The sequence below is a fragment of the Calliopsis andreniformis genome, chromosome 4 (genome assembly GCF_051401765.1).
Source record: "Calliopsis andreniformis isolate RMS-2024a chromosome 4, iyCalAndr_principal, whole genome shotgun sequence".
Taxonomy (NCBI): domain Eukaryota; kingdom Metazoa; phylum Arthropoda; class Insecta; order Hymenoptera; family Andrenidae; genus Calliopsis; species Calliopsis andreniformis.
Genome location: NC_135065.1, coordinates 7,856,281 through 8,000,459, shown reverse-complemented (window position 1 = coordinate 8,000,459; position 144,179 = coordinate 7,856,281). Strand labels below are relative to the sequence as shown.

Below are 144,179 nucleotides of genomic sequence, written 5' to 3'. Positions count from 1 at the left end.
ATTAGCTTGCTGGGATCCTAATTATCTATTATTACGTGACTCCCTCTCGAATGTTTGACATCCATAGAATCACCCCCACGTAAACGTGAACAGAAGAATCGTCTCGTGAACGATGGGACTGTAACGACAGTGCATTTTCACAGGATTACTTTGATAATTGTTTAAAATAGAGTATCCATCAGCGAACTATCGAACATCGTGAACACGTCCTGCAGTCGGGGTCTGACATCCCTGAAATTCACGATTCGCGATTCAAGGTGGTTCTCTACCCTCCCAGTGCAGCCATAGGCTGCGATATTATAGGGCGAAAACGGTAAATGGCCCTAATAATGCGAAATCTCGGTAGCCATAAATACGAGCGGACGATATCTGGTTGGTGATCTCGGTGGCATGTCCAGGAGCTGCGTTGCCGTGTCTCGCAGCGTTGATACCGGCTGCCCCACACGGTACTCACGTGAGTATCGTGGGTACTGGAAGTACTCACGTCAAGTATGTGCACGGCTTATCATACCTCTCGCGACCAGTATATGGTCTTCCTGCTCTTTATGCGAATACGTGTTGGACTCGCGATGTGCCTCGCTCGTTGTCGATGGAAATAGACCTCTGGCTCCGTCGATAATCAAACCGACCAAGACTCGTTGATCTTTTCGCGGTTTCTCTTCTTCGCCGCGCAGACAATCCGTGATCACCAGCGAACAAAGCCAAAACAAAGTAAAAGCAAAGCTGAAACAGTGCTCGTTACGCCTCTGCCGATTTTACAGCTGAGCCAATCCTTGAATACGAGAAGGCAGTCGCGTCGGAACGGTAAACATGTCGCTCAAACGCAGCCGTGTCACGGTCCGCTCGGTGCTCGCATTTCCATTCATTATTATTCCATAATCCGTGATGAAACACGAGGCTGTCCATGGGCGATGAAAAACGAAGGTATTAACGCGGCCCAAGGGGTCGAATAGATCGATGAACGGAAGGAAAGCGTACGTAGGGACACGATGTTGTTAAGAACCGACGTGTACCCGCGCACGCATGAACAATCTTCCCGCGGTCGCGTGATCTCCGCGAAGATATTGTAATTGTTTTAACAATCGACACTAATGGGTATTCTCGGTGGCTTGACATGCACCGTCAATTAAATTCTCTCTTGAGCTTCTATGGAACGCGTTCGTGGAAGTGATAGCGGCTTTTAATTATTCCAATTTACTTACTAATTAGAAATCGTTCTGCGAGTTACATTTGTGTTTTAAAAGTAACGAAATTCGTGATCTTATTCATCCAAACATTTATCATATTATAGTAAAAATTGTTCATTTTATTTGAAATATAGTGTCTAAGCTGAAGCAGGCCACCTAAATATCTTTTCTGATTTTAATAATACGAAAATCTAAAGAAACTAAACAAAATGATTCTACACAAAAGATTTCTCTTCCACGATATTCCTCCTTCGAAACCATTCAAATTATGTCATGGACGATTTTCGTGACACTAAGCTATGCTTAATATCTCCTCTGTAGGAGATATTTAAGTGGCCTGCTTCAGCTTAGACACCCTGTATATTCCATTGACGTTAAATATTATGTTGGGCATAATCTCTGAAAATCTGCTTCCGAAATTATCTTTTGAATATTCGCTGAAAGCCATTCGTCTTCCAAGGGTTAAAGATATTTTCCTACACTACTGTGCAGGTGTTATAATATCCACGATTAGCAATCGATATCAGCTGGCAGTACTCGTTCCAAAGCGTCCCGAATTCATCAGGCAGCCCGTTTTCTGCGTTGTGTAACATGATACGGCAGAGAACGATGTTAAACACGACGTTATTTACGAGTGGTTCGGCAGTATCCCTCTTCGTGAGGGACGGTCAGGCCGTGCGTGTCAGGGCAATTCTTTCCGCGGCCGAGGCAAAAATACGTTCGTGTGTTCTTTTATACACCCCTCCTTCGAAGACAATCTCGATGTCTCCGGTCGCGATGTGGCGTGTCGTGGTGGACATCACTCGGGGCGGTGGTAGGGGTGCAGGTAAGAGGCTCGAAAGGGTGTAGCGTGTCCGGTATCTCGTCGTGGGATCGCAAGAGACATTTCGTCCCCCCAAGAAGTCAGTTCAGCTCCCACAAATGACCATCGCCGACCACCACCACCGTCGCCAACGCCGCCGCCACGGCACGAAGCTACCCCTCTCTCACCATCAACCCCCTCGGGTCGCTTTCGTATCTTCTGGCCGCGGTGGTTGTGGAACGTTCGCGCAGATGAAACGATAAACGAATTTATTGTGCTCGAATGAACGAAAACGAGTGTCCTTAGCGGAGTGAACGTCGTCCGCGATTTACGAGGGAAAAAGCGCAATTATTCCGTTAGCGTTGTTTCGCTCGTTGGAAGCCCCATTTACCTCCGCCCCGCACGTCCTTTGATAAAGATCGATGGTAGAAGGAGGAGGAATTATAAAGCGCTCTGGCGAGAGTAAAGTAGAAGGTTCAATTGAAGTTGTTGTGTCTGACGGGGGCACCGAGGTTCTCCGGTTCGATTGTGTCTCGATACGTAAACACCAGTGACGAACACGGCCTGTTTCGAGTCGTTTGCGGGCCAGCCACTGTTAATCCGTGCTGCAGCGATACGAGTTTGACGTTTCATCTACGCTCGGCTTGCCTGAATACTAAATATTTGCCCGATATCTCCCAGCAGTCTCCTTTTTTTTACCAATCGTATCGTTGCGGCAACAAGTATTATATAACCATACGCCAGCTTCGATTCAGATAATACCGTGACTCACATTCGACTCGGTAATCTAGGAATTAACTACCGTTGCTACATCAAAATCGCGTTTGTTTCATTTTATCGCGAAACGCAGCGCGCTCGTGTTGTCCGAATCATTCGTGATCCCAAGTTTCTCCTATTTGGTAGCAGACTGCCATCTTGTGCTTGCAGTATGCATTAAAGGAACTGTGAACAAAAATATTATTATAAAATTGGAAGTTTGACTTCCAAAAAGGTTCTTGAAAGGTTCCTAAAATACTTTTCAGTCAAATATATTTATATTATCTTATACGATATTGCGTTTATGTATGTATCGACAAATGGTCACTTACAATTGAAAGCATTTGCACCGACGAAGTAAAGGATAGACACATCATCTTGTGGGACTTCGTTTCAGATGGTCTGAAATACCGACATCAGGAAATATAGGCTTTTTAACGCCATCTGTATTTCTGAACGATGGTTTTAGTAATCACATAGAACTCAATCACAAAAGTCGGTAAAAATTATAAATTTAATAATACATATATAGTTATCTTATAACGATAGTATAATAACTATGACTTGTTTTATAATTAGCATCGTATAACCATTTACAATTCACAGCTATTAGCTCGGACAAAGCCGATTGCCCGGGTCTCACCACGAGGAGGTTGCTGTGTTAGAGACCCATAGGGAGATAGATGGAATCAAGGTTCCATCGATCTCCCTTTACAATAATCTTAAATTCTAAACCTTAAATGAGATCCCTCGGCGGATGCGACTTGAAGCGAAGACCAACGTAGAAGTGAAAGGAAATCAAGAAAAAAATATCAATAACTGGCGAGCCTCCCCAAAAACAAGGCAGTAAAGACAGAATTTTACAAACTAGCAGCAATAAAGCTTCTACAGAACGAAAGAGGATCGATAGAAAGATCCAAATCCCGCATTTGATTGAATTCTTCTTTAAATACTTTTCTACACCTTGTGCATTCATCTTCTTTTAATATCTTCATTCGATGATTACCTAAATCCTGCAAGTGTATAAATTGAAAGTGTTAGTAGCATTCCTCAAGGAATTGATGTCTTCATTCTATGAGCAGTTTTCACATAAAGAGTGAAAAAAAGCAACGAAGAAACTGGAAAGTATCTTGAAAAATCCATGACACCGTGAAGTCATCCAATAAACAAATGAGTAAAGACAGAACATTACAAACCAGAAGCGATAAAGGTTCTACAAAACGTTGAAGGATTGACAGAATAACTGCAACCCCGAATAAAGAGACAACATTATTAAACAAGGAAGAAAATTCAACGAGATGGACATATGATTGAATTCCTCTTCAAATACCTTCATTCGACGGTTACCTAAATATTGCAAGCGTAAAAATAAAAAATGTTAATAGCATCCCTCGAGGGATTGACTTCTTCGTTAGATGAACAGTTTTCGTATCAAGTGTAAAAAGAAAATCAGCGATGAAATAATAGAGTATAAAGCGGAATATGTAACAGATGGCCAGTCGCCCTAAGAACAGGAGCAAAACGAGAGGTAAAGAAAAATATATGACTAGATGGAGGAGCCTCCCCAAGAGCAAGAGGAAAACCATGGACGTTGAAGAGAACGAAGAAATTAATACACACCCTACCTAACTATCTAATACAAGATGCACAGCCACTAGCACGGACAAAGCCGTCCCAGGTCTCACCACGAGGAGGTTGCTGTGCTGGAGACCCACAGGGAGATAGATGGAATCAAAGTTCCATCGATCTCCCTTTACAAAAATCTTAAACTAACAAGCGAAAGACATGAATGCAAGCCAAGTTCCATGCATGCCTTTAGCCTGGACCTTAGAGTAGGAAATTGTCGAGTTATCATTGGGAATGGTTTGATTAAATTAGACTCTACAGCTAATGCAACCGTGAAATAGACGAGCGATGGTGCGAGCTCTACCGCCTTGAAGGCCGGTAGGTCGGAGAGGCGCACGGCACTACACGATTCAGTCAATTGACCATTGCTCCCTGCTGCCACATAGGAGCTACCGAAGTAGACCTAATTCCGACAGGCTGGTAAAGAGAATGTGCAAAAGGCGGAAACGTGTAGTTTCCACAGTCGAGTGTGTCTTTCCACACACCCTACTGTGTCCGTCGCGTCACTCCTAGTACAGACCCCCAAGAGGAGAACACGCTCCACCGACCGACGATTCCACGGTTGGTCACATGCTTCTACCAAGAGAAGCAGCGGTGACTTCCTCACCAAAGATGAGGAACAAGTATCAAAACAAGAAGTTAAGAAATGACAACTCGACAATTGTACAGTGAATTTAAACTAGAGAGGCAAAGACATGGATGGAAAACAAGTTCCATTCACGCCTTTTCCTTGGACCTCAAAGTGGAGAAGTGCCAAGTAATCATTGAGTGGAAATTGGGAATATTTAGAATTTACCGCGTAAGGCAACCATGAAATAGACAATCGGTGGTGCGAGTTCTTCCACCTTGAAGACGGGTACTAGGAGAAGGCGACTGGCACCTCACAGCACAATCAGTTGCCTGATTGAACTGTGGGGTTTCCACCTGCAAGTGTGTCATACCACACACCATTCGGTGTCCGCATCGTCTCTCGCTAGTACAAACCCCCAAGGGAAGAAGAACAAGCTCCATCGACCGCCGATTCCACAGTTGGACATTTGCTTCTACAAAGAGAAGCAGATGACCTCCTCACAGAAGGTGAGGAGGAAGTAACCGAGCAAAGAGAGTTAAGAAATGACAACTTGGCAGTGTTACAATAACTTTACAATAGGTACTTAGAAGTAGGGTCTTAAAAATATTCTAAGAGATTGCGACTTATATACTAGATGCGGTGAATCCCTCGGCGGATGCGACGTCTTCGTTCTTCAATCTTCAATCTTCAATCTTCAAGTTAATACGAATGATTGGGGGAGCCTCCCCAAAAATACCCCAACGATGGCACAGCCATTGGCACCGGACAGAACCGGCCCGGGTCTCACCACGAGGAGGTTGCTGTGCTGGAGACCCATATAGAAATCACAGAAATGAGAAAGAATTGGCAGAACAATCCGCGCTCTGAATCAAGACAGAACATATTTAGACAAAAAACAGAATCGAACGACGTTAGCATTTGTTAGAATTCTTCGATGTTCACCTAAACCCTTACATATTAAAAATTAGAAATGCAAATAAAATCCCTCGGGGAATACGATGTCTTTGTTCGATGAATAATCTTCATGCGAATGAAATAGGAATGATAATTGTAACCATTGATAAAATTTACAAAACAAAAGAGAGACATGCAGCAAAGAGAGAAGAGACGAATAATAGAAGCATATCAATGAACGTAGAAAATGAGAGGAACTACCCCTACCTAACTACCTTTATATCTAATACAAGATGCACAGCCATTAGCACGGACAGAGCCGCCCCAGGTCTCACCACGAGGAGGTTGCTGTGCTGGAGACCCACAGGAAGATAGATGGAATCAAAGTTTCATCGATCTCCCCTTACAAAAATCTTAAACTAACAAGCCAAAGGCATGAATGGAAGTCAAGTTCCATCCACACCTTCAGCTTGGTTCTTATAGTAGAGATATGCCAAGTAATCATTGAGTAGATATTGGGAATAGTTCAAGTCTACCGCGTAAGACAACCATGAAATAGACAATCGGTGGTGCGAGTTCTTCCACCTTGAAGACGGGTACTAGGAGAAGGCGACTGGCACCTCACAGCACAATCAGTTGCCTGATTGAACTGTGGGGTTTCCACCTGCAAGTGTGTCATACCACACACCATTCGGTGTCCGCATCGTCTCTCGCTAGTACAAACCCCCAAGGGAAGAAGAACAAGCTCCATCGACCGCCGATTCCACAGTTGGACATTTGCTTCTACAAAGAGAAGCAGATGACCTCCTCACAGAAGGTGAGGAGGAAGTAACCGAGCATAGAGAGTTAAGAAATGACAACTTGGCAGTGTTACAATAACTTTACAATAGGAACTTAGAAGTAGGTTCTTAAAAATATTCTAAGAGATTGCGACTTATATACTAGATTGCGATGAATCCCTCGGCGGATGCGACGTCTTCGTTCTTCAATCTTCAATCTTCAAGTTAATACGAATGATTGGGAGAGCCTCCCCAAAAATACCCCAACGATGGCACAGCCATTGGCACCGGACAGAACCGGCCCGGGTCTCACCACGAGGAGGTTGCTGTGCTGGAGACCCATATGAAGATCATAAAAATGAAAAAGGATTGACAGAACAATCTGTACCTCCAATTAAGGGAGCCTCCTCAGGAACAAGGAAGAAACCATAGATGTTCTAGAGAACAAAGAAATTAATACACATTCCTACCGAACTACCCTTACATCTAATACAAGATACACAGCCATTAGCACGGACAGAGCCGCCCCAGGTCTCACCACGAGGAGGTTGCTGTGCTGGAGACCCACAAGGAGATAGATGGAATCAAAGTTCCATCGATCTCCCTTTACAAAAATCTTAAACTAACAAGCGAAAGACATGAATGGAAGCCAAGTTCCATGCATGCCTTTAGCCTGGACCTTAGAGTAGGAAATTGTCGAGTTATCATTGGGAATGGTTTGATTAAATTAGACTCTACAGCTAATGCAACCGTGAAATAGACGAGCGATGGTGCGAGCTCTACCGCCTTGAAGGCCGGTAGGTCGGAGAGGCGCACGGCACTACACGATTCAGTCAATTGACCATTGCTCCCTGCTGCCACATAGGAGCTACCGAAGTAGACCTAATTCCGACAGGCTGGTAAAGAGAATGTGCAAAAGGCGGAAACGTGTAGTTTCCACAGTCGAGTGTGTCTTTCCACACACCCTACTGTGTCCGTCGCGTCACTCCTAGTACAGACCCCCAAGAGGAGAACACGCTCCACCGACCGACGATTCCACGGTTGGTCACATGCTTCTACCAAGAGAAGCAGCGGTGACTTCCTCACCAAAGATGAGGAACAAATTTCAAGAAAAGAAGTTAAGAAATGACAACTCGACAATTGTACAGTGAATTTAAACTAGAGAGGCAAAGACATGGATGGAAGACAAGTTCCATTCACGCCTTTTCCTTGGACCTCAAAGTGGAGAAGTGCCAAGTAATCATTGAGTGGAAATTGGGAATATTTAGAATTTACCGCGTAAGGCAACCATGAAATAGACAATCGGTGGTGCGAGTTCTTCCACCTTGAAGGCGGGTACTAGAAGAAGGCGACTGGCACCTCACAGGCCAATCAGTTGCCTGATTGAACTGTGGGGTTTCCACCTGCAAGTGTGTCATACCACACACCATTCGGTGTCCGCATCGTCTCTCGCTAGTACAAACCCCCAAGGGAAGAAGAACAAGCTCCATCGACCGCCGATTCCACAGTTGGACATTTGCTTCTACAAAGAGAAGCAGATGACCTCCTCACAGAAGGTGAGGAGGAAGTAACCGAGCAAAGAGAGTTAAGAAATGACAACTTGGCAGTGTTACAATAACTTTACAATAGGTACTTAGAAGTAGGGTCTTAAAAATATTCTAAGAGATTGCGACTTATATACTAGATGCGGTGAATCCCTCGGCGGATGCGACGTCTTCGTTCTTCAATCTTCAATCTTCAATCTTCAAGTTAATACGAATGATTGGGGGAGCCTCCCCAAAAATACCCCAACGATGGCACAGCCATTGGCACCGGACAGAACCGGCCCGGGTCTCACCACGAGGAGGTTGCTGTGCTGGAGACCCATATAGAAATCACAGAAACAAGAAAGGATTGACAAAACAATCCAAACCCTTAATCAAGAGGGGACATTTTTCAAAACAGAACAGAACTAAACAACGTTGGCAGTTCTGTTTAGAAATCGACTAAAACCTGTATAGTGAGAAATTAGAATCAGCTATGGAATTTGAGAAGCTTTCTACAATATATAGAGGATCAACAGAATGATCTGCAACCTCCGAAGAGTATAAAGAATTCCGTATTAACATATTAAAGTAAAAATAAAAAAAAAAAATATGTTCGATTAACTATCTGTTTTAAAATCTTCATTCAATAGTTATCTAAACCCCGTAAAACTGAATATTAAAAATGTTAATGCCAACCCTCAGGGGATACGATATCAAGTCAAAGACAAGAATAGAAAACAAACGTAAAAGTTTTAAATATTACTTACATTGATCTTCTTCTGATATCTTCAGTTGTTCAATAAAGAGCACAAAAAAGCACGAAAAAACACAAAAGGGTGTACAGGGGCGCACGAGGGCGCAAATAGCACAAAAGAGCGCAAAAAGGGGTGGTATATGCAAAATAGGGCCAAAAAAAAAATTTTTAATTTGTGTAAAAATTCACCGTTCAGCCAAGATGACCACTGGTCATGCACAAGGGTACAAATAGTACAAAAGCGCGTAAAACAGCGCAAAATAGCGCAAAAAGGGGGGGTATATGCAAAATAGGGCCAAAAAAAAAATTTTTAATTTCTGTAAAAATTCACCGTTCAGTCAAGATGACTACTGGTTATGCACAAGGGTGCTCAAGGGTGCAAATAGCACAAAAGTGCGTAAAACTGCGCAAAAGAGCGCAAAAGGGGAGGTATATGCAAAATAGGGAACCGGAAAAAAAATTTTTAATTTGTGCAAAAACTCACCGGTCAGCCAAGATGACCACTGGTCAGGGATGTCCAGGGGTCAAGGATGGTCCTAGGTCCAGAGGGGTCCAGGGCCCAGGAGTCCCTCCAGGATCCCCAGGGAGGTCCGCACCCGCCGGAGGACCCGCGGCGAGTGAGACACTCGTGCTCCTGCAGGGGTATTTATACTCCCTTGAGGAAGATGAGAAACCAATCAGAGGAGTTCTTCGGTTGATTAGAATTTCGAGATTACTCTAACGATTAATATTTAGCGAAAAATCGATATTTTTCATAAAATAATCATTTCAGCAACAATTTCTGGTGTACATATTGTTAATAACAATTATACACAGTGTATACATGTGCAAATTATTAATATTTGCAATTATTTGTTAACGAATATGAAAATTATTGACTTTCCGTATACCATTCTTGGTTCGATTAATCTCGCAAGTCGATAATTGGTTCGCGTTCTTCTGGTCACTCACTACGGAGTCTCTGGAGGAATTCCCTGACTGTCCTGGGTTTCCCTGGGCTGACCTAAATCACTCTGGTCAGTGAACAACTTGACCATTGGTCAGATCTATTTATTAGTGGAAGTTTTAGAGTTTGACTCATACAATTTTTGTGGAGGAAGATGGATGGATAGGACTTCGATTCCATCTGTCTTCCTATGGGTTCTAATGGTCTGTGTAGATACTGTCTACCCTTAAACTTTTTAATCATTTTTCTTGACCACCTTTATTAAACAATTTATATTTATCGCTAGAATTTATTATTTACGTATTTGTTAGCGTTTGTTACTTTCTGTGTCTTATTTAATACAGCATAGATACAACCGAATATTTCAGAAGTGATGAATTTTCAAAAAAGTGAATACACTTTAGTACTTTTACGTAGGGTTCTTTATTCTACTGGATTTAGGTATAAAAAATTGGGCTTCTCATTTATGAATAAGGAGAATAGTTTAATGGGACACTTTGTATATTGGGCGATATGGTAGAAATATTTTCTCATTTACTGGCATTACCAGTGTTTTCCCAGTGTGCCTTCTACATCCACCGCTCGAACATCGTAGAGGGTGCTCTAAAATCAGTGGATTTTCAAGAAGTTGGTATTTCAGACCATGAGACACGAATGTCCATAAGCTATTCAGTCTATCCGTATTCTCCTCCGTGCCTCATTGAACTTACGACAGGAGCAACATATCGAATGATAGGTCTATTTCATACTTCGTCGACGGCACCCGGGATAAGTCACCAGTGATCGACACACGGTCACACCAAACTCCTCAAACCAACTCTTCTCTTACCAATATCTTCAACACATTTACAATAAACCTACAAAACAGTAACCCATCAAGGTTCATCAATCCATTCAAAGAAACCAGAATCCTCCTGCACCCCTTCTCAAGAAAAAAGAAAAAAAATCATTCACCAATCTGAAATTTTTCATTTTCAGTATCCACTGAAAATACCTTACTCCCATCTCGCACTAAAACAAGTGTACGCAAAAGCGACGCGAAATGTTCAAAATTCCCCACGAACGCAAAAATCTCAATCCCACATTTTCTGCAGTTGCTGTTTTTCCCTATAGTTGGGCAGAAATCTGGTCACGTGGTGCCATCTCGCGGGTGCAGCGTCACCTATCGGCGTATCGGCTGTCGAGCAGGGATGCCAACGAAACGCGCGCATCCACGGCAGACCGTACGCGTAGTCGCGTCGTAAACAAGGACTCGTTGAATCCACGGACGTTTTTTCGCATTTTCCTCGCGACCTGGCCCCCCATTTGTGTACCTCTCGCCGTGTCTCGGTCACAGTAACAGTACTCGTCGCGACGCAAGGACGTTTCGGCTCGGAGCGAACGGCGATCGCGACTTTTCCGGACTCCTCCGCGGCAGTGTGAGTGCGCGGGTTGGCAAGCGTTGCTCGAGTGCAGTAGGGCTGCCATTTTCCGTGTGTTGCGGTCAACGAGCGCGAGAGAGACAGACAGACGTGTAGCGAAGGGGACAGCGAAAGGGTCCTAAGCGCACGGATTTTCGCGGTGCGAAGGGATAACGAAGGGATAAGGTACTCGGTGTTTCGACTCGTCCAGGGTATCAGCGGAACAGGGAAACTGTGAGGCAACCCAGGCGAAGGTGGAAGGGCGAATCGCGGGAGCGCGCGTGCGAAACTGGACCGACTTCGACGATCAAGGTTAGTTCCTCCGCGTTTTCCTTTTCTTCCCCTGCGAACGTCCCCTTTAATCAGACGCCGCGACGTCTTCGACCGACGCTCGCGGGCGACGTTCGGTTGTCAGGTTCGCGGAACGAATCTCGACGCAATAACGATCCCTTCCGAGGCGACCTTATCGCCAGTCCCCCTCGATCAGCTGACTTTTTTTTTTTTCCTCCCCTCCACTCGACGCTGCACAACCACCCGCGTGCAGCTCGCGGAACGCTCTCGTGTACGCGAGGCTGGTCGCTGGTCGGAGATGCGCCATTTGCGTGGGCAGTTCTGCCGTCTCCCGAAACGGTAACGATCTACGAACCTGCATCGTATCGGTTTCCAGGCGGAGCGTCGGGACGCGCTGCGACCGACGTCGCTACGGTTACACAATGCCCGCGATGGTAACGTAAGCTCGTGACGTACACCCGTTCCTGGTTGAATTGGGATGTCGACGAATTCAGTGCACTGGCGAGTTGTGTCAATGCAACTCGATCGGAGAATGTGCAATCGGGTTGCAGCGATCGGGGGTTCCGTGTGAGGCTTGCTTGTTGCGCGATGGGGAACTGAGTGCAGGCAAGTGTCGAGGTTAGACAGTGAAAGAGATCAGTTTTTGGGTGACAGTGAGCCAGAGTAGAATATTTAGGACTGACTTTTTTCAGAATTGAATTTTCTGTAATTCGGTATCTTATTTTCCTGCTATTTTATGAAAATAATGAGAGTTTATGCCGCAAGGAGAGAAGATTAATTTATCAGCTGCTTTAAGTTAAGATAGTTTGTATCGAGAAATAACTAAAAAATCTGCTGTTTCTCTGTTAGTACAGAAAGAATGGTTCTTGCTCTGAATGTTGCTGTTTTCCTATTTTTCTGAATCTCGTTTTTCTGCCACTGGTGTAGAAAAAATGGTTCTTGTATCAAATGTTTTTATTTTTTTACTTTATTTTCTATGACTCTTTTAACGTTGCATCAGCTGTATTTTTATTACTACCGACGATTATTGTAAATGGAAATAATGTGACTATTAGAACTTACTACATAGGGAGGAATAATTTAGGAATGAAATGGCATTAGATTTTGTTTCCTCTTGTTGGGGTTGCTTTGCAGAGCTTGGTTCATCTTCTTTTTCCTAAATTGTGAAGTTTGAGTTATGTCGTTTTTACAAAAGTGAGTGCCATTCCCTTTTCCGCTTTTCACGGAAATAATGAAAGGCAACTTAGGTCAGTTTGGCTTTCATGTATGAAAATGATAATCCAGTAGAAAGCTCCCGTTTGTGTTCCTTCTTTTATTTTTGCTATCCTTGAGAGTGGGACGCCTCTGTACCTAGGAGCTGATAATTAGCTCCCTCCCCAGGGTTGAGCAGAACGACTGAAATCTGTAATTACAGGACTCGGTTTAAAAATATGAAATTTCTACAAGAGAAATTCTAAAAAAATATGCATGTATAAAAGTGCAACAGAGTCGGAGCATGGGGAAAGCTGGAGCAATGCGTGAAAGAAAATGATCAGCAAGTGAGAGGAAGATGAATGCTTCCTTTTGTGCTTCGCTTTTCATTTATGTTTTTCATTTTGTTTATTGCTAACGAAGCAACTATCCCAGTGTGGCTCGCTGAAAACAGCGGACGAGGTTTGCATGCGAGTTATTCAGGATGCAATACGCGTAATTTAACTGTATATCGGGTGGCATTGTTTTCGTTGCGAGAGTATCGTTACCTTGTGTCGACTTTTTCCTCTGTTGGAACGATTTTTGGAACGCGATAATTCTGTCAAAAAGAACTGTAGAGATGTTGCTTTTTTTTAAAGTGAGGGTTGCACGTTGAAATTTCGTGTAATTAAGTGCAATAAATTCTGCGTGGTTTTCGTATATTTTATACCTTTATTGGATATCGATTACTTGAGATATTTTCAGAGATAGTTTCATGTGTCGTGTTTACCAGACTTTGTCGTGAAACATTTTATTTTTCGAAATATACTGCAGATATTGGAAAAACTGAAAAACGCTGACCAAAGATGGTCAAAACATTCGATGTACGATGAAATTTTTCTGTTTCCAATGGTTCCCAATTGACCAAGTTTTTCTTTCTGTCGCTATCCTTGATGCTCGAGGTCATGGCTTATTATGCAAGAAGATCTGTTTCCACCCATTCATGAGTACTGTGAATCACAATTACGTAACAAAGACACAAATATTTACTTCGTATGATAATAGAAACACAAACACTGCTTGATGAATGGGAACAATGCTTGGTCCTTGGGTGGGCCCTCGCCAGGGAATAATTAACACTTCAACTATCACGTGTTCATGCATTTCTTTTCATCACCAAGTTGCAGTAATTTATTAAATATCTAAATGCATTTAGCACCTACAAATCATTCCCTTTCAAGTTTTAGAAGACAAACTACTATTTTACCTTGTACTATTACAAAAGAACAACACAAAAAACGTGGCACGCTAAATTTTTTTCTTAAACAACTTTAGAGATTATGGATAGTCCATAAATAAAATCTGACTCTGCTTTAGCAAGGCGTCGAATTAATTTACAAGCCAAACTCCATTAATTGCTCATTTAAATTTCCTTTCTCAGCTCTAATATCTTCAAAGGCAATCTCGCATCGAAGCACAAAAGATAAGTTAATTTCCACTTTCAGCATGCGAACACAAAGCATGTCTAATATTTTTCCGCAATCAGTTATCACTCGTAAAGCCCGCAGCCAGTGGCGTTTGCTCGTTGAAGAAACCGCTCGCGTTTTCTTCTTTGTAAGCGGTGGATAAAGATTTCACGACCCACCGAATTCCCTGAAGGTTCCTCCAAACAATGTACGCGTCGCGATAAGCTTGTTCACGGTGAAATTTCGAGCACCGCGAGGGAAAGAGACAGAGGAGTGCAAGCTGGGGATGTCCACAATGCAGAAAAGCAATCAAATATCAATTTCACCCGTGGGGGATATCGTCGCAGTGACGAGCGCGACGACTGGGATACCGATCATTTTCCATTTTACACGGAACGGTTTCAATAATGGAATCGATCTTGAAACAACGTATCGTACGCGTAACAGGAAAAAAACGAGCCGCACGAGCGTGCTGTCATTACCGCGTTATCGTGTTTCATATCAGCTTCTGCTGGTTTGTGTTTAAGGGTCGCACATGCAAGCTTGAATAGGGTAGCACAATATTGGGGTAAAAGGTTAAAAAGAAGAGGAGTGAAATTGAAAAAATTGGGAATTCTTTATTGGCAGAAAGTACGTACATACACTCATTAGTTGAATTCTCTTGTATTTTTATTATCTACTAAAAAAATATTCACAACTATAACATAACAGAATTAAAGGGTCATTAATTTTGGAACAAAAAATTGTCGATCTTTAAACTCCTGTAACTTCGTAAAAAAAAATCGTAGGGAAGTGAGCCTGGTCTTATTTTAAAGGGCAAAGTCTCTACTTTTACGCCCCTTGATTGAACTTGTCCGAAAAAAATTCTCCACTCTCCGAGACGTCAAGAAAGAGAAGATGGTTTTTCCCAGGATCTTTTTCCAACTTAGATGGCTCTTAGAAACTCGATAAATTTTTTCAACGATCTGTTTCAAGGAGAAACTAAAGCTTTAAGCTTCTTCTTTACAATGAGCCCTTAAAAATTGACCTACGATTTTTTCTTGCCGATTTATCGTACCTTGAATGAAGCGTATCGCTGATGCTAGAATAACCAAAGGCATACTTTTCATTCAAAGTACTATAACTCGGCGAAAAAAAATCGTAGATTAAGTTTTAAAGTCTTGTTGCTAACGGGAGACTTCACACTTAAAATTTACTGCAAAATTAGTCGCAAAAAAAATTTATCGAGTTCCGAAGAGTTGTCTGAATTTGGAAAAGATTTTCGGAAAAACCACCTCCTCTTCTTCGGCGTGTCGTGGAGTGGAGAAATTTTTTCGAATAAGTTCAATCCAGGAGTAAAAAAGTAGAGGCTTTGCCCTTCAAAATGAGACTAGGCTCATCTTCCTGCGATTTCTTTTGACGGAGCCACAGCAGCTCAAAAATGGACTACTTTTTCAGGCTATGGATCACTGCGTGATTCCAAGGCTGGCGGCTCACTTTTCGTTTAGAACGCGATAACTCGGCGAAAAAAAATCGCAGGCCACTCGCTATGGTCTCAATCGAAAGGGGAGGATTCTAGCTTTAATATCTCCTCAAAAGATGTCGCGAAAAAAATTTATGAAGTCCCTGAGAGACGCCTGAACTTATAAAATATTAGGGGGAAAGCCACCCTCCCTTTCTCGGTATGTCATAGAATACAGAAATTTTTTCGACTAATTTAATTCAGGGGTAAGAAAGTAGAAACTTTGCCCTGTGAAATGAGTCTATGTTCAGCCCTCTACGATTTTTCTTCACAAAGTTACAGCAGTTGAAATATCTACAATTTCTTGACCCAAAATTAGTGATCCTTTAATTTTGCTTGGAAGTGTATATACATGTAGCAAGCAGTATACAATAGCTTTCAGGGAACAAAAATTTAACAGTTCAGTGTCCAGTTGGACTATTTGCTGTAGTTCTTTAATTTGTCCCTTGTTTGGGACTCTAGACTCTAGGTAGATGTAATCTCTTAAGCAATTAACCTGCGATAGCACCACAAAACACTGTCCATGTAATCAGCTGTTTCAGAAGAATTCTCCGTGGCTGGATACACGTGTCGTAAACTACTGTTGCAACAGAATTCCACTGCACTTTTTCCTGTCCCCTTAAGTTCGTAGAAATATGCAGCTCTTTTCGTGCAGGACGAAGGAAAAGAAACAGAGAGAGTCTTCTGTTTTCGCCTCGATCCACGTTCACCTTTAGCCACACGTTTTCTAAGCCTTTCCCGCAGAATCGATGGCTCGCGTGTAACGAGAAATGGTAATCGTATTATTAGCAGCGTGCACTTGGCGTTTGACGTTCAACTCGGGTGGTCGCCTTATACGAGGATTTCACGTTAATCGGCTCCCAGCCGCGTGTCTTGTTCCAATAATCGTTGCACTTCCTGATCCACTACTTCCTGCTGGAGCTGGATTTATTGCAGGGGCTACGCCTCGAAATCTTTTGTTGCCCCCGCTGAGTGAGCGGCTTCGTGGCACAGGAGGCAAAGGTTTCTAAACCTCGGAAAGCTTTCGCGAGATTAGATAGCTGCTTGGCCTTGGTCGCTAGAAATCGTGGATTCAGTAGACACGCTTGTACTCTTCAGGCACTGTTGACGTAGGTGTTGCTTGTTTAACCAATTTTTGACTTCCTTAGGGTCGAACCCCACTATCGATACGCTCACGCTGAGTTCTTGAAGCTACGTTCTTTTTAACATACAGTTCAACTGAGATTAGAGCCCCAGGCTGCGGTTATATGCGTGTTCTGACGAACTGACAGCGAACAGTGAGCAGACAGCACATCGAGAATATAGCTCAACCCTTAGGATCTGACAAAAGCTCCATCACGCTGGAGAATTTTCCCCCAAAGTCTAGCATCAAAAACTTTCATTCCATATTTTCAATCCACTTCTGCACGAGAAGTCACCCCTTTGGTCCTCCATTCTATTTCCTCAACCAAACCCGATATCATAATCGTTTCAACCCTCGATTTGAATAAAACAGAGCCCCCATTTCGTGTATTTGTGAGAACTTAACGAGTCGAGTTCCAAGCAACTCGTTGCTCGCTACAAAGTATCGCAAAGTCGGCTTTGACTTCGTCGTTCCCTAGATCCCTTAATACGATTCGGCATTGAATCCCGCCAGACGTTTCTTACGCGCTCCTGTTGTGCTACGTGTCTCGTTCCCTCGCTAATTATTGCATTGTTCTGTCTGCCTCGAAAACTGTCCGTTAGATCAGCGTCCTGGCAACCACCCACGCGACACACTATCGTGCTTTTCGACGCGGATCACACTATCGCGGCTGGCCTCTGTAAACGGCCCCTCTGTTCTGTTTGCAAGTGTTCGTGGTGGCTCGCGTGCGTGTGGCCCTAAGGGGCAACGGGTCAATGGCTCCGCGGCTGTGTCACGGGGAGCAGATAAGAATCGAACGTGAACTTTGGGGGAACTTGGTCTCGTGACGTAGACACGGCTGCACACCGTCGTCCCTGAAATTCAAAACTCCTCGAGCCTGTTAGTTTGGAATTCGTACCGCGTCGAACTTCCCGTTTCCTTCTCTCTCTCTCTCTCTCTCTCCCTCGTTCTGTGTGCTCGTCTTCCTGGCAGCCTGTCGCTGGAGCGCATCAAACTTTTCGAGAAACCGAAGTAGTTCCCGTAGATAGAAATTACCCGTTTAGCGAACACGCGTCTGTGTGGAGCTTAGCTTCTGTCCGCTGAGAGTCGTTGAATTCAGGATAAAACACGCACATGGGAGAGAAAGCAGAGAAATATTGATAGTCTGCGAAGCAGGGGAAAATAGATGGAGACTGTTTAATTATTGGTACGGTTTAAAACATGAATCGAGAGGGGAAGCGTACTGGATTCGGGATTTGGGAAGATAGAAATTGATTGGGGAATCAGATTGGTAGGTCCAGCCAGAAAACAGAAATAATAGAGATGTTTCATTGTATATAATTATAATTTTCATTATTTAATATTCAAGTGACGGTTATTCAAAATTTCAAATATTTGGAACATTAATGCATTCAAATTTGCAAGTAATTAAAATTTCAAATATTCAGATTTATTTCAAATATAACTGACATTTATATTTTCCAGTATTCACCTCTTGAAATATTCGGACTTTCAGATATTAACATGTTTCAAACTTTGTTTATTAACTACGTACAATTTTTAGGTTTTAATTTGTAGAATAAACTTTCATTTTGAATATGTACCATATATTAACAATCATCTACTGCACAGACGATATCATTAAAAATCCATCGTTGTTTTCCAAACGAACCTTCAAATTAATAATTCCAAAATTTTCTATCTCTTCCAGGAAAGTATTACAAAGTTTCTCCCTTTACTGCAAGTATGTACTGTTACAGCGATGGATAAACAGTTGCTCCAAAGTAAATCTCACTATGTTGCTTCCACTCACAACGGGGCAGAATTGGTAGGAGACGTTTCTTACACAGGGTCGTATCGATCTTCCGGTTCGTCGTGCTTTTCGTCTCTCACGGTGTACCTTGCGCGGAACTTGCCAGCAAGATTTCTCACGTATCATTAGGTTCCACGGCGCGGCGATAAAATGATAAACCTTTGCTCCGTCATGCATTAGCCTGTCTACTTTGCTCGGATAATGCACGACCGCGTTGCTTCGGCTCGTCGTTCCTATCTAACGAAGACGCTGGTCGACCTATTACCCAGAGGACTCTGAAAATAGGAAAATTACCCTTTTCACTGATAATGAGCGCACGCGTCATTATACGAGGACCGACCACGTAGCTCGAATAAATTCGAGCGATAGTCGTTTTCGTCTCTGCTCCTGAAAATTCGTGAATTTTTAGACCTGAGGTTAACGTTATACCAAGAACAAAATCTGTAAGGGAAATAACCAGGTGTTCGGTGGTTTAAGTTTAAAGAGTATTTAATATATAAAAATAATGGTTACAATACGTTTATGAACTACAGTTAACTATAAACTACTCTTCGCTAGTGGCAGTTTACAAAAATCGTCCCATACAATGGAAAAATGGTCAGAGTGACTGGCCTGTGTCCCGTAAACCTCTTTCCTGTCTGCAGGTCGACGGAGAGTAGAAGCGACAGCGGAAAACGAGTGGCACTTTGTACAAAGGCCGTGCCACTGAAAATGGCGTCTCCTTCTTCGGGCGAATGCATTTCTCGTCGAGTGGAAGCGACACGCGTCCACTGTGCGCGCGGCTGTGTGCATAGATGCACTGGCCAGGGCGGTGCACTCGCAGCCCAAGCGAGAGCGAGTTTCGTTAAACGTGTTTTCGATAGTGTCGTAATTTCGGCGGAGTTGTTTCGTCGTCGATTGACCAAAAAAGCTTCGCAACTCTGCTTCCACCCTCATCGAATACCTACAGATTTCTCTCGCCTCCTTTCTCTTCAGATAAGAATTCACCACGAGTAATAAAACTTACAGATACTCAGCTTCCAGGATTTTCACAGCTTCGATGCATCCTGTGCAATTTCCATCAGCATCCCCATTCGTTTGCCAGGGTTTGTATTCTTTTCTCCCTCGCGCAGTGTATTTAATTCGACAGAGACCACTTTTTCCTCGCGCGAAAATTCACGAGATCTTGTCGGCGTTTTAACCCAATTGCCTTGACTAACATATGTGTATCTAGTATTACGCAAGTGCAGCGAAGCGTTCGTCGGCGAGTGAACGAGGCATCGGCAGAAGCTGTAAGTCACGTGCATGTGACCCAGCTGGGAGAAAACAAGGGGGAACGATTTCCATGGCTCTCGGTTACCATCCAACTGAGTCTTCTATATCATTAATTCATTCCCCTAACGATTACGACGCATTTACACTTGGATACCACGCTGTGGAGCTGTAAGAAAAATCTGTGCTTGTGATTTCCATTGAACTTCTATTATTTTTGTCTAGGGTGTTTAACCACAGGTGTCTTAAGTTATTAATTGCTGAGAAGATGCTTAAAATACGTGTGAAATGTATCGGATTTTGGACTTATTTTACTGGTTTCATTGTGTCTGACTAATGGCTTATTCTACTGATTTCACTGTATCTGGCTAAGGGCTTATATTGTTGGTTTAACCGTGCCTAAGAACTTATTCTACTGATTTCACTGTATCTAATTTGGAGCTTATTCTCCTGATATCGCTGTATGTGGTTCGGAGCTTATTCTACTAGGTTTACTGTATCTGATTCGAGGCTTATTCTACCGATTCACTGTGCCTGACTACAGGTTTATTCTACTGATTTCACTGTATCTGATTTGGGGCTTATTCAGGTGGTTTCACTGTGTCTGTCTAGGGGCTCATTCTACTGATTTCACTGTGTCTGGTACACGGAGCTTATTCTATAGATTGCATCGTATTTGACTTGACTAAACGCTGGCAGTAGAATGAGTCCCCAGTCAGACACATTTTATACTCGTGTATTTTACACGATCTTTTTTTCTATTTTTAAATAAATAATAAGTAGAAAAAGAAGTTCTAAACACTATTTTGCTTATCTTCATTTTCATCTTATTTTGCAATGTAGACTCACCTTTTAATATTTCTGACACCTGTTGTCAAACACCCTGTATAAACAAATAGATGCACAAGAATATGTTTTAGAGCTTTAATCTAATAACAGAACTATTCACAGTAGTATGGAGACGACTAACAGCACTCTCTCTTACATAAATCGAAAGAGCGTTTTCATTCGACATTGCAACGACTATCGACCGCGTCTTCGTTACTCCGTGGCATTTTACGTCGCGCAGTTAGGGTGAAACATTGTCTCGATTCAGTTACGCACGCGGCACTCGCCATTCTAACTAGCTTTACGACGCCGTAATTTTTTAATTCCGCACCTCTCTTTACGTCGGGGAATATAAACGCGAGGTTAAAGAGGCACGCCGCGTCTGCGCTACAAAATGTTGCGCCTTTCGCGAGGCGCGGGCTTAATGACGAGAGACAGTCTCGAAAGATGAATACACTTTTCGCGCGGGTTTGTTCGACAGGGAAATTCGGAGGACGACGTGAACGAAAGCACCGCCGTCGCTTGGGAAACTGTACAGTAGACATTAAGCTGTGTTCTCGCTAAATCAACACTGAAGAATTTCTATGTTGGTGTTCCAGATTTATTGAAAAAGTTAAAAAAGGAAATAGAAAACAAGCATTAATGAACCTCAACACGACCACATTATTAAAACGTCTGGAGTAATCAAGTGACAAAATAACCAAAGTACTAGTAAAAGTTCCTCGTTGTTGCTTCAGTGAGAACGCAGCTTTAGAAAGCTGATGACGCTTGCACGTAAAAGGCGCGATAGAAATGCATTGAATTCTTCGATGAATATCTGTTCTCGGGTTTACTGTTCTCCTCGAAAGACGAATGCGCCTGTGATGCAGGGTTCTCACGGTGCACGCACCTTGGCGTTTCCATTTTCCGCCACGATCAACGATTTAATCCTCGGTAGAGCCAAGAAGAGAGGGGGAATAAGAATCGCGGATGTTTGATGGGTCTTCAGTCGTCTATTAGTTACTTAATTGGCTAATAACGATGACGTTTACGATATCGTTAGCAGCCATGGAAGGTTTATGGGTAGCTGTCGTGACCACTATGCTTTCTTAATTAAATCCCAAAATGTCAGGGAGGTGTCGCGTAATCGTTGCTGATGCTGTCGACTTCGAAAGTCGCGATTGTGACGAAAGAAACTGTTTTATAGTGAGCCTAGCAGTATCTACCATGTTTAACGATTACTGTATTCGCATGTTACTATTTCTACTGTGTTTTGAAATGATTCCAAGGAAATCTTTCTCCAAATTTTATTCTGTGTATACATGAATAATTTTTACAACTCTAATTTTAACCTATAATTACATCTACATTTTACAATTTTTTCAGTAAAGCATTTATAAATATTTTTCTTATTTTTTAAATGAAAGACTGCGATCTAGCAGATACCTCGTAGGTATACATTCATTCCATAACAATAATTAAACTCTCAACCCTTGCAAACCAAATATTTCCCCGCACAGAGATCTCACTGACTCTAAACATAGTCATTTCACGCTCACATTTCACGCTCCATCATCACACTCATTTTCTCCGAGTTTCACCACTGATAACATAAACAACTATCTTAAAGAAACTCGTATCTCACACTGTGTACTCGCCAAGGTCGTTGCTGATAAAAAGCCTCTTAGATCACAGCCAGGAGAGATTGTAGTAGCACTGGTAGCTCGCTTCTGCTGTCGATAACACGTTCCATATTCCCTGTTTCGAACCTCGGTTTCATTGATTCCTCGATGTACACGACGCATAAACATCCTGCGTGTCCAGCAGAGGCCATTCGATATCGCGGTGGGTTCCAGTTAAAATACACGAAGACGCGAAACCCATTAGCGCGCCATTTGTAGTCCGCGGTCCGCACGAAAGCCTGCGTTTATTTATTTAGCGTTGCTCCCAGCGTGCACGCACGGTGTCGAAATGTCGCGCGTGCACCGTTTACGTATCGCCATATTAGCCGCCCGCATTGCTCTCGATTCGGCGGAGTAAATCAGAGGCAGAGAGAAAACGACGGGCATATCGAGGGCGAGAGACCACGTAGGAAAGAAACTTGTCAGCATCAGCGTCTCGGCGCACAATGTTATCGACCGCAGGAGTGGCCGATACCACCTATGTCCGACCCGTTTTTTCCTGGCTGCATCGTGTCACCCGTGCTTTATTGAATATTGTCCGCTGAGCAGAACGCGAGCGGCTTTCCACAGCGTTTGCCACTTCGCGGCGGTTCCAGGAGGGAATTTGAACTTGAAAAATGGGGCAGTGACCCTTTACCTCGTGAATTGCATCTGTATCGCACTGATGGCGAATGTTATCCAATCAACACGTGCCGATTTTGACGAAGCTTGGAATATGGGCACAGCACTTGGAAATATTGGACGCGTATAGTTTTTTGTATGGATTTTTCAAATTTTATTTCTTTTTTTTTTATTTTTGTGTGATGTGTATGAGTGGTTCGTTTTCTCTGGGCTTGATATTGTTATTATTCACTTCTCGTGGTATTAGTGCATGAAAGCTGTGGCCACTGACTACTTCTAGAATATTTTTTAAAGAAAATAACAAACTTGATCTAAGGAGGAACATCATTCTAGTGTCACCTTTCGATTTTGATGAAACTTGGTGCAAGTAGAATAGAGCATGTGTATTTTTTTTAGCTGTTGATATTCATGTTTAGGGGATGAAAATCAATCCTTCAAAAAATACGTGTCGGATATTTTTCGATACACTACTCGTATATCAAGTTTCTAAGTAATGGTCTTTATAAGTAAAGATCATTTAAATATTGTTTGCACAAGAAATTATGTATGACCCACTTTGAGATAATCCTATGGAAAGAATGATGTACTATGAAATCACTGGACGCAGGATTCTGCAGCTTGTCTAAATAATGCAAAACCTTCGAGAGAACGAGTTTCAGAAGCAGGGGAGTTGTAATAAAAGAAGAAGGAACGAGGAAAACGAGATACATATTTCTTTTTCGAAGCGAGCCTTCATGGCTGGTACAATATTTTCCTCATTAAGGAATCTGTACTTGGCCAAGCGAGAATATTTTGGATCAACAGACCTGCTCTCTACCTTCTTGCTTGGTATTTGCAAGCAGAGATAGAGGCAAGCAAAGGAGGTCGATTTCAGTTCGATAACGATGCCAGGTAGTAGAAAGTTGTAATTAGAATAAAGGTGCAGGCAACCTGCACCGTTTATAGTCTTTTCTTTAACCGATTCTATGACGTATTCACGAAGGATCGTTGCACTTTCAGAATTTCACGATCTATATTCGCGTGGGCGTATTATATTAGAGAGCTCGTCGGGCAGCGACGTGCCCCGCGGGCTCTACTCTCATGAAATATAAATTCGAGCCAGCATTATTTCCCCGGATTGCTATTTATTATCGAGTATTGTCATTTCCTTCATAACACAGTCCAACGAACCCTTGCGCCAGTGGCTTGCTTATAACTCGGTGTAACGATACGATCCAGATACGAGTGCCTCGAGCACAGAAACGAGCAATTTTCGCGTGCAATTTTTATCAACATCGATTTTCATATATTTCTCGGTGAATCGTGAAAGAGCATGGGGTCAAATCAACCCGAACCAAAGCGTACCCCTGTCTGCGAACTTTTCAGACCGCTTCGAGTACTTCTTTCCCTTCAATGCGGGCAAGATCGATGGACCAGTCGATGGGAATCAGTTTTAATCGAGCCTTTTATCTTTATTTCCGTCCTGGCTGCATCGAACTAGAATTTCCGGGCTGGAAGGCTCGCGGAAAAACTGATAGCTTATCCATCCAATCGCACAAAGAACTTTATGAACGAAATTGACGAGCTGCGAGAACAATGGAAAGCTTCCGAGGGCCTGTGGTCCTCTGCTTTTCGACCTGGTGCAATAGTCAATCGAATAGTTGATATAATAGGTCAGTCTTTAGACACTTTCAAACTCTCACTTCATCAAATTCTATAATCTGCTTATAAATCTATGCGTATTGCAAATATTCTTTATTGTCGATCGTATATACTATTTTTTGGGCTCTATCTACGGTTTAAATTTCATCTTTACGTAAGTAAATAAATAAATAGTAATTTTAGTGTATCTAGGAATTGTATACTTTGTGTATGTACTTGTAAAAAGTTTGTTAGAATAATTGAATCTCATTTCTACGCTTTTACACTGAAACTTTATCCGACATAAAATCGAGCCATGTATATATAAATATAATATCTTGCAAGCTTATTTCAATTTTGAGCCTCGAGTTTATAGATGACTCTAGTTGTTCCTCAAAATCGAGGCAACGAAATTCCTCCTCCTATTATTGCGCCAATTTCCAGCAAGAACCAAATTGGAGTAAAATGTTCATCAGAGTTTCTCGAGTTCCCTCGAGCTGGCTTGTATCGAGCACTATATAAACTGAAACCGGTTTTAAAAGTACCCATGCGTCGTCGCGAAAGGGTCGATCGAGCCAGAAACGATACAATTTGTATTACTAATCTCTGAAAGCGTGCCCTGTCGCGCGCCTTTTCAGAGCCTCTTCAGTGACATCGCTGTGTCCCCGTTTTGAATTGTCTCTCGATCAATAAGGTACCATTTTTCCCATTATATGCGTCAGCGACAAATATTCGGCAAATCAGGAACAGAAGTGCAGTTCATCGACGAAATCTATTCGATTGCCAATGACACGCATATATATCCACCTGCGTTTTCGTAAATTTTTTACGACCATCGCGTTCATTTCAGCAACTTCGAAAAATCGAGCTGGAGAGGAGCTTTACGAGCGGCCATTATTTCGCGAACTTTCGATCATAAATGTTCGCTGTGGAAAACAGAGAAGTCGAAGGTGGAGGGAGGGTCGATCGATTCTGATGCATTATCGAACGAGCAGCTACTGGCGATCTTTCATGATCGTAAAGCAGTCAAGTAGGAGTCCATAATAGTGAGTACTAGTCATCCTGGTGAATGCAGCATTAATTTTCATTGCTACGAGGCCTTGGCTGACTCGTACCTTTCTTTGTTGTCCCACTGGGAACAATGTCACACGATAGAGGGGGCAAGAATATGAAAGACCTATTATGTTTGTTGACCTAGAGCGTCTCAAAATAGCAGTAAATAAAAAGCTGACACGGAAAATGTCGAGGAAATTCGTGTGAAATGTGCTGCACAAACTCACAAGTCAAAGTGATTAATTCTATTTTCTGAATTTTGTGAGATTTTAGTGTCACAGCATTTTTCATCTAATATTTCAATGGAAATATTTTTATTTCGTGAAGTTAATCGATTTGGCAAATGAGTAGCTCATATGGACTTCATATAACTTCTAAATTTGTAGTTTATCTCGTGTTCGTCAGCCTTCAATTACCCCTAAACATTGCTATCATTACGTCAACAGTATCCACAGCAAAATTTCATAACATTACAATCCACGCGTAATGGACGCTCGGGAAAGGGTATTTGCAAAACGCTTTCATTACCTCTCCGCGGATACCAGCAGGAAGGAAATTATCACGTTTAATCCCATTTCCCCAGCGAGATAGAAACTGATGCGCGCCGCGGCAGTTAGTAATCGAAGATTTTTTCCCCGCTCATTAGGAGAATGCCCTTAAATTCGAGGCGTGCTGCAGCCGTCGCTTCCGCTAATGAACTCGCCTGGCTCTTTGCACAGGTGGCCATGGGTAAGGAAAAAATGGAGAAGAAAAGGCGTGTCCCTTGTTGAATCGCGCAGTAACCCCGTCAAAATACAAGCGCGAGACGTGACCTGGAAATAGAAAAATTTCTCGCGAGTTTGCGCGCGGAACCATGTGTCTTAAGCTGTGCCTCGAGACCTGGCCAACGTTTCTTCTCCCGCTGACATTTGACGTGTGTAGCTGGGATAAATAACGATTGTGTTGCGTCCAGTGCAAATAATCATTCAATAAATGCCACGCGTACGTACGCACCTGCGGCTTTGAAACTTGACATTTATTTCGCGCGGTTCTGCATCGCGGACTACGTCAGCCTGGAAAAACGATCGGTGCATGCGGTTCACTCGTGTACAATTCGTGGTATACGTGTCATGTTTAATAGTTGATCTAGTGGAGGAGTGAGAATTAACACTACGATTGTTCCTCGTGTGTTATATTCTTTGAAAATACATATTAGGTACATTTTGTCTCTTCGATTAGAATGGATATTATAATATAGTAGAATCTTGAATTTAACTGGACTCTTTCCTCTTTAAAGTTTCTAAATTTTCAAATACTAATTCATATATCTTGGAAGTCCTTTTACAAATACTTACAATTTTTCAATTTTCTGAATGCTTATTTCTAGGAATCTTTATTTAAAGTCCAAGTGACTGTGCCTTAATATGATAGAGATTAATTTGGATCAATCTAGTGCTAATTATTCTGTCCAGCGTTTCGTGTTACCGAGGAACGTGAAATCTTCTTCCAAACCTTCGAAATTCAGAAGCTTAGACAGTACAGTTCGTATATAAATACATTTCTGTATTTTGCTCGGCGCAATTCTCGCCTTTCGTCCATCGAGATGAAATTAATTGGATCGTCCAGTGACGACGGCTTCGCAACTGTGCCGCATCGAAACTGGTCGGTTAGCCTGAGCTAACGGTGCACGCAAGGGCCAAGAACCTTCGGTCGTTGTATGCACCTGGAATACATATTGGCCCCTCGAGCCACGAGTCACTCGCTCCTAGGCAATATCGCCTCGCCGATTGTCCCAGACGTGGCACGACCTTCGTCAGAACCGACTGCGAGCCAAGCACTTTCCACGGTTCTCCACCCACGCTTTCTTCAGCGAGCCGCGTCCTGGCCTGCATGATCGCGTGGACTGTTTTTCAGAGGTAACGAAAAACGGCTGGCCACCGTCTGTACTCGACGGTTTAATCCCGCAATTCGAGCCACCAATTGCAACGTTCGCCTCTTTAATTCGGGATTACCGAGCCAAAGCCGCGGGAGAAATTAACAAAACGTACAGGGAAATTGAGTTCCCTCCGAGGTGTCTGGGTTTTGTAATTTCTGCCCGCGCGTTTCCCCGCCTCGTCGCGTTTCTTTTTCCACGAGAGAGTGAGATAGCAGGCCTCTGCGTGGGAGTCAGCGATTATCGGCTGGCATTTGAACTTGTTTCCGCGTGTCTGGGCGTATCGACGTCGCCGTGAAAGCTGGGGCCTGCTGAGCCGAGCGCTGTCCGCTTCGAACCGCTCGTTTTCGTTGAAATTCAGAGGCTGCTTGTCTCTCGAGCAGCGAAATCGTCGCGGCGAGCTTATCTCGGTAAACGAGGTTACCAGCCGACCCAATAATATTAACAGCGACTTCCATGTTCTTCGCTCGCGAGGAAATTTTCGATGAACGTCGGCGTTGGTGATACTCCTCTGAAATGCAAGCAGCAACGGAGTTTCCCTTTATTCCTGGAATAGCTGCGCCATCGGAGCCATGCGCACAGGTGCGGGGCTGTGTGTAAACCCTGCACCAGGGATATTGAATTTGTATCGACAAACACCCATCGGGGATCGAACGACGCCAGGGGGAAGTTTTCCTTTTATCAGAGGCGCCAGGGAGAAAAGTACTATTTTCGATGGGGGGCTTTTGATCAAAGAGGGAGGGAGGATTTGGTATGTCGCTGGAATTTGTGTATTAATTCCTAATCGAGGGACTCAGAGACACGTTACAATTTTATAAATTCTGCAGACAGCTGATTGAAAGCTCCTCAGTTGTGTGACTCAGGTCAAAGAATATAAGTTACATTTTTTATAGAAAACATAATTTTTGCTTTATTGTAGTTCATATTTTTGATAGTCCTGAATACTGTTCTGGTCCCAGCAGAAGTCTCCTGGAACGCTTTGTATACCCTATTGTATTATGTTGCTGGTTCTAAGACCTAGACCTGTACCAATAGGACACTCGTTACTTCATTCCTCACCTTCCACTTTCCTCCACCATATTCAAAGAGTTACTAGAGTGCAAGCACATAAAATTCTGCAAATTCAGAATCAAGATCCAAAAGAACCGTCCTCGAACGTCAGTATCTAAAAAACAGAAATAGATCACAGATATCTTCTCCTTGCAGGCAGAGAATTCTCCCCAAGAATCCAAATAAAAGCAGTCAGTTCGTCCTTCGTCCCAATTTCCTCACTCTTGGAGCCGAGGTCACGGTCGTTTGGAGCGAGAGAAAACTGTAAACAAATCGCCCCCTCGAACGCCACATTCGATCTGACGTCCCAGGCTACCTGAGAATCGGTAACAGCCCCGCGGAAGCGTAGGCGAGCGAGGTCTGGGTTCGGTTCGGTGGATAAACAAGGACGGTCGAGGTAACGAGCCCACGAGGAAGTTTCCACATTGCGGATGGTAGAGGCGCCTCAGGCGGCGCCTGGCTGCGAGTCAATCGGGGCTCCGAGCGTAGCTTCGGCTACCACCGAATTCAGTTCACGGTGTAGCCTGCTGCTACGAGCATCGCGGTGTCGCCTCCTCGTTTCGTGGTCAAGGTGGACTCGTTGTCACGTGGCCGATCCGCGAGCGCGATCGAGCTGAAGAGAACTGGATCGTCTCCGATCGTACAGTGAAAGAGTCAGTCGCATGATGCGCGTCGACGGTTTTCCCGTTTTTCCTGCCTTTGGGCACCTCGCGTCGTGATAGCGTCCTGGATCGCGCGTGAACACATCCGTGTGAGTTTCGACTGTTTGGTTTCATTGTGAATCGACTTGCCTGGACGAAGGAGGACCTCGGGGATTTCGGGAGGAATACACTCGCGTAGGATCCATTCTTCTTGGTAAGTGTTTTCTCTGTTGCACGATAACGGGAGGCGATTTTTTTCGATGAAAAGTGGCTCAAGTGATCCTCGATGCTAGGTTGGCAAATACAGATAGATAGATAGAGAGTTCTCGGAAGAATTACACGGTCTGTTGGTGTTTAGTCGCTTCTCCTTCCCCCTTTTTGTTACGCGAAACAGGGTCAATCGATATGGGCATATTTTTCCCGTCGCGAGTCGTTTAACGTAGCCGCGTGACTTTGACGTTATTCAATTTGCAATTTGGCCCGCGATTCGAGGCAAATGCATCGAATAAACAAGCCCTCGACGAGGTCGCATTCAGAAAACGCTCACTCGCTTCGCCCTTGCCTTTGCCGTGTTCCTTCCGTTCCGAGCAATCTCGTGCAAAATTTCTTCCCTCTGGGGGGAGAATCTTTCCTCCTGTTGGGAATTTTAGACGACTCGAACGGGGCTCTCTTCCCTGAATAATCACAGAGTTTGAAAGGCGCATTTTTCACGCTCCGCCCTCTTCCCCTGGAAAATTTGTGTTCCTTCGACGAATGCAAAGAGACTCCTCCAGAGTTGATTTTCTTCTACTTTTGTAATTTCCTCCAGAAACTTCTCCCTATTGTAAATGCGTCAGCGTTCAGCGTTTAAGACCTCTCTGTTGCGTACAGATATCCTACATTGATTCTAGGAACATTAGCAAAGCTCCACGCTTTACTTACACGAAACAAAACGAGGGAAGTATTTCCATCCCTTTGTGAGACGAGATATTTCGACCCACAAGAGAATAGCTGAAACGTCCATCACTTCTTTCATAATCATCCTCCCTTTCGCCTTTTTGCATAAGGAACACCGACGATGAAACACAGAATTTGTCCCTGGTTTTGTTTCAACACCCCCGCTGAACCCTGTTTCCCCCCAGGGGTTGTGTTCGTTGGTTCATCATGTAGAGTGACGTACTTAGAGCTCGCGGAGCGGTAACTAAAATTTATTGGTAAATTCATGAAACAGCGAGAGGTAAACTCTAATGAATTGCTTCGTTATTAACACCTACCACGTCTGCCCCAACTTCGGGCTTCCATACCGAGCGAATATACATTACCACGCGTTTTATCCAGCGAAACGACTAATTTCTTTCTTCCCCTGATCTCTTCGCGAGCTCGCCGCCAGTTTCCGCGTTTCTCCCTGGCTCGCGTTCAGAACTCGTTTTTAATAATGGTCCTCGTTCTTGCGGACCGCCATTAAATCTACCTTTGCACACCGCTGAGCGTTAACGGTGTCTCGTTCCGTCAAGTCCTGTCCACTGTTCGTTTTTTTAACACTCCTCCGCGATACTTTAAGGGCTGCCGCGCGAATTCCTTCCTTGGATATAATGGGGGAAATCGAGAAGTGAAGGAAGAATTAACAAGCGTCCAATTGGGAGCTCAGAAGTTGTCAGTGAAACAGTAAAGGGTCAAGAGGAGTGCTCGATTCGATCCAGGTAGTAGTAATAGATGTGACTAGTTCGACCAATACGGGAAATGAGTGTGTGCCATCTGTATTTTTCTACGAAGCCAATCAGATCCACTGACAGCTTCTGAACTTCTAACAGTGTCCTATTGGTACAGGTCTAGACCCTAGATTGAGACCTTAGCAACACAATACAATAGGATACTCATTTCTTCCTTGACTTCTTAATTTATCACACTTTACCTAAAAGAGGGAACTCGTGTGGCAACCCTGGATACTTAGTGCTCGATTGTCAGGACGTGGATGAAGAATTTGGCGGGCTTCCCCCTTCTTCATCGGCGGTATCGACTATCGATTAAGGACGATCATTCGCTGGCCTTCGATGTTTGGAGGAACTTACGCCGCAAGAATGCTGTGATCGATTTCCACGTCCAGTAAATGGACTGCGCTGGTATCTTCGAGGTCATTAACAAACGCTGGCCAAAACGACGTGTGAAGCGCGGGCACGGCGATACCCGAGCTGATAACAGATTTCGAAATTGTCGACTATTAGTTCATCGGTCGGAATATCAATATTAATTCGCGGTCGCGGACCTGCGCTGATGCTCGAGATTGCACGGCATAATTGGCGAGCAGAGGCAACAATAATACAGCGCAAATTGCTGTGTACGGGTAGATTAGATGAGGCCGTTATCGCGAGTTGCGCAAGAGCGAAGGTGGAAAATCACGGATAACTCGATGTGAAAAAGCGAGGAGTGGGACTGGTAATTGAGAAAAGTTGAAAGGAAAACGATAAAGAATTGTGAGTCTAGTCAAGTCGTTGAATTGGAAACTGGTTTGGAATACATGCACTGGAGACTGTCTGAGGTGATTAGTGGACTCTATTTTTATTTTTCGAGAGATGCTTTTAACGTTTTGAGACTGGAGATTAATGCTGTTTTTAGTCTAAATAATAGCTGGCCCATCTATGCAAATTACTTTGTTTTAAAATCAGGTGCTTCTTTGTAGAAAAAGTATTAATTTGGTTTTAGTAGACACGGTCTCTTGTTAGGAGACCATGGTCGTAATGTGAGACACAGTGGCTCTTAGTGTTAGATATAGTGTCATGTATCCTTATACGAAGCACTTTTAATTTACTAAAACCTGCCTTCATAATCTCCTTTAAAAAACCATCGTGAAACAGAAATCCCAGAAAGGGATACGAGGCGTAAACACTGGAAGATAGAACTTACAAATAAATTTACAAGAATGTTTCTCTATTGCTTCTTTTCTTTCATTCTTTAATAAAAAGTGTTAATTAACTTAAGAGCATCATAAAATACTGTTCTGGTCATATATTCACATGGAAAAAGTTATTTTCCAGAATACATTACGAAAAGTTTCATTTATTTTTTTACAAAAAACGGTTCTTTTTTACCAAGATGTCTTTCCATCTCTCCTTAAGGTGTCTGATATTAGGATACTATCTCTTTCGTGGGGTCATCGATACAAACTCTCGAACTATTTGCATACTGGTTTCAGCGATTATACAATCGAGGATTTAAAATGCGAACGGTCAGACTAGCTGCTCTTTGGCCATTTTATCGCGCGAATGTTTTCTGAAATATCGTTCGCGATGATATCTGTGGTTGCAAGAAAAAACAGCATAACTTACACATTTCTGTTTTAGAGATATTAATATTCAAAGATTTAGTTAGCATCGACCCCATATTCTGAAGTCGTATTTTAATATATTCTCCTTTTTTGCAAGAAAAGTTTCTCGAAGCCAACTTCTCCTGCAAATCCAATATCTATCGTATTAGCTGCATATGTTCATCCTATTCAAAAATTCAAATTCAAAAGAGATATTATTTATGTCTTTACGTTTCCTAGCCACAAATATCACAATCCTATATTACTATACATAAAGTCGAGATCGCTAAAGGTATTTTCGAACTCGAGGAAATGGCGAAGCACAACCGATCGTCAAGTATCATCAAAGAGTAGAAGCAAAGACCAAGGGGGAAGAAAGCAAACTGTGAAAGAAGTCCTAACGACCGTGGCTCGCGTAGCCATTAATCACAAGCAACAAACGTTTTAACTCTGCTCGTCCATACACTAAATCTACGGGGCAGAAGAAGCGGGTTGGGAGTTCCTCTCTGCGGCCAGTTGTGTCTGATGCTTTATTGCCGTTCGGTAAAGTGGAAAGGCCTTGTTTCACTGTGGCCCGAGCTGTTAAACTGACGAAGGAAGTTACGAGCTTCTCCTGAGCCACTCTGTACGCGCGACCTTCTACGACAAGCATTGTTTGTCTTGTATTATAGGATGTTCGACGACGGGGGAGGCGAATTCGAGAGGTGGTTTCAGACATCGAAGTAGAGGGAAAAGGAGGAATAACAAAATTGTGTTTGAGCCTTCGTTTATTAATTATAGATATTTAAAGAAAATAGTGACTGCTGTAGTCTCGTCTGTAAGAGTACTTGGTTCTACTACTAGCTGTAGTGGATGGAATCGACACTTTGACAGTGGCTATGATAATAACACTTGCTAGGAATTTCGTGCTGACAGTGGAGTCATTCAATTTGCCAAGTTTCAGGCAGATTATACCCCTTTTTAAACGATTATAATTGACAGGCAAAGACTCAATCACAACTTCGTTATTCTTGATGTTCATTTTATTTTACTGTTTCGTCCCTTAAATTCCTACTTCTAGAGTCTATTATGCCACTTTTTCTGAAAACTCCACTGTTCTCGCGAACCCCCCGAATCGGTCAATCAAGTCTCAGTGACAACGCGATAAAACTTCGACACAGGGTGTTCGCGTGCCTCGCACCCTTTGCTCTACCCATCACCGACTCAAGAGTCGCTTTCTTCGTGGACTTCGAAATTCATCGGTTCCCCGTGCATTCCCATCGACATCGATCACGGAAAGTTCGCCGCGACGTCGGTAGCTCTCGCTGAGAGATTAAATCAACCGGGCCTCTCGACACGCGAGGCAATTAATTTTCAAGAGCGGAATTGATCGCGCTAATTTCGGAGAAAGCCATGCTCGAGGGCGCATCGAGGGGCTATTCATCGACCTGGGAATTCTTTCATGGCGTATTTGCCCCGAGCGTATCGCGAAAACGCTCGAAAAGACGAAATTCGCGAGGGATCCTCTTGGGACGACGAACCTGGATCCCCTCGAGCTGGAGCGTGCTTCGCGATTTTCTGAGACCAGGTTGCCAGAAAATTCCTGGTCGAAAGAGGAAAGCCAGTCCTCTATGCGTCTCGCAGTCCCCAGACGTCTTAAGAGATCTTAAAATTAGCCTAGGCGCACGAGACCGACAATTTCACTAAAAATTTCTGACTGAAGTCTAATTAGAGCCTCGATAGAATTTTATATATCGATTATCTTCTTATCCATTAGATAAAAGAAGGATTGTTTAGTCTGTAATGAGCCCTTATTTACACTGATAAAACTGTCTGTCGTCTGCACCTGCACTAACAGGGATGGTATGAAACCTGCTGTTCAGTGACGTTACGAGGTAGAAAGGGAGCTTTTCGAATGAGGTGGGGATTGCCCTACTAATCCTTACTAATCCCTACTAATCTCTACCCTTTGCCCTATTAGTTACTAAGTGATTTCTAAGAATCCCCACCTCATTCAGAAACTTCCCTCATGTCGTCATCAGACAGCAGGTTCTATACCACCCTTCCTTAATAAAAAATCAGCAAATCTAGAGAATGTGGGAGATGCAGGAAATTCGCTTTTTTCTCTCAACCAGAAATTTTCTGGCAAGCCTCTTTGGGGCTCTTCCTCTTCGAGACAACTCGGCGCGATAATCGACGGGGTGGGTCTGAATTCCTCCGTGCATTGACCCCAGCATCTAATTTCGATGTTTGAGCGTGCTCAATTGCCGACTACAGCGGCAGCAACATCTCTGCGGCCTTTAAGCGGAAATAACCCGCCTCGAGGATAGCCGACGAGAAGAGTACTCGCGAATCGTTGTTCTCCAGTAATGATGACGAGCTCTAACGGCGGTGATCGAGCGGAGGAAAGGAGAAAGCAGAAAGGGGTAAACAGGGCAGAGGAGGATGCAATAGGGCCGTGCAGTCGCGGACACGATTCGAACAGTTCGTAAATTACCCGCTTGTTACACTCCGCGGATACAAGCGCGAGTGTATGCAATTGCACGTGCACAGTGCACGACAGCTTCTTACATTGTCGCGACAGTTGTACGCAATAGGTGCTCCTGTAAAGCATCCCTCGAGCAGGTTTTATTGCCGATACCGCTGACATTTTCATTAGCGAAGATAACGTAGTCAGACAGTCGGGATTTATTGCCAGTTGATGTTCGGCTGATTCGTGTTCCGCCTCGGGCCGCTGTGCAGTTGCGTTGCAGTTACGGTAATCAAAGCAGGGGATAGTCAGAGGGTGGGGGCTAAGCTATGGTTTTGGTGAATATAGTGATAGTGATCGTATTGACGAAAATTGAGGATTATGTATGGGATATTCAGGTTCACTTGTTTTTGAATTTTTAAGTAAATGTATTTTCGGGAGAATTGAATGGAAAATGTTTGTAACTGGAGTTGGAACTTTTTGTTGCTGCTTTTTAGTCGACGTTATTTTGATATTTCGTGGAACCACAAATTGTGCAGAGTTTAAAGTGCATTTCATTCAAATTTATGCAACACTTCATATGCAATGAGAAACTAATTTCCAAAGCCGCGTGTATGTAGAATGTAAAATATCAAAAGGTGAGAGGAATATACCCACAGTCATTTAAACTAATCAAAACTTTAAAGAAACGACGACCTTTTTTAATGTATGCAGCATAAAAGACAGAAACTTAGTTTGTAATGAATAGCTTAAATATTAACTTCTTTGAAAAATTTCAACTGTTTTCTGAAGAAATTAAATTGCCCACCTTTAGTAGTTCTATAGTTAAAAGTTTAAAGTTGCAGTAGCTTGGTAGAGGCCTTTCTGTAGAGGTAGCTGCTATAGCTACGAATTGCAGAACATGCACGCGAAATTATTCGTAAGAAGATAGGCGATTCTATTCGAGACTTTGCAATGTAAAGAATAAAGTAACCAAAAGGAGTCTAAAATCGACAAAAGCTAAGAAAATTGAATTTTAAAAAGATTTTACTTTTTACAAATTTAAACATTTGAAAACATTTAAATTTCCTAGACTCGAAAATTCCAGTATTAATTAAAGCATATTGGTCACAATAACAATAAAGTATTAATTCTAGTATAAATTAAAATCCCTCGAAAGTACCAGAACAATGACCACCATCAAATTATTTATTCATAAATTGTATTCCCCGATTCGACACATTGACATGTGATCGAATTTCGTGGAAAAATCTGCCTGCACGTAAATGCAGGTAAATTCGCCACAGGAATCGCACAGGCTACTGCATCTCACCGCGAACCATTAGCCTGACCCCTTTCGCATCCGATAACGATACACGATCTCGATCGCGTAATATTGTTCGAACAGTTTTGCGCGCTGAAAACTATTAGCTCCACGTCGCACCCTATTGCTTTCGAGTCTGTGCTGCACTGTCGTGCAAAATATAGCCGAGGCGAGCTGCAAATTATAACGAACACAGATTACGAAGAATCGGTGAATGGGTGAAATTTTGTCGGTCGATTCTGTGCACTCAACAGTGGAAAATTTCCTGAAATTTCGAGGACCCTCGATTAGCCTTGGTGCCCCGAAATTTTTGCAAATCTGCACTCCCTCGCGTTTATTAAGCTTGGAGTAATGATACTGTAACTGCGTCGCACTTCCTGCCCCGTCGAACCGCTTGAATTGTGACGCGTAGCCGAGCGCATGAAACTAATTTCTTCCGGCTTCGACCACGCTGATCACCGTGATCAAACTGGACAACTTTATCGCCTACGATTGTGCGTCATTCCGTCGCGCTGCTGCCTTCGCCGTGTAATCACGACAGATTGGTTTCGCGGTTCCGGGCTGGGATAATTAATCCCCTTCGCATAGTATAATTATCGTTCCGCAGCAATGTCGGAGCTGCTCGTTAAACGTGTCCTCCGAATTAGTAATCAGCTTTTTTCGAAGTCGTAGCTTCAAGGAAACCAGATCTTTGTGTTTGTGAGTCTAAACAGGAGTACCGTTAAATACACCATCCAAGGCTGATCCTCCGACTGGTTTAAGCTGATTGGCTTCTATCGATCCACGCTGGCGAAAAAATGTCGAATCTTCTCAGCATTAATGAATATGTAACCTCCTGACGCGGTATATAGGTCATTGAGAGAATTAACATTTGCCTGATTTGCATTCTCAAACGTCCTCAGCTTCGCTCATACATAGACCATATACCTATAAAAGCTCGTGTGCCTCGGCAATTCGATGGTAATAAAGGAAGCTAATTCCATGTCAGTGGCAGTTAATCGGATGTCGTCAGGAATCCCTGTTTACTCGCGTGACGGTGGTTGAATAATCGTGTTCGATCGCTTCTCGGTAAAGGTCGATCAAATTCTTGCTTAATTCGCGCTGGCTCCTCCAGAAGCTTCTGGGAACGTCGCGTTCCCATATTGAGCTGAGCATTTATCTTCCAAGGAGAAGAACGAGAGTGAAGCGTAATGAAGTGTTACCTCAGAATTCAGGGGTGCCATAGGAATTCCCTCGGGTATAGTGGGAAATAATAAGTGTCTTATTAGTATACTACCCAACTATGTGAGAAAGTAGTATTAGTATTTTTCACTAAAGTAAGACACAAAATGTCCAAAATTATTCAAAAATGCAATAAACTCAATTTCACATTTTGCTCTAGTTTCTGGCACCTCATAGTTGGGCAGTGAAGGTCTGGACCCTAAACCCTAGATGATACAGCTGTCATTCCTTTCCTCATCTTCCAATTTCCCCCACTATACCCAAGGATGGAAGTCTTGCGACAACCCTGACTCAGATCGTCGCGCGAAAGCGAAACTATCTCGCCTTTCACCCTCGAGCCTCAGTTCTCTGGATCCAGATCAGACCTGGATCCCCTAAAGAGGTGTCTGTGTTAGCCAATCGCGGGAACGCGTACGATTTGTCCCATTTAATTGTCCGCTCGTCGAGATAATTAATTGCTCGGGGTTGCTGGCGACGGTGGCTTGCAATTAGCCGCGGCGATGCTATCTGGAATATCGTGCTCCATAAGAACTGTCTCCTGGCCCGACGAAGACGTCCTATTCCTGGGAATACTCGCTTGGATTCCGTTCTCCCTTGTGGGAGGGCGGAGGGAGGCTCAATCCACCCCTCGCGCCGCGGACAATTAATTTCACCTGTAAGGGGGCGGCGCCTCTCCAGAAATTGAATTACGCTATCTGTAGGACAAGTTAATTGCATTATTCGTAGACGAACTGGTGTCCACGGCTTACGCAAATGCACAGACGCTCTAAATGTTCGCAGTGTTATAATGTGTATAGAAGTACTTTGCATTTTATTTCATGGAGCTGGTGCTAGAGGCTCTGATATGACGACGTTAGAATTTAATTACGTAAACGATCATTTAAGGGTAGTAGTTACTATATTTTTCATCTTTTATACTTTTATTGTATACTGTTCAAAAAATTATGACAGAGGAAAATTTGGAGCAAAATTGCGAAAAATCGTCATAGAGTCATGATCTTTTTTTAAATTAAAGATTGAAGTCTTTACTCTAAGATACTATGCCTTGATTTTAGATTTAATGCACTTCTATTATTGTAATCCTTCAAATCTGAGAGCATGTTTGTCACTTTGAAAATTGCAAAGTTTGACGGAGTGCACAGACTTGCCAGAATTTTTTTCGGGGATGCCATTTGCAGGAGCATTAAGTTGGAACCTTCCCCTTCAATTTATAAAAAAAAGTAAGTCGCTGCGATTTTTTCTCGCGATGTTACAGCACTTAAAAGTAACACTTACATTTTTACAGCACTGAGGTAGGAGGGTCACCACATGACAAAAATGCAAGGATTACTTTGAAATGCTGTAACTCTGCGAAAAAAAATCGCAACGACTTGATTCTTTTTTTAAATTAAAGGGAAAGGTTTCAGTTTTATTCTCCAGCAAACGGCATCCCCGTAAAAAATTCTGGAAAGTCCGTGCATTTCGTCAAACTTTGGAATTTTCAATACGATAAACGTGCCTTCAGATTTAAGGCGCTACAGTAGTAGAGGTGCACTAAAATTATAAATTCAGGCATAGCATCTTATAGTCAAGACTTCCAGCTGTAATTTAAGAAAAAAGATCATGATCCTAAGATGATTTCTTGCGGAATTATCGTCAGTGAAAGTTGCCCTGTTTTGCTCAAAATTCCTCTACGCCACAATTCTTTTTTAGCAGCGTATATAAAAATACTTTTGAGCGAAGTATTTCCTACTATACAGTCAGTGAGAATATTTTTGATAATATCCTCCTTTCACAGTGCGTCACATCGATGCCCTTGTATCTCCCTCCTTTTTCTGCCATTTCAGCGAAATTGAAATTTATTCAGCCGAGACAACGAAGTGGAGGGACCCTCCTCTTTGGTATTCTCCCGACGTCGCAGCGCCGATGAAGTCGCTCGACGATCCGGGCCACCCGTTATATTTTTCGAAAGTCGCACTCCCCGAGCAGAATACAAATGCTCGTACGAGGCTGCTCGTAAAATATATGGAATGATAATAATCGATGGTCGATTCCACAGTTTGTTTTCTCAGAGGTGCGCCGAGCACGAACCATCCCTGTAAAAATTACGGCGTCGAATTCCGTGCCGTGGAAATCAATTTCCCTGGACAAACAGCGCGTCTCTAACGAGACGAGCCCCGGGTGTTACGCTCGTTTTTTGCTCCTAGGGGCAAGTTTTACAGCCCCGTACTCGTGAGCGCCCCGTGAACGACGCCGCGCGTTTTCCAATTTACGCTTTATCGGCGACAGATTGCGCGCCGCCGCGAAATAGAAGAAACAGAAACGCGCGGCGAGTTTACAGCGCTCGCGTTCGACGATTCGTCGCTGTCGACGGGAAACGTCGATGGCTCGCTTCCTCCCTCCCTCTCGGTGAAAAATAAGTGGATCCATCGTGACACGGGGGAGTCGCGGGATCGGCGTTTTTTCGACAGCTGGGATCGATCGTTTCCGGAATTTCTTTCCGCCTCGGCCAACAAGCTCCCGTTTTCTTTACGAGTGATTTTACGCGATTTCCCTGATCGAGCCATCCTTTTCCCTAGCTTTGTCCCTTCGCTACCCGCCAGCGATCCATCCTCGAACGCTGGCCCGCGTTTCCTGGCCATTTTTCGGGTAATTCGGTTACGCGAGGGAAGAGGAGCGTTTTGCTGGTTCCATTAAGCTGGAGCAGCGACGTCAGAACAGGAGGAAGAAAATCGATTATGGGGCTGCGCGACACGTCCGGTCTGAAAGCTTTATGCCTTACACGATAAATCCTCCTCGCGGTGGTGGATATTGCGTTACCCACCCCCCTGGACGGAAGTACGCTCCCACTTTTCGTACAACGTGGTCCCTGCAAAATCGTCGAACATTCTTCACTGGGATCACCTCGAATCTACATGTCTTGGGTATTAACCATTTCTTGAATTATATGTGTAAGTGACTTGCGAGCACGTAATGATTACCCAGTTTACATTCTCTAGATTTATGGTAATTCATACTTGATAGTCTCATTTGTGTTGTTATTGTAGCGCACAGCAATGAATCTTTTGTTTCTTGTTGACTTTTGAAAAACTAGTACTAGTAATTGAGCAGTTCGGAATTCGTTAAAAAAGTGCTGAGGTTTTATGCTTAAAGGAAAGAAGAAATATTACACCAAAATGGAGTCGCTCAGTGATACCAATACTGTCTTCTTAACACGATCAAGTTTGCAAATTTTCGGATAGCATCTTAAAGTTATGAGTATTTAAAGATCTTTTATATAAATTCTGACTCGATTTTATAGTTTTGTGATGGTTATTTTAGAATGGACTGTTACATAAAAGAAAGAAGAGAAAAATGTCACGCACAAATTGATACGTCAATCCACTGACAATTAAAACAAGCAGAAAAGGGAAAGTCGTTATCCCTCGAGACACAATATTATCGCTCATGGTAAGGAGTAATTAAGCTCGATCCCATGGATTCGAGTATCGGCGGCGGCGACACCCGATCCACGATCGACAACATTGATACACACCGTGATAGAACGTAACGGAAGCGCGTCTCGTGTTTCCACGTGCGATACGCGCACAGAGACGGTCGATTAACAGCGCGTAGCTCATAAACGCGCTGTCACGCCACAGAGAGCCACTTATCCCTGAAATGGAATTGTTTGCGCCGACTTCTAAATCGTGTTGCAGCGGCACTGTATCGCGATTGAATTGCCTTCACGCTGCACCGACCGACCGCGGACGAGCTACTCCAGCGCTGGACTATAAGCGCAATTTACTACTTTAGCTTCTCTCCTATCAGATGACCTCTGCTACTCGTCACGAGGCGGAAGCGGTCGTGTCACATAGCTGGCATTTTTTAACAAGAACGGATAATCTATAAATATAATTCCCCCGTGGCGATGCGGCGTGCATGGACAGAATGCACGGATCGTTTGTTAAGTAGAGACCTTTCGAGCTGTGCACGAGAAGGGAGCCTATGCTTGCTCGTTTCGAGCGGAAATTGGCTTTAGTCTTGACCCGTTAACGCATTCACTGTCGCGGCGCATTTGGCAGAATTTCTGGCAGACGCACCCGCTGACCTTAATCTTAAATAAAGCTGCTTTTGGCTGGTTATTCTGCTTATTTGGGAGGATTTTATTTAAAGTCGGAAACTATCTTTTTTTCTGGAGAATTTGAGAGATAGTTTTCAAGTTCATTATTGGAGAAATAGAATTTAATTAGACTTGCTTCTGTCTTCAAGTATTGTAAGTCGTACTTATCTTTTGATCATTTCCATGGTTTTATAATTTATATGGATTCTCTGTACCTTTTGGATACTAATGGTAATTTATCTGTGCTTAAGGATCAACGTAACTCAAGTCCCTTTTTGGTATTTTTCAGGAGAGACTAAAAACAAATTCGATTGCCCGTTTCTTAACATAGTATTTGAGGTACTTCATACTACAATATTAAATTTCCTTCACTTATAACGTAACTCAACTAAGTTCCTATTATTGTAATAAAATGAAGAAAGTAATGAGATTCTGTAAGAAATTTAATTTTTAAAAAATGGACTCATGTTAGCCTGACTCTGAGGTACAGTTATTTTCTATGGAATTGTGAACAGATGCAAATTTCCTGGCGTTCTTTTGTGTCTTTTGGGTCCCTAATCGGACAGTTTCGCATTCAAGCTCCGATTGTTCCACTGTGGTAACCTGGCGATTGTTTACGCTCCTTAACCCGACTTTTGAGCGTTTCTCATCGGCCGACGATTCCTGGGCAATTTACATTAACACAATACGCCTTTTACATAACGAACCTCTTGCTACCGACACGCAAACACAATACGCGCTTTGCATAAGTACAATACTCTGTTTACATAAGTGTAATGTAATAAATGCGTACGACTGCGTGTGATTCGTTCGCGGACGTGTGCGACTCATTGAAATCGAAAATATAATCCAGTGTATACGGAAAGGAATTTGCAAGTTTACAACAACCGTTGCTCTGAATAATTACAGAAAATTCAGTGTTTTTAATACGTTGACGTACGTTCATATTAGAGTATTCTATTGTAGGCAAATTAGGATATTAGATACACGGATGTTATATTTTATTCTATTCTACTTTATCTAGCAGCTCTATTGTTCTCTTACGAGTCCGTGATTGAAAGTTTCCTAACAGAAGAACGATTTGTTAACAAGGCATAAAGTCTTCAAAGGGTGACCATCGATGACCCCAAGAGCCTTTAAGGTGCGAAAGGTTACTGTCGTACACGGCTGGGTTACTTCTCTAGAAAATGATGTCGTCTCTCGCCTCTTGATATTATCTCAGCGCCATAAAAAACGTAACAGCCATGTTAGATCAACATCAATCAGCAACAAAAAACGAACCAAGTTTAATATTCATGTACACAGGAGCGTCGAGAGTGTCTCAGCTTAGCGATAAACTCTTTCGTTCAGATAATCCCCGATTATCTATAGTAGCTTATTAAAGTTCCTCTTTAAATAAAGTCGACTATCGATTGGAGCGCTGATGCGCCCTGTGCTTGCCAGCCCCCGTCGTCGTAGTTAAAATTTCTGGAAAGGGCAACGGCTATCGATCTGCGTCAAGCGCTGCCGTGATTCACGACAGTGTGGCCGCCGAACGAAACAATTTCGCCGATCGGATTACGATCCTGTCGATGTAAATGCGACTGATTGCTTCGCTGTGCAAAGTCACGTGACAAGAAAACGCGATGGGACCATCGCTGTCTTTGGGATGTAGCGATCTGTCGTGTTCAATACTGCATCAGTCGCAGAGGAGATAGGATGGATAGGAGAGACTACCTCTGAGCAAGTAAATATTACCATTACTATTGTTTTCGAAGAATTTGTTAAGGTAAATGTTCTAGTAGTTGACTATGTCCTGGGACTCGAACGCAAACGCTAATTTTGTTTAATTTTAAGCTTAAATTCTGATGTATCTAATGAAAAACAAGCAATGGTATATTCAGTTACTGAATATATAAAATTGAAGTGTCAGGACATGTATAAAAATACCTAACAAGATTGTCCACTTACTGGAACATTTAACATCTTGAGCGTCTAAGTACTGGGACATTTACCTTGTGCTGTTTACTTCATACAAGTTAAAAACATAAATAGTCATTACTGAAATGAGTAAATATTCTTAAAACAGCTCATTACGAAGGAGAGCTTGAAAATGCAAGCAAAAAGAAATAATTATAAGCTACAGAAAGTGGAACAACCTAAGCAGAGGTATGAAAATAGGAAAAGTATTTGTGTATACGTAAGTTCAGTGTCGTGCTGTTTTTGTCGAATATCAATGATTCGATTGGCTGAAAAACGTGCTGGATGGAATGGGGACGAGTCACTCCTTTTAAGAAAATCAAATCCCAAATCCCGTGCCCTGGGGACGAAAATCTTTACAAATGGTGGAAGGGTAGTCCCTTGCTACAGTATATACGTTATCTTCCATATACGCGTGCATTCCGGAAATGCTTTATCGGTATTACAGCGCGACAGATAATAGACTACTTTGGACGTGTGCCATTGAGCGTTTAGACTCCTCGGTGGAGGCAATCGGGAATCGTGCCATTTTCATTCGGGCCATTCCGTCACGCTTTTCGATCCTACGTGTTCTCGTTGAAAACCTCATAGTTAGTATAGGAAAAATGGGAGTTATAAATACTACTATAGAGCCAGGTTATAGTTACGTTCTTTGGATCTGTACGCGAAACTAGTTGCGAGAAGGCAGGCAATTTTATTTCCAGAAATTGGAATCAAGAAATTGTGAGATTGGAACTATGAACGTTTTTATAATTTTTTATTTAAAATTGTGTGAAAGTTTGAATATTTGAAAATTTGAATATTTGAAAATTTGAATATTTGAATATTTGAATATTTGAAAATTTGAATATTTGAATATTTAAAAATTTGAATGAAATTTGAAATTTACTAAATGTTGAGACTTTAAAATAAAAGTACCTACTTAAGAATTTTTGATGTAGATAATTATAATGAGACATCTCTGTACCGCGAAGGTTCATTAAAGGATTCGTCATCAGACAGTTCATTAGCCCCGTGGTGGCTTAAGACACATCAAATTTTATCTCCCCCTTTCTGGCACGATGATTATACTAATTTCCGCTGGAGGAATTCACTCGCGAATTCCGCAAGGTCTAGTAGTACCACGCGCACACGTCACCTAAAACAGTATGGTTACCTTCACTGTCGTGCAGACAGGGCTTGCACAGTGCGATGCACACCGAGCTGCTCGTCAGAGCGTTGGTGTGCAGGTGCAGCCGCAGAGATTGCATCTGTGTTCGCGGCACGTAGGAGGTTCGCGAGCCTCGCTACGAAAATTCTATCCTTGGCCTCCAGCAGCTCCGCTGCCTCCCTTCTCGTCACGATGCGATGCACGTGTCCCGCGGATGCATCGCTTCGTTTCCCATGCACGTGTGTTGGTACACACCGTCTATCCGCGGCCCCTGCTCTCGATCGGATTTACCGCCTTTATTTACGTCGTTACGCGCTCGACGAAAGCTCTCTCTTCCTTCTTTCATTATTCGTCCTCCTCTCTGTGACGTCGATAACCCCCACGCTACACCTCGGCAATTTGCATATCTCTCTGCGTGATAACCCTGACGATTCGAATAGAGTTATTGAAACGAGTGGCATTGGTTTTCTTTGCTACGAATTCAGAGAGCGTTTTTGGGGAGATTATTATTTTAAATTGATACTTGAGGCACTTGGTTTATTATTTTAAAATTCTAGTGGAGTTATCGTTGTTATTGTGAGGACTTTGTGGCTTAGGAGTTTCAGAGCGAAACCACATTTTCATAGCTTATTGTCAAGCTGAGTTAAAGTGAATTTGTACTGTATCTTCCATTTTTATATCTTAGAGCATAAAGGATTGACAATAGGTAATGCACGTAGAGTGTTTTATTAGTTCTTCAAAATCCATAAATTTCATAATCTGTCACTCGACTTTTAGAAATAAAGAAGATTTCATCATTTTTATAAAGATAAATGGTTAAATAATCCACAGTTATGCCACAAGAGATTTCAAGGAAATAAATTTCCTCACTTCTGTCACCGTCGAATCACCCAATCACCCATATGAAAACTAGTACGAAATAGAATGTTCAAGTATTCTCTTCTCAGACTGCCTTTTCCTCAGAAGAACAAGGTGTCAATAACATTCGAATAAATGAATTTTCATCACACATGTCGACCTCTCAGGGCATCCCAAATTCTCGTTCCTTCATCCTCATTATTGCCCATTTTCCTCCACTTCTATCCACCCACTTTACGACTGTTTCTTCCCCCATTTTCCCTGCTTTTCACTCCACCCTCGTCCCCCATCATCGGGGACGCTAACTCCAGCTTCCTGATCGGTTTACGTGGTAGACTTCCAAGCGAGGACAGCGTTCCGCCTCCAGGCGTCGTTCTGAATGTGAAATTATGGCAGAGCGTATTTATCCCCTCGTAGCTGTCTTTGTCTACCTGTTCTATGCGTCGGGAAAAATGTTCTGGCAGGAAAATGTGGGGACCAAGTGCCGTCTGGTTCACCCTCTATCATTGTAACCTTCGACCATATATAGGTACTACTAGACACAGCCTGTGTATAGCAATAAAAAATACTATCTTGCACACTTCGAAAAGAATATATGCACACATTTATTCACTCCTTTCTCGCAAAAATTAACAACATATTCAAGTCGAACATTAAAATAATTTGACATGTTTGAAACACTGGTATATCGCTCTTCTGAAACTGCTTACTTGGTACAAATCGTGCTAGCTCATACATTTTGCCCACATGTGACGTCACGTACACGTTTCATCTTAGCTTGAGGGAAATTATCTGACGCCGTGTCTATAAGCATACATAGTCTATCTATCGTTGTTCGACGTCACGACAATGGAGTTCAGGTGGAGCAAGCATTCTCTCTCCCGCGGGGAGTCATACTTCGAACAAGTGATTCCCCTACGTCTCCCCGTGGCCGTGATAATAATCGTCGATGGGGGGAGCGGAGCGTGGCGATACGATGCGCGTTTTACGACGCTCTTTCGTCGAGAACAACGTCGGTTCGCGCTATCTCCTGTCATCTCCCTGGAACGCCGATCTTCGGCCACGATTCCCACCCACGTATTTACGACTGCCCGCCTGCTCGACGTCGGTTTTTGCGCCCCGCCAGTTCGTACGTCAAGGTTGCCACCGCTTCTTTTATTACCCGCGCCCGTCCGCAGCTTTTTCGCCCGCTACGCGTACGACGGCTTATTGCCGCCTCGTTTTTCCCCCCTGACCCATATTTCACTCGACAAAATATCCGTGTTCCCGCGAAACGCCTCGCCCCCCCCACTCGCGACGGCTCCGCGTGATTTTTATCGCGGCTGGTTTATCGCCTTCTGGGTAACTGTTCTTTCGACGAGAAGCGGAATTCCAGACTCCTAATTTGAATGAAGAGACTCTGACCGTGGATACTGCTCGGTGATCTTGAATTTTTTTCGAGACTGGTGTTCCTTTTTTAACTTGAGTTTTCTTGTGGACAATTTGGGGAGGATGGTACATTGATAAAGAGAAATGGAGGGCTGTGGGGATAGGTTTGTCTTGGGAAGAAATTTTGGGAACCAGAGGTGTTCTTAAGGGGGTATTCTTGTCTAGATAGCCCTTTTTTATGTGGTCTTTGGTATATCTCTTTTTTTTACGGTTACATATTTTTGTGTTAGATTTCTTTGTGTATTTTTTGGTTATATTTAAGGAATATGCACAGTCTTTCTAATATAAAAATATTGAATAATTTTCGAAGAACGAAACAAACGAAAGAAATGTTCGTGGGCATATATTTTCAGAAAATGAGATAAAAAATCGATTTTTTTTAATTTCTAGGCTAGAATACCCCCTTAAGTGTGGTCAGTAGACTGAATTTTAGTCATTTATAGGGAATTTTGAAATGCGAAAAGGTACAGAATCCATGGAAACTTTCGAAAGATGAGTACAGCTTGTAATATTTGAAGACTTAATTAGGTTCCATTTCTCTAATTTTATCTATGAAAATAAGAATTTATTAGTTCATTAATCAAGTATATACCTAAGTATTTTTTATCGTAATTTGAAGGGAAGTCTGAGAGATGTTCAATTTTCCTTGTGCCATAAGTGACCTGAATTGCCTAGGGAGAATTAAAGTAGGAAAGCTGTAATAGTGGCCTAATTTCTTAAGGGGCCTCAGAGGCCATCAGTATTTTTTAGTAATACATTTAGAGAAATTTAATTATCGAATTCACAGCTCCGACGTAATGGGAGCTGGTATTCATTTATTTTACGAGATAGAATATACTTATAATAAAAAATGTATAAAAAGCGTAACTGCTTCGTCATTATTGTTGTCCTTTTAAACGTTAATCGAGCAGAGAGTCGATTGATAATTCTACCGTCAACCTTTTCCTGAACGCGCTTTTAATTATGCAGCCTTGTTTGTTCTTTATCGCGAAAGTTGAAAATAGAGTCGCGAAACAATCGGAAAACAAATATTCAACCCTGCCGCTGCAGATTTATCAGACAGACGATATTAATTTCCCGTCAGCGTTCCCTCCTCTTCTCCCTCGATTCTTCGTTTTTAATGAAACGTGTCGCGTTTACGCGTCGACTCCCTTATCGAACTTTCGCGTCGCGGGATTTAATCGAAACTTAGTTTCAGCACCGACAAAGAGTCCGCTCCAGCTGTTATCCGAGTAAAGAGGTGAAAATTTCCAGTCGTCTGGCGTTCTCTCTCGGAATCGCTTCGAGACGTTTATACTTTCTCGAGAGAAAAAATAATCCACTGAAAACGTGGATCGTTGCCCTTGTGTTCCGACGTGGGAAGCTATGTCAGCGTTAAGAATTCACAATTCTCGAACCGTTCAATAAAACAAGCGATATTTCATTCTTTATGGCAACTGGATACGCGCAAGATGGAGCGCCGAAGGATGTGAATGTTTCATTCGCATTCCTCGTCCTGTTCTATAAAAAATTGAGGGTCTTGGGAGAACGTATGGAGATTGAGGATTCAAGGAATCTCGTGGAGCCTTCAGAGGAAAATTCCCTTTCAATCTCGGTCTTGAATTATAAGCGTATCGAAATTTGAACTTCATAGAGAATGTGTCAGATTCTGGGAGAATTGAAAGAAATTTAATACGCAGTAGCATCAAGCGCAAAAGTGCAGCGTTTCATTTAGGAAAATGAAAGCTGATCTTGATACGCCTTGAAGGTTCCACGAAGCAATTTTTCGGTATGAAATTCTTATGACACTCTTCACTCTTTCTGAGGTTTCAATTCCATCTGCTATATGTATGGGAACAAGGTTCTACGTATCGCGTTATTCGTGCACGAAAAACTGCACAATGGCATAATAACGCTCAGTGAATCAATTCTAGCCTCGTTGTCTCTGTGCTTGGCGACCAAGGTGCAACGGGGTGCACTGGAAGTGAGAGAATAGATAAGGGGATAAGAAAGTGGGCAATTTCCTTTCTGACGTCTCTTCCTTATTTCCTTGTTATGAAAATGTCTAGGAACCGTGACAGATATTTTGCGAGTTTGTATTATTATAAATCTCTCTTATGCAGATTATTTATACGTAATTAGTTTTAGTAACTGCAGAGACAGTAAGACAAAATCAGTGATTGCTTCGCTGCTTCACTTGATTCAAAGTATGGTATACAGGGTATCCCCCACAGTTATGAATATTCAAATTCTTAAGTATTTAAATTTTCAAATGTTTAAATATTCAAATGTATAAATTTTCAAATATTCAAATATTCAAAATCTCGAATATTCAAATATTCAACTTCTCAAATATTCAAATATTCAATTTCTCAAATATTCAAATATTCAAATATTCAAATTCTGAAATATTCAAAATCTCAAGTCTTCAAATCTTTAGTTCACAAATTTCCAAAGTCTCTTCACATATTAGTTTCTATTTTCCGAATTCCTGTCTTAGAAATCCCAACCTATGTATAATAAGCTTTTAAAAAAATGAGACGTTCAATCAATTTTTCAATAACAGAGCACTCAACGAACCCCACTATTTCTCAGCCACACTAATGCAGGAATCCTCGTCACACACTTTCACGGTTCTCGAGTCAGCATTAGAGTTGCCAAACGATTCCTCTGACAGTTTATCTTCCGAGACGCTGTTCGCCTATGAAAAGACAACGGCGCAGGGGTCCCAGAGTTTCGAAATCCTAGGCAAATGCTTTCCCAAGTCAGGACAAATGTTTGAGGAGAAGTTGGGCTACGCGTACACGTGTATCGACAGAGAACGGTCGCGGGTGGAGCATCGTAACAGTTACCCAGGCTAATCCCAGATCCCTGGCTTAACCTGAAAACTTGTACTTACTTAATCCCCCAGGCGCACGAATTCTTGGCTTCGACAGAGAGTGGCTCGCTTGTTCCAGTTTAATCGCGGCTCGTCAGACACACTGCCTCGTCGTCCTGTCGAAATTAACGGGCTACGTAGCAAATTCCGAATCTGTTTTCCGATACATCCAGATTACCGCGGGATGAAAAAAGAGCTCGGGGACGAAGCTACGAATTGACGTCCCAATTGTTTTCCGAGCTGCTAGCTTTTCACGTGCTCGAGGGAGAGGAGTGAGATAGGGGAGGTATTATGAACGAGACATAAAAAATGAGGGATGATCCTGGGAACACCTTGTGAGAGGAATTATGAGTGAAGTTAACTTCTTGACTTAAGACATTGGATTAAGAAACAAGTGACTACTATTCTACTCTCAATGGAGGCATTGATAGCAACAATGGACAAACCTCATTACTCAAAAAATCTGAAAACTTAGCAATCTAATATATAGTATTTCTTTGTAATAAATTAATCCTATTAACTCAATTTATTAAAAGTGTGGCTCAGTTCACTTCTGCACTGAATGCCTCAATTCTAAGTTCTCATTCCCATTAATTTTATTTCAAGCGCAATTATGTCTGCCTCAACTTGGAACATAATTCGCATCACGTGCATGACTCGTCATAAACCAAGGGTTAAGGTCAGTGGAAGTTACGTCAAGAGAGGCTGCACCCCGATCCAGCTCCATTCTTTTCATCCACCCCTTGCTGCACTTCAAGCCCCCCTAATCCACCCCTAGATATCTCCAATTCGAATCTACTACCTCTACCCCTCGTTCACGTTATTAAGCCTCGGTTATTAAGGATATTAAGCTACTTCCACCTCTTCCGAAATCGCGCTCCCAGAAAATTTCACGAGCACTCGAGCTTTTTCTTGGCTCTCCCCGTCCCTTTTACGACGCGAGCTTTTCTTTGTCAACGCGTAGCTAGAAATTCCAAAAGTCCGCGCAAACCCCGTCCTCGAGGAGCTTTTCTCTCGGCCTGGAGGAGCTGTAAAAAATACGAGTCTGGAAGGGAAATAAACGCTCGCGAGAAAGTGAGGTCTCGCGACGAAAAACGTAGCAATAACACACGGCGAGTTCCATCGAGCTGCCGCGAATCGTCCAAGTGCATCGTTCGCGGGGGCGTTCCATGCCGCGATTATTTCCGATTGATCTCGTTATTTCAGTTGCTGCACCCGTGACGATAACGTTTAATGCCGCCCCCTTCCTCCATTGTTTACCATTCCCCCTGTTTATTCCACGTGCATACATTTTTCGAGGGAGGTTTCAGGCTCCAGTATTTAATTAATCAGAATCCACGAACGCTGCGTTAAAACTGTGCTCGGTCGGTCGACAATTTGGCTGAACGAATCTCGAAACAGGCCAGTTGCGAGCTTTCCCATCGAAGTTCGCACTCGGAACTTTTCAGGAGTGGCGCAGAGTGGCGCAGAGTTTGCTTTCCATTGCATGGCGAGCTGAAAAATGGGGTAGTTTCTTGGTCAAATTCATTAACCCTCGTTATACCGTGGAATCGCTTTGATTGAGGACTCGGAGCTGAAATTGAGAGCCTCGAGGATAATTGGGAATGAGAAATGGGGACAGGTTCCAGAATACTGCTCAGAAAAATTTAATCACTTATCACATGTGGATTCGATGAAACAAAAAATACAGCCGAGTCCAATATAGTTAACTTTTTGTTTTCTATATTAAATTAACGTACCTTTTTTCTCATTTGTATATTCAGTTTTTCCATTTCAATTTACTCATGTGTGTATTAGATAGAAATATTGAACATAAAGGTAGGTCTACTTCACATGTTATAAAACAGAGTTATATAACTTCTTAAAAAACAGAAAAGACACAAACGTACACTATCTTTCTTTTCTGTTTTCTAAAAAGTTATATAATTGTGTTATATAACATGAAGTATAGACCCAGCTTAACAGAAGTACTCAACGAGCTCGATGGTGTATACAAATATTTGATCGATAGTAGTAGTATTAAATACCTGTTCTCCTAAACCTGTGATGAAATATTTTTGATCCGTAGTGTACATAAAAAGACTTCCAAGATTTGAAATTTGAGAACGATGCACCTGTGCAATCGTCACGGAGAACAAGGTGCATAGTGCAAGCGGCCAGCCACTTTGTCGCACAATAGAGTGTTGTGTTCGTGGATCGTCGAGGGAACAGCACCTTGAGCGGTCCATTTGCTTCAGCGTATTTGCAGAGGGTGCAGCTGAAAGGGCATCCCGCTGTCCTTCCTTTTGTGCATGCCACGTCTCTTCGTGTCTTGGATACTTTTCATGACAAAATTGCGACGAAGATCGCGCAAGATGCTCCACAGGGAAAGTGAGCGAGTCTATGGCACGAGCTTACATTTTTCATCCTTGGAAATTCGATAAATACCTGCGCTGAACATCTTCGGAGGCGCGTGCCGAAAGAGATGCTTCTTTGACGAGTTTCAGTTTTTTGAGAAGCTTTTTACTTATTTTCAGGTTCTTGATATATTAGCGTTTGAAGCTTTCAATTCGAGTGCTATCTTATACACTTTTATGTCCTTTTGGACTCTTAGTTTTAGGTGAAAAAATTCTTTTGATGCCCTTTCTTCTTCCTGAAAATATAAATTCAATATTCTAGACGTCAACCAAGGCCTCAACTCGAAGTTTTCAAAAATGTAACTTAAGTCATTCTGCTTTGGAAGCTCAGATATTTGAAAGTCCTGATCTCCGCGTCGTTCAAGAAAATGAGATTCATGAAGCAGCTTCACTCGCCAAATATTGGCCATTTGCCCAAACACTGGTTATTGGTGTATTCGACTTGATGAGTCCCCCAAACTGGCAAAGAGTCATTAAAAAGTGAACGCTACACTTAGGGATCTCTCCTTGCCAGACGTGACCTTACTATAAATTCTTCGGTGACTCGTGAGCCTCTAGCAAGGAAGCACAGTAATTCATAACATTTTTTCCTCCGTCTGTTAAAAATCTCTCTAATTTGTTTCTCCAAGGTTGCGTTCTCGAATGAGTTCGAGGCTTTCGCAACAAAGGTTTCTAATGGCGCAAAAGCAATCGATCACGGAACCGATCTTTCTTTACTGGTCGATTTCTTCGTCACGTATCCTCTTATTATTCCCGCGATGTGACTGAGCAATATCCGTCGCGGTATTTCTCAATGAGGCCGACCTATTTGCGTAGAGGCCAGGTTCACGCGCGAACGATCTCACGAATCGAAACGAATATCGATCCACGCGGATCATGCGGATTTTCTGATTGCACCTCGTCGAGGGCAGATTGAAGCTTCTCATCGCACAGGGAAATGTTTTCACCGAGTACGACCTACATATTTCTCGACTATCGATCGCTGTTTGTGTTGGAAAGAGGAGGCCCAGGCTGTTTTATAAGCATCGAGCTAATGTATCGAACAATTTGATCGTTTAGTAGAGTAGTAGAGTATTGTCTCATCAGTTTCCCACTGCTCATGTGTTTGATGTTTTTAACGCTACATGTCCTATGTTTGTTAATAAGAGAATCTGCTGGGTACGGTTTGCCTAGAAATAAGCTGTTGTAAATTGAAACTTCAAGTGAAAGTGCTGTCTGGTGAGAAAGTAGAAGCTTTGCCCTTTAAAATGAGCCCAGGCTCACTGCTGTACGATTTTTTTTCACAAAGTTACAGCAGATCGAAGATTGGCGATTTTTAGGACCTCTGGATCTTGGCACTATTCTGATACCAGAGGCACACTTTTCGTTCAAAGTGCGATAACTAGACGAGAAAAAATCGCAGGTCACTTTTTAAGGTCTCGTTCGAAAGGAGAGGCTTTAAACTTGAAATCTACTGCAAACCCAGTTCCAAAAACAATTTATTGTAACCCTGAGAGTCGTCTGAATTCAGCAGACTTTTGGAGAAAAACTACCCTCTTTTCCTCAGCCTGCAGTCGAGCAGAAAAGCCCCTGTAGAAAAATCCAGTTCATGGATGAGAAAGTCCTCGCGTTATCCTTTAAATTGATCCTAGGCTCACTGCTCTACCATTTTTCCCCGCAAAATTGCTGCAGTTTAAAGAGCGATAATTTCTCTTCCCAAAATTAGCAGTCCTCTAATTTTCCTGCAAAGTATAGAAATAGATAATCAATAATCATATGCATAAAATACTGTTCCACTACAGGATGTAGCTTTCGAGTGTTTCTGATATCCGAGATACGACTCCTATCACGACAGAGTTTATCCACCAGTTTAATATAAGCAACTCTCTATTTCGTCTCGATTTCCAGTGCCAACTTTCAAATCCTTCGATGGAAAGGGTACGCCAAAGCCTTCCCCGTCGGATCGCGCTAGGCCTGTTATCCGATCGTTGACATCGTATAGAACAATTGGATAATGCGATTAGTCCGACCTTACAGTCGACCCAGGCGAAATCTGATCGACGACCCCGCGTCAGTCGCGAGGAGCACGCGTTACTCTAGACGTGTTCAATTTGTGCCCAAGGTCCGTGAAGATGTTCACGGTCAGTTAGTCGGTTAGCTCTCCGTCAACGGTCTAACAATTGCCAAGGATAGTGAAAGCAGCCAGTGTCTGCGAGGGAGCTCGCTGCGCAACTCGCGGCCTGGCTTCCTGTTTCGCTCCCAGTTAAATCTGTCCACGTATAGATTATACAATGGACTCAGCCGGTTTCACCTCGACGTAATCGATGCCCTGTTACCTCGATTGTGTCACAGAAGGCTCCCGACGGATTTACACGGGGAAAGGCGTCTAGCCGCTGGCCTTTTAGGAACGAAAAAAGAGGACCTCTGGTCGGATCGATCGTGCGCGGGGTGAAGCGCGGTTGTCGGAGGTTTGAAGACATGTATGTATGCATGAGAGTACAGTTTGACAGAGAGATGGTTTTGCCAGTCACACTTGTCGATTCTTGTCAGTTATTAACATTTTGTCAATTCTTTTGTTTGAACGCTTTCATAGACGTCCTGCTGTGTAGGAAATACTTCATCTGTGAGAATCTTGAAATAAAATGATTGATAAGTTGTTGACAATTAGGAAGAGTCGACGAAGGTGACTGGCAGAAGTAGGTTTGTTAAATTGTATGTAGGGTTTTGGAATTGCGAGCTGAAGGAAGGATGAATTGATGGAAATATATGGGAGGTACACCCTGATCCAAAAGTATTAAGACACCTACTGTCCTTAAGGAATTTTCATTTTATTCTATAGGTCGTCAAAGATTAGAAATTTTGTGGCTCATTCTACTAGTTTTACTGTGTCTGACTTGAGACCTATTTTACTGGTTTTATTATGTCCAACATGGAACCTATTCTACTGATTTCTCGGTGTATGTATTAAGCCTCATTCTACTTATCTCTCTGTGCCTGACTTAAGACTTATTCTACTGAATTTGCTTGTGCCCAGGTTAAACTTCATTCTGCTTATCGCTGTGTGCCTTACTTGAAACTTATTTTGCCAGGTTTACTATGTCTGACTAGAGACTTATTCTACTGTTCTTACTATGTCTGATATGGGACCTATTCTACTGATTTCTGTGTGTGTAGATTAAGCCTCGTTCTACTTGTCTCTCTGTGTCTGGTTTAAGCCTCATTCTACTGATTTCTCTGTGTGTAGATAAAGCTTCATTTTACTTATCTTTTTGTGTCTGGCTTAAGCCTCATTCTACTTATCTCTCTGTATCTGACTTGGAATTTATTCTGCTGATTTTACTGTCTCTGACTTTGGACTTATTCTACTGTTTTTTCTATGTCTGACTTGGGACTTATAAGTAGAATAAGTTCGAAGTCAGACACATTTCACTTAAATGTTAGGTATTTTCATTGCAATTTACTTGCATACTTTCCAAACGCAAGTTTACCAATTCTGAACAGTTCGAAAAAATGTATATTAAGTAAATGTATAAAATGTATATTACAGGGTGTAACATCCTCTACATATTCGAACAATTTGAAGGGAATTCAGTGGGTCGACCGATGATTTTATAGTAATTAGCTTGGCCCGCCCACGCGAATATTGTATAATTACTCCACTCGCTAATCGACCGGGTATACGGGCTATCGTTGTACAGCTTAATTATCGAATAATGCGGTCTAAACTTGCCGGGGGAAATATCGACGTGGGCCAGGGGACAGATATGTCGACGCCATGCTGCACGCTCGTTAAATTCCCGGCTGTAATTGATAATTTGCGCGATTACCCGCGCTTTTTTCCACCCCTGGCGTGTTTGGCTACGTTTGGCTACGTTCGACTACGTTTGGCTATGTTTCGACGCGAGGTTCCCACGACTCCACCTCGAGCACGGCGCACCAGAAAAACTCGGGGGCGACTTTTTTTGTCCCCCAGTTATTAAATCTTTTTCTCGCGGAGCGCTGATTCGCCGCGGCAAAGGAAACGAGCGAAACGAGGGCTCTGCTCTCCTTCTTATTACCGTCGTTTAAATGCCTCGCATTTCCCAGTCGCCTCCCTCCCCTCGCCGCCCCTCTGCATCGCGATTTTACGCGTCGCTTGCGCTTGCACTCGCTCTGACGGTTTTTTCCATCAAATTAGCCACTTTTAATCGGTCCCATCGCCGCGCACACGACTGTATTTATGCATGTGCCCGATGCAGCGATCGCCACCGCCTCTGTAACCGTTGCACACGACCACGCGACTCGTGGCCCCTCGGAATCGATATCGCGTAGCCCAGTTTACCCTCGGTGTGGCGGAGCCTTTAGTGTACGATCCTACGGTTTCCAAGCCAACCCGTTCATGGGCTGCCCCGAGCGAATTTTCATCGCGACCAGTCGCGATCCCTCGATTACGTCCGTGCAAACGCTGCTGCCGCAGATAAGTTCGACTAAAATTCGAATTAGTTGGAACCGCCACTGTTTCTGCTGGGAGCAGTTTAGACCTCCCTGTTCTATTAATCAGAATGCAAAATTTCGAAGCGAGGTTATTTATTGGCTGATGTATTAGTGGGCTACCGTGCTCGCGATTAATTGTAATGGACTGGTTTAGAAAAGTCTTCTGTGGGGAAATTGAGAGGCATAGTATTTTTAAATACAGTTTGGGTATAAAATCGTTCTGCTCTTCAGTAGTTTTTTTTTTTTTTTTTTTTTTTGTCCAAGCTAGTGAACAAATTTATGGCCACATTTTTCACTTTAATATACAGGGCGAGTCACGGAACTGTCACCTAAATTTTCGTGTAAACCATTTGTTTTATGAAAGTGTTTCAAATGAAAGTTGAGGTAAATGCTGTAATACTTAAACGCTTAGGATGTTAAATGTCTCGGTAAGTAGACAACTTAAAACTTTGAGTCTTGATATTTTAATTATGATGCCCAAGAAACTGAGGAGAGTATTTTATGACACTAGTTTTTATCCTCAATTAATTTAGCTAATGCATTAGAATTTAAAACTAAAGTTGAATAAAATTAACGTGAGCGTTTTGGTGTCAGGACATGCTTAATTACTGGGATATTTGCCTCATTTGGTATCCAAAGAGTATACCAAAGAGGTGTATATTCTCTATACCAAACAATTTTCATTAGAAACATTTTTTCCTGCAACAAGTATTTTATAAGAAAATTCAGGTGATACAATCGCGTGACTCATCCTACATTTTTGTATCACAGTGTATGCTCTTTTCATATAAAGCTGCCTTTGATCGCATAAATAACTTGTTAAGTAAAAGTTATAAGAATCAGCTATTCTGTACGATGACAACGCAAATTTCTCATAGCAAAGCTCCCCTGAGTCCAATATATTGAGGGTGGTAGCCGAGAAAGAAATTTGCGATTACGGGGCCCTGTTAATTTTCACCCAGAACGCCGTGCTCGGCCAGTTTCGTCGAATCAGCCAAATTTTCGGTCGAGGCAAGAGCACAACGTCGTATTAGCGAAATAAAGTGCATCCTGCCAGCGGCAGCCGCGGGAAGAGAGAGCAGGAGCGCGAGTGTATTCGTGCCAGACGTCGTTTTCTTTCCTCTGAGACCTCTAGAGCACATCGAGTGAGTGAGCCCAATCGATGTCATTTTCGGAATCGACCTGCCAAGGTCTCGAATTTATTGGCAACGCGCTCGTGACGAGGAAAAATCGCTCGAAATCGGTTTGAGGTCGCTGCCCAGTCGTGCTACTTTCACTGATACAAAGATGTCCTTATTAGCTCATTTCGTGCCCACTGTGAACAGGCAAGATGGTATTAAAGTTGAAACCTTTAAACGCCAATATTTGGAAAATAGAAACATGTGACCTAGATCACTTTTTCCTCTCTAAGAAGATGAAACTTTGTAAGAGTCATTTTCGTTACCATCTCTTCAACTATTTCTCTGACCCCTTGGAATAGGAAATGTCCTTCAACCAAACAGGAATATTTAATTCACAAAGGACCTAATTCCCCACAGTTTACGCGACTGCTCCCACTGTACCACAGCATCAAATGCTCTGACGGTCTAGTTGGACAACACCAGCAGGACACGGTTTGTCAACATGCTAGTGCAAGCGTGGCGTGTGTTCGTGCTTCCAAAACGAGGATAGAACAGTCGCGAGACGCGTCAGCGCTTCGAGCGTGCTCGCGAATGTCGAATCTGATTACGAGGGGGATTACCATCGTCCATCCTCTTACCGCGCGAAGTCTTTCAAACGAGCCTAGAATACGTGAAATCCTGAAGGCAGTACACATGTTTCCGTCCCTGGCAATTGGCACGAGAAAGTCGAGCATACGTTAAGGGGAACGTCTACCTTGGCAGTCGACTCTCTACCATAGACCGTTTCTTTTGGCACTCGGTGCCACGAGCGTGCAGCCTGTGCTCGTCAAGGTCTCGTTACGTGTAATAATTCAGATGAACGTAGGTTTGCGTAATCGAGCTCGTTCGAGGGAGAGCTGTCAAGGAAAAGACGAATGCGCTCGTCGCTGGCCTCTGGAAAATTATCCGCAACCGACGAGACCTCGTCGATGCTCGTGCTCGTCGTAAACGGAAAATGGGCCTCGTAAATCACCGTCGCTCGATACCTTCTCGACGATAAAGACGATTGTTTCTTTACTTTGGACGGTGGATCGCGGGATCGACAGTTTCTCCTAATGTGCTGCTTCCTGAAATGGTTATTATTGCTCGTTTAGGGGTGTCTCGATTGTCTTGAGGGGCGATATTACTTAGTAATAAAGAGGACGATAGGGATGCAAGAAAATTTAAGAGTTTGACGAAATGCTCAGACTGCCTAGAATTTTTTTCGAGGATACCGTTTGCAGGAGCATAAAATTGGAACCTTCCCTTTTAACTTAAAAAAAGAATCAAGTCGCTGCGATTTTTTTTCGCAAAGTTACAGCACTTCAAAGTAACCCTTGCATTTTGATTGCACATGGTTTAATGCCAACATATGGCAAAATGCAAGGTTTACTAACTTTGCGAGAAAAAATCGTAGTGACATGATCTTTTTTTTAAATTAAAGAAAAACATTCCAGTTTTATGCTCCTGTAAATGATATCTTCGAAAAAAAGTTTGCCAAGTCTGTGCATACCGTCAAAGTTGATAATTTTCAGTGCGATAAATTGGAAAGTTGACAAAATGCTGCGACACGCAAAAATTTTTTTCGGAGATGCAGTTTGCAGTATCATATAGTGTGAACCTTCCTCTTAAATTTAAAAAAAAGATCAAGTCGCTGCGATTTTTTCTCGCAAAGTTACAGCACCTTAAAGTAACCCTTGCATTTTTATAGCAGAACGGATAGTGCTGATATATGGAAGAAATGCAAGGGTTACTTTGAAGTCCTGTAACTTCGCGAGAAAAAATCGTAGCGACTTGATCTTTTTTGTAGATCAAAGAGGAAGGTCCCAACTTTATGCTACTGGAAACGATATCCCGGAAAAAAATTTTATCGACTCCCCACATTTTGCTAAATTTTGCATTTTGCCGTATTGAAAATTGCCAACTTTTTGACGGTGTACATAGACTTGGAAAAATTTTTGTCGAAGATGCCGTTTACAGGAGCATAAAATTCGAACCTTCCTCTTTAATTTAAAAAAAGAATCAAGTCGCTGCGATTTTTTTTCGAGAAGTTACAGGATTTCAAAGTAAACCTTGCATTTTTTATATATATTGGCACTACCCCGCGTGCTATCAAAATGCAAGGGTTACTTTGAAATCCTGTAACTCTGCGAAAATAAATCGCAGCAACATGATCTTTTTTTTAAATTAAAGGGGAAGGATCGAATTTTATGCTCCTGCAAACGTCATCCCCCCAAAAAATTCTGGGATGTCCGTGCATTTGGTCAAACTTTGGAATTTTCAATACCATAAACATGCCTTTAGATTTAAGGTGCTACAGTAGTAGAAGTGCACTAAAATTCTTAATTAAGATAATAATATCTTATAGTCAAGACTTCAAGCTGTAATTTAAAAAAAAGATCATAATGCTACGATGATTACTCGCGGAGTTATCGTCAGTCAAAATCAGCCTGTTTTTGCTGAAAACTTTTCTATGCCATAGTCTTTTTGACCAGTGTATAACCCCAAAGTGAAAATCTCAGCCATAATCGAGCGTTTTTGTATCTCCTCGAAGTTTCTCTGGCCGTTCGACCCAACCTCGTGTTTTATCGCCTTCTCGCGCTATCAGTCGCGCCTCGCTGAGACAGATGCCGGTGGCCCATAAATTTCATCCGCATAGTTACATTCCCCGGGTCGGGTCGATAAGTCTAATAACGAATCGGCGTAAAAAGGGACTGAAACGTCCGCGCGCGTAATGCTCCCAAAGTTTTCCGCTCTATTCCTCTGGCGGCTTTAATGCTGCAGCTCATAGATACGCCGACGGCGCCATTCCATTTGCATACGGAGCACTTTTCACGACAGCGAAAAGGAACGCCAAGGGGAAGAAAAAATGGGAGGGATGGCTGGGCAGCGAGCACCAGAACCGGAAACACGTTTATTTCCTGCCCGACGGCGTGCCCCTTACGCGGGCATCCGATACTTCGGTGCAATTAAGGTAATTGCGTGACGTTACGTTACGCGCGCGCGCGCGCTCCTCGGATCCTGCTCGAGTAAATTGGGCGTCCTATAAATATTCACGCGGCATCGCGCTTTGGAATATTTGTTCGCGTTGTTTCACCGACTCGAGCCCGCGGAGGCTCGCTAAGGCTTCTGCTCCCTTAGAGCGAGATTAAACTGCTGTCACGATGAGAGAAAATCTCTGGGGGGAGCACTGGAAATATTTATTCTGTTGATGAGAGAATAACGGTCGCGGAAATTTCATAATCCCTCTTGCTTGGAAATTGAATGACAATCAGACGCTGTCATCAGGGTTGCCAGATACAGGGACAGGATGTTATAGTAACGTCATGGAGTAGAAAAGTGGCGGTATCACAGCGTATTTGACTGCATTGTAGACACAAATTAATGGAGATGTATTTCCTGACTAATATTCTAATCTTTCGAGGGCAGATTCCGCGACTGAGTGTGCAATGCTTTCTCCATGAAGCCTGACAGACTTTGATTACTATCTCGACACCCGAGCTTTGTTTATAGACGTATCTCAGACAGTTCATCGGTCCTTAAGGAAACGAGCAGACTCATTTACGAAATTGATGAATAGGGTGCTTCATACCAACAAGTACTTGTTAAAACTTCTTCTACTGTATGACGTCACTGGAGAACATTTTGTCCCAGCTTCTGGGAACAATGGCTGTCCCTAAGCTCATCGCCCTTGTCTGGCTGCCCAAAGAACATTTCCCAAAATTTCTTCTGGTCATTTCTCTACTATCTCCTTGTTGTTTTCTCAGTGGCGCGGATACTCCATGATTTCTCATCGAGTTCGTGCATCATACTGCTGGGGATATGCACGCGCGTGCGACAGACGAATCGCGCGCAACGTGGAGACGAAATCCGCGGGGTTTCTCGCGTGCCTCGCGTGCTCAATGCGTCGTTCCACTTCCGAGCGTATAAATATTCACGCCGGGCTCCGCGCTGCCTCGACCCGCGCCTCTTCAGAGAGAAGTTCGCGAATGCAACCTGCTGCTCCTTTCGCGACCCAAAACGAGGCCGAACGGCATGCAAATAGTTGGTGGATCTTCGCTAAGTGCCAGCGAGAACGTGGGAAGAGTTGGGACTTTGTTGCGAAAACTTCCGTCGGTTCTATTCAATGATTGTAGAAACAAGCCGCGGAGAATCGAAAAGTCATCTTTCGCAATTTCTTATTCTTCGGTGAAATCTTCGACTCGAATTTCAAACTTCGAGGCTCGCGCAAATGTTGCCTGGACGGAATATAAAAGAGACACGGGACTTTAAAACTCCTCGGAGATGATCGTATTCTATCTTGAGAATGCATGAAATGAATTAGCAGACTCTGGTATTCTTAACATAGGTTCGGAGTGTTTAAAATAGAAATGCATGAATTAGGTCTGGAATAATAAATTAGGAGGTCGTGGATAAAATTCTTTGGGGCCATAATTAATTATGTTAATTGCATTTGAATGAGGAAGTAATATCTATTTTATGTGTCTGTAATTCGATATAAATTAGCTATGATACTCTACCTCAGAGCCAGACTAACTCAGGTCTATTTTACAAAACCCTGTATAATTCCTCCCCAGAAATAGTTTACAAAAGAAACTCTATTGCAACTCAAAACGCCCACCGAAAACCATCCCCTCTCGAGGGTTAAAACACTGTTGTGAAAAACTGTAACAGTCGAAACGAATGGAGCGGCAATGAACGATTGCCCAGCCATTTGATTACTTTCAAGGACAGTAATTAATCATCGCGAGAGAAGCTGCGAGCAGCGTGCGCCGTCGGCCTTCCGCGTCCGCGCGGAACCCGCCTCGAAAAGAGCTCGTCGAGCTCGTTTAAAGTCTTTCTGACGTAAGAGAGCTCCGAGGGAGCCGAGCCAATGGAAATTCAAATTCCAGCTTTCTCATCTCCCAGCGAGCGCCGCTTGCACGCGGATCCGCCGCGGGACTTTGACGTCAGCCGTATCAGCGTGCTTCAATGAAGAAACGCGACGCGCGACCTCTTTTCACTCGATACTTTATCGGCGCTGCATGGAACCTCTCCCTTCGCGTCCTCCGCCACGCGAGATTTTAATGGCACGCGATTCGGCGCTTCGCTACTCCTTAATGTTCAGAAGTTGCAGTGCCGGTTGAGTTTAAAGACGCTACTTTAATGGAGGAGATGAAAAAGTTTTTCATTCGTGGCATAACCAGGGTACACCGTTCCCTCGAATGACCACAGTTCTGTTATGCAAATGTCCCTGATATGCTCGCCACCGTGCTTGCTTTTTATCGAATCGTGCTACTTTTGTTGCTGTTTGCTACGTCGGTTTTCTTGCGAGTAGTAATGAATGCGATAGTGTTCGTTTGTGTTTGAAAGACGAGAACTTTTTCTGTTGGAACGAGGTTGATAATGTTTTTAGCCGTGTTACGAATTTCTGGAATTTTGATGAGACTTCTTTTTTCAATTAGAAGAGACTTGTTTTGTGTATTTAGCTTCTTCTCTTCTGTCTCGTTTCTATTATTTTAGATCGTGGAATACGAGTCTGCCAGGAGCTAATGTGATCAAATTTTCAGGAATTGAAACAGTAATTTGTGTGCTAGGATCGATATTTTTAAATATTCATCGGGTGGTCAATTTGCTTTATTGAAAGCTCCTTGTTTATTCATTTAATGAAATCTTCATATTCAGTAATTATGTTTGAAACTATCAAGTCAAGAAATAATTCCGCAGTTATCAAACACGTTTAATTAACAGATTGCCCATTATTTGCCCTCAAAACGTCCCATTTTTCGTCCTCAATCAAACACCTGTTTTCGCTGTAATCGTGTCCTGCATCGTCCCCAATCCTTCGGGTTAACAATTCGCGTTTCACGCTCGTAATTTCCTCTGTCGATTAATTATTGACCTGGTAGTTGGAATCGGCGCGGTTACATCATTGTGATTACAAGCCCGAGCTTGATTGTACCTCGCGACACACAGACTCATTAATTAATCGCGTAATCGTGGACGAAGGAGCGTGCGCTGAAATCTGTTCGAACTGAAGCGGTAAAAATCATTGGCCTGCACGCGATTACGCAATCCTGCATTCGCGACATGTGCGTGTGGCTTAGAGGACAACAATCCTGCGCCAGTACCACCCACAACAAAGTTTTTGACATGCAGAGGTAGCCAAGGGTTTCAAAGATTATTTCTTCTGTTGAATTTGAGCAAGAATTCAGTAGAACTTGGACCCTATTTGGGATGCTTAATATCCTTGGCAATTCTAATTCTAAGACAAAATTTTCCTCAAGAACTTGTAATTGAAAGCCAGAGGGGAAAGATTTGATAAGTCTCATTTTCAAAATTTTGTAGGAGAATAATTCTAAGAGTTGAACAGGATGCTACAAAATAATAAAAAAGAATCATGCAATTAGTGCAGCCAAAATTCTTCAATAGAATTATTAGAAAATTTTCTTTCTATCTATTTCCTATTATTCTAAGTTAATGTATAAATGTCAAGTGCGACTGGAGTGCATAGGGTTAAACATTGGCGTGACTTAGAAACAGGTTTTACACTTGCATAGGTTCTTACAACGAAGAGATCGAAATTACTATTCGCGCGAACAGAAATGCAACTCCTCAAAAGGGAGTCCAGCTGCTGCGAAGGTTCACGACCGATTAGGGTAATCGAACAGGACTCGATCAAAGAACGATTATACCATTAGATCAAAGAATTTAATTCACTTTGTTCATTCCTTTTCCGTGCCGTGTCGCGCTGGAACCTAACGTCTCCATTATCTTCTGCCATCTACGTTGAAATATTGGACAAATCCTCTCAGGGCTTTGCCAGGATTATTGGAAGCCCTGAACGAACGATATACTCTCTCTCTTCTGTATATCGTCGCTGTAGCTGCACATATTCAACCCTTAAAAACCGTAGATAAATTTAAGCCGCTGCACGTCGAGCACACTCCGTGACTGTCCACTGTACATTTACACCGAAACGGTAATAAATTAAAGGGCTCTGCCCGAGCGAGGGGACAGACACTCGGCTCGAAACGCGAACAATAAATGGCGCGATGCCCATATACCTATGAATCGGCCCCGATGTCTCTGATCCAACGATACCGTCGTCGGTGAGGAAAATCAATTTTTTTCCCGTATCCATTCCGATTTCAATTCCGCCGTCGACGATAACCCAAATGGATAGCGAGATAAGCTAACATTTATTTTTCAGTGTTTAAACATTCGAGCGAAATCGAGTTACACACATCGCGCGGAAGGGCGCGCGCGTGTTCTGTCGACGTGAGCTTGAGTTTTAAAAAACGCACACCTCGATAGATTGCTGGATCGTAATTTCCGCTGTTACGTTAAATCAAATATCCCCTGTAATACGCGCCAGCGCGGTTAGCGGAGAGATTAAGCGAGCCCTTGGCGAAGCACGTCAGTTTTTTCATTTATTCATCTGCAACGCAGTCGTGTGCTTGATTCTTTTTATTGAATAATTTTTTTAAACACAGCTCCAGAATGTGTAGGTGGAAATAGGTTTCAGAACAGGTGTTCTTTTATTTGTAATAAAAGGGGATTTTTTAACCCCTCAATGCCTGCGTAATTTTGCCCAGAAAAGCTCTGTGGATATGAGAATGAAACTTACATCAATAGAAAGCTTGGGGTTTCCAAATTAAATGTTTCATGAATATTCAACAGTCAATGAAGAATTATTTAAAAGAACTTTCCTGAATGGCTTGCTAGTGCTATGCATATTATATGTATTATATATGGGAGTCCATGCGACACATGGAAGTCACTGAGGGGTTAATTGAAATTTACTTAATGTATGTTAGTTTTCTTTTAGCTTCGTTTCACAGAGTTAATCAGTTAGGCATTCAATCGACTCAGGTAGCGTTCCCTGAGCACATAGTCGACGTTATCGATCAGAAATCGCGAAATAAATGGCAGTCGGCGGTCAGCTTTCACGTTGTGAAGTCATCGATGAGGCATCTCTCTTCATTCAGCCTGCAGGCAACCTTGCCTTCGAGATTGCGCAACACCCGACGATTGCATCCTCCTCATGCGTTACAGCGCGGAGAAACGAGGCACAGTCACCTGAATCCATTTCAGACGTGCTTCAGCTACGCGCTCGCAATTCAGGCCGCTGCTACTCTTCTTATACAGAATACGAAACGCGACAGAGTGCGTAACTAAGGCGGTTGCTTTCGAGCGATTTACAACTTTCACGCGAGCGTTGCATAAATACTTCGAGCTTCGATATGAGCTGCGACAGTAGAGGGGAAGATGGGAAGGTGAAGGTGGAATTAGGTTTGGAGGCATTTTCGATCATTTTTATTTGTTTTTGAATTTTATTGAGCTAACGAGGAACATCACTTTAGATGTTCGTCTTTCGATTTTAATGAAACTTGATGTGAGTAGAACGTCGACAAATATTAGACACGTATTTTGTTTTAGCTGGTGACGTTCGTATTTAGGGGGTGAAAACTACCCCATTGTAGAGGAGGAAAATACATGTTCGTAAATATCTCGAAAACTAATATAGGTAGAAAGAAATCGTGAATGTACAGAATGTGTGGTTTTTATGAGCAATAAGATGACGTAAACGAAATTTATGATATTTATGAAAATGTATTCACGACGCCAACTTGGGGAATGGTTTTCACCCCTTAAACATGAATATCAGCAGCTAAAAAAAAATATGTCTACTCGTATACCTGCTATGTTTCATTAAAATCAGATACTAAAGTGGCGTCCCTGGTAAGGTGTATCTTTTTTAACACAAATTTAAAAAAATTACATTTCCTACTGTAATAATCTTTTTTAAGTAAATTCATAAGTCACTCTGTAAAAATTCTCTTTAATTTATTTCGCAGTAGTCGATCAGATTTATACGTGGTTAGCACTTTGCAATTTATGCTGATCAATCGTCTTCAAATTGAAGACCAGTGGTTTTCGATTCATGGAAAATAACACTCTGTGGTTCGCAAGAATTTCACGTCGCTTCTATTCTGGGACGTGCCGTGTCTCAATTTCTTTATTTCACCGCGGTGTTTGCAGGCGAAAAATCACGAACGACATCGTCGTTCGGCGAAAACAGATGATCCCTCTGCGTGGTTACCATTTCTTTCGCTTCCTGTGCCGTGTTTGGTTTGTCGACTCGACGTCTCCTGCACGCGACGAGATCTCTAGATGCTTTTTGGATGGATAATCAAACGCTGACTGGTGAGAAATGGGACAGAATGTTGGCAACAGCAATCCCTTGCAAGGACATGAATTGAGAAATAAAAGGAATAAAAAGGAGAATTTAATCCTGCATAGCTCTGAATATTTTACGAATCCCTTGTTACAGAAATTAATTACAACTAATCTGAGCTGTTGAAATTAGTGCAGTTTATTTAAGGAACTATTGCACCCTATCGACTAAAAGCTCGATTTAACATTTGAATTACATTGTAATACCCTTTGACAGTATTTAAATCGAATTAAATCCAACACAATTTCCCTGAAAATTGGCCAATAATTCCAAACTTTCACCCAACAGAGTTCTATTTATTTTCGCCTGACATTGAATAAATTGAATTATGTATCTCTGACAATCTGTCATATGTAACAGCTCCATTGATAATTCCAATAACTCTAATAGAAGCTTCAATACTTCTCAAACACTTTCATTTAGAATTATAGCCAGTATCTTCCACCACTTCCCTCTTTCACCACATCGCTTCTCAGTATCCAAGAAACGAAGTTCGCTCGCAATGTGCATTGAAGTCTGTCCTTCCCAAGAAACCCAAAGCCCTTGTGCGGTCTCCAGCGAGCACGAAGTCGAATTCTTTCTCTCATCGTCCACCGGATACACCGCGAAACTCCCTTTTTCCGATTTGCCAGCGCCGTTTACAGCGAGCAAACTTGCGAAACAAAGTTGGCCTCGGACAAAGCCAGCGGCGGTTCCCATTGTTTCGAAGCGCGTCGACGCTCCCCGGAAAATTCCTGTTTCCCCAGAAAACGAGCGTCGAACAAAGGGTGCAAACACTCGCCATCGATGCAAGTCAAATATTATTCGGTCGTTAGGGGAACACGTTCCGCGTTCCTGGCGCTTGTAATCGTTCGCCTTTCTCCCGAGGGGACAAGGGAAGAGGCGACTCGTTTTTCTCGCCAGTTTTCCACGGAGCTTCTTGCCACTTCTTGCCGAGCCGCTGTCAAGGGTCAGCCTTTTTACTTCAGCCTCGACTTCGAGGCGTCGGGACGTTAATGGCGTTAGATTGCTGGACCTTGGCTCCGCGGGACACGACGGGTGGACGAAAACGTGCACAGTGCGTAGGTCGAGAGGTGGCTGACCCCGGCGAGAGGAAGCGCGGTTAAAGTGAGAGAAAAAATGCGAGGGGGACCTGAGTCCCAAGGCTGAAATGGGAGGCGTCGGGTGTTTCCCACGTAAGCGAGGATATCCTGTGCCGGAAATCGATGACTGATAAGGGGTTGTTGTTTTAGGTTCGCGTCGATTCACTTTCGAGGCGCGATATCTCGTCGATTCTAACTGGATCTTTGGAATTTTTTCCTCTGGCTACTGATGTGGATGTATGTGTAGTGGGTCAGTGAAATGTTCAAGGAAAGCAAAACGAAATCTAGATATTTTTTAAGAGGAAGCTCTGCTTACATATTTTGTGATGGAGAAGACTTTAGACCAGGGAAATGTTAGTGTGATAGTTTATGAGGTATATTTATGGTTGAATACAGTTCACAGGCTGGTAGCTTCATGTACAATAGGCTGGGTAAAGTGCAAAAATAATAAACCTTTATGTACTGTTTTATACACCACAGATAACTACTATTTTGCAGACCGTAGTTTTTGCTTTGAGAATCTCTCACGTTTGCTTCTGCTATCATGAACAGTTTTAGTTAACGAATTTAATTATCATCAGTGAACACAGTTTTGTATAATATATGCCTGAAGTATCAACTTCAGTGACTCTTGACAGAGTCTGTATAATAATACCGTAGCTCTCGCTTCGAGGATCTTTCACGTTTTCACTCCAGTCACGGTATTATTTTACCGAGAGCGTATCCTGCTCGTTTTTTAAGCCAAACTTTCCTCCGTCGCTGTATCCTTTCACGTTCCAGCGCCCTGTTGCCGCTGAAAAACTTCGACTCGCGGGCGCATTCAAGTTCAGATTACCCCGCGATCTGTCGTGACAGAGGCGGAAACGAGAGGTCGAGGGAAAGAGGAGAAACCTGATTGCTCCATCCATCCAGGGAGACCCCAAAGAGCGACGCGAGTCTCATCCAGTACAACCGGGAAGAAGCCTGTCTCTTTTCGCCTCCGCCACGGCCTCTTTCTCTCGTCCTCAAATTGCGTTTTCAACGGGCGATTACCTGCTATCTTCTGCTCCCGCCCTCGCGCCGCGTCCCCTTTCGACGCGAGGTCCTTTATCAAGATCCTGGGGACGAAACGAGGCAACGAACGCCGCTGACTTCTCTCGTCTCCCCTTTCTCGCGTCATATCTCTTTCAGTTTAAAGAACGCCACGGTTTCCTCTGTAATCACGCGATTCGAGGGTCAGGTGTATGTATAATACCAAGATTCTCATTTCTTTTCTTCAATAGCTTCCCTTCGGCTGTTTTTAGAAACATGAAGGGTAGGCTAAAAAGAGACACAGAATTTGAAGTTATTTTTGTTTTGTTAAGATACTTTCAATACATCTTCAGTAATTTGTTCCCCATGACAAAATTTGTAGTCAATAAAGACTGTGTTGACTGAGGTACTTGACCATATTCTTGTGCTCATATTGAATTCTGTGCATTTGATTAAAATTAGTTATAGAAAGAGTACTTTTGTACATAAACTGAGGAATTCTTTTATTTAAGTTTTCTTATTAATATTTACGATTAAAAAGAATATCACACCTTTTTTTTAAAAACGATTTTAATCCCAACGCACAGAAATAGGTACGAGTACAAAAATATATCCTATTGTAATCCACAGAGAAATCTGTAAGCCTTCCACACAAAGCACCAGAAAAATACTTGATTCTATCACATTAGGTATCATCTTCATTTTTTTTAACTACACAGATTTCAAACCTTCAATATAGTTTCGATTTCCCAAACTCGCTGCACACAATCCTAGGTCCAAAAAATTCGATACCACAAGAATTCCAGATTCTCGCAACTAAACTCCCAAAACCACAGGCAGCATTGAGCGCGTTAATCGAATAGAACGAAATCTTCTCTAGAAATTGCGAACTCAGAGGTTTCCCAACGTCCCATCCGAAGCATCCTCGCAATCCCCATTCGGAAACGTTGCAGCTTCTTACGTGTCGTGGATGTCACGTTCCAGCTCGATTTCCGGTCAGTGGCAACCACGATCCTGTTTCTCCACCTGCCTCGCAGTCCGTGTGACGCACACGCACGTGCACGTCCACTGATTGCACCTGTAATTAGGACTCGCAAGCGAATGGAAATTCCGCGGCGTCGATCCGCGCAGCCTGCGTTTCGGTCCCGATAAAATTTATCGGGGATGCAGCGGATGTCGATGCAATATTAATCAGCCAGCGACCGCGTTAAGGATAAACGCTGCGGTGATCGAGCTCGCGATTATTTTCAATTAGAAGTTACCGCGACGAGGTAAAGCTTCCCGTTTCCATGCAGACCGATTTTTCGCTTTAATCGCGGATCCCGCGAACGCTGTGCAGAACCATTGCGCAGTATAAACCAGATTTCGAAGTATTGAGCGGAGTTTATATCGCTTTCAATCGGTATATGAGGTTCCTTTCGAAGTAGGAAATTTATGATCCACGAAAATGAAAACCGTATAATAACGTGAAATCTAGTTTAAAATTTCTTTTCAATTATCTAAGCTATCGAGATTAAGGCTATGAGCAAGTTTATGCAGAATTATCTATTGTTTAAGGTATGAAGAAAAGTATTGCTTGCAGTTTCCTTGTGAAGAGGTTTTAGTTAATATTAATTGTATTTTTCTGCATTGGATTTAGAGTGTTATCATATTTAATTATATTACTGTGTTAATGGTTGAAAATGATTAGAGTAGTGATATTTGAACCATAGTCACGTGGTAGCAGTCACGTGACTTTACTGCGCATCGAGTTCGCGCATTTGGCACTTCCCTCCCGCGTGTTTAGGCCTCTTGATCGTCTCTCAGTTTTTCTTAGTTTTTCTGTAGAATAAGTGTTTAATTCATCATAATTCAATTGAATTTTGATTTCCCTAGTTCTGTAGAGTCAGTGTGTTGTATTTTCATGTGAAAACTCTGTGTATTGTGCGATGGAGAAGCCTCTGAAGCAAAGATTCAAAGATACGCCATATTGTCAAGTTAACCGCTTGGTAATGTTCGCAATTTTTATTATACAAATATAATTTTGCATGCTAATACATAAGTTAAAACAGATATATTAATAGCTTCGTGTGCAGTAATGCGACAAAGCACAAGTTAAACGAATTTTCAAATCTAGGTTATATATTCTGCCTTTACGTGCATACTATTTCTGCGTAGAGAAATTTCTCTCACATCTGAGAGAAATTCATTCTCTCATACTAATATACATAATTTCAGTATGCCAAATTTAATTATCGCTCAGCGTTACATACAATTAAAGTAAGGAAGTATCAATATTCTGACACTTGATTTTGCTTCGAAATTACAAACTCTCAGTTCCAGTAAATTTAGACGTTCTAACTTCGTGCACATAATTTAGCTTCATGGAATTTGTTACTAATCTCCAACATCAAAGTTCCCATTAAATCTGTGATTATATTTGAAAATTAATGTTATCTAATGATACTGATTTATTAATATCCTGACATAACCCTTTGTTACAATAGTTTACTAAAATGAGTAGAAGGTGATACACAGGATACATCATAAAACAGAAAATCGAAGAATAAAGTGAACAAACAAGAAATAGTCTAAAAATAAGAGTTAAGGTAATATAATAATGAAGAATAACAGCAATTCAGGAATGAATACAGTACTGGGGATATTGGCATATCAAGTTGAGCGATTAATATAATTGTCATGTTGGATCGAAACCGAAGTCGAGGTTTACTGGAAAGAGAGAGAAGTCTGATATTTTTTACGTTGAATCACTGCGCATAATGGGGCCCTCTAAATACGCCAAATCTCTTCCATGGCCTCTTAGAATCTCAACAGCAGCTCTTCGACCACGGCTCGATAGCTTGTAATTACGGTGGCGCGCAATTTGCACACTGCTCGATCGCGTTCGCCAGCGATTCGAGGCTCGATCGAAAGCGGCGCGAACTCTCGAGCCGTCTGGAAATTGGGGGATTCGCATTCAGCGAGCAGAATTCGCTCGTTTTGCATATCTACGAGGCCGCTCGTATTTCGAACTTGGCTGAGCGCGCTTCCGCTCACCGCGAATAATGCCATCAGTTTGAGTAAATACGGTCTAATGAGATCTTAGCGTGCCAGAAATTGCATGTTTCATTATAAATTAAGGAACCCGCGTGGATCTCCTACATAGCCTCGAGGTCTTCGGACCACTGATACTGCTTCCAAATCAGATGGCAATGGCTATTTTTAGCGTTTACGTGATATCAATCGGTATCGTCGATCGATTACTGATAACAATTTGTAGGAGACGCGGGGAATTAGCGAGAATTGTATCTGAATGAACAGAAGTGGAAAAATTGGAGTAATTAATATTCTTGATTTTTGGAAGAGTTCTTTCTTCCTTCTGATGTGAGCCAAAGAATTCTGTCGATTGGAAGGTTTATAGGATTTTAGGTTCTCTTCACTTTGAACAGAGCTCTCTTTTATCGACGCCTGTTATCAAATTCTCTGTCGATCTAAATTTCACGAGTGTATTTTTGGAATGTCACTCAGCTTCTTACGTTTCCCCCTGAAAATCTTTGATGTACTGTTTTAGTACTTTTTACTGACCTGTTGTATCTTTTCTGTTTCAGGTAAGCATGAAATCGTTGATGTTTGGACTTACGAGCGATACGAGGAGTCGCGAGGGCTGTTCTCCGTGAGAAGGTAACGTAGATGTTGGAATTATCAGCGCTGTGGGGTTTATCGATTTTTCCATGGCCCTTTGGACTTCGTGTCCATCATGAACCAAATTGGGGAAACGTTCTATGTCTTTAATTAATCTCTATTTCCTCTATTTACAAGACTAATTACATTTATTTCTCGATCCAAAAATTTTATATCCAAAAATCAACTTCAAAATTAACAAACCTTCACAATTCTTCATCTTTTTGATGTCCTTGTGAAAGATTCTTGATTTCAATTTACGCGTAAAAAATCCTGACCAAGTAATTGCTTTCAAAGCAACATTAGAACTTTTCCCAAATTTGGGGTCTTGTCGAGGATGAAATATATTTTTGAAAATCACTGCTTTACCGACGGAGCAACCGGAAGTCCCGTCAGCTCTGTAATTTGCTCTCCGATGGCGCCACCAAATCCTGTCTTGATCGCCGACACGTTCGCTATCGACCTCTCTACACGTGGATTCAGTTTCGTTGGTCCTTGATATTTCCAGTAGCACTTCCATGACCTCTCTCTGACGCAGACGCCCGCGTGGCCTCTTCAACTAGCAGTCGTTTACGCATTAAATCGCATTTCCGGTCCGTGCCTCTCGCGGCTACCGGAAGCTCCTCTAACTCGAATTTCCTGACCCATTTTTCCACGAAAAGTAAAGAGATAAATGCCTCTGTTCTACGTTTATCAAGGATTTCATTGGCTATCATTTAGTCTACTAAATCTACTAAGATGTGGAGAGTTAGATATCTATTAAAAGGACACTTCAGTTTCAAATTTGTTTCCAGGCTGATCAATCGAAGTTTTCTACTTTTATATAGACTCCATCTGGTCGAGATGAAGTCAAATACCTCATGAATATTTTGAGAAACATAATCAGTGCTCAAAGTATAATCAAACCTTGTGTAATTAAAATCGAAGCCTTTACAAATATCACAAGTTACCCAGAAATAGTCCATTCTCTGCCATCGTATGACTTCTTCTCAGCAAAAATAATCTATATTCAGTTTAATTAATCACACCTGAGACTTTTCTGCCATTAAGATTACCCTCGAATTTTCCATCAAATTCCAGTCTTTCATGACATCCTCTCTTCACGAGTACTCTCACAACATAGTTACATTACTAATTTAACTCGCGAGAGCAACCCGCAATAGTAACTCTCTCAGATGGATACATACCCTAACGTAGACTTAGCATGAATTTCAAAGTCGAGATGCGTGTCGCGCGAACGCGAAAGCATTAAACGCATTAAATTATTAATACCCTTCAGACTGGGGCAGTGGCAGAGGGCGATAGGGTTGCGCACGAGCCAATCCAGGGGGCCAAGTTCGTCCTGGGGGAGCAGGCGTTCTGCTCCACCTTCCTCGTCGCCGATTCCGTTTTGTTCCCCTTTCCTTCCCCAAAGCCAGCCCCCCACGTCTCGTCCCCTCCATGGCTCTGCCATGTGACGCTCAGCTGTGTGTTAAATCCCAAAATTATTGCGGGCCGAGTCGACGAGGACGCGAGTCGATTACGCGCAGCCCTGTTATACAAAACGTCAGTGGGGGTCAGGGGACAGACAGGCAGAGGGTGGCCACGTGGTGACGAAAAAAGTCAGCCCCTGTTCGATGGTCGCACGAGCTCCCGTTTAGCATAGAATCGAGGGGCACTGTGAAAAACAGGCACATACCATAGTACTAGATATCCATCCTACGTTTTCACACGGTAGGATAAGCTCCTAAAGAGTTGTATAAACTGGGCACAGCGTATGTGAAGAATAGGAGATCGGTCTATGCAGGTGAATTTTTCTGGAAAATAGTAACTAAAACAAGAGCAAGTTGTTTATTGTACTGAATGTATGTCCACAGTATAGTTTAAGTATAAGTATAAGCTAGGACTATACTTTGAGAAATATGTGAAGCAGTATACTTTTTTCGGATTTTAATTGAAACATGGAATTTTAGAAGATAAAAAGGCTCATGGTGTGCAGAAATTTTATTCTTGTAAAATTGAACTAAGTAGACTTATTTTAATTGTTAGGTAATCTTTAGGGTGCTTCAAGCAATTTTACTTCTTCAACGTGGTAGGAAAAATATTCTACCCTGCATATTTAGGTATTAAAAAGGTGTGACACTTTCAACCCCCTCCTGCTTCAAAGGGTTAAATCATAGTTTGAACAGTGTTAAATTAAACTAAAATCTGAATGATGTTTCTCATGAATCCCCTGAATGATCCATTTATGACACAGAAGAACAAGTTTTCGAGCAATGAAATTAGCACCCCGAGAAAGTTTATCACTGGTTAACATCTCCCGTGTCCCTTTTCCGCGTTTCAGTGATAACCGAGACTGTCTAGAGATAACGAGGGCCCACTCGTGATAGACTATCTGTAGCTAGGAGATCTCTTGCCAGCTGCTTCCACCGTGATTCGTCTCTGTCGTCGATTGGAAGCAGAAACTTGACCCGAAACGCGTATTCCGCGTTTTTCAGCGGCCGCTTTCGAGGCTCGCGTGGGTGAGCGCTGCAACGAGGCTGCTAAAAATAACGCGGCGTGTGCGATGGTAAAAGCGCATCTCTTGCTACACTCGTGGCCTCCTTCTGCTCGCGCTTCTGGCCCTTTTTTGAAGTTGAACTCATTCCGCGCGGCGTGCTCCAGCCTCCTCTGTCGATCGTTACTCTCGTTAGCTTGCTCACTTGGGGGAAAAGACGCTGACTCTATTGGAAATGGGTTTGCTTAGAGATGGATTAGCATTGGGACCTTGTTACTAATTTCAGATAAGACTCGAGTGGAAGTGAAAGGAGTTACGGTATCGTCATTGACTTTTGTCTTTCATATGCCATGGTAACTATAAATCTTTGAAAGACCTCTACAGTTTAAATGTCAGAGAACAAGATTTGTTTTTTCTGTGCTTGATTTTGAGGATATACAGCTTTTTAGACAGAGTTTGGTAAAAATAATGTGCTTCAGAAAATAGTATATCTGGAGAACGAAACTTATTCTTTTGGAAGGATTCATTAAACTGACAATTTCACTGCTCAATATTTGTCCGAACACATTAAATTTGCATGATACTCGCACACTTTCCTACATGCGGCACATATTTTGAAACATTAATAATTGCTTCAAATTTCCCGAATCGAAGCGCGTGCTCCAATCGATCACAGAGAGAATGAACTCACGTCCACTCATTCATGCATGCAGTATTTGCGATAAAGAACCGACCCAATTACAGCGTAATTATAGGAAAGAGTCGATACCCAGAAATTCTCGTTCCCTGAATATCGCCCGATGAAAATTCACCGCGGAGCACCCTTGAAAATTCTCCCTTTGTAATTGACAAGGCAACGATTTCGTGTTTTCCATCGCTGCCATGTAACCAGGTCAACGACAGAAGGAAAAGTCCGCCTGCGACCGAATAATTTCTGCGCGCTGTTTCAACGTGGTTACGCAACTCTTTGGTGTTGTTATTCATCGCGGCGTGTACGCGCGTGCGAAATAGTCGGCGTTATTAATAACACGACCCTCGATGCGAGAACGACGAAAATCTATTGACCGTGACCTTTCATAATCCCGTTTCGCGGAAACTCTCGTGGCGTATGGTCCACCACTTGCAAATGGTAGTAAATTTTCTGGGACGCGAATATTGCGAAATATATATGGCGTCGAGGGGGTGAGAACTCGCTTAGGGATGATGGAAAATGTTTGTGTGTGTTTTGGATGGGTTTGAACGCTTCATGAATTGTTAAGAGAAGAAGAGACATAGGTATCTACTTTTAAATAGTCTTCTGAAAGGCCATCTTCTCATCGTCTAACTATACTTTGAGAAATATGGAAAGGGTTGTAACATGATCACTCGTGATACAAATTGTGTCTTAAATATCAGAGGGAAGAAGATTATTAAAGCAAGGGCAGTATAAATGTCCCAGGAGGGATATTAGCTCCAAAGCCATTCATTATAAACCCAATTAATAAATCACATTGTTTCTTATTATAAGTAGCAGTATTCGAAATCTCCTAAACGAGACTCATATGTACACTGAAATTGGCTCCAGTTTCTGAGCACGTATAGAACTTGATCCCTCCTAAGAAATCAGCCCGCGACACTTTGAGACGATTTTATTTGGCCCATTCCCACGATAATCTGTCGGCGAGATCGTTCCGCGGGATCGATCCCTCTTGAAAGCATACGCACGAACCCATCGAGCGTTCTTTTCCCAAGCGGGAGACTCTAAACATTGTTTTACGAGTCCATCTCTGGGATGGAACATAAACCGAACAGCACGGAGGATCGTTTTACCGGGGTATAATCGTCTTTCGAGGGAGATAAGCGCAGGAACCTTCGTCGTCTGGCCGCGATAAAGCGGTCCGTTATCGCGACGGGCCAGTGGAGAATTAACCGAAACGGGATCCATCCGTCGTCGTGTCTATAAACGCGAGCGCTAAACGGAAAATGCACGCGAGCCCGCGGCGACCGCGGGATATACCGAGGGAATCATATTGTCACGGTGCTCGTATCTCTCATGGCGGCAAGGAATGTCGCTCGACCGCGCTCGTACTACCTGATAAATGATCGCGCCCGCGGAATATTAAGACTCGCCGCGCAACAAGCAACGATACCAGCGACGCGAACAAATGTTCTCGGTCGCGTAGCTACATGGAAAGAAAACGGGCATAGTTTCGAGCTGATAAATCGGAGCGGGACCGAACGATCGAGGGGTGGTCCCTTTGTGGATCGAGCCACTCGGCGAACGATCGCCTGTCCACAAATTGTTGCGAGATTTATTCGACGGAGGCCCCAGCGAAGGTAGGAGGCGGGGTATTAGGTTTCGTCGCAGGGAAAAATTCATTCTGGGATCTTTGTGGTGGTCTCGTGTGCGGGGAGTTTCAGGGGAGAGGTTTGGGTCTGAGGTGTTGATGCATGATAGGTATAGGTACTGTACCTATAGATAACGAACTGCTTCCTTATTTTCTTCTTAAACTACAGAATATACATACAAATCTCTTGCAAAGATGGGGTAGGTGATATACATCTCATCCAGATACATATGGAAACGAAGTGCCTATCTTAATTTTTTAAGGAACAGGATATATCAGGTTTTGCCACCTGATTACAGCTTTCCGCAATCCCACAGAATTTTCCTATTCGCGTTCCTCACGATGTAAAACCTCTCGGTCACTGAAAAATCGAAAAAGGGGTATCCCAGTACTCGAATTACGTCCCACTAGCTGAACTACTAGTTTCTTACTTAGAATTCAATCTCAAAATTAGCATCAGTGTCTAGGTATTAAGGCATGCTCGGTTACTGAACCAATACCTCACGTGCCAAAGGACACCTACCATAAAAATGTTCCCAAAAGTGATCAGTTAAAATCCAAGCTGAGGACCAAGTAGAAACAGGTCCGATCGCACGGGGGATGCACTCTGGCTGCAGTTTCCATAGTCCCCCGAAGAAGTTTCCGTCGGAAAGATCGCAGGTTCTCGGTAATTTTCCGGGACCGGTCGTGAGAGGGCAGCGGAACGTAAAGAGGCGAAAAGAAAGGCGGAGAGGACGAGAGAGACGGACCGGTCTCTCGAGACTCGTCGGAGCGGACAAGCGAGCAGGCAGGCAGGAATCGGCGATCGCTCGGAGCGTCTCCTTGGCTCCGGTCAGTGGCTGGCTACGGCCAACTTTTCTTCACCTTGCGGGCGAATGACCGTTACGTTTTTTCGCTTCAAGGCTGGACGTATCCTTTCGTCGGGCCTCTCCCTTCTCGTTTTCGCGCTCCGTAGCCTCTGCCTTTCTACTCGTTCCTACGAGGAACAAAGCTCCTCTCGAACTCGCGTTTTCTACGCGTTCTCCCTTTCGTTTCCACCTCGCCCGGCTCTTTCGCCCTCGCCGTTTTTTCCATAACCCGCGATCTCGAAGCTCGGTCTTCGACTCGGCTCCGTAATGAACGCGGCCGAAGAGTACTGAAGAGCAGGGCGTTCTCGAAGGGCGTCGAGAACAAAGGATCGACTTTTCTTGGCCACTGGACCTTCGGACCTTCCCTCGAAGTGGAGCATTTCTTGGACCTCGAGAATTGCTTTAATGAGGAAGAGTCTTGATACTTGGCACTTAAGATACCTTCTGTATTAGTAAGTAGGCAGTCTAGAAATGCTTGTTCTGATGCTTTAATTGTATTCTATTTTATGATACCTTTTTTGTTCTTGATGGTTTTTGATTGGGCACATTAGAATTTAAGCTTAAAGTTGAATACTATTAGTGTTAGTGTACTGAGCAGGGTTGTTACACGAATTCTCTTAGGGTATAGTAGGGGAAATTGAGAGGTAAAGGAAGAAGTAACGAGTGTCCTAGTGTCCACATGGAAATGATTATGCGAGAAGTTTGTCGACAAATTGTATACATATAGTCCTAGTGTTATGGCCTTGATGTTTAGGCAACAGCACTATCTCTGATTCCATTGTCGATAGAATTTTTCTACACAAAAATTACTGGACTAATTTCCATAGAACATACCATACTCTACTCTCCCGAACTCACGCAACTTCTCCCTGTAAATCTTTAATACGGATATCCCGAGCGTGGCGTCGTTCCAAAAACGCGGATCAACGAAACAGTGGGACATTTGGAACCCATCCAACTGTATTTTCTCTTCGTGTCTCTCGAGCACGCTTTCGCTGCCTTCGCGAGGGCAACGGAATTTCTTTTCCCTTCTCTGTTCAGTTTTCGCGCCTTTGGAGAGACAGGCGACACAGCTACACGTCCCGAAGAGTATTTTTTATAAGAGCACTGGATTTTTGACGAATGCAAGTCGTCGGCCTCCCTCGTGGCACGCGAGAGACCGAGCGTTATCCAGGGCCTATCTGCGCTCGTAACAGACCCGCGGCCATGGTCGTCGCTTCCAGACGGATCCGTCTGCGTCACGCGAGCCGCTCTCTTAAGGGTCTGTACACACGCGACTTCACTTTCCGCGAAAACTGCCGAAAATTGCTAATCCCGACGCGGCGATGCGCCTATCCGCGCCAAACTGCCGGAACTCGAGCTTCATGCAAACTTTATCGCCTGCAACACGGAACCACTTCGAAGAGGGATGAGGGTAACAGGTAGATCCTAATCGGTGGACGTTCACGTTGAGATGCAATTTTTCTGTAACTCTTTTCTGGCTGAATTTTTTGTGAGCATCGTTTTCTAATTTGTTCGTTGGACAGGTTTCTAAAGGCTAATTTAGAGTTTTTACTTTGGGTGATCACGGGGGATGATTCATCCACGGTGAAAAGTGTAAAAGTGAATTTAGAAATCCTTCCCCTCATTCTCGAATTTTCCTGCTTTTCATTGCCCTGACGTTTTCTGAAAATGTTGGATTCAGCTCTACCGCGAAGTATAGCACCTTAGGCACTGTGGCTCTCGCGAGGGTATTTCAATCAGCTAATTGAAAAACTGATGAACCGCCGCGTGCGTCGGGGGCGTGGGAACGCGCTTGGATCATTAGCAAATGCGTCTCGTGATTGAATTTTTCATGTATCGCGACCATCCGAAAGTGCGAGAGTCCTGCTGCAGCTCGCTTATCGCTGTTATTCCTAGTTTCAATTAGCTAATTAACCTGACGAACCCGCGCACACTTATTTGTCAATGTGTTGGTGATCGGTGTAGAGATGGCTCATTTGAGTCCTGGTCCAATGTACACAGAAACAGGAAGAAGTTACCTGCGCTTAGGTGTTTGCTAATTTTACACTGGTACATGTATATATAATTTCATTATAGGCTTGTATTTGATATACAACAGAACTGCAATTAATTGAGTCTTAATTGATTGTAGTCTCTTCTATAATACATAGAATTACTGTTATTCTGTGAATGACAATGAAAGTGCTGTAGAAGATCGATTTAGACTGGAACAATAATTTAATAGTAGTCTACTAAAAATTAATAAAATTTACCACTAGCAGGATACTTCAGATTTGTATCTCATATTAAGTCAGATAATCGAGGACCTATTGTTAATTATTTCAGGCAAGTGAGCTCTATTTTATACAGTGTCTCTCATACCTTTGATAACATGATACTGAGTAAGTCACTAGAGTTTATTTCAGACCTCAATCAGTAGAATCAGACAACTTAATCTGAAAAATCTTTCGATACATACTCTCGAGTAAGCCATTAGACCATTAGTCTATATCAAAGAAATATTGTATCCTCAATTTACTTATACAAAGTCATCATTATTAATCCTACTGCAAAGTTAGCATGTATCTAGGGAGAGGTAACTATAATCCTCTTATAAGCTTGTACTCTGCACCTGTATTCTGAACACTGTTCTCCTTTCTATTTTTATTTAATTTGTAGAACTCACGATTCTCGGGGTATAACATTGGTTCGCGTAAAGTAGAGTGGGCATGTTTATTAGATTGACGTAAAACACAAAGGGATAGTTGGCCACAAACTGGGATCATGTATTGATTTTTTTCCAACTCTCACGGGTTCGTTCACCGTGTGTCTGAACAAACTTACGTGCCGTGTATATTTCGCTTAAGTGCATGCACATTTTCATTCATCATCCACGCCGAGCTGGCGATGAATCACCTTCCTCGTCGATCGGCACAGGTACAAATTTACCGCTCGCCTGTCTCTCTGTACGCAGCCGCGCTCGACCGTCGTTGAATCGCATGCATTATTAATTATAACGCCACGCACGAGATAATGCAAGACTCCTTGACGATCGAATGGTAGTCGGGAGGATTTAGACTAGCTTTTGAGCACTTTCATTGAAATTCAATTGAGATTAAATTGGTGAAGGACTTTGGTCAGGATTAGTTAATTTGAGAGAGAATAATTTCATTATTGGCGTAACTCTATACATAGTAGTCTCAAAAGAATTATAATTCTTTTTATCATTTCAATTTATCCTTAAAAAGAATTAATTTTGCTTTCATGATCATTTTCTTTGTATATTTCTTCTTGCACTTATTGTTAGCTTTCTTAAATTGTATTTATAGATAAGGAAATATTCGGTTACAAATGTTAATTTTGCTTTAGATCTTCTTTTACGAAGCCTCACTCCATTGCACTGTGATAAGTGCCTCGTAGGATTAGAATCAGACTACTGAGTAGAATATACAGTGACCACTCTCTTTCGTGGTTCTCCAGTAGTCCCATCACGTGTGTAGGGAATCTTAGATTTAGCAGGTACGTCGATGTAGCAGAATGTAGTGGTCAGAACGAATCCTGGAAACGGTATATCCTGTGGGACGCGAACTACCTGCGCCACATGGGAGATGAAACCATACGACGTCGCAGGAATACTTATTTTCCTCGTGAAATTCACTGGAATCGATGACTCGTCCCATACCTCCTCCTTTTCAAAACCAAGACTCGCACAGTATTCCAAATTTCCAGACTATCAAAATTCTCAGTTAAAATACCTGGAACTGAATCAATTAAAATATAAGGCAAAATAACGTACATTTAATTTAAAAAAAAATTAGAGTCCATATTTAAGTCATGAATTTATTTATTCTAACATTTCATATTAACTGAAATTTCCAAGAATTTATACTTTGAAGAGTATTTTATTTTTCTTCTTAAATAGGGCGTATTTTCTAATTTGACTTTCTAGTTAGTGTTAAATTGCTGCCCATAGAAAATCAAGTATATTCAGAGCGTGTGCAACATCTGAACAGGCCTGTATCATAAACCATCCCCAGAAACTAGGCCTAAGGCCATCCAGATTGGACAGAGCCGCGCGAAATTGCTGAATGCACGAAATGAAAGTATCACAGCTGACGAGTTGGGGTGGCAAAAGCGGGGGATGACCATCGAGGGGGAGACACCCTCTGTCGGGTGCTTTCACCGAGGGTGCTCGGGCTTTTTCATAACCTCCGGAGGAAGGGTTGCGCGGACAATGGATCTTCATCTAAATTGTAAATCGTACGTTGTAAAATTGTAAATGATCATTAGCCCGCGTGCTCGTCGATGTCTCGCGCCACGATTTATTTTAGCGTTTCAGCGTCGACTGTTTTGCATACGACCCCTAGCGTCCTATCATTCGACTCGCTTCGAGTAATACTGCGCGACCAGTCCTCAGTCGCTGCCATCGAACGAGCGATTTAAATCCTCCCTGAACTACAGTTTTCTCATAGCCCTCTATTCATGGTCAGAAGTTCGCCTCCCAATCCGACTTTGCTCGAGAATAAATCGACGGAGTTTTAGCGACGATGTGGAGAAAAGCAGCGAGAAATCGGATCGAGGGAATAGACGAGGCTCGTGATCGAAGGATCCACGAGAAGAAGGCAGAGCCTTGACTAGGTCGCGACCAGGCGAAAAGAGGGTTACTCAGAGGGGAGGCAGAAGAAAATCGGAGAGCTTGGTCCGTGGATTTGCATTTTGATAAGAAATCTCGAAAAGTTTCCCTGGAGCAGGAAATCTCGCCTACCTTCCTGCATCCCGTTCCTCCTCTGGCGACAGATAGGAGGTCCTTTTAGCCGAGTCCTCTCGCTTCTTCCATTAACCGTGTCTCCACCGTCTTATTCTTACCTCATTACGTCGAATTAGTTTATTATTCGAGGCTGGCTGCAGCGTCGCTAAAAAAGAAGTCTTACCCCGATATATGTCGATTGAGACTGGTTCAGAGAAAGGGGTTAAAGGAAAAGTGTGCAGAGGAGTGTAATTTTGGTACCGTTCCTTTCTCGAGGAACACTATTGGATATTTTCTTATTTCGTTGATGGGCTAAGTTCTTCAGGTTTGCCGCTTCTTTTATTTGTTTTTATTGTGTCGAATTTAATTAACCCAGGCATCAGACGAGACGCGTCCACCATGCTAGGGAAACTCGCTTACGAAGTGACAATTAACTGGGCTCCTTGGGACGACGAACTTCGGGGACATTGGTTGAATAAAAAATTCAAGGGGGAAGTTTCTCGCAAGAGAGAACTTAGGTCGCATCGGGAGAATTAATTTTCTTCTTTCGCACAGTGCCTGACCCTTTTCTTTCGCTTGCTCTGTTCACAGAGTTTTCTTCTAATTGCCTGACTTTCGTTTAATTCTGAGATATCGGCGACTATTTCACGCCCTTAACTACAGTCGAAATTACAGGCAACTTTTAATATTAGAGAGACCCGTAATTATTGTCTTTGCAAATATTGGACTGCTGATTTTTATGCAATTCTGTATTTTCATAAACACGATTAAAGAACAGGGTTCTAAATAGAAACTAGCTTCAGACTCTGATTGAAACGAGTTCAGCCTTCCCTGAGGTCCCAGCTGGTCCCAAGTCGGAAGCACATAACAAAACAGTTGCATAAAGTCCAAATTCAGACGTTCCCCAAGCATTTTCCAGCTACTCTACGAATGAAAGGATTATCTCATTTAAAGCTCTCAGAGATGCTAACCATCACCCGAGTAGCATCCGCAAACCGTGAAATAAACCCTCAATGCAGAGTGCCTTCGAGTCAGTACACGAATCATTTATCCACTGAACGCTCGAGAGTAGAATCTACCAGGGAGTGGTGAAAAAGTCCATATAATAAGCTTTTGAAAAGAGCGTGTAGCAATTACGGATATTGGCAGGGTCGTCGGTGGTAAATTAGCAACCCCTGCACAGCCGTAATAACGAAAAATGCGTGGATCAAAGTGTGATACTTGACGAATGCCAGCTGACCCTCGCCCTCTCGACCCCGCGAGGACCTTTCACCCCGGGCTGAATTTTTACGCGTGCGTGTTTCGATCCGCGCACGTGAAGCGTGCACAGCCGGTCGATGGCTGAAAAACGCTGCGTTGCGAACGCGATCCAGTCGTGTCCCTTTCATAAAACCTCGCGCTGGCGATTCTCTTCGCCTGGTTCTCCACTGTAGCAACCCTCCTGCACTTTCCTTTTTCCACGATCCGCCATTTATATTAATGAACAGAATTGCTCGGGTTTTTTACGGTGCACCCTTCTTGCGCCGTCGATCGAGCCACGCGGAGAGGAACGATAAAAAGAGGGACACGCGGAAGCGACGCGTTGTTCGGAGCATTTCAGGCGGACCTATTTATTCAGCTGAAATGAGAATGCGGCGAGTCATTGCGCGGGAACAGGATAGCAAAGAGGGATGACTTTCGTTCGATTAGGGCCGCCTTGGATCGAACAGAGGGCTCGAATTTCGTGCGCTCGGATTTAACGACGATGTCTGCTTTACTTTGGGGTTTTACTGTGTGAATGGTTTGAGCTTCAGAAAGGAAGGGAGAGTATATATTTATATTTACACATAAAATCTTTGAAGCTTTCTTTTTTGTATGTAGAGATGTCTTTGTATGGTTGTATTTCTTGTCGTGAGATATGAGAAATTTAAATATTTGAAAATTTGAATATCTGAAAATTTGAATATTTGAAAATTTGAATATTTGAATATTTGAATATTTGAATATTTGAAAATTTGAATATTTGAAAATTTGAAAATTTGAATATTTGAAAATTTGAATACTTGAAAACTTGAATATTCAAATATTTAAATATTTGAAAATAACAAAAAAATAATAGGGACATTACACGCAGCTATAATTCACATTTCACACTATTGACATACCAATCAATCTCCCCCAAAGCTTCCTGAAAAACCAAAAATCGCAATTTCTCCTCAAGCATACCTATCATTACGCTAATGGTAGGTCAAAGAAGAGATCTAGTGCGTGGAAGTATGAATAGTCCTCTTGTTGCAGCAGTCATCCAGGTCAGGACCGAAAGGTCCAAGTTACAGCGATTCTTCTTCCCATAGAAACCGAAGTACGAACCAGTGTATTCCTCAATTTTCCTAGCTCCCATCGATCACCCCGATGATGCATTCAGTTCTCCGCGTCTCCAGGTCCAAGAGAAATATGTCCGAATGGAATGCTGTTGCACGACCATCGCCAGGATAAATTCCAGCGAAGTTTCGAACGATACTATCGCGGTTCGCCCTTCGGGAAATGTATACGTATCCCGCGCGTCCGTCACTTTGAAAAATGACGTCGCCCTCGGCTTTTCTGTCCCGGAGGGCGAGGAAAGGGGGAAAAAGAGAGCACGGAAACAATGGTTCGAAAAGGGAGGACACAGGAGCCTGGAGGGGAGGATTCGAGGAGGAAGAGAGACAGAGCCACTTTGCATCGAGCCACTCACCCTAGCCAGTACTTTGTGCACTGTCTCGTCCACCCCCGTCATCCCCGTTGCTTATTTTCGATAAGGGAAGCCCTTGCGTGCTGACGTGCTCGTTGCAGACTGGATCTGCTGCGAGTCGTCAAAAACGTCCCATAATTTCGGCCTCGAAGTCCCCTTTGTTTGAGCTGCGCCGTTTCTGTGCAGTTTTTCGAGGAAAGGGGTGGCTCGAGGAGGGCAGGGAATCTGAAGTGGAATAGGAAACTCTCGTCGGACGTACGGTAACTCTGGAAATCGAGTTAAATTTTCACTTTTTTTTTATCTTCTTCCAGTGTCTGGATTGGACTCGGTTCTCTCTTTTCCGGAATATTCAGCTGTCGCGTGAACTGTCGAGTACACACACCGATTTACGCATTCTCCATCCCATCGATTTTCCTCGCGGCAGTGTTGCTCGTCACGATTTTTGCGTACACGTCATCGAGAGAGAGACCAGAGTGGAAACGAAAATGGTAGAACAACGTGTTCTTATTTTTATTGCTCTAGTTAACAGGGTGAAAGCAGAAACTGTTTTCGTTCATCGGATGCTGGAGCTCGAGGGGGTGAATTTACTCGTGCTAGAGCGGGGAAGGAAACGAATGGGAGGCAGGGCGAATTTCTTCTCGACTTCGTTATTTTTCTTCCGGTGTACCTTTCCTCTTAATGGAGGAACAGCGTTCGACTTTCTGCGTGAATGAAACTGCTCCGAAATATTCAATCTACCGTGTTTTGTGGGTCTGTGTTGCTCAATTCTATTGTGTGTAATCTTTTCACCGAGAATTCAGTCTTTCCAGTCAGAAGATAAACTGCCTGATTTCTGTTTGAATGTCATTCTTTATCAGCGATTGATTAATCTCGCCAATGAATCTTGGAATCGAACGAAGCAAACTGAATTAATTCACTATCCATCATCTTGAAATATAGGGTGAGTCATTTCATTCCACCATGGTTAATTACTTGTAAACCTTTTGTTACATGAAAGAAATTATCAGAAGATGCTGTGTGGGATCAAAAGGGCATATCAAATATTGCACAAAATTTCTGTCGCCTAGTTTAAACACTTTCTAAGAAATGTATACCTAAAGTTACGTATGCAAATTAAAATTCTTGATTGCTCTCAGAAACTATTAAACATAAAATAAAATATTCAGTATTAGTACAACGATTAGAAGAACATGCATAGAAAATAAACACTTCTCCTATAGCATGTATAGAGACATCCCTCAGTTCAGATCCAAGGTAGACTTAGGTAATTCAGCCATGCATACAATATACAGCCAACCAAGAAACGCCTCGGATCCACTGATTTACGTTCTTGTAAATCATTAAGAGCGACCGAGGCCACGGAATTTCAGGGTGAAAATGACCTGGGCAAACGCAGGAGACGCAAACAGCTCGGGGTGCTCTCGCAACGTCCCTCGTCCCTTTTCATAAATCTTTCATCGAACGAAGCCCCAGCGTCCAAAATTAGCGGCAGCTCTCGCTGCTGTTTTAACTCCAATTTGCATGCAAAAAGTGCCGAGGCGCGGAACACTGACGAAAACGAGGACGACGAGAGGCCCTCGAACCCCGAGAGGATTCTCTCGTCGCGGGAACGAGTCACGACGTCGTTCTGATCGAACTGGGGCTTCCTCGTTTTTTCTCTGTCTACTGCGCTCTAGGGTGGCTGTTTCGGAGGGTCGCGTAAATGCATGAGAAGAAAAATCGAAGGGAGGGGAGCCACCGCGATTTCCTTTCCTCCGTTTGCTCGCGAGGCGACTTTAATCGATATTACCGCCAGTGGAAATTGGATCCTCGCGGAGCTGAAATAATTACAGGAGGGTTCAGTCGTCGTCGCGAGAAGGGGTGAAAGACTTTCCCTGAAGGAAATTGTGATTTCATTTGCCTTTAACGACGGACAGTTTAAGGAGAAAAAGGACACCTTCGTTCGAACTTAAACCTTGACTGGAAATGTTCAAAGCGAAGTTCCTTCCAAGCCTCGATTGGGCTGTTCTTTGTAACGTGAGTTCTTCGATTGTCTTTCTACGCTGTATCTTTGTCTAGTGATATTGATCTTGCGTCTGCTTGAGTTTGAAGACCGTGCTTAATTTATTCTTGTAGCTTTAACTTATCTCTAACCCCAAATTTTATCTCCATGTTTTACTTAATACTAAGGAGCAGGAATAAGTGTAACATTAAGTTGCTTTACATGGGTAAAAATTCCTTGAATTGCACATGTAGTGTACATCACTTATTTCAGCTTAAAAATCGTTGAAAAATTGCTAAGTTTCAGATTTAAATATTCGGGAAAATTCATGAAAAATAGTATGAGGATCCTAGAATAACCCCACCTTGGTATTCAAATAATTAATCTAATATAATTGATGTCTAACTCAGAGTTCTAAACTTACAACACACAAGTTCACATTTTCCACCCATCAAGGCTCTATCATACCCAAAATGTTCCACTTATCCGTGTTAGTCAGGACTTAGTTGAGACTTATGACTTAGTCAGGATTTAGCCAGAACTTAGACAAGATATTCCTCTTGAAACTCTCCACACCAGTAGCTCTATCTTCCTAATTGAAGCAACCTAGTACCCAGTGGCCTCTTTCGAAGCAGCACAGGTCAGAATCCGTCGCGAGAATCGGGCCAGACGCTTGGAGGAGTCGAAGAACCCATTCTTTCAGGGGTGCAGCGAGCACGAGGACGCTCGATGCTCTGCAGGCGCCTAAAAAGAATGAAGCAGGGTTGAAAAGACAGTCGGTGAAGCAGCAGTAGCGAGGATCCACCTCGTATCTCGGTGAATCTTGCGTGCGAGTGTCCTTGCCGCGAGGGGGATGTGCGCGACGAGGGTGAAAGATGGGGAAAAAGAGGGGATGGGAGACACAGAAGCGTCGTAGGGGTACAGGGGCAGAGGGAGGGTGGTGGTGGATCAATAGGAGTAGATTGAAGCGGCGCATGCGAGCGGGGGAGCCAATGGTCGCGCGAGGGTAGTTTCGACGGCCCGAGCCACCCTTGGGCGAAGTACGATGCGTCGGGGCGCCCAGGGCCGTCGAGGGCACGATTAAACCTTCCACCCCAGGCCCCCTTTTTGAGTTTCGAAACTTTATATTGCGCTCATCATAATATCGTCCAGAGTTGTAGTAATTTGTTCCAGTGAATGAGAAAATTTCAGGCATGGTTGACTTTTTTGTGTTGTGGAACTTTTTAATTCAACTCATCACTATGTTTCTCTGACTTATAGTAGTGTGTCCTAATGACGGAGTTCCTTTACGTAGTTCTTTTTTTAAGATATCTAACTTTTTGCAGTAGAATTGAGGGAGCAGAATGAAAGTTAAATCTAGAAATTGGAAATATATAATTCAGAATTAATTAATGTTTTGGATACATGTGAATAAGATCCTGAGTCACTCTAGCGTCTCTAAGGAATTAATGTTTATGGCTGGCAACTCGAAATTCGTCGAATTCGGCTCAGGATGGGCCCCTCAGGTCCCCCACTTTCGTATTCTTCGGGGCGTGTTTGCGCTTCTACAGAGGTTTTACCTCGTCCAGGATGCATGCTTTCCAATGTCAGACAAGTACAGAAGCCTGTTCGTAAGGACATCACGTACCTCTGCGACGTTGGGCATGCAGATTTCTGCATCCCTTTCTTCGTTGATCGTGGTCGCGTGATATTGCTCGACGTTGTACGTTTCTGTTCGACTTTGCACGATCAGGCAGCAGCTGTTTTAGACTTGCAGAAAAAGGTTTCCTTCTCAGTTGAGAATGTTGAGGATCAAAATCGAATAGAATACTCAATGAAATGTTTTAGAAAATCTGGGTTTCAGATTATTTGTGATTCTAGTATGCAGGATTGTAACAATATTTGCAGGGAGCAAAACACTTTAAAAATAATAATAAAACATTTATATTCATTATCGATAGCTATTGATTATTTTGCAGCAAATAAATATTTCGGTCTGACAGTTCCAATTCGATGCTAGTGAATAATTAATATTTATACCTATTCTAAACTTAAAATAACTGAATTATTCCCAGCACTTTTCTACAAACCTAATCCCCACCAAAGGTGAAAGACCCTCGATAGTGGCAGTCTACCATTCGCAACTCCACAAAAGTCTTTACACTACCTTTGCTGGTAGTGTAATTGCACGCAATCGTTAATACCCCGATTTACGACGAAGAAAAATATCTTGCCTCCAGGCAAATGTAAATTGCACAACTTTGTGCATAGAGAGTCTTCCGATTCCCTTGAATATTGATAAGAGAACAAGCAGTGGGGCTGCAAAGTTGGCGAGTGTGTATATTAGAGCGAGTTACCATCGCAAAACATTATCGTATTACCGCTGTTGCTATAGAATTCTAGTGCATGCCTCTAACCGAGCACATGGAAACGCTGATGTTTGATCCTATCGCTTTGCGTTCACGTTATCTGGCGTATCGATATTTAACGAGTGGCTCTCAAAGCCTCGTGCCAGCTATCGTCCCTGCGCGCGGTTACTGAAAGATTTCCTTGCCCAGGCGCTTTGATATCCCGTCCATAATTAAAGAACTCACGGTGTCCACGGTTATCTGAAGATCGCATATTAACGCATTACCAACGCCCTGAAGAGCACATTAATAATTTCCTTTGCCGTGACTGAAGTACCTTAGGAAGCCTTTTCAGGAAGTTGGTTTGAACGTGAGAAATATGGGATCTCGACTTAGCTCATCACATTCACGCTTTTTGTTATTAAGCAACCGATGCATTCGTGAAAATAAATCCTTTGCAACTAGGGTTGCCATACAAATTTCCTACATACGAATTATTATCGCAATGTAATTGTGTAACAAAAAATCTTAATATTACTCACCGATGGAGGGGTGTTTTCTGTATTAATAAGTGAAAGTCACAAATTATGCTATCGTGTCTGAGTCTAATACTCAGGTGGTTTGCTTAGAGTGTATTCGTAGTAGATCTGGACCATAAGCACAAGCAAGACATTAGTAAGAGAATACAATAGGACAGCTGTAAATCCTTCCCACACCTCTCAATTTCCTTCACTATACCTAAAAAGGAAATCTGCATGGCAACTCTGCTCGCAATATTCCTGAAGACATTGCTAACAAGACTAAACGTGGAAGTTTATTTACCAGCTGGTACAGACGCTCCCTATAATTAGCGAGGCTCGACTTCGCCGCGGCAAATAATTGAAAACAGCTCGTGTTGCATGTCTTCAGCCTCTTCGCTCCTCTTACGACACGCTGAAAGGGTACCAATGATCGTGAGGAGCACAAGTTAGCTATCAGCCACTGCGATCTCCTCGTTAACAATTAGTCGCTGGTGTAACGGGTGATTATGCGCTGCCCTGGCAGACCGTGATAGCCTGTTGTCAATAACCAACGAGAGAACAAATTCCTGGTGTTTCATAAACGAGGATCGATCGCCTCCGATGAAGGTCGCCTCGAGGCCTCTTCGGGACAATCACCTTCTCTTTCCGCCACTTTCCTTCGCCCTAATATTCGGGGAAGCTTCTTATCGATTTTCGACTCGATTCAAGGATAATCGGAACGCTACAGTTCCTTATCAGCCTCGGAGTTACAAGGTTGACGCGTGAGAGCAGCAGGTATTGTAATGCTGTTTCACGTGCAGATCCCAGAAAGACAGGCTCGTAAATCTCATCGTTATAAACTAGTCACGACGGGCAGTGATTCGTGACGGCGTCACCCAGCACCTGTACAAGTAGCACATGGAGGGGTCGAGAGGGGCAGGTGTAAACGACCCACGCGACCCTTCCCTCCAACCCCTCGGCGAGATTTCAGCTCGACATAGTGTTTCGAGTAATGGACTAGTCGAACACATCTGAAGTGGATAATTTACAAGTTCTAGCACATTGAACTGTTAATAAGATTCTCTGGATTCTTCAGATTTTCTACTTTGCATGCAACATTCAAAATTGCATTTGAAAACCATAATTCATTCCAGAATCATTTTTAACGAAGTACGTTCCATTGAACTCAGTTTTGAACACGAAAGTTCAAGTCAAAGGGGCTAAAAAAGAGTTAAGGTACTTTGGTTAAAAATCGCGTGCCTGAAGAATCCATGAATTCTCTCCCAAACGTTCACTTATGAGAGAAACACTGTGCAGCAGGTGCAACAGCATTACATTCTCACCTCAGATGCCACGAAAAGGAGTCGACAAGTGGTCGATTAAAATTCCACGATCATTAGCGATCCTCCATCGCCTAATTGCGCGTCGATAGAAAATTATCACGAAATTCATCGTCGATGGTACTCTAGGTCTTGCCGATGTTAGCAATCGATGTCTATTAGGAGAGAATCGACGAAACCATAATAGCATCGAGCGCGATGTGGTAAAACGCGAAGACGATAAAAAAGAATAGAGGGCCTGACTCTCTCACCTTTGCTATCTCGAACACTCGAGCAATTACTGGTAGTCACGAAGATGACGCTAAGTTCTCAGCTGACCGTTGATAGCGCAAGATATTAGCAGCTCCGCACGATTTCTGGGCTGACATTTAGACGTTGCTAAGTGGTGTCTGAGGGAGCACGAGTTGTAAACACTTCGGGACAAGAAAACTGAATTACTGGACAGGTAAAAATATTCTCGGTTATGTAAATCTTTGACGCCCTGATGGTCAAAATTTTCATGTCGAAAGGTATTATTTTATACTAATTTTCAGAACTTCGTAATTACTTTCTGCTCTTAGAACAGTTTTACTTCGAATACAATATACCTACTTTAAATTCTCACTAATATACTGAAACTGCATTTTCTATATACTATTTTATATTCTTTATCTCTTTGAAGATCACAGAACTAGGATATACACACACAAAAATTGTTCGCTTGCAACACCAACGACAATTCACTATAGAAAAGAGTCTCAACAAATATGACAGTGTCATTAGAGAGTATCATAATCTACTGTCCAAAGATCCCAAAGTGTCACTACTCTACCTAGACCAAAAGCTTCATTGCTCATATGTTCCTCTTTCCAAGCCCCTCTTAATCAACACCCAAGATCCCCTCAACAAGTACCATCTCTCCCTAAACCATTTTCCCTCCAAAAAACGAATCTCCAAGGTTGAATAGATCAGGTAAAGGAAGCGCGCAAGCGAGAAATAGACCATTTGCCGCGTGATTTGCTCGTGGTTAACGAGCCCCGACTCGTCGTCGACGGTTCTCGCGGGCAGTGTCCGTCGTCGATGCTTCTTTTTGCGCGCAGCCTCGCCTTGGCCGCGCGGTTCTCGCGTGGAGGTGCGCGCGCGCAGGCCAGTTTGAAATTCGTGGCGCGCCGCGGATCCTCCTCGGGGGCTGCGTTCCTTCCTCTCCCGGCTTTCGTTCCACGTCCGTTCGTTCGTTGGGTTCGTTCGACCCGCTCGGCTCCGCTCGTGTGCGAGTCGATGTAAGGTCGGAGTGTCGTGCCGCGAAGGGAGTGTCGCCGGGCACCTCTCGACGCCCTCTTCAGCCTGCGTCGCGGCGCAAAAATCGGGAGAACCAGAGTGTCCCATTCAGGATGGAGTCCTCGGCGTCGAGGGTGGCCCGTGTCGTCGGGGGCGAGGGGTACGTGCTCGTGGAGTCGGTTCCCTGATCGGGTACAGTGTCCCTGAACGATTCCACGGAAGCTTAGAGAAGCAACCGCGAGCCCCTTCGATACAGCGAGTCGAGTGCGCGTCGGTTCTGCACGTGGCGGTTCGCGAAGCACTTGGACTGTCACTGGTCAACGGACCCCAGAGGCTCGGATAAGAAGTCGAGTGGCTCTCGAGGTTTCTTCCGCTCCGATTTGCCGAGAAGCCTTCCCACGAGCGCTGCTCGAGCTTCTCGAGCTTCGTCGAGGATTCCCCGAGCGGCAGGACGCGTCAGCGAGATGTCGGGACGCGACAGGGGACGGTAGTTCTAGGTTGGCAGGGGTGTCCCCGTGACATGTTACCCCGTGACCTTTGCTGGCGCGACTACAACGTCCTCCGCAGAGAGGGTCGTCTGGTGCACGGATCGAGCGAGGATAGCTGCCGATCCTTCCATCCACGTGGAGTCGAGTACCGCCTGCTCCCCCTGGTGCAGGTCAAGCCTGACTTCGCGGTCCCGTATGTCCTCTGCTGGAGGGTGCTGGGCGCGATCCACAGGGTCCAGCTTCCGTTCCAGCACCACCACCGCCACCACTATTACCATCTTCGGCGTCAGCGACGCAGACAGTTCCAGGGCAACCATCGAAGACACCCTGTGCCCTTCGCGACGAGGTACTCCTCGCCCTACGCCTGCAGCTTACAGCGCGGCGGGCTTCTTGCGGTGCCTGGCATGGAAACAAGGTGAGCCTTGAATAGCTTGCTTCGACTGCAGAATACTCTGGGGGCCTGTGCTACCCTTTCATTATCGCGGCTTCCTTTGGAGAGGCTTTTGAGGATTTCAGTTTGGTGATTAAGGTGCTGTATTTGACTACTGCGGTTCAACTGTGGGGTTTAAATCTGGGGGTGTTAGGCCAAGCACCGTGGGTCACATATCTATCGCTTATTTGCTGGGTGAATGACACAAAAAAATATTCTTTCGAGTACCTTGCCCTAGATGATAATGTTATCAGATATTCCTGAAAATTATGATGTCTTAGTGTGTTTTTCCTTCTTGAGATTGAAGCTTTGAACTTCAGTTCTGTATTATGGGCATTGGATTTATTCTACCCTCGATTTTAAGGGAAAGGTTTCTGTATTTCTTGGAAAGAGCCAGAAGTTTATATGACGCAAACATCTCATTTCTAAGGTAACTTTAGGTAACTATTATTCCCTTGAATTTTCCTTCCCAAAGACCTTACCAATCCTCTTGCATATTCTTCGATTTTTTAATCTAATCATGAGTTTCTCTTCTTTTAACAACCTTTCTCATTTAGAGAAAACAGAATTAATTCGTCTTTCCTGGAGGGTAAGTGATTTTCATTGTTCAGTATCAAAACGTCATCCGCGATTTTTTCGTTCTGTCTATCCGACAGGGGATCGATACTTCCGCTAGGGATGAAAGAGTAAAGGCAACGAGAGCGAGATGCAACTTCCTCTGTTATTAACCCCCGTTCCGTCTCCTTCATGCCTTTCAATTAATCGAGCAACATCGTTTCTTAATTCCATTTTGAATCGATAATTCCTCTGGCAACGATAGAGCTGGGGCCAATTCTCGCATAGGAAATTCAAGAAGAAGGATTTAATAGCGCATAACTGAGTGCAATTTGGTTTCTACGGAACCCTTCCGTGACAGACGTCAGTTCATTACAAGCCCCTCTGTCTGGCTACACCCCTGTCCGCTTGTGACAGCAAAATAGAAACATTTCGTCGTCACCTCGCGCCACGAAATTTGATGCCGAACAGGTGTTGGTACAATGGCAGTGTAATGTTGCTGATTAGCATACAGCCAACATTGTGTCGTATTCGCTGATCGTATCAGCAACGTGACTGTACTTCAAATGTTTTAATCTCCTGCTAGTGGTCTTCGGTTTCCTCTGACTCTTTGTCCATTATCCAAGAATCAGTTCCAGTGCACACGAGTGATATTTCCACATACAATCTCGTTACGATCAAATGTCTGTCTTCGTTGCTTGTAATTAAGGAAACGAAGAAAAACATATGATCGAAACGAAATCGTGCATCAAAGTATCGCTCGTTTGTATCGGTTTTTATTCCTTCTGGATCGAACGTTATCTCTCAAGTGTCCCCAGTGTTTTCTGTCAGGCAAACACGAGACTCGGTTCCCTTGAACCATCCTGGTCACCCATGAAAATTCGATGCTCCCATGCCGCGACGCTCGTCTTCATTCTAACCCAAAAAACTAAGTCGACGACGCCTGCTGCGCCCGCTGGCTGCTGTCGACAGATTTCTTCGTCTCCGTGCCACGACCTCCTGCTGCTGCGGACAGTGAACTCGCGCGGGCAACAGTTCTTCCCAACCGGACTTGAAAACTGGAGTGGTCCTGGTCCTGTCTTTTCCGCCTGTGACTGGAATATTTAATGTCGACTGCTTCTGCGCTCTGTAAACAATATTCGTGCTAAATGTGTCTGCGAAACGGTGGGACAATGCTAATGCGGAGACTGTTTTGACATTTGTAACGCAGAGAGGATTTTTTGGGGCAATGTGTTCAAACTCTGAAGATACTTCATTTAAAATTGAAAATTGGTTTAAAATTGGAGGTTTTGGAGGAGAAATATAAATCTAGAAGCTCTATTACCTTTCATCGCTCGTATCATCTACAGAAGAAAGCAATTTAAATGCTTCACGCGTGTATTAAAAGCTTTAAATCCCTCAGCAAGTATCTCGTTTCGCGATTCTTCAAACAGTTCCTCCGTCGAGGATGTAGCTGACCGATATTTTTCAAAAATTCTACGTGTGTTAGGGAATTATTCTATCCACAGTATAAAATCCCACTACGCATGGCCGCGTAAAAATAACCAAAGAGTAGAAAAAACGAGATAGGAGGATTTCGCTGACCCGTTCCACGGTAAACCATTTCAGGCAGCTGAGCTGGCAACTGGCCGTGGCTTAAAAGCTCTGCGAAGCTCCAAGCTATCGGCAATTTCTTTCTAAGCTTCTACAATCGTCTCGAGGAAAATATAGAATTCGACGAATTTTTCACCCCATTGTTGCTATTGATCCCCCCGTGACTTTTGAATATAGAATGCTCGATTTGTCAGCTCACCTGCCGCCTCGACGTGAAATTGCGATAATGCCCACCCCTCGCGAAACAGGCTCGAGTAATCGAATTCGTCGAGCATAATGCGATTCCTCGATGCCGACGTGCTGAAAAATGCAGAAGGTGAATATCGTGTCGCCGTGGCCATCCGCCGACAGAAGTTGTTATTTCCTTGTTAAAAATGAACGACTTGTCGGGGCCTCGATCCACGGCAACAGTGTATCATCAGGCACAGCAATTTATCAGGCATATTAGGCGTTATTCGTACCGATTGCATGATAAGCATGGTGAATATTCAATTAACGCTGCGACAGTGGACACCTGCCAATTTCGCAATTTTTTCTTGGAACACTTAATTCAGTGGCGGTTTTTATTAATTTCGTTTCACTGAGGCTTAAGAATAAGTGCTAAAGCAAGATTCCATGGGGATAATCTGGTCCTTGAGGAAGGAGGGAATTGTATGTTTCTTTTTAGTAATATTGTAAAATTTTCAGGTAGTGTGGAGTTAATTTTGTTGAGTATATTTTTTCTAGTTGTTTTTGGGTATACAATTTTTGTTTAATTTTTAGGTACATGTAACCTTATTGATCCTATAAATAGGGTTTGCAAGCCAGACTTGTATCGAGATAGCGTTGACCTTTTACTAGACAGCTTCTAGCATTACTATTAACATTTATAAGGTTTTGTTGTTTAATGCGTCATTTCTTGCCAGTCAATTGTAGCTTACCTATTCTTACTCTTTTCCATTCCTTTTCTGATATATTCTCGCGTCCTCAATATTTTCCCTTGAAAATAGAACCAGAGAGCAAGGTTGGAGTATTTTCTTCTTTAGAAAAAATAGCCCACTTAAAAATACAAAATATCATCCATATAAAAGTCACCGATCCCTTCCCCTGACATACCTTCTCCTTTTTCGAAATTTATGATTCGTTTCATCAACCTCCAGCACGAAAAGAATTCCACGTGCAATAACAATGGTTAAAAATCTTCTACAGTAGCTCCTGAGCCTCGATATTTCGCAAGCCTTCGTCGAAATCCAGCGAGGCCACGGACGATTTATGCGGCCTTTCGCCCCGATTAGGCACATTTTTATCCGAGAATCTAAGCAAGTCAGCCATTACGAGGCCCGCGAAGATTCATGAGACGTTCCGCGACGGTGTAATTTCTGGGCTGGTTGCAGGTTGCAGGCAAGAGGAAATTCTAATTTTTCAGGGACGCGTTCGTGTGCCACGGAAAGGGTCTCGCCGCTATCGTCGCAGGTGAAATTGCAACGTTCACGAAAGCAGCAGGCGTTATCGATCGCCCTCGTGTTGCACGTCGCGAGTACGCGCTCGGTATCGCCCTCTTAAAGCAAACGACACTTGATCTGGATAAACGACGAATAAAAGGGGCGATGGAAAACTAGCGGTGGTTAGAAAGACGGAGATCCTTGGAGCTTAGTGGGTCCCTTCACTGGGACAAGTTTACCCTTATTACAGCTTGCGCTAGAGGGGGTTGGTTCGCGGGAGTTGAAGATTTCTTTCTTTGAATTATTCAGCTAGCTTTGCCCGCCTCGAGTCTAGTTTCGACCCGAAGTTTCCCGTCTCTCCTGACTGGCAGGTACTGCTCACACAAAGAAGGAAACGAGGGGAAATTGACCTGCTGGTGACACAGTGGAACAGGTTTGCCTTGGTCAGACACGAGCTGCAAGGTAGAAAAAAATCGAAGGGAAATAGGATGGCGGCACCAATACATCACAAAAATGCAAGGGTTACTTTGACATGCTGTAACTTCTCGAAAAAAAATCGCAGCGACTTGATTCTTTTTTTAAGTTAAAAGGGAAGGTTCCAATTTTATGCTCCCGTAAACGGTACCTCCGATAAAAATTTTTCCAAGTCTGTGTATCCCGTCAAAGTTGGCAATTTTCAATACGGCAAATTGCAAAGTTTAGCAACATGCGGGGACTCGTTAAAATTTTTTTGTAGGATATCGTTTGCAGTAGCATAAAGTTGGGACTTTCCTCTTTGATTTAAAAAAAAGATCAAGTCGCTATGATTTTTTCTCGCGAAGTTACAGGACTTCAAAGTAACCCTTGCGTTTTTGCCATATGTTGGCATTACTTCATGTGCTATCAAAATGCAAGCTTTACTTTGATGTGCTGTAACTTTGCGAAAAAAAATCGCAGCGACACGATCTTTTTTTTAAATTAAAGGGGAAGGATCGAATTTTATGCTCCCGTAAACGCCACCCTCGAAAAAAATTCTAGGAAGTCTGTACATTTCGTGAAACTTTTGGAATTTTTAATACGATAAATATGCCTTCAGATTTAAAACGGCACGGTAGTAGAGGTGCACTAAATTTAAAATTAAGGCATAGCATCTTACAGTCAAGAATTCAAGCTATAATTTAAAAAAAGATCATGATCCTATACCATAATTTTCTTCACCAGCGTATTTAAAAGTCATAGAAATCAGCAAGAACCTACATCATCGACAACCTTACCGTATTAATCAGGATAATTATTACACAGAAATCTTTAATTTGCACCGCCTTTAAAAATGCTATTTAAAGGTTTATGTTTCTCCTCTTAGCAAGCAATGTTATTAACACTAAATTATTTCATGTTTCATGAATTTTGTAGAGAGAGATACATACTTTATTTTCGTAATAAAAAGATTAAAAGCTGTGCAGTGTTCGGTAATTCGGAATGTCTGGCGATACAGACGATCGATTTTCTTCAGTTCTCGATTATCTTTACTCTTGCAGAGATAGTGAATTTCACGCAGGAAAATGTAGACCCCGCGTGTCGCAACGCGTGACATTAATAAGCAACTTGGACGGGATTCCTTCCATACACCAGGCTCGTTTCTTTTGCTCAACCTTTCCCGTAAACAAGTCGATTAAACGTTATTATCTGGCAATTAGAAATTCATTGTCAGGCAGAGGAAGATAGATGGTCTTCCGATTCCCCAGCTGGGTGTATTAGAGATGAAGCAAATGTTAATTATCAGTCGATGCGTTTCTGCAACGAGTATATTCAGTATTCTGAAAAATGTCAGTTACACGCGCTGCCGAGTGTTCGAGTATCGGAAAAGCCACGTCTAGACTCTCTGCTCCTTGTACCTAATCTTTTTCTCTCGTTTTTGGAACGTACTTGCTTCTGCTTCATTGATCCTCGAAAGCACTAGACGGACTACTTTTTGAGAATATCGCGAAAGCACTGGGGTGATACCCAAAGACCTCTTCAGTGTAGTCGCTTCTTGAATCTTAAAAGGAAGGGAAAGACCTGGTGGTTTTATTTTTGGGCTGTTTGCTGGCTGTCTGAAGGAACAGACTTTTGCAATTACACTTAAGACATTTTTGGTTCGAAGTTCGAGAGATCATTCGTGTCAAATATTCTACTGTAATTTGAGACTTGAAAAGCTTAGAATTAAAGAAAATTATTTTCATTCAGAATAGAAATGATCCACGTATATTTTAGCTTACTTTTAATATATAACTGTACAGCATTGCCTCGTTATAGTCTCGTTATATTTGTTAACTTGCTAAATGTGCCTCACATTGTAAAATCGCCAGCGATCAGTGACCCCATATCGACAGGATACTCCATTAAGAAAAATCACAAAGGGAAATTCCTTGCTTCCTAGACTTCCTAGCAATTGCATATTTTCATAGTCTCTCTAAGACTGCGTACACCCTCCACACATCCCATGTATTTTCTATCACAAACTCGCAACTAGGTCGATCCCACATTCTTCCCCAAGCATTCCTCCTGTCAACCTCCAAAGACGAAGAAGCCACCCCTTCGATCTCTCGATAGAAAATAAAGCGTAATGCAGTCTCGGTGGAAGCAGCGTGAGAATGATGCCGCACGGAGATTCCTATAAATTGTGCGCAGGTGTTGCGCCGTTTTTTTTCCCCCTTCGGGTATCGACGTTGACTTTGAGTAACTGCGCGGCTGATCCTAGAGGCGTCGCGCTTCTCCGTCGTCATTCTGATCCCGCGTGAGATCGAACGAGGGCCCGCGGCCTTTGCCGTGGCAGCGGAGAGCTCCAAGATCGATCGATCGGCGAAAGGCTCGTCGGTGTCATTACGTTTTATCACTGGCATCCGTGACGTCACCGAGGCTATTTTCGATTACGCGTACCGTTAGCTGTAGGGTCGCGGTGCGACGACCTGCTCCTTGGAGGCTGAAATACATGTGACCTGGGAGAAGCGCGAATTATTTTCTTTCGCGAGCTCTCGGTGGGTAGGCTAATCTTGACTTCCTCGAGCAACTGTGAGTTGTATTTCTGTTCATTTTTCGGTCGAAAATGTTAGATAGTGGGAAGCTACTGTGTTGGTACACTATACTGTGATAGTACACACTATGGTGCATGAGTACTTGGACACATGAATTTTTGCTACGAATTTCGTCTCAGATTAGTATATAAGATTTAGAAGAGCGACGAAAGTAACATTTAATATCAGTTAGTATAAATAAGACAGTGTAAGTATTTCATGCATTCCTTGTGATGGGAGTGTCCAAATACTTGAACACGGTAGTGTATGTCTCCAGAGCAGTGTTTCTCACTGGGGGCCTTTGACCCTCTAGGGGTCCTGATACCGAATTTTTGGAGCCACGTGAAGAACAGAAGGATGGGGATAAGAAAGAAAATGGGGTTAGAAAAAATAAGAATAGGATAAAATGGGGATGAGTAAGAAAACGAGAATAAGAAAAAATGAGGGTAGGAAAAAAGAAAAGGGGTGGAAGCCACAGGGGTGGCTAATGTTCAGAAAACAACCACAAGCTAAGAAAGGTAGAGAAACCTTGATCTAGAGGATGAGAAAATTCGAATGATATTTCTTCTGTAAGTCCAAAATTAGATAATTTAGAATTCCTTAGAAAATCTCGGTAATCATTAAACCTCTGTGTACAAAAACTTTGTTCTCCATTTAATCAATGATTATACCTGTTACTTTCGTAACCATAAAGACTGGAAAACTTAGCAAGTTCTTACTCATCGCGCGTGTAGGTTCGCGACGACTTTTGTTTTTACGCGTCACAGTCTTGTGCACCTGCGGAACTTATTTGGAATTACGCGTTTCCTGTGCGCAGCCTTCTGCTCGCCCTTTCCCTCCCAGGTATCTCCCATTCCCGAGGAAATGATTATTTACGACGATCCACTCGTTGGCAACAGTGTTGGGGGTAATTGCAACTATTGCTCAACATTGTGACGAAGGTCTTCGAGTCCTGCCTCGTCAATCGCTGCGAGTGGACGTTTTCGATTGGGGAGCCTCGAACGCAGAGTCCTGTTTCACGATTGGTGTGAAAATAGAAGAGTCCCGAGTTAAAATTCGAGTTCACAGCGACAGTGATACATTCGCGATACGCTGCTCTGTCAGGTATTTATAATACCGCGCTCTGCCACCCACAACGCGTGCATCTCCCGCTGCCAGCGGATTTATTTACACGTTAATTTCCATTGGTCGCGGAATACGAGGCGCGGAGGAGGGGGAGTAGATTAAATTACCAAACAAAATCCCCGGATGCACGTGCACCCGTGACAACTCGCGAGCGAGCGTTCAGCCGATCAAAGCGCCGTGCCAATTTGCGTCACGTGTGATTTAGTCGCGTGCTACTCCGTCTGCGTTCCCGTGAAACGGAATAGCGGATCAGTAGGTAAAACGAGCCTCCTTCAAAGACGCTCCAGAGCCAGCATTCGCCAATTATAACTTTGCCCCCCTATGGGATAAATTATCATGGGATTGATGAGTGTAGAAGGATTTTCTTTGGTGCTCCTTTACGATTTTTCTTTGGATGGAGTGAAAGGTAACTTAAGCGGTGATAGAAGGTAGATATTAATTAACTTAGTGAGTGAATACTTGTTGAAAGATCAATTAGAAAGGATCTTCAATTTCTTCTGTTTTATTTTGTTCGGTAATGTTATTAGGTCGTATAATATGAAATACTGGAATTTTATTTGTATAGTGGTGGTGGCTCTACCACCTGTCTGAGTCGTTATAAGGCGAGGGTTTAAGTAATGCATATTCTTCTGTTTATTGCACGAATCTCTTAAATCTCCAAACTGGTTTATACTGGAGTGGAGTGCATGTTTTGAAATTCAGCTTGATTGAAATAGACGAATAAAGTGATTGATATTTAATGGATGACCCCTTTTGATCCTGAGGTATTAAATTTTTCACTAATGATACACGTACATTTTTTGACTTTCAAGAATCTAACCCACATGATCTGGCGATACACTTAAAAATTTCATAGAAAACGAAATAAATCAACTTGGCTTCTCCAACTACTAAAGCTTCAATTGTCCCATTCAAATCTCCTCAGCCACATCGAAAAATCAGGCTCTCTCGCTTTAGCAGGTCTTCAACGACTCGTGCCAATAAATGCCTCACCTTTGTGGTATACATACACATCCAGGAAAGTCCCTCTCGTCCGATGCTTCAGCGGTTTCCACTAAATTAATGTTTTATCGCGAGGCTCGCCGTCGGACGAGGGGCGACAGCGAACAGATGTTTCCGGGAGCGTGGTCGAAACGCGTGAAATCGCTAGATCGCTCGTTCCGAGAGGAACGCTCGTCCAGCGATAGTTGGCGAAAAACACCGTACAGTGGGGGGAGTAAATTTTTCGTTAAAACTATGCGACGTGGGGTAACGCGGTGCCCGCAGGATAGCACAGAAACCAGAGGTTCTCAGCCAACAGTTAAGACACAGGACTAAACTCTGAACCAGGTACAGGAACTTATAAGAGACTTAGGTCATGAACTCTGTGTTTCCTTAATCGATCAAGATCGTAGCGTCCCAGTGACTCTGTTAGACGTTCAACGTGGACAGCCAGCAAGGGATGATAGGGCGACTGTATGAGAGCCACTGTATTAAAGCAGACGGGTCGCGACGTTGCCGCGCCTCGCAGGTCTCACTCTTCTATCGACCGAGCGACGTTGCCAGCTCCTTTTCCATGCCTTTATCGCCCCTTTCCATGCAGCCCTCCACTCGCCTCCCTTTCTGCCTTCTCCATCTTTATCCCTCCCTCTCTCTGTCCCTCCCCAGACGGCTCGCCATATTTCTCTCTTTATCCTCACTTCGGGCTACGAACCGTCGGGACCTAGACTCTTCTCCTCTCGCCTCCTCACTCTGTCTTTATTTATTCTGCCCCTCCACCCTGCCCTTTTCCGTCTCCCTCTTTCTCTCCGTTCATTCGTGCCCTTCCCTCTCCGCGGCGCGCCTTGCCCTGCCTCTTTCTGACCAGCTGTTTAACCTTCCTAGGGCAGATGCCGCGCGGTTAGGTGCAACGTCACCTTTATCGTTCCTTGTCCCTTTGCGCCGCTGTCCACCGACTCCTTCCTCGTTCTTAATTGCCCGATAAGGGCAATCCGGCCACAAGAAGGGCCGGACGCTCGGCTCGACCTCGATCCCTTCCTCCTCCGGCGGATTTTCCTTGGAATCTCGGCCTCTGAAGACCCTTGTCCGCTTCTCTGAGCAGACCAGGTTCGAGTCGCGGCGTTTCGCTCGATGCTTCGACGGGGAATCGGCTGGGAGGCTAGGAACGCAATGGTAACTTCGCTTGGGTGATTATTTAGTTGCTTGAAATGGGTCAAGTTGTTTCTTGTGCAGGACGTGGACTTGAGTAGGAGTTTTAGCTGCGGAGATATGAGGAAGAATTTGGGTTCAGAAGGATTGGAAAGTTGATGAGATTAGAGTGGATGGATTTGTGGAATCAGTAGCTCTCTGTTTTGTACAGTTAGTTGAAGGATTGAAACTTGCATGTGCAGCAAGTTGAGGAGGGATGGTTGGATCACTTGGAGGGTGGTCTTTAAAGGAAAGATACTTGTATTATTAAGGTAAAATATTCCTGTAGTTGACCATGTTCCTATACCTAAACACTAACTTTAGTTTTAAAACTAGTGTCATAAAATAGTATCCCCAGTTTCTGAGACCTCATAATTAGAGTTCTAGGTCGTTTACTTACTGAAGTCGTCTTTTTTATGAAGGTTTCTACAAAAAGAGTTAGAATTGGTATTAGTTCTGCATATATTGACGCCACATTTCAGGAATCTCTTACCTTCCTCTAACATCAGTATTCCTCTCTACAAATACATTCTCTCGTTACATTTGTTTACTCCGCTGGCAGTAGACATAACACTTGCCCAACCAAAACCTCCAAGAAACTTTTCTTCGCACGTCAGCGCTCGGCAGTCCCCATATGAAAGCAGCCATGAAAGAAATACGAAACGGATGACCGGCGGTCTCGAGGTCAGCCCGGTCAATAACTTCGTTATACGGGCCAGTTAAAGGCATTTGCTTCGATTCAGCTAGCCTCAGCGAGTTGCCTCCACGCGTCGCCTCTGGACCGCTGGATGAATTATTTAGAAACGCGAGGGGTTATCCGAAGAGCTTCTTGCTGAATCCTGTATTAGGTGATTCCTCGAGGCGATTCATCAGCGAGCCTCTCGCTTCCCACCGAGTAGGATTCGGGGAAGGCTGACCTGGGTAAAAAAGCAGTATCGCTGAGCTAGGTCTGGAAGGCACGTTTTTCATCGAGCCAAGTGTCCTCTTCGAGTTGGTCCCGCTCCCGATTCGCGTTGGTCTCGTACCACTGTATCCTTCCGTGGATCTGGCGACGTGACTCACCGTTTATATCAGCGGTAGGTGGAGGCCAAAGGGCACCACGGATCTGGGACGATTTCAGTCGGTATTCGACGGGGAGAAGAGAAACCTGGGAGGATAGAACCGTTCGAGTCCTTCGTGGCTTGTCATGGAAGGTTGACAGACCGCGACAGCCTGTCGCGAGACTTTCGAATCGCACGGCCAGAAAAGAACTTTCCATGGCAGATAATTATCACGGGGTTATGTCCCGAAGATGCTCAGCTCGCTGTCCCTTGGCACGGATCTTCGATCCAGTCGAACGTAGATTTTGCCTTGGCGCGCGCCTACTCTGAATAGAGATTGCTCGTTTGCGTTCACTAGACTTCTTTGACAGAACTAACGAGCCTCCTAAATTACTGTAATCGACGTAACTAAATGAGTGGGACGGCGTGAAAATGTTCTATGCTGTGATTGGAGACACAGATCAGTTTAATGAATGATAAAAGGTAATGCATAGTTGTTCACAAAGTCAGAGAAGTTAGCTGGACCCTGAGAAGGAATTTTGAATCTTTCCTAAAATTAAATCCTTAGCTATGAGAGCAGTTGCGCTTATTAAGTATAGCTAGTTAATTTTTGAAAATTTTCATCCCCTAAATCTTGTGTAACTTAAAACTATAAAATAAGTAATACAAGCCTTTTTATCAAAAAAGTGAATATGATACAGTTTTCTAACTTTGTAACCTTTATGTGCTAGAGCAATCATATAGGTTTCGAGCAATCGTGTTGGTCCGAGTTATTTACCCAACTCCACATCTTCGAAGGCTTCCGAAACCCCGCGCTTATGGTTTCTTGTATGAGTCCGAGCGTTAATTACTATACTGGTCACGCGATTCACGGATGAAAGCAAAGTACGAGTGAACGAATACAGAAAGAAAGAACTCGTTCGTCTGTATCCACTAGGGTCGCATCGATCTCTGCAAAAGCGACGTCCCTTTTTACGAGTGCTGATCAAGCCGAGCGTGTGCGCGCGTGTGCACGAAGAGGGTTTCATTATCGAGCGGCAGAGCGGCTCTTCCGCCATTATTATGACACTTGGCGGAATAAAAATCCTCGAAAGCTCGAGCAAGTTGGCCCGTGAAAAGAACGCCCCGAGGCTTTAAAATTTAAATCCCCCAGCCTCTACTTTTCCCCGTGAATCAACTCGGCCCGCCTCCCCTATCCCTGGACTTGCTCCTTTTCCTCGCGTGTCGACGGCGCGGGAAGCACAGGTGCCGAGAGCTGTCGGCGAAGAAACTCGATACGGTCTCCATTTGCGACGCGTCTCTTTCTCAGACTGCGAGGATCTGTCTAAAAACCCTCCCCTGATTCCACGATGCTCCTCATTCTTGCGAGCAAGAGCAAATTAATTTGAAAACCAGGCGGCATCTGATTATCCATTAAAAAGCAAGAATCATTGTATGGAGTAGGTACCTAATTACTCCTTATAATATTTAATTGCTCCTTCAATTTCTTCCCCACAGTCCCCTGAATACTCTCATTACTCAGGTTCTCGCAACAACAGCGAATGAAGACAGCACGCTGTCATTTGCCCCAGAAAGAAAGAGATCTCCCATGGTTGATGACAGAGTTCCACAGACTTAAAATCGAAGTAGCCGCGCGTGGGAGGCAGTTTCACCGAAAGCAGAGGAAGGTCAGCGGACCGTCATCATCGACGCGTTTACCTACAGCGACGCTCGCGAGGGACTGACCCCTACGGTCGACGCAGCCAGACGGGATAATGTCGTGTAATGAAGATTAATCTCGGCTAGTAAGCACCGGCCATTCCTGTATTCATAAATCAATCGCATCCGTCCGATTATCATTCAAATCTGACTGGATCCTCCTCGATGCTGAGCCCCGGCTACACGCGCCGCTGCATGGGATCCCGACAAATCGGCCGTGCAACGCCGCGGACAGGGACGCGAATTATCCACAATGGGTGCGACGAAGAGTGGTCGAACAAATGCCGATTGTACTCGGCCTCTACGCTCGTTTCCCCGTGTTTGGAAACCGCGCGGGAATTATTTGTAATCCAGCACACGCCATCCCTGGAACTGCCTAATTGCGAGGACGGAATTGACACGTTGTCGGGGATCTTCACCCTTGGACGGAACGTTCCTTCGTTTTAGATTCAGTGTGATTTTTGCTGATCTTTCGATGGTACTGTCTGAGAGTTTTTTACTCTTTTGTCTGTGGTTGTAAGGCAAAGTCACACAGGTCACATTTTCGTAATTTGAGTTGAGGTATTAACCTTTGAGCAGTGGACTGTTTTATATTCATGTGCAGCCATAGTGGAGGCAGGGTCACTTTTGACCCAGAATTTATATTTTCAGAAAAAAACGAAAGGCATCAGGAAATAATTTTCACTTAAGAATGAGAGTTTAAGAAGACATGAATCTATAAAACAGTATTGAGATTGAAAACTTTAACCCTTTGTGGTCCAGTGGTTTCAGGTTGAAACTACATTTTCGTAGCTTAAAGTTTGAAGCTCTTCTAGCTCTTCTCAAACTTCTAAACCTCTTCTTTTCCACAAAACCCATTTGTAACTCAGGATTAAGTAGTATAGTATCAATAATTTCGGCCCTTAACTGTTTCCTGATCAATTCTAAATGGCCCACTAAAAATCGCCACATTAATTACCCAATAATAATTTACTATTCTCCACATCTCGTCTACTGTATTTGTCATTGACCAAAGTCTGTACTCCCATTAATGGACATCTCAGGAATCATCCACAAATCCCTGTTTCCATTACAAAGTATTTGTATCCCGAGAATCTATAGGCCTTTAAAGTTCGAAACTTAATCCACACTCCTCTGCTCATAACGAATAAGTTTATTAGGCAATAATCCATCGGCTCGGCTTTGAAGTCGCGCGAAAACCGACGATGGACACGTCCAAGGTTACCCAACACCCTGGACCTTTTACTTTTTTGGCTGGTAATTATTCAAGGAAACGCTTACCTGCGGCGAATCTTATCGACCCTCTCGGATAAAGTACGATACGCTCATTAGTTTGATAACCATTTATCAGTCACGTTTATTACTCTGCTGGGTCCCCATACGACACGATCACAAGGAACAGTTGAGAGTATAATCGGTTTCGCATTTAGAAAACTCCGAGGCCTCGCTGGCTGGTTATCATCCGTTATTCACAGTTACGTAGCTTATGCTAATGAATGGGAGGAATATTCTCGCAGATCCTTTCACAGGCAGAGGGACTCAGCTACAGTTTGACAAATCTAGTTTCGATTGAAAGGTCACCTTCGTCGATTTTTATTCATTTTTGAGGACTTATCGATTGTTTTATTTCTAGATTCCCACAGATGAATCATCTGCTGCACGATAGATTAGTAGAACGTCTGTGACAGTGTAGCAGTGAACCAGTTGATAAAGTGCCAATAATGGATAACAATCGACAAGTGTGATGGACAAAAGTAACTTTGTCAAACTGTACCTAACTGATTTCGAGATAGCTCTCTTGGAGCGTCCTCGTGGCCTATCTTTGCTCTCAATGAAGATCATTTCATCGAGCTGTGCCATTCTTTTTTCAACCCTTCAAACGCTCCTCCCTTTTCCACGCGAAAAAAAGTCATCCGAGGCGGGCGCTCTTCATCGACAGCTTTGAACCGCACGGTTGCACGCGAGATATCGAATGCAAAATAGGTAACCATCGATAAAGCCGGAGATATTCAAAGGACAATGGGTTCGTTTCAATCCCTGTCATCCGAGGATCGATCGCTCGATATCAAAAGGTCCGTCGAAGATGAAAGCGAGGCTGGAGAAATATTGGCGTGTACTTTCTGGGAGAAAGGTGCATTAGAGTCACAGGGCCACATGTCTCTTTCCCGATACAATGAGAATTTTCCCTACGCGGTGACAGTAATAATAATAACGTCCGAGGCGGTGAAATAATGGAGCCACGGGGTTCCTTTGTTATTCTGTCCCGTGTTTCGACAGTTGCAATGCAGTTAGAGCTCGACTTACGTTAATTCACACTTACGTTCTTCCCGTTTCTGATGTTATTGGAACTTCTGCGAGTAATTATGTTTGTCGTCGTAGGGCGAACCATTTAGGGTGGTGGATAAAAGAAAGTTTAATATTGGGTTCGTGGAAACCTCTCATTGCTAGCACTAAAACGACAATCTATTTTTCGACTTAACATTGGAGCATTTTTAAGTTACTTTAAGTGCATGCTGGTGACTCTAGGATCGTTCTAGGGTTAGATATGCATAACAAGTCAATTCAAATTAAGGTAGAGTCCACTTAACAAGAAGAATAATAACACAAGGTTATACCATTTTTCAATTTTTGTGTTTCTCGTATATATTGACTGATTGTCCATCCAATTAAAACGTAATTTCAGTATCACTGCAGTCCATCTTGAGAAGCTCCTTTCCAATGGTTCGCCCTCCAAATTTGGGCTTGCTAACCGAAAACGGCAAGGTCAGCCGGCTCGAAAAATGCCAAAGTGAAATCGAAAACTTGGCGCCGCGTTCAGAATTCAATAACTGTGGACACACATCGGCCGTGACGAAAGTTTTACTGACAGCGCGGTGTTACAGGTGAAACGCGCCATTAATAACCGTCACTATTTATTCATCGATATTTGATTAACTTAATTAATGTTTGCCGACGACGAGTCCTTCGCGCAAACAGCGTCGAATACCAGATGCGAGGCGTATTTGCGGATCGTCCCTCGGCATCGTCCTCATATGAATTTTAACAATGGCTCGCGTGCACCGAATAGGATTGCCATATGCAGGGACAAAATGTCTTCCAATAACATCATAAAATAAAAAAGTGGAGATGCTATAGGGACTGCAATCAAATACTGTGAGGTACCTTCACTTCTACTTTACGATGTCACTGGAAGACATGTCCTGGCATATGATACCAAAAATTTCCTTTAATCACGCAAACTTGGGACCACTGTTACCATATGACAGGACAAAATGTCTTCCAACAACATCATAGAGTAGAACACTGGGGGTGCCTCAGTATTTGACTTCCTTATCTGCGCTACTCTCACTATTCTACTCTACAAGGGTAGACTCTCCACTTGAGAGTAAAACTATCGCGAGTTGCTCTCGAGAGTACTCTCAGATAGTGTATTTACTATCATACACTGCATTTAGAGTATCTGAGAGTAAATATTCAAGATGAATACACTATCTGAGAGTACCCTCGATCGCAACTCGCGATAGTTTTACTCTGAAGTGGACACGTACCCTAACGCAATTGGAAGATACTTTGTCCCAGTATATGGCAACGCTGGACCCGACTTCCCGTAAATTAAAGGGAGTCTTCTAGGAGGGAGACGACTAAATACAAACCGAACGCTGTCAAGGAAGAGGGGCTCGAGGGGAGGGCGAATGGGAACAGTCGCATTCCCTTCTCAACCCAATGACCGCAAACACTCCGGTCCATTTAATATGATAATCGACGATGCGCGAACGCGAGAGGCTCGACGTGTCCCGAGAGCGTGGAAACCGGTTCCCCATCCTTGGGGCCAGTCGCGAATGGAAAGAGAGCAAGAAAACGGATGGGCAGGGATTTGTCGCCGGAAAATTACCGCGGCGCAACGCGAACCACGCCGCGGCGCGATCGTAAATTTCGCCTCGCCGAACGATCGAGCGATTCGGGCCCAGCGACTCACGCCCTGCGTTATGATGCCTCTTCTGTGCCCACTTGCAGCGCCTAAGTTATGGGGTGCCTCGCGCGATCGATTAAGCCCCCGTCCGACTCCTGCGATGGCAATTTCGAATTCCTCTGGCGGATCTTTTCGATGGATACACTTGCTCGCCGAGAGAACTTGACGCGCCGTTTCGTTCGCTTTAACGAGCATCGAGATTATGCTGGGCTAGCAACGAGACGAGTGGGCAGCTTTGGTATGAAGTTCTACGAGTCCCGTAGGGTTCGACTCGACGGAGATGCAGAGGGAATTCTGCTCTGAGAGAAGTAGTTTTGCTTGTTGCTTCGATAGTTTGGTCGATGGTGTTGGGCGATTGAGTGGCCTGACATGGGAGTGGCGAAGTGACGCAGGGAGGAAGGGCTGCTTCCTTTGACCAGGGTAAACCTGGAATCGATTTCAAACTTTTGAGTTTTTCTGTGGCAAGTTTCGAATATTTAAATTGAAATATTGTTTAGGTAGTATTTCAAGTGTCGAATTCAGGTAAACATTTTTAAATATTCAAATATTTGAATGTTTAAAATTTTGAAATATTTCAATTTTATAATACTTTCAAATATTTCAGTTTCCAATATTCTCAAATAATTCAATTATTTGAAATATTCCAAGTCAAGCAAGTTCTGAAATTCAAGTTTAGATTCAAATGTACAAAGGCACAAATGAATCCTGAATGTAAGTAGCCACACGTCACTAACAAATGCTCCGCACAATTTTCACCAAAAATTCATGCCTGCAATAATAACTTCCCCCGCGTCATAGCAAATGATCAAGCACGCGTGACGCCTAAAATTGTCGATCTCCCAGTGGAATTCGATATCGAGCACGGATTGCGATGCGCGATGGAAAGTGCAATGCTCGGTCATAAATCGTAGAACGACCGTGGCGAACGGTCGATTAAATCCGTTCGCGCGGTGACAATTAAAGAATTTATGATCTTTACTTTCTAATTACGTTGGGCGACGGCGGGTGCACGAAACGCCTCGTCCTCTATATCTTCGTTGGTTTTAACGCCTCTGCCGTGATACCGGAGCGCGCAGGCGCTCGTTAATTAGGAAGTTAATTCCCGACGACGACGTTAACGCGCGTCGCCCTTCCCCCTTGCATATTAATTACAGCCGAGAAGTTGCAACAATCGTAATCCCGCGCGCCACTCACCTTGGCATTTGTCTCGAAATGGATACGCTTGTTGAACAATGGCCGTCGCTAATAAGTCGCCGTGTAATAAGTAATAAACGATTGCTGGGAGCCTCGTGGACTAGCGCTCGAGCTTTCGTCATCCCATGTAATAACACCTCGCCTGCGTGCTTTAGTTCGTAAAATGCGACGACTCTTGCTGCAGCACTTTGTGCCTTGGCTCGCGCAAATTGACAGCTTTTAATGCGTTTCTGTGCCTGTATGTGCTCGCACGGCTTCGCGTTTGTCTTGTGAATTAGGAGCTGGGAACTTCGACGCGCTGCGTGTTACTTTGCACTGTTGGACTGTGAAACTTCATTGTAAACTGCTGGCTGACTTGTAAGTTCGAGACGCCATATTCGAATTTTATTTTGAGATGCTGATGCTATTAATGGGGTCCACAATTTTTTTATTCCACCAATGCTATTAAATTCAAGCTTTTGAATTCTCAAATTTTCAGTGTTTCAAAGTTTTGTGTATTTGTGTCTTTAATTTTACAAATTTTCAGTCTTTTTATTTACCTATTTATATCGAATTTTGGAATTATATTACTTGGCAATGTGTATAAAAATTCTGAATGATTCTCTTGCCATCAGGGTCAGCTGAATCTCAAGATACCATGATAGCTATTTAAAAAAACAGCTTGAGGAAAATGTGTAGAGGCTTTTTATATCGTAACAACACTATTGTTTGTCGCATCTTGGGAAACATTACTTCCGTTAATTTTAGCTTTTCGAGTATAAGGTTTCTCAGATATATTTTTAAAAGCACAGTCTTCGGAAAAATCGATTTTCCAAAGCTCTACATAGCTTTCATTAATCCCCTAGCAAGCAATCAGTCGCTATTTCACCTGAACATAATCGTCCTTGCGTACGTCAACGTCCTACACATTTTTCCACGTGTAGCAATCGCGAGCCATTCACATAATAGCCTTCTCCCCCTCTTGACATTGAGAACGTTATGATAGGACGCTGTATCATCCATAGACTCGATTGTGCGCGATAATTGGCATCGATCATCATTAAAAATAAATAGAATCGAGGTAAAAGGAGAACGTCCAGGGACCCTCAGCTGTCTGCTTTTGCTAGCAGAGACTGAAACGCTAGACGGTGTGTCCTGTCACTCAAAATTTATGCAAAAATTGGGCTCGTACGTGCAATCATGATGACATTCGAATTGCTCGTCACGATCGCCGTTCCCACTGCCCATTATAACACCATATAGGGCGTTCCAAAAGTGACGATACAAGCAAAAAGTCTGTGATTCTATGAACATGAAAAAAGAAGTCGAAAATGTAGGATAAACTCTTTTTGATATTGTGTTTTGTTTTTGAGAAAATTGAGTGAATTTTGACCGAGTACAAGTGTATGAAAGAAATACAATTTCAGTAGATACAGACAGTAGTCACACTGCGAGTATTCCTCTTACTTTGTGTACCCTTCAAGTACCTAGTAATAAATTGCAAGATAGCGTTACTTGATTTTTCTTAAACTGATCACATAATAAGTTTAGATATCTGATTATATCCTACAATAAATAAATAAATAAATAAGTACTTTGGAAATCATTACCTATTGAAGTGATCGACTATTCAGCCTTCATAGCTGTTACCTATGTTGAATTGGTCTGTCACATAGAATGACATTTATTAGATGCTTAATTTGTAGCTTTTTAGGAAAGAGAAGATATAAGAGGACGCAACTAGATTTAGCTCTGTGACAATCAATTCTATGTTTAGACATAGTTGAAACGTTATTTTTAACAGCCTTTTTATTAGATTTCCCCTTTAGGAGATACAAATGACACTGCCAAATAACATGACATATCTTCGCTCTCGTAATTACACTCACTATTATTTAAAACCGTTTATTCCATGCTTTTGTCTTCCTTTTTCCCATAGAATCGCCGACTTTCCCCTCGTGCCAGCAGTTCTGGTACACCCTGTATTTTAATCGGCCCTCGTTACGCTCTCAAATCGGTCTCTTCGCGAGGAGCTTCTCGCTGTTGCGACACCTCGTGAATCGGGTCCCGATCCAGTCTCCCGGCTTTCTTTTTTCCTCTCTCGTCCCGAAAACGCGCTTGCATAATTTGTTTTGCACGGGCTGGTCGCGGGTCGATTGCGAAACGGAGGGGAGAAAAAGGCGGAGGGAAACGAAGAAGCGTGGAGGAATCCATTCTCGAAGAAACGCGGTCACGGTGCTGTAGGACAATAGTTCGTTACGGGAGGGGACGGGCGAAAAAGGGAAAACGTGAGAGGAAGGTCGGGGGAGGGAGGTGCAAGGTACTTTTCGCGAGCGGCGCCATGTTGGAAACGCTCTCCCTCGGCGATCGCGCGCAAGGGCGTGGGCGTGCAAGCCCGGGGAATTTAATACTCTCGAAATGTCAAACGTCGAAGACAAAATGTCGCCGGGAACACGGTCGCGGCCGATCTTTTTTCGCTCTCTTTCCTGCCCCCGTTTTATGGACTCGCTGTTCCCTTCGCTCGAGTTTCCAGTTTCAAATTTACGACGTCAGCCTGTTTACTGCCTCGGTAAAATGCTCGAAGAAGTCGCGTGTGCAACATTTTCATCGGCTACAGCACCGGTGGACGAGAGAAACGTGAACAATTTGCTCGGGAATGGTTTGTATTATCGTCGATCCCCCTTGAGTTTGTGAGGGACATTAGCAAAGTGATCGAGAGTTTCGCGCGTTTGGGTCTAGCATTCATTAGTGCTTATCTTACCCTACTATTTAGTGTATATTTACAAAAATAATATTTCTTGTATTATTTATTATTATTCATTATTATACTTATTACTCTTCCTATATGTTTATATGCTTATTCTAGTTTCCTTTCGTTTGACTCTAATATCCTCTATTCTTGATACCACAAAGGGTCGTTCTTCCCATTGAATTTAATAAACTATTAATAAACAATTAAAAATTAATAAACAATTTGATTTTAAATTCCACTTCTCGAGAAAAAGTTCTTGAAATTGCCTTTCTCTGGAGCCCTGAAGTAGACGTAACTCCTTAAAGGGCCACTTTGTCGTCGAATCGCAGCAAGTAAATGGTGAACGGTTTTTCGAGCAATTCCCAGGGAACTCGATCTCGCGCATCGAGCAGAACGAGCGTCAACGCGCGACAAAAACGTCGAACCAGAGTCCTCTGTCCTCGTGAAACCGCAGGACTCGACGCACGTGTTCCGGTTAACGTGTCCCGCATATGTTCGCCATGAAAGAAGCGGCGAGCGCGTGGAAACGTCCCAGTCTCTATTCGTTCGATCGTGTTCGATTGCACTCGAATTCCCAGCGACGGATTCGTTCGTCGAGGGCGTCCATTCAGACGTATCCAATTCGAAGCTCGAGTCATATCGATTCTCGCCCGCTGCTCCCTCGACCAGACAATTAAGAAACGTTTCTCTTCTTTGTTCCAGGTAAGCCAGACTGTGGTATATTCGCATCACGAGCTATTATTCGTAAGTATGTGACTCGACTTTCCATGCTTTGAAGGATCGTTTAAACGACCCCAGCTATTCGAGGAACGGAGGAGAGCGGAAGTCATGCAAATTTAAAGATTCGTCGAATTCTTTTCCCATTTCGTCTTCCCTTCCCGATGCATCTCGTAAGAATATCATTAAATGCAATTGGCATTAAGAATAGACTCGTGTCGCGTACGTTCCGCTTGCCTCTGAGGAAATAAGGTTTGAAGTTTTGACCGAGTTCCATCTCCGAAAATGGCTTCTAAAAATTTGAAATTTATATTGGTCCATATAGAGACAGTCTAAAGGAGGCTTAAAATTTGTTACAAGAAATTTTCTTGAAATTGAAACAGAACCAATTTTAGGTAATTCTGTCCATTACTTATGATTTACGACGAGGTCTCTTATTTGCTTACTAGGGATCATGTCAAATATTCAATTTATATTTTCGTTAAATTTGTCACAAAAGGAAATTGAACGTGGTTTTAGAAAAATCCATAAATATTGTTCACAAAATTTAGTTGACAAGCTTCCCTATACAGCCATAGCAGACAGACAAGCAAGAAAATTTCAGTAGCCCGTGAAATGGTAATTGCCATCGCGACCGCGTTAAAATTTACCGAATGTAAATACCGCGAGCGATTCTGGTGCTTCGTAAATGGGGAGAGATCTGACTGGGTGAGAGAGACGGGAGCCAATTAATCGTTCTCTCGTATCAATTTATCGGTTAGCCATGGGCTCTCTTTCCACGCGGATAAACCTTTTTCGCAGTCGCGAAATCCTTTTGCCTGGGCACGTTCGCTCCGACAAAGGATCGGCTAGCAGCGGGGCGGAACCGAAATGAGGGGAGTGATCGTAAAATGGGTTCAATCTATGCATCTCTGTGCGATATCGTTAGGGCAGGCTGCTGACGTTACGCGTGTGCTCGCGAGGCCAGCTGTTTTCGACATCTGCACCCCTCTGTACTGTAACTACGCTGCCGTGCAAAAATTTACGTTTAGAATCGTGTCTACTTGCATATTTGCGTTAGGCTCGTTACTGCTTCATGTAGAATTAGAAATAGGGGAGTGATGATAATACGCAGCCAACCTCCGTATAACAAGCTTCAGTTTGTTATGGCTGAGGAATTGGGAAAAGATAGAGAAATTTAATGGTAATCAACGAGCAGTATTTAATATTAATGTGTAACACATTTGATGAACTTTCAGATGCACAGTTATTAAGTATGCCTGGAACTCAGAGAATTTATACAAATATAATAATACAGAGGGTCTTCTGAATTTATGAATCAGGAATTTGAATTCAATTATGCTCAGAAATTATATTAGAATCCTTGAACAGTTCCACTTTAGTGTGCTAAACATTAACAGAATTAAAATGAACTCTTTCACTCGTACCTCTCTTATATCCTTAGAAAAGTTGAATTAAAAACAAGCCAAGAAAATTTCGTTTTAATTACCAATAGTAACGACGACTTCTGTTTCGTGAAAATACTCTAGTAACAAGCTGAACGCGTAACTAGTAGAACGCCATGGTAAAAACGAAAAGCGGAAACAATTAAGCGGCTCGTGGCATCGCGAGCCTCCATATGGTCCGATAAAAAACACGCGGCGTCGCGGCGATCATAATTTTAATGACAGGATAATTACGAGGACACGGCTAGTCGCACGAAACCGGAAGCTCGCGCACGGCACCTTCGGCTCGATCCACTGTTCGATGTCCTCTTTTGCGATTGCTCTTCGTCGAGAACGCGTTCCCAGCAATAACCGTGTCTGTCGCTCGATAGTGATCGGGATTGGAATTTTATTGCGACGCTCGGCCATCGAGACGCGAATAGAGAGAGCATCTGTTCAAAGGCGCTATGAGGCTATCGAACGCTCCCTGCAAACAGACTCCTATTTACTTTTTCGAATTCGAAGCGGGTGTTCCTGAAACGCTCTTATTCGCCAGCCAGAGTTCTGGATCCGAATGATACAATCGGATATTTCCTTGTTATGGGATTGTAGGTCACTGAGGAATTTATAATGAGAGTATGAGACACTTTTCTCAAGTAGCACAGAATTTGGAGTTCTAATTGATAATAACATTGAAGGAGGTCGATGGTTATGCAATTCTGTGGTTTAAAGAAAGTAGAATATTTATTCAAGTGGAGAAAAATATTCGTGCCATGAGTATCTATCTACTGAAATGCTAAAAAAATTGTAATATTTTTTTCATAATTAAGGATTGCTTTGTATTACAGTCATGAATAATGAAATATTAGTAGGATAAAAATTAAAAATCACATAGTTCCACAAGAATTTTGAAGCTTAAAAAAGCGAAAACTTGATGTCCTTCAGAAGCTACTTTGTCCACTGTATTTTAAAGTACCTAATCTTCTTACTTTCTGTCCCGACAAAGCTCGTTCACTCTAAATAATTAAGAAATACGGTATCTCTGGCAGTGAACTCATAACAAGGAATATAGTATTCAGAATCGAGCTGGGAGTTCAGCAACTTCCAACTGGAAGTACAGGATTTTTCACCGCTGCCTAAACTTCCGTCTAGCAAATTACGCATTCCGTTTCAATTATTTCGCGCGATTATTCGGCCCTCTCGGTCTGAGGAACTCCTTGAAACAGAGCGTGCAAGTTTCGCGAGGACGAGGGAATTCGGTCTTCGACCTCACTCGCCTTAACGAAGTCCTAGAAGTTTCCGCGGGCGGAATTCTCGACGGCAAAGAGGAGTTGATTGCATTTTTCATCGACCGTGGAAATAGCAACGACTCATCTCGGCGGTGCATTCACCGCGTCGAGGACATCGAACAATCCCAGAATTATTAATTCGGTGCCAGACTTCTTCATAGGAATTCAAATTCCAGGGAAAATTACTCAGAGGATTCTTACCTTGACTCAATGTCCAGAAATCTCGTAACTTTTCTCGAGCCCTGGAACCGTAACATTTTGATTCAGAGACCCTGGAAGTTCCTAGGACTCTGAAACACCTTTCGCAGCTGAGAAAGCATCCATCGTTAAGCTGTCTTCATTGAGGCAACAGTGAGCAATAATTTGTCGCCTCTGGTGTAAAAATCGGAAAAACTTAGGACACTTGGAGTATGGGTTTTAGACACAAAGATAATGAAATGTTTAAATGCATATGTGCCAGTAATTATAAAAGTGGTTCGAGTCAATGTGAAACATGTCTGACTTGAGGCTTATTCTACTGACTACAGTATGTCTAACCTGATGCACTTAGGCAGTAGAATAAGTCTGCTGATGAAGTCAGACAGCCTGTGTCTGTGTCGTTTGAGCAGTATTAGCAATGTTACTCTCCGTTTATAGCGGATGCGTTTTCTGACGAACTGATGTTCTCACAAACATCTCTGAACCTGTCTAGCTCATACGATAAATATCAGCCTCACGTTCGTCTCGCGGTTCTGCTCTTTTTCGAATCTCTCCAGAAGAGTGCGAGATATCGCCACGCCTAATTAAACCAGCACAATCAGCGAGGCTCCAGGATGAAGCTGGCCGAAGCGCAACGTCCTCGGACATCGACCTGCCGCGAGCTCGATTTTCCGCTTCGTTTAGCGACATCTGAAGCACTTTCGGTTCGCTCCACGCCTGGCGGCGACGCTCTTCCCCAGCGAGGGTGCATCAACCCTTGGTAAACGAAGAAGCAAGCTGCGTAGCTTTGGAAAAATATCGACGCCGTTTCGTTCAGCTTCCTTTCGCAACCTACCCACGGCTGTCAGAGGAGTCGGCGCCTGGGAGAGCCTAGTCTGGGGATGTTAATTCCGCGGAGTTACTTTCGACCCTGGCTCGTAATCTAGGTGGAGCGACCGCCGCCATATAACAGGATTAATATCCACAGAGACACGCTAGGGACCCACCCTGACTCTGAACAACGCTCTGGAATCGTGTGTCTCGTTGCATCGGGCGGTGGTATTATAGGGGTTGGACCGAGGTGGAGAGCCCGTGACGTTGAACCTTGAACGCTGTGTCATTATCACATACACCGTGATACTCTCGGCAAATAGACTGTCCTTTCGGTGGAATTGCTGCTAACAAGCTCTGTACCGTGTTGATCACCCGTGATCCATGATGTTTACCGAGGTGAAGCTGCTTTGACGCGTTTCGCTTTGAACGCTGGAGATCGCTGTTTTTCGAGTCGATTTGTTTCGCGTTTGGAATTGATTTTTCAGGGAGAGTGCCACGAAGAGATATTCACATAGGTCGAGTGATCGTTAAGCCTTGTTCAGGTTAGTTAGGTTACTGGAATTTGAGCAGCTCCAGAGTAAATGATTTGAAACATCTTGACCTGTACACAAGCTTTTTATCACTCTTACTCGAATTTTTCGCGAACACTAAGAACAGTATTCGAGCAGATGGGGGAAGAGAAAATTTCTAGGAAATTTAATTCGTGTACTGTTCGCGAAGAGTTCGTGACTTCTGGTGTATTCACAGCTTTACTTGACTTGAAATATCCCTTCAAGTTTCTATTTCGTCTAGGCACGTTCAGATCAGTCAAGTTAGTTGAATTCAAGTAGCTTGAATTCAAGCCACTGATTATTTGATACTTTTGATATTTGACTAATCTGAGTGAGGCTTTACTGGAAATGGAATAGATCGGTGGTGTTGATTTTTGCTGGAGATGGGTTAATGACGAGCCTGGCGCGGCACGAAGCCGCGGGGCAAGTAATCGAGAACTAAAAGCGGGAAGGGTTGCGCCTCTTCCGGTGATCGGCATAATTAATCGATGGTTGTAAGCGGAATCGTTAATTAATTTGCGTCGTACGGCGTTCGACTGAAAAATTCACCGCCGCCTTATTGGATATTCCAGATGGGACGCTCTGGTTCGTTCGTATACGGCGAGCCTCGGGTCGTTAAATTTTAAAACCCCCTGTTTGGAAACTAGCGGCCTGGCTTCTGCGGAAAAGCCATAGAAACCCAGTAAGCAAATAGTGCCTCGTTAGCCAATACCATCGAACAGAGTGTTATCGATCGTTTGGATTCCCTAGTGTACATATAGATGTTGAGTTTTGAGGATGAGAGTAATGATTCCTGTATCGAGATACAGACTTTTTTAGATATATCCAATCGACTATTAAGCCATATTAACTTATGAACACGATCTCTAAATTCAACTAAGGGTGTTCCAAGAATATCTAGAATACATATAATCCAGCTTTACTTTCTTGAGATTCTCAGTTCATTTTTCAAAAATAGTAAATTCTGTACTTTCTCTGCTCTTCAACTTACTGGTTCACTTCCTACACCCACCTCAGTAACTAAAAAAGGAAAGAAAGGGAGAAAATAAACAATGGACATGTCCTATCGAAGATAGAGCTTCGACGCATTATCCAGAAATATTTCAAGCGCGAAACGGGTCGTAAGGAGCACGCAAAAAAGCAGAGAGGAAAAGAAGAAAGGACCGGTCTTTCACAACGCAATCTCCAGCAGAGGGGCTCACCCCATTCGAGCGCGTAGTACTACGTCTAATTGCGAGCCGGCATACTTTCTCGTGGCCCGCTCGTTATCCTTCACAGCGGCGGCGACGTCCCACGGAATGATTGTTGTTGTTAAAAACCTGAACAGAGGGGTGAGTGGGGGGTTGGCAGCCACCCCGCTGCCGACGCGGTTCCACGAAAGCTTTTTGGGGATGCTCGACGAGCGAACGAGTATCGGCACGATAACCGCCGGTTTGTATTGATCCTCGCGGGGGTGTGGAGGGCCAGAAAGAAGCAGGGAGAGCGTTCGAGGGAAAGGGGAACGCGTGTCGGAGCGAGACGATATGACGAACCGAGAGAGCAGAGAGGCGAGGGGCAGGGACGAGGAGGAGGGTGAATTTGGTCGTGAAACCATCCCCCCCCGGGTGACTGGCGCGCACACCGAAACCAAACCAACCCCCGAACACAGACCCAACCTAGACATCCGTACCACTTCGATGGATATTCCTTGATTCGTGTAAGAAGTCAGCTTGCTCGTAAACCCCTAATTATACGCGTGGCTTGCTCAATGTTTCGGATAGTAGCACTATTGTGCTTGTACGCGAAATTATTTTTGAGGGGTTGGTAGGTCTTCCTGGGAATTGGAATGAAAAAATTGAGGTGAATAGAAGAGTTCAAAATTTACAAAAATTTAGACTTGATTTAATAGTAGCCTACCGAAGCCAGTTAAATTATCCAAAAGGAAAATATTTCAGATTTCTGTCGTTAAATCAAGCTCCCATATTCCAGAATTTAAAATCGTCAATTCTCTTGTAATCGTATTACTCACACCACCAGCCTATGCAAATAACACCAGCGCAGAGAAATCGAAACGTGGAACCGTATTTAAACGTTCTCAATTTAATTTCCGCCATAAACAGGGTCTCCTCAAAATGAGAAAATTCATACTCAAGAACATCAAGATTAAAGCCCCTTCCTGCAATTCCCCATAATTATTTCCATAAATTCGCCCGATCGAGTCCGTTTACGAAACGTTCTCCATTTAGCAAATGAATAGCCTGATCGGCTTCTCGGCACCAATCATAACGTATCGCCTCCGAAATTTTCTGCCGCGGAGAAATCGTATTTCAGCGAAGGACGAGATTCGCGATTTCACGGAGTTAATTACGCCCGAATAAATGCCTGCGCGACTGGAGCCTACATATTTCCAGCGTGTTTCAGTTCCGAGGCAGGAAGCCTCGCCCGCGGCCATATGGCGCTAGCGAGCGTGTGTCGGGGCCTCTCGTGCCGCTTTTTTTTTTTTCCACTCTGCAGCGTTGCACGCCTATGCAAACGAGCGGGGCCAGGGTGAAAGAGAGCCTAACACGAAGTTCGAAAACGTCCCTTGGCAACGATCGCGAGGGGGCATCCGCAGAAAGCGTCGGCTGAAAGCTCGCCTGGCCCCCTTCTCGCCTGCAACCCCGTTCCTACGCCGCCGACACCCCTCTGTCTCGCGCGCCCCATCCCTAATCCGCCATTGATTTCCTTTTGCCTCGAATCCACCGGCTTTCGACCGTCCGAGCGCTCGACATTCGAGCCACCGTTTCCCTTTCGACGCTCTAATTAATCCCATTGATCGTAATTATTCCTACGTTCGCCGACACCTGGGTCCGCGGCGAACTGTCTGGCTCGATGGCAACGACAGTTTTTGGTCGACTGATTGACACTGGACTTGATTCACTTGCGCGTGGGTCTATGGATTTTGTTGGGAAGTCGTGTCGAATTTTTTGGGGGGACGAAAGCAAATTGGTTTATGTTAGTTCAGTATATGTTATAGGAATGTGGTCTGAAAGAGGATAATTGTGGGAAATTATGGTAGAGATTTATAACAGAGAGTACTAAAATATAAATTCTTCCTCGTTACAAGTTTACTATCATCCTCTATAGATATCTTTAGAAAGTTTAGTATAATTTCCTATCAATCTCGAAAAGTATATCCCTCATTTTACCATGTTTACACGTGTCATTGAATCGCAGAACATTCAATTCTCATTTTTCAGTTAATAGTTTTTCACGAACTGCGTTTCATTATCCGCAGAAAATTCGTCGCGATTCTCCCTGAAGTTACTCGTGCGTAATTCACCGATGGAAATCCGCACAGAGAATGTCGAGAACAGTCGGTTGCAGCGCCAGGTTTTCCCTTTCGCGGAACGAATTGATCCTATTTCGTTGCTCGCGATAACTTCGTTCCCCGTTATCGGCCCCGTCCCCAACAAATTGCTACGGCTGTAACGAATTAATAACATTGCTCGAACAATGGTTGCATCGGCCAGATGCGTTCCACCGACCCGCAGGGATCACCTGGACGCCAGTTTGTGTTTCGACTCGCTACAAACGCCGGAGGATATTGCGTGACGTTTCATCGATGCGGTCTGTTTCGTTTCCCTCCATACGAGTGGTAGTTAACAAAGACAAAAAGAAGTCAGTTTCGCGTGTTGCACAGTGCATCGTGCTCCAGACGGCGACCAGTGGTCCTTTAAACAAATTCGAGAATCCACTTTGGAAAATAGCTTCTAAACGGTTCGCCAAGGGAGTCCCCTCGAGCTTAAAGTTTCAGCTTTCGTTTGCATGAGTGATAATTGCGCAAGAAGTCTTGGATCTCCATGAAAAATAATGGAGCACAGTCGGTCGAAAAATACCTTGCGCTGTAATTTGATGCATCGTCGATTTGTCCAGTTGCTGGGTTGAAGGAACCGAGGGAACTGAATCGTAGGGTGTGATACACAAAAATTCAAGTCTTTGAATCTTCAAATATTTCTAATCTTCCCAGCATTCAGATGCTTAAATATTCAAAAATAAAAAATGGTCTCATGCTTTACTCCATACAACCAGTATTCTACTCAATTCACAGTGCATAAATCTATATAAAATTGTAGGTATCTTATATTTTTGTCACGGAGCATAGAAGCAATGGATGCATTAGGATCCACTAATTTCACAGGTCTCGACCTCCCCAAATCAGCCTTCAAATAAACAAAAAAGCGGAAGGATCCATTGGTAACGAGGCGAGTACTTCTACGTAATAAAATCAACCGAAAGTAAATGGGGAGGGGATTTTACAGCTAATCTCTAATGCTACCGACCGCCTGAAAAGAACATTAATCCCCTTGCATCGTCGGTGGTTCGCTCAGGTACGCAGCCGCAGGTACTAGCTCGTGTGTGCCGCTCTACCTGCGCGTACAATCTTCCGACAACTATCTTGCATTCCAACACAGACGTACCACCAATTCGACCAATCGTAAGACCAGAAGGAACTCGTGGAACCAACCATAGATTATGGTACTAGCAACGAATTTGTGTTAGAGCATCAAAACATTTTCTGGCTGTTTGTACCTGCCAGAAGTACTTCCAGGCCTTGGCCCTTTTCTCATGGGCCTCTTTATGGGACTGTATCAGCCGTTACAAGCTTTTTAAACCGTGTTTGAACCCTCAACGTCGAGACATTTTTACTTGGAAAAGCAGTGGGCAAACGAAGATGAAAAGCACATTTTTCTTTCGTTTGTGCTTCCAAGTACGGAAAGCGTTCGCCAAGCACACCGATAACGGGCTCACGTTATCAGCGACAACCTTCTTCGCGGCGTTTTCCCACAGAAGTAGCAGTCAGAGTCTGATTGCAAAGGAGATTCTTCATTCAAGAGATAAGAAGGCCACGTGGCCACGATATACCGCCCCTTTTCGTTATCGCGACCAGGGCGCTCATTAAGTCCGTGTAATTAGTCGTGGTCGTTTATCGCGGTCTCTCTCGAGCACGCTCTTCATCGTTGTCATCGTTGCTGGCCAATTATCGAATTGGCGATCGTCGTTAATTAAAAGAGGCAATTTCGGGCGCAAAGGATCCACTCTCTAGGGAAGGAAAATGACCGAATTTCAAAGTGTCCTATTATCTGTATCTTTGTGTTTGCTCCTGCAATTCAGGGAAACTAAGTTACACGTTATAATTGCAATTATACGTAATTACGCAGGGAGGCTATTGATTTTTCTTCGCAAGAGTCGTCTGTCCCAGGAACAAAGATCCTTTTCGGGAAAGCAGGGTCCATTCCAGCGGACAGAGCGAGCTGGCCTCGCGTTTATATCACCGTCTATTCTGCCCCGTCTACCAAATTTATACGACCGTTCGTGGAGGTCGTAAATACGAATATTTGGCTGAATTCTGGCGGAACGTCTCTCGGCCCCGTCATACTTTACGCTCCAGCCGAGCAGTATTGTGCGATTTGCTCGATGACACGACACTGTTCTCCGTCCCTTCCATTATCCGACCCTAACCATGCTGCTCGCTCCTCGTCCTTCTCTTGCTCTCTGTTTTTTCGCCTCTCCTCCCCTGCGATCCCTGCCTCCCCTTCGATGCTCTGTGAAAGGAGTCTCGTCGATCCTAGGATACACCAGAGGGAGAAAGAGGGACAGACAATCCGCCATGGGAGCCATAACGCGCGTCGCTCCGCTCATAATGCTACGAGTAGCTCTGTTCGATTCGTATCGGGGAAAACTCTGTTTCGTATTTCCCATAAGAGTTGCCGATCCATCGAGCGCATTCGCGAGCTGCCTTGGATGGACCTCGCTCAGGATCAGGGTTGCCGCGTGAATTCCCTCCGTGGGTGTGGTGGGAGGAACTGGGAGGTGGGAAAGAAATGGGTGTTCTATTTTATTGTGATATTATAGGTACGCTTATACTATATATTATATGACACAGTTACATAAGTTTTTAGAAAACTACGTAGACATATGTATAGTGTCTGTTTTTTCTGTTTTAACATTGTTGTACAGGGTGCATAACCTAAAGCAGGCCACCTAAATATTTTTCCTGTTTTCAGCTTGGACACTCTGTATAACATGTAATATAGGCCCATCTTCAGGTCTCACTCTAGGCCCTAGACATATTGCAATAGGACCCTCGGTATTTCTTCCCCACCTCTCGATTTCCCCCGCTGTACCTAACGAAGGATTTCATGTGGCAACTCCGCCGAGGATTCTGTAGACAAACAAAAAATTACTTAGAAACGGTGGAGTTGAAAGTTCAACAAGCCTAGAGAGTAGATTGCGCGGAGTGTGTCGGGGACACGCGAGTTCTCAGAGTGAGAATGACGCACAGGCCTAATCGACCTTATTATTCGTTGAACAATGAACAATTGCGCACGAGCGTAGAAGTAATCGACGGTAGGTTGACGAAACGCTGTGTGTCACTCGAGGACGCGAGCCGTCAGCCTCCCTCCCCCTCCACCCCCGTCGTCCTTTTTTTTCTAGTTTTCAAATACCGCGGCCTCGTGAACGTTTTCTTTTATCGTGGCTCCGCTTTATTGCCGTCCCGACAGAAGAGCGTAACAATACGGAGCAGCTCGGGGAAATATCGCCAGTCCTGATGAAATCTTCTTTCACGAGGGGGAGGCGGCGACCAGCGGGGCAAGGGGCGGAAGAGGGTGGCGCGGAAACCGAAGGATCCTTCGTTGAGTCTCCTGCGCACGAAGAGCCACGATGAATAAGCGACGGAATATTTTCCTAACCCGCTCTCTCGGTATTGCAGCGAACGAGGTATTCAAATATTTAAACACGAAAATATACATTGGAAGGCAGCCGCATGAATTATGCATAAGACGTGTCCACCACCTCCTTCGGCTCCTCTTCCTTTCTCTTTTCCTCCTCCTCCGCCGCTCCTTTCTCTCGTTATCGTCTTTCCTTTCTCCCCGAGCCCTCGCCACGCCAGCTTCTGTCAGCCTCCTCCAGCGCGAGCTTCCCGCGGCCCTCTGCACCAGGAAACGGCGGTTGTTTGTGCCACGGAACATCGCCGAGGAATTTGTTCGATCGTCCATCAAAACGGCTGGCTACTGGGAATCGCCCTGAGATTTCGTGAGCTGTGCAGGGAACGAGTTGCTTCGAACGTGCTGGGTCCTTGATCTTGGAGATGCCAGTAGAGAGTACATTTCTAGCGACGTCGGGTTGTTGACGCTTCAATCAGTTAACTCGTTGAGAGCTTTCGTAAGATGTGGGAAAATTGATCTTCGCGTGAGCTGTGATTCTATTTAGTAATTTTTCGATTTTGGTATTTTGGGGTGTGTGGATTTTGAAATGTTTGAAACGTTGAAATTTTCAGATATTTCAAGTTTTAAGTGTTCCAGAATTGAAATTTTCGACATTTTAAATATTCCAACGTTCGTAGTTTCAAATTTTCAAAATATTCAAATTATGAAATTTTCAAATATTCGAATTATGAATTTTCAAATATTCAACTTTTAAAATATTCATGTTTTCGTGTATGTACTTAAGTTTTCAAACTTTCAATTTTTTAATTATTCAATTCGCAAATTTTCAAATGCTTATCCCAGCATTGAAACCTTTAAATTCACAGCAACTGAAACCTTGAATCTTTCAAATATTCGAAGACAGATCATTAAACCTCAACATTTTGAGGTACTCAAACTTCCCCAAAATCGCTTCCTCACCTACATAATACATACAAAGGATCTCAGCAACATTCCCCACTAAATTGCCAGCACAGTATTACCCACCATCTTCAAAGGGTTAACTAATCAATTCCCATCGACAATTACCCTCGCGGCATGTATCAAGAAGTCCATTAGAATACGTCGAAAATGCTCTTGGCTGATCGACACCATCGATCACACTCATCGAGCCTGTAACTCTCGCGAGTAACAGCTGGAAGCGTGTTTCTTCGTATCGGCGTTGGTCCTCGCGCAGGAGCGCTCCAGCCGCGTAAACGGCGGAAAATCTGCTCGTTAGTGTTCCTCGCGAGGCCTAATCGCGAGACTGGATCGATCGAGAGTGATTTTTCCGTGGATAAGCCGATCGACCACCTGGACGTCGGTACTGTTTAGAAAAGCAGGGCCTAATTGAACTAGTTCTCGCGGCGAGGAAGGCGATTTGCTCGCGGTAGCGTTTTCACGGTATCGCAGCTGGTATCAAGGGCACGCGGGTTTAGCTCGGGGATTAATTACGACGTGGCACGAGTTACACTTCACTTGCCATCGAAAGCTCGCTGGAGGGGACGCGCTCAGGGCACTGTTTTTCCTTGGAGCTTAGTAGAGATGGTAAAACCGCTTAAAACACTGAAAATCTGTACTGTAAATGAGTATTTGAATTGGTAACTTGAAGAATAGTACCAGAGTCTAAGTAATACTATCAACATGAAGAAATAAAATTTGAAAAATTCGATTTGTCTTTCAAGGTTCGAGAGTTTTAGCTTTCGAATCCTCTTCACAGTGACTCGAATCTTCCTAATCTTGGAAACCATCGACTTGTTTCGAAGTTGAGACCTGAGCTTCTATCACCACCCACGCTCCTAGGAGCGCGAGTCAGCTGCGAAATCGCGGTTGCGCGCAATGCGAGCGCCTCCTAAGAATAATGCCTCCGCGGACATCTGACGCGCGTAACGATCGCGCCGAGGTAGCCTTGATGATGTAACTTTCACAAGGTTTCCCCCGCGCTCCGTGCTTCTCGATCCCTGCTCGATTTAACGCACCCACGCTTCGAGCTCCCTCGCCCCAGTATGTCGATTCATGAGAGAGGACTGTAGAATCATTCTACAGTCTTTCTAGTGATTCTCTTCTGCTTTAGTACATAACGCAGGAAACCCAAATTCGGCTACCAGCCTGGCTGTTCTCGCCTTGCGTTCGACACACATCGTTAGAGTGCTGACAGAAGGCTTTGCTGAAGCAGTTAGCCTGAAATTTCCTTGTAACGGGAGTGTGAAAGCCCTCGTAGGCTATCAGAGGCTTCTAAGCTTGCTGGGGAATCTTGCCTATCGAGGTCTTCAATGCTCGAACTGTGTAAATCATTCGAAGAGGGTCAGCGAGTTGAGCCTGTGGTCCTAAAATGGTTGACGGCTTCAGGAATTTATACGGCAGGGTCTGTTGAAATATTCTGAATTTTTAGTGGCGGGAATGATACTCTCGCAAGTATAACAACCCTAATAAATATCTTCGCTGAGAGTAGGTAGTTTAAAAAAATCTTCAAGCTTTTCTCTGAATTTCACCTTTAGAACTAAATAGTCTTGACTTAGCTAATTAATTTCTTCCTGTTTTTTAAAGTTGCACAGTGGAACTTCGAATGCATATTTATGTGCCTACTAGATCTGTCTTTCCAGAAACCCTGTTAATATTGCAGCAATCACCGAAAAAAGTGTGGCAAAGTCCCCTAGAAAGTACAAATTTCGCTCGAGCGATTTTTCTGTCGCAATCGATCCCAGAACGGATCTGTTAGAATCCCTTTCGAAGAGCCTTGGCATTTGACGGCAGGCATTTGGGAGGTTTTCAGCGTGCCAGTCAGGAGTCTGTCCCCAGTCGCGATTGCCAACCCATCCTCACGGTTGACAGATCCTTCGTCGCTCAACCATCGAACTATGCCCGCTTAGAACCACTTTCTAATGGCGTTCGATCGGCGAGGCGCGATGGAAATTCTCAGGCGACTCGAATTGAGAAACGACCGCCCGCGTGGCTTTCTCTCGTGCAAATATCGAGTCGATGCGACTGACCGATCGATCGTCGCGATTATCTCGGCGAGATGATCTCGAGGGAAAAAACAGCCGACGAAAGAGTCGCGGGGACTCGTTCTGGGGAGGCCGAAAGGCGGCCAGTTTTTGAGAATTCCTTCTCTCGTGGCCTCGTCTACGGTACTTTCGGTAACGGGGACGCTTGCGGTAGATCGGGCACGACCGTGTCACCACTGGCACAATGGGAGCGAGAGAAAGAACCAAAGACCGGGAGAAGTCGCGTGGGCGGGCTTAATCAGTAGTCGAGCGATCAGGAACTCAGCGAAACTCGGCGAAACAATGTCTCTCGGGAGTATTTTTAGAGGAGGAAAACCGAGAAAATTTCCTCGGCCGCGAGTAGACGAGGAAAAAGTCCACGCTTATACGCAGATACACATATAGCCACCTTGGAAAGTAAGTTAACGATGGGAAGTGTACGTCGGGAAATGAATGGAATACTTTTTTTGAGTAATTTATATTTTGATTTGCTTGTATCACGATACAATAAGGAAACAGTAATTCTAGTTTTTAGATCTATGAAGCATGGTAGAGCTAAAAGTGTCTCATTTTTTTATACCTAAATGTGCATAGTGGGATATTTTTTATAAATTACTTGCAGCACAATTATTTCCTCATAATTCGAATAAGCCTACTTTATTAAATTGTACAAGAATCAAATTTCTCTGCAACATGATCCTCATTATTCTTTAAACTTCCATCTTTCAAAGAGGTAGAAAATGAAGAGAAACAAACGTGTACTTTTCTTTATTAATCTTCTTCTGTATACCTAAAAAGACTAATCACTATCTCGTCTCATAGCATCACGACAGACGACTTTCAAGAATTTTCCTAAAGTCAAGTTACGTATTCAGATTACAGAGGAGTCCTGAGCTCACTTTCCGAGTTGACTGTAGATATATCCCCAGCCTCACGACGAAACACGCGTGGGGGTATTCGATCGGCGTAAGTGTGCCACGAGCGTAATAAAATGAACTCGGCGAAACGATAGGGAGGCAGGGCACGTGGGTGCGCGCGCTTAATCAACTACTAATCAACGAAGAAACGGAGGGCACCGTCCAATCTCCGGCGTATTGTCGAGTAATAGAGACATCAATAAAAAGGATAATTTCGAGCGTTGCGAAAAACGTCGCGGAGAAAATTGCCCGTCTCGAGGATTCGAGTTTTATCGTGTCGTTTCATCGCGCGACGGTTTCACTGGTTGGCTCATTATTCAGAGGATCTGTCGGCCCGCGACGGAAGGAACACCGAAGGCTTCTGCTCCGAGCTGAATGTTTGTCTAATTCGATTTGAGGGTTGAGTAGGAAGGATGATGAGAAAGAATTGTCCGAATTTTTGCTTCAACCCTTTCATATAAAGGTACATGCAAAAAGGTATTATTTTAGCTGTAAAATTGGAACTGCTTCCTCTATTTTCCTTTCTTGTTTGTAATTATAGTTTCTCATTACTCTTCGTTCTGAATTTTTGAGAAGACTACTCTTCACTAAGCAACGACAAAATAAATTTATTTGACGCAAGTTCACAGAACTTCAAAGCAAGTATAGTTCTTCTTATTACTATTATTATTTAAAATTAGAGTTCGACTGATATCAACTGAGAAATCCTCTTTCCCAAAGAATTCATTTTCTCCTCAAAGAAACCAGGTTCCAAGCCAAGTCGCTGGAAGCCTCGATCCCTGCAAAGAGTAAAGTCGAAGTAACACAGCACTGATCAAGGTGGCCCAGGCTGAGGACACATCCCAGAATCGTCGACGCTGAGTGTCGAACGACGGGATCGTTTAACTAGGAGCGCGATTCGATATCTCGACCGTTAATTGTACAATCGCTAATTGAATCGGACACGCGGTCGTGAGATAGCGCGGCGAAGCGAACAAGAAAAACCTGTTTGCCACTTGCCTGGCTTCCTGCGTATTCGCGCGACCGTGTGTGTCTGCATAATACGCCTCGCGATTTTTTCAAGCCATCCAGCCGACGAAAACGCGCCCCGATGCATTGGGTAATCGCTGTACCGACACCTTTCCCTTCTCCCTTGTTTCTTTGTCCCATTAACTGGACTGTTGCTCGATCGAGAACACTTCGTGTGCAGATCGAAATATTTCACCCTTTACGAATGCATATCCTCAAAAAGATAACATAACTAATTGTTTCTCAAATACCAATCCCAGTAATCCTACTATACTACATTAAAGTAGTCCTACCACGCCAGCTGGGGGATAACAAAAATTACAGGGCCAGTTCCTAGAGCAACATATGAAGAAAATCAATCATTCTCTGTAATCTCCCCCTCGCAGTTTCCTCGTTTCCTTTCACACTCCGAACAATCAGTCGCCCATTGGCTCCGTTTACACGCGACAATCACTGGAACCTGCTGCATCCAATTCGCTCGTTCTCACGTTTTCTCATTCACCGCGAGAAGGTTACGAATCGGACGCACCTCGAGCGTCCTTCGCGCGCGTACGAAAGCACGCAGCGACCAGCCAGCGAGCGCCTCGTCCTCGATCCTTTTCGAGGAGCCTCGAACGGTCAGGAAGGAAAGGGTGGCGGCGAACTTCCGTCTCGTGAATATAAAGTTGGAATTAGGTTCCATGGTAGGAGGGAGCTGTGCTTCCTAAGGACGGTTGCGTCGCGGCAAAAGTTCGGCCGAGCCCTTTGTCGAGCTGGGAACAATCGGAGACCCTTGGTGGCCATGGTCAAGCTGTCCCTTTAATAGCGACCCTCTCCCCTCGCGCTTCTCCCTCCTACGTTCCTATGGTGTCCTTTACCTTCGGCTAGCCCCTTTAAGGGAAATTCCCTTAAAGGTCTTCCCGCCACCGTTATGTAAGACACGCGAGGAGGGCTCGCCTCCCGTGGCGTTGCGATGCAAATGGGCAGCAGCGTGCGCCGAGCATTAATAATGCATTAAATAAACCGAAGATTTGTCGAAGCCGCGGCACGCTGCGTGCATGGAAGGCAAACGAGGCAGAGAATATGTATGTATTTCTGATTGTGAGGCAGAACGATCTGTGGCATGTTTTCTAACAATTCTAGTTAAGCCCGCGAAGGTACGTTTATATTAGGCGAGTTTTGGTGGGACAATCGAGTTGATCAATCTGAGGTTGATCGAAATTGTTTCAACGTGGTTGAAATTTGGTTTGTATGGAGAATATTTATCAGCTTTAGGTTGAATAACTCGGTTGCATGACCAAAAGTTGCCTAATGTAAACGTAGGTTAATTGAGGTCTAGAATATAGAATTTATATTTTCAGAAAGAAGAATTTTTAAGGTTTAAGAAGATTCACGTTCGTAAAATAGTACTGAAAGTGAAGGCTTTCAATATTAATGTCTCTTATAACCACAGATGTTCTCCTCAGAGGAGAAAAAGATACACAGTAGGGGGAACATTATCTTGTTTCGACTTTTTTAAAAAATTTGTTAAGGGTAATTTCTGCAATATCAGTTCTACCTACGACATGGAGTCCCTGAACGCATTTTCGAATTTTCTGTAGCGAATCGATGGGATGATGCGTGGGGATGAAGTGAACTCGACGAAACCACCCTCTGCGTGCGCTCGCGAGCATCGTCCCGATCGAGAGCGAGCCTCCTCGAGGGTGCGGCGCGGATTAATTAATCTTTGTCGTCGGCGTATCGAGCACAGTGCGAAGCACCGCGGGACAAGGGTGCTAGAGGCGTTATTAAAGCCGAAGAGCAATGTGAAGTGGAATAACAATGACGATAATGAGGCCGCTGCGGCGCAGGGGGATGAAAACGATCGACCGCGCGTCCTCGTTCGGCGGGAGGCCTCGACTTTAATCGAGGAAGGTGTAATCGAGTGCTACTTTGTTGCGGAACGAAAAAGCTGGTATTCGAAATCGAGGGAATATAGATAAGAGGGAGTTGCGTGTACAGGGTGGTCCACCTAAATATCTGTTTCTTTAAATAAGTGTCCTGGTTTAGGTGGAACAACCTGTATATCAGTCTTCTAAATCATATCTCTCATGAAATGGATACCAAATATTTTATTTAAGTTTTAGGGATAAGTATAGATGAAAAATCTTGTGACCAATTTATTTTAGTTAATTGTAATCTAATAAAGTAGTTTTATTTTATATGTCAATATTTTTCTAAGAGTAGGATTATTGTAGATTACTGTATGTTTATTTTAGCTATAATTTAGTGGTGAAAACATCGATAATCTCATAGTAAATTAATTTCTAAAAGAAAAGTTAACCAGCTAGGGTCTTAAAATATTAAGCTGCAGTATCCAAACGAACTTTGTGGCTGATGGCAACCATAAAGTACCTTAAATGGTACAATTCAGATAACTCTTCCTCCTGGCGCCTACTCAAAGTCTACAGCTGGGAAATTGTCTCGTGTGACCACATGTGACAAAAGCAGCAATTTCTAGGGTGTCCCACTTTACTTGCGCTAGCGTTGCGTTATGGAAGCCGCAGCTGGCACTATGAGCCGAATATTACAGGAAAACTGTCCTCGCGATATGAAAACTTCGCCATCGAGGAGGGTTCCCTTCTGCTTCGTCCTCGAAATTGAATTTCCCTCGATCACTCTCCAAGGTGTAAATTCTTTATTCCCTCCTGTGTCATTTTCATCAGGGTTGCCGAAAGTTTCCCTCGAATCTCGTAGCGATTCTTAACTCTAGCTTTCCACTGAATCGTTATCAGAATATCAGTAGGCAGAGCCGACTGGGCGTGCGCTCGAACCGAGAGAGGCGCGTTGAAAGTCGCCGTGGAAAACTCATCAACCTCGTTTGTAAATTTTTCTGCGCGCGCGGCCTCGTTCCTCGATGAACATCCAGCACACACGCGTAACCTTCGAACCGCTGAACCACGCAGTCCCTGGACTCGGAGAACGGGCTTCGTTTTCCTCTTTCCATCCGTTGCCATTTCCCAACAAGCTGCCTTAACATCGCGGGACACGGTCTGTGATTCGCTTTCATTCTACTTTTACTTGTTTCTTAATCCTTCGACTTGCTACACGAATTACAATAAAACCTCGATTAACTAGGACTCAATTAGACGCAGTCTCTTTTACTCAGCATCAGTTACACAACTCACGAACTCCTCCTATGTTTCTGTCACCTGAATTTTAGATCAGGGTTAAATCCAGCGAGCTCTGAATTTTAGATAATAGAAAAATACAGTAAATAATACAACGTGGTACAGTTAGTATCCATGTACGTTAATTCAGGCAGCTCAAGAGAAATCATAAAGCAAAGACTGTAAAGCTACCAGCAGAAACAGAGGGACCCACCAATACACCCCTCTCCACGCTAACACAAAGTCTGGGCCAAAAAATTCCATCCACTTTTTCAAGTGACCAAGAAAGTTCGTTTAAAGACGTTGCACGTCGTTACAGAGCTACCTGTGCAACTAGCATCCTACTGTTCCCTTCTCGTCGAACAGACGCAGCCCTGTCGAAACAAAAGTTGCCTTTCGCCATCCAGGGGGGTAGCACGTTTGCCAGGAGCCCCGAGGGCTTTTCTACTGGCGTCAAACCGGTTCGACCGGTTCCACCGAAAAACCGCCCGGTTTTCAAACCGTTTCATGGCGGCCAGGCACGGGGTAGGCCTCGGTATAGGGTTGCGCCACGTCCATGGGAAACGATTTCGGCTGCCTCGCGGACTCCTGCTCCCCAGCGCTCCTGGCGTCATTAATCTTCCGTTAAACCGACTCTCTGGAAGCTCCAGCGTTCGCTAATTAATGATAACTCGTTGGTCACGAGTGACCGAGGTCAGTTACGCGCTGACTGGCTTTCACTCGCGACACCGAGCTCCTCGAGCACCTCTGAATATTCCCTGGCAATCATTGTCTGCGAGGACGATTGAGTAATCGTTGCCAGGTTCGTGTGGGCATTGAAAAGACCAGGAAAAGGACCCCTAGTGGTTTCTATTTTTTTCTGAGAGCATGAAGAAGATACTGTGGCTGCTTTCATTTTTTTTTTTGACCCTTTGGACTTCTAATTTTTTAAAATTTCGGTACCAAGAATTTTCTGTTATTTTAGCCCTCTGCACTCTCAATTTTAGTTAAATTTTCTTCCCATGAACTTTCTGCTATTTTAGTCTTCTGTACTCCCACTTGTTTAAAAAATTTCTTTTCTAGAAGTCCCTATTATTTTAAGTTATTTTAAAAATGTCGAGTGTGACTCAACGCAGGGTGAACTGATTACTGTTCTATTTAACGAAATATTCCTCATAGTATACTTAAGTACATATACAATGTAGCTGTCAGTATATGTCTAGCCACTAGAAGTTCTTATTAAAATAAAAACCGTAAAATTTGACAAGGACTGCTTTTCTTACGAGCTCTTCAATTGTCTTGCTAACTATCATATCGGAGAATTTATCGTCTGATTTCGTCCCTGTGTCGACTCCAGCGCCATTTGCAGTGTCCCAGTGCCTGGGTCTGATGGGTTTTTCGAGGCTTCCGGGTCGCTTTGCGCAACAAGCCTGCAAGGGATCGATTGCGCTCACGGCCTCGGGGAACTCGGTTGCAGAGACACTTTCGAGGCGGCGGAAAAGTGGTCGGAAAAGCGTGAGAATATTTATAGCATTGACTCATTACGGAGTGACGGATTGCGCTGTGTGTCGCGCGTTGCAAGTGCACCAGCCAATGAATAAGCCACGGTGCAAGGACGCTCTCGGCTCCCAACGAATCGAACGTGCCCTAGACTCTCCGCTCTCTTTCCCTCTGTCGTCGTTTTTCCCGCCACTGTTAATGACAAATTAAGGCGATCGCTGCCTCTTACTCGCGACCCATATCGCACGCGAATCGAGCGAAGGGCGATCTCGAATTCCAGACGCACTGCTTTCGAGGCTCCCATGAAAATACCCTTTAAATCCCTCTGGAATCTATTTATAGTAAGAGAGACAGAATCTAGTTGTCTTAGAATCTTTTCTATCTTTTTATCCTTTTTCTTGTGTTTGAAATCGAAAACTGCATTTATACTGAAGTGCTCCTTTGCAATCTGATGCACTGGCAGTGCTGATGCATTTAACATTGCTCTTCAAATATGCTGATCGCAAAGAATCAGTAACTCAACCCTTAACTGGGATGATCGTCTCACACAGCATTTATACTAGCTACTTCACTGTTAATATTTATTGTTTAAAATAAAATATCATTGGATTACGTATAGGTACATGATAATAAAGTGAAAAGCTGTGAATTTTTTGTAAGGATAACGGAATTGCAGTAATTCTACCACATTATGTAACAGTATCGATACCATAGTAGTTAAGAGTAGTTAAAGGTTATATTACATCCACTGGCTTGCGATAAATGAGAAAGAAATTGGGTCTCTTATAATTACTTCCAGTTTCCTCTAGAGCCAGTTTCTCTCTAAGCTGATAATCAAGTAGATTCTCTTTGAACAAGCAAACTGTCTTCAGCGTTCCCCTTGGTTATCTCCCCATATTCCTCGATACATATACAGTACTTTTTTCACCCAAGAAAATGTAAGATTTTTTAGAACTGGTGTGTGGGTCACGGAACAGTCGAATCCTACAGTCGATCGCCCACGAAATGTTCGTTCACAGTAAACAGACTGCGCACGTCGATCGACTGGTTGGTTAACTATGCGACGTGACATGGTTGGCGGCTTGGTATTTAGGAAAGGCCAATCGACCAATGTCACAAGCCGTTTGAAAGGCGCTAGAATCAATAAGACACAGGTGATCGGGCCGATCTCTCGGATCGACGTCGACAAAGGTTGACGATTGCGTCGCGGGAACGATTGTCCCGTGATCAAGGACCGTTATAAATGTCGATCGAGCCTGGATCTGCACGCGCAGAGAGGAAATTAATGGAGAACGGTTCAGTTGAAGATCTAGGTTCCATGGTTTTCCTTCTTAAGGGGTCTTCTAGTTGGGCGTATCCACTTGAGAGTAAAACTATCGCGAGTTGCCTTCCAAAGTACTCTCAGATAGTGTATTTGCTATCAGGCACTGTGGTTGGAATAACTGAGAGTAACTGCCTGACATGAATACACTATGAGAGAGTATCTCAATAGCAACTTGGGATATTTTTAATTTTAAGTAGACAGGTAGTCTAACGACCTATGTCCCCGTGTGTATTAAAAATTCCCTATTTCCTTGACCTCAGCCCTGAAACAACCCCTTGTACCAGTGACGCAACTCTCAAAAATTTGCGTATCTCCATCGCTGGCAAATGTTCCCAGCGTTCTCGAGTACTCGTAAAATTGAGCAATGTACCGTGCAAAATCTGGCGCCAGTCCCAGAGTGCAGTTTACGCAATCGTTCGTTATTTATCATCGAAATTCAAGGCCTCCGCGCATCCTTCCGCGTCTACAAATTGCTCCACGTCAGAGCGCGCATTGTGGCTTGGAAACGGAACGCTGTTTTCAGAAACAGGCAGTAACTCCATGAAACTACGTTTCGTTCAGTTATATCCTCCGTGGAGCTGTTTGTCGTGTCATTTCGAGGAAGCTCGTGGAGATTAGTAGAACAACAACGAAACCTAGTACGAGCCATACTGAACGAAAAACAGCAACACTGCTGTCCGATGTTACACTGGATTTTACACCACGCGAAATTCACACCTTTTGCCCAGGACGTCACGAAAGTATTTTAAGTATTTTAAGCTTGAGTTATTAATGTACGAGATGAACCCTTTGATACAGTAGTTTCAAAAATCGAGTAGAAGATAATAAAAAGATAGAATATAAAACATAGAATATCGAAAAATAAAGTATTCCACAATGCTGCCTTTTCTATCAACTGCAAAATAGGATTCTCTCACTGCTGCTGTTTTTCGTTCAGCATTGTTAATACTAGAGTTGATTGTGGAATAGTAGAACAGTCCCTGTTTGATTATCGAAATAACTCGTCTCGAATTCACGCCTCGCTGAGAAGGCGAATTTCAGCAGCAATCGTCGCGATTTTCGATAGTCACTGGGCAGAGTCGATCTCGCACAGGTGCGATCTCGAAGGCCAGCAGGAGCTCGATCACGAGTGACGAGCTCTCGATTCTGCTCCCAGTGACTGGGAGGCCTGTAGAGCGTTTTCGCGCGTCGGAATCGCGCTTTTTACGGAGGTGGACTGACGATTTTGCAAGAGAGCGTGCAGACTTACTTGGTGTCGCCAGATAATATAGGCACGCTCACACTTGCCGCTGTTAGGCAACTTCTAATCGTGTTAACGACACAAGGACACGGGAGAGCACGTCTCGAGCGTTTGTAAACGCTTGTAAACCTTTCTTGCGCCGCAATAACCGGGACCAGGCGCGGTACGCGCATGCAAATCGCCTGCACCCGCCGTGCTTACTAATTTCTGCATCTGGTTTAAATATAGCGCCGTGGAACGTCGCGCGTTTAATTCAGTTTCGGACGATGCGCGCTGCCTCTCGACTTTGCATGGGATAATCTTTGAACTGTGGCTCATTCATGTGGGACATGAATTCCACGTCGTTAGGATGGGTAGGAGCAGTCGTATAGGTTTTGAATGTCTGTTCGTGTTGGTCCAGCTGCTACTGTATTTGAATCGGCGGGTTAAAGGAACAGTATAAGTCCAAAATTCATATTTCTAGATACTTTAAGATATTTTAGTTTCAGATATTTTACTTTTATAAATACTATAAGAGGCTAATAATTTCTGTATAACATTTGTCCCATCTGATCACCTTTACAATTCCATTTTCTATGTATCAAATGAAAGTGCCTAATAAATACAAATAATTTATTCAATTTTAATGTACTAGGGCCACTTATGGGGGCCAGTCTGTAGAAATGCTTGCACCTTGCATAATACTATCGCAATTTACAGCACACAAAAAATTCGAGGCATTGGTCTTAGCGTTCTGAGACACAGAAATACGGATGCACGGTATTTAGCAGAAATGCTCAGTTCTCCTTGACTATGCTTCTGATCCTTTCGTTCGATTGGCATGTGGCACACGATATTTGAAAATTTCACAGCAGCTGGTGCCCACGCGAAATGCGAAACGTGGACCCGACCCGCTTTTAATCGCAGCCGTCACGGACCATTAAGGATAGAAAACAGTCGTTAGATTGGCGCTAACAAATCGTTAGACTGTCCGGTTTGGTCTCACCTCCGCTATGCCAAAGAAACAACTCGTGCTCGCTGCCTATAGAACACTTGGGGTTCATTAAGGAATTTCATTTGTGGTTAAAAAATTCCTAGGATGACTCATGGAACTTTGCTATGTTAAACATCGCTGAAAATTATCTGGATATCTACTTCCTTTTAAGGTCCATTTATGCAATCGACGAGCCAAGCACGAGCCGAGTCGAACGATTAGACCGATGAAACACGTATTAATAGTGTTTTATCAATTATAATTATGTATGTGTGCCTTTTCGCTAGTGTGTACAATGTTTGCTCGACTCGTGCTCAGCTCGTCGATTGCATAAATGGATCTTTAATCAAAGGTAATTTGAATGAGAAATGAATATCTAAGAATCATTTGTTATTAGAATCTGTACCTAAGTGTACCTAAGTGAACATCAAGTTCATAGAATTGTGTCGCCTCACTGACATCTTTTCCGAGCTCCCAGCAGTGCCTCAGAAAGAATTAAAACCCTGTCCAATTACTATAATTAAATAATATCCAATTACAGTGACTACACCAGCTTCTAAATAAACAATCTCTACTCAGCTCATTTGCTCCACAAGATCGCGACAAAAACTCCCATTCACCGTGTCAGACCTTTCAGTGACATTTATGTACCATGCATACACATCTCCAAAATGTCGGAATACTTTCGACCGCTAATGAACGCTTCCCCCAAAACCAAATAAAAGGTCTCAGAATTACGTGATCGCAGACCCCAGCGAGATCCTTTCCCCGACGCGCAAGCTCCGTGTCTCTTTAAATTTAGAAACGCTAAGACCGTGTGTTACGACGTCGCCGCGTGTTTACAATCGTCCAGCGTGTTCCCTTCACTCGGCGAGAAATTCGTCGAGTCAAGACGCCGAGTGGGAATGAATTCGTCGAGTCAAGACGCCGAGTGGGAACAAATTCGTGGATGGACGCCGAGTAGGAATGGACTCGACGTCCGCGGATGGACGCCGCGCACCAGCTACCTCGGCTGTCGAACCCGAGGCCTTAACCTTTACGAGATCGTCCGGAATAACTTTGAGGTGTTTGCTTCTAGAACAGCGGCGATCGTCTAGACACCAACTGGTTCGACCTACGTGTGTATTTATGTATCTCGACAGCAGTCTCTGTCGCGTTGCAGCGACCTTCGCGATGCGCTGACTCTCTCTCTTTCTCTCCTCTTCGCCTACCCTGTCCCCCGTCGTCGTTGTATCGGAACCGCTGATTTGCATAAAGAAGCGGCGTTCCTCGCGCGGTGATCGACGGAAACGGCTGGGACTGTGGGACGAGCGAAATCCGTGTTACGAGGTCGATAGTCCTCTGCCTCGGTGCTGGTGAATGGTGGTTAACAAAAGGGAAGAAAGTTGCGTTGCGAAATTTCTGATGGAGAAGAGGGGGGTTACGTGATTCTTGTGGACCAATGGGCGTTTTCTTGAGAAAGTGATTAGGAAATGTATAGTTTCTAATTTGATGGTTCTAGGAACAGGGTTTGGAGTGAGTACAATTTTTGTGGAAAGAATGAGTCAAACTTTTGCATCAACCAAGTATTCAGTAGAATTATCAAATGTTAGAGTCTTACCACAGGCCTAGAACATGTACACTAATGTTAAGTTACAATTTTAGTTATTAGTTCCTGTATTCTTCATAGCAAATTCGAAAGCCCTGTCGATATTGTGGTCACCTCCAAAGTTTCCACAAACGCCCCTCTACTTTTTGACTTTCCCTCGGCGCGTTCGAGAGGGAATCAGATTCTCAGAGCGTAGACGGTCACCAAGAACAGGTCACAGAGGCCGTGCATTATCGTCGCAGAATTGCGATTGCAAAATAAAGAATGGAACAGGCCTACCGTGCCTCTATTGTACGCTGCCCTCCCGTTCTGTCTCTCCTTCGAAAAAGCCTGTTTTTCCTCGGCGCACCGTCGTCGTCGCGGTCTTCCTCGTCAACGTCGCCGTTCAGTATTCGCTCGTTCAAATGCAAAAGTTTCGCGACTACAAAGGGGTAACCTGGAATTAAAAACGAACGCACGGGTGAAAGGACGACGGATGATCCTCCCGTGGCTGCTCCAGACACGACGCGAACTTGCTCGCGATCTACCGGGTGTGCCCAGCTTTCAACGTCGCTTTATAGCGACGCTGCTTTCCATCACAATGGGACTTTGTCTGTTTGCTTTCGTTTGTTTGGCCGTAAATGCGCTGCGAGTTTGTAGTCAGTTGCGAACTTTAAACCTGCCGAGGTGGCAGGCTCAGCTTTGGGCTGACTGCACGGCCCATGATTTTCTATTTAATCCTGTTCCCTCGAGATTAAGGGTATTAATGCGTTCGGAGGTCTGTGACCCATATGCGCTGGCGATTTTGGAAGCGGTCTAAGTTAGAAGCTTGATGAAGATGAATAACTTTAAAATGGTGGTTCGTTTTGGAAGAGTGATTCACTATTCAGAAAAAGTTGAGAATAATTTACCTACATGTATAATTTAGCATGGTATTTATAAGAAAAAGTGAACTGATACCACTATCATGATAAGCAATCCATATAATCAACTAATATACTAGAGTAATATATCTTCAAATAATAGTTATTTTTTTCCAATTTTAATAAATTCTCTCTTGAGAAAGTAAAAATGGTTTTGCACCCCGTTTTACTGGCTTCAGAAAGACTCAGTTAACGCCGTGGTCTCAGCGCTCAGCAGTTATTTTTTGTAAAATTGTTGCATTAATACAGCACGCAGTATGTCACCACTTGTGTGCTCTGATCCAGGAATCCGTTCACAGTAGAACGTCCTTTGTGTCTGTCTCTCCTGTATCGCGTTCAGAAGACCTTTCGTATCTCGCCTTATTGTCGTGGTCGCATGCAAATATGCGAGCACGATCCTACAGGTAAATGACTCACGAGCCTCGCAGGGCTTCCTTCCTTTGGGTAATCGTCGGGATCGCATGTTACTTCCACTGAGTATCATGCAGAGCACAAACTCGAGCGAACCCTTGTGCGTTCATTAACGAGTCAACCTTTTATGGCCCCATTTAAAATAACTTCACTACAGTGTGTTGTCTCGATAAAAGCTTGATGGTAGACTCAAGTCTCCTTACAACTATTTTCCTTTTGTCTCAAGTAGTCCTGGAACTAAAAAATTCAAGCTGAAATTGCTGGTGCAGAAATCGATCTTAAAATCAAGTTTCTTATGTCCCTTAACCTTTGCCATACTTTCACGAGTCTGACTCATGCACTTTTTCCAGCGTAAAGGATCTATGTTCGATCAATGGGAGCTCTATTGTTGGCAGTTTAGGGCAGTCACACGTTTTAGATTGGCAGCAAAGGTAATAACATTACGAAAGAAAATTGTACAGGAAGAGATTAAGTTTCAGATTGGCTCCACGTCGCGAGCTTGTATCAAGACAGTCCTGTACAGAGTAAAATAGCTTAAATGATACTGATTCAACCCAACACTTTCTACGAATCCATTTTGAACCCAAGGTTCTGCTTTGAGACTTCAAAATATATTTATGAGACCATATTTGTCTGTTTCAGGTAAGCAGGAGTCCCCTCGAAATTGTCAACCGTTAACCCTTTTCCACCAGCGAACGGTAGGGAGTTGTTTTCTCGAATCGATCGCGCTACCTGCGCAAAGAGGTACGTTTACCGATTCTCGACCCGGGATCTAAACTTGAATAAATTACGGTCGACGTGCAATTGAACCCTTCGCGTTCGCTTGAAGCGAGACTGCGTCAGGACTCAAAACTTTCGTTAATATTTATGGAACCTCGCCCTGGGAATCTTTATTCATTGGTATTTTTGCTTCGAGGAACTGCCGTGTATCAAGTCGGGGCTAAAGTTTCGCTAATTCTTGACTTCGAGTAATTCACGACAGAAAAGAACGCCAAGGAACTTCAGCAAACTTGAAAGCTACTGGTATCGATGATGAATCGCTCCTCGTTGGGAAAGTAACGGTCGAAACTTTTGTCTTAACTTGATAATTGCTCCAGTTATCAGCGATATCAGAGGCCATGAATTATAGTTAGATTTGCAGTAGGATATTTTCCCTCGCGGAAGCAAAAAACCCTGGCGCACCTGAGCACGAGGGCCACCTGTGCCATTTACCTCGTTTTTCCCACCCGTGCTTTCCCGTCAAAGACGAGTCACGCGTGTCATCTAGAGGCCCTCGACACAACCCTGCTTCTCTCGAGTGCACCACCTACGATGTTAGCGAGCCGCGGAAAAAGCAGCGCACAACGATCGCCGAGTTTTTCTCTGCTGGTACATTTTTTCTTCGCCGTTGATGAATTTGCTCTTATATTCCCCAGTTTTTCCCTTGGGCGAACAGGCTCGCTCTGAGTCGAGTTGATGATTACTTCAGAGCTCCCTTCAAACGGTAACCTATATTTAGAATAATAGATTCTTAATATGCAGAGTGGATGATTTGAGAGATTCACATTCCTAGGGAATCTTGACGAGGTCGTGGAGATCAATCGATCAATCTCGAAGAGCTCTGCGATAGCTTCGATTGATGTGGAGTTCGAGTTTCAGTATTTTCTTATCGTAGCTCCTTCATTCGTTATAACTTCTGGGTTAGCTTGATTCTCAGCTACAAAAACATGATTTAGAATGAACAAAATTTCACAATTTTCAGTACAACCAGTGGTCAAAATTTCTAATAAAACGAACACCAAGAATGTTGACACCAGGAGTCTCTCAAAAAGGTATCCCAGG

At 43.6% G+C, this 144,179-nt stretch overlaps 1 protein-coding gene and 1 long non-coding RNA gene across 2 annotated transcripts; both read left to right on the top strand.

Annotated features, from left to right (window-relative positions):
- The first annotated feature begins 28,919 nt into the window (after positions 1-28,919).
- Positions 28,920-143,051, top strand: LOC143177816 (uncharacterized). The gene is made up of 3 exons (XR_013001660.1): positions 28,920-29,435; positions 115,408-115,449; positions 143,001-143,051. It is a non-coding gene; the product is annotated as an uncharacterized LOC143177816 (long non-coding RNA).
- LOC143178520 (uncharacterized) lies at positions 93,783-94,444 on the top strand. The gene is made up of 2 exons (XM_076377244.1): positions 93,783-94,152; positions 94,197-94,444. The coding sequence occupies exons 1-2, from the start codon at positions 93,783-93,785 to the stop codon at positions 94,442-94,444; spliced, it is 618 nt and encodes a 205-aa protein (XP_076233359.1).
- Positions 143,052-144,179: the final 1,128 nt, after the last annotated feature.

Coding starts and splice junctions, on each gene's coding strand:
- LOC143178520 (XM_076377244.1), top strand. CDS start 93,783: ATGTTACCCCGTGACCTTTGCTGGCGCGACTACAACGTCCTCCGCAGA. Junction 94,153..94,196: donor CGGGCTTCTTGCGGTGCCTG/GCATGGAAACAA, acceptor CTTCGACTGCAG/AATACTCTGGGGGCCTGTGC.